The sequence below is a fragment of the Notamacropus eugenii genome, chromosome 1 (genome assembly GCF_028372415.1).
Source record: "Notamacropus eugenii isolate mMacEug1 chromosome 1, mMacEug1.pri_v2, whole genome shotgun sequence".
NCBI classification, from domain to species: Eukaryota; Metazoa; Chordata; class Mammalia; order Diprotodontia; family Macropodidae; genus Notamacropus; species Notamacropus eugenii.
In genome coordinates, this window is record NC_092872.1 from 258,700,616 (window position 1) to 258,818,211 (window position 117,596).

At 44.5% G+C, this 117,596-nt stretch overlaps 1 protein-coding gene, 1 long non-coding RNA gene and 1 pseudogene across 17 annotated transcripts; 2 read left to right on the forward strand and 1 right to left on the reverse strand.

Annotated features, from left to right (window-relative positions):
- Nucleotides 1-13,845: 13,845 nt before the first annotated feature.
- LOC140517448 (uncharacterized) lies at nucleotides 13,846-16,100 on the reverse strand. The gene is made up of 2 exons (XR_011971586.1): nucleotides 15,861-16,100; nucleotides 13,846-15,049 (listed from the first exon to the last, which is right to left on the reverse strand). It is a non-coding gene; the product is annotated as an uncharacterized lncRNA (long non-coding RNA).
- A 19-nt stretch (nucleotides 16,101-16,119) lies between these two features.
- Nucleotides 16,120-111,727, forward strand: LRRC20 (leucine rich repeat containing 20). Of its 16 annotated transcripts, none has more exons than XM_072628711.1 (7): nucleotides 16,397-16,717; nucleotides 23,730-23,827; nucleotides 49,224-49,373; nucleotides 59,321-59,423; nucleotides 60,110-60,235; nucleotides 60,733-60,821; nucleotides 79,127-79,227. In XM_072628711.1, the coding sequence occupies exons 1-4, from the start codon at nucleotides 16,539-16,541 to the stop codon at nucleotides 59,344-59,346; spliced, it is 453 nt and encodes a 150-aa protein (XP_072484812.1). In that variant the 5' UTR covers nucleotides 16,397-16,538; the 3' UTR covers nucleotides 59,347-59,423; nucleotides 60,110-60,235; nucleotides 60,733-60,821; nucleotides 79,127-79,227. The 16 variants fall into 16 exon arrangements, with proteins under 16 accessions (XP_072484808.1, XP_072484811.1, XP_072484804.1 ...); XM_072628702.1 differs by lacking the exons at nucleotides 59,321-59,423; nucleotides 60,110-60,235; nucleotides 60,733-60,821 and adding exons at nucleotides 103,390-103,475; nucleotides 107,911-108,148; nucleotides 109,920-111,727 and having other exon boundaries at nucleotides 16,420-16,717; nucleotides 79,127-79,294; XM_072628707.1 differs by lacking the exons at nucleotides 16,397-16,717; nucleotides 59,321-59,423; nucleotides 60,110-60,235; nucleotides 60,733-60,821 and adding exons at nucleotides 16,120-16,220; nucleotides 107,911-108,148; nucleotides 109,920-111,727 and having other exon boundaries at nucleotides 79,127-79,294.
- Nucleotides 60,836-68,693, forward strand: LOC140517447 (eukaryotic translation initiation factor 3 subunit J-like; annotated as a pseudogene).
- Nucleotides 111,728-117,596: the final 5,869 nt, after the last annotated feature.

Genomic DNA, 117,596 nt, shown 5'->3' on the forward strand with positions numbered 1-117,596 from the left:
TCTCCTTCTACACCCTGAAAGCACGTGAATGCTTGGGGTGGTTGAACCACACTATTGACATAGCTTATAGTCCACAGAAACCCCATGGCCTTTTTCACAGGAACTGTGGTCTAGCCACAGGTCTAGAGTTTGGTCCATCAGTCAAATAGCTTTCAGTTAGCATGTGCTCTGGGCTAGATTCTGTGTTACGCATTGGGGATACAAAGAGGCAAAAACATGGTCCTTGGCAAAAAGAGTTTGAAGTCTTGTGAAGTTGCCTTTTTGAACTCAACTATTCAATTCAATAAAAATTCATCAGACACCCACATAGCTAATGTTAGGAGCAAAGGCCCCCAACACTTTTGGATGGACATGGGAAATTTATTAAGAGTTGTGTGGGATGACAAAGCATGGATAAATTGGGATCTGGACCATTGGTGGGATTGTAGGATGGACATAATGTACGGTGAGGTAGAGATATGTGTCAGTCACTAGGCTAAGCACCAGTCACACACATAAGCAAAAGAAAGACATGCCTGTCCTCAGGGAGCTAACAATTTAACGAGGGATGACAACATACAGAAGGAATGCTGAAAAGGTGTGTGTGTGTGTGTGTGTGTGTGTGTGTGTGTGTGTGTGTGTGTGTGTGTGTGTATGGGGTGTATGTGTATGGGGGGCGTTGTGTTCTGATTATCCCCTCCTTCACGGTGGAAGGGACTGGAAGTGTTTGACCTGGTTTAGAGAAGCCTTAAGTGTTACAAAATAACTTTCTTCAAGTATTTGAAAAGCTGCTACCTAGAAGAAGAAGTAGTTGCATAAATATATTTTGCATGACTTCCAATGTATAATGGGAATCATATTCTTGCATTCTCAGTAGGTGGGGAGGGAGAAAGGGAGAGAACTTGCCACTGAAAATAAAAATTAAATTAAATTAATTTTTTTTTGAAAGAGGAATTAGCTTTTATCTACTTCAAAGGGCAGAACTAGGAATAATGTTACAATTGTTACAAAGAGGAAAATTTAGGCTTTAGATTTTAAACTTTCTAAGGAAGAAAACACTTCCAGAGTGGAATGTAGTGCTTTCGAGAATGTAAGTGCAGGCCTCTCACTGGAGATTCTCCCTTTACTGGAAGTCTTCAATCAATCAATATTTTTAAGTACCTACTATGTGCCTGGCACTATGCTAAGCTCTGGAGATACAAAAAGAGGCCTTCAACTTGCTTACAATCCAATGGGGAAGACAACATGTAAAGAAATATATACAAAGCAAGCTATTTATGGATTAAAAAGATCATGAAAAGAGGGAAAGTCCTGGAATGAAGAGGACTTGGGGAAGGCTTCCTGTTGAAGGTGAGATTCCAGGTGGGACTTAGAGGGAAGCAGGGAGGTCAGTAGTCAAGTAGAGGCCGTGTGTAGAAGGGATGGTAGAGCATACTCTTAATCAGACATAAGCTTGTCTGAATGGCCTTTAAGGTTCCTTCCTGAGAGAGTCCCTCTCAAAGTATCACCTCTGAAATCCTTCAGATCTCTGTCTATCTGCCTTCAACTTTTGGAATCATTCTAACCATATCTGCTTCCATTCTACTTGGGGCAGGGGCAGGAACAACAGGTACACAGGTAAGTAAATATTCAAAATGTTCAAAATCATGCAGAGAGATTTCAGGAAAAACCTGAAGGGGTCAGAAAGGGTCTCATGTACCAAGCAACATCTGCATTGGGTCTTTTTTTCTTTTCTTAAAGAAAATTATTTTAAAAATAATTTTTTTACATATATTCTTTCTGCATTGTGACTTGTCTTGGGTTTCCAACAATACTGAGCCCCTTTTATGTTGGAGCAGCCTGGGACTGTGAATAGAGCCTGGGATTTAGATTTAAAGAATCTCAGTTCTAATCCTGGCTCTACCATCTTGTCCATGGGTGACATACAAGTGACCTGATATCCCTGGGCCTCAACTTTCTCATTTATAAACTGAGAGGGTTGGATTACATTACCTAGAAGGTCCCTTCCAACTCCAACTCTTTGATCCTATAAGACAGTATGCTAAACTCTATGTGGGGTTATAAACTTGGATAGGACTCCTGCCTTCAAGGAGCTTTTAATTCAATTGGAGAGAAAGGCCTTGTACACAAATAACTAGTTTGTGGTGGAGAGCAAATAAAATAATAGAGGTGAAAGTATTTCCAAATCTGTAATTGTACAAATGAAAGGCAATATTATTATTTTTTTAATTGTTAAGGCAGGGGGACTTTGAGTCAGAAGGCCTGAATTGGAGTCTTAGACTAGCTCTAAGCAGCGTCAGTTTCCTCATCTGAAAAATGGAAATAATAACATTTACACCTTGATTGTAGTAAGGAAAGTGCTTCTGATATGCAAATTGGCTGCCAAAATGGGAGTTGTTAGTATTAAATTCTACAAAAGACTTTTTGTGTCAAGGACTCTTGAATCCCTACCTTAGCACTATAGGCTTAGAGGGGAAGAGACCTCACAGGGCCACCTAGTCCAATCCCCTCATTTCCCAAAGGAGGAAACAGAGGGCCAGATAAGAACATCAAGACAAGACCAGGATTTGAACCCAGAGCTTCCAGCTCCAAAGCTGTGCTTTTCCCATGGAGTCTAAATTCCACCTTCCCCAGGAAGGCTTTCCTGATCCTTCCTAATGCTAGAGCCTTCCCTCTCTGGATTATTTCTAATTTATCCTGTCTGTAGCTTGTTTGGATACAGTTGTCAGCATGTGGGCTTGTCCCCTCCAATAAACTGTGAACTCCTCAAGAGTAGGGTCTGTCCTTTGCTTTTCTTAGCCAGTGCCTGGCACATAGTAGGGTTTGATAAATACTTACTGAGCACAAGCTTCAGAGCTGGCGTACAGGCCAGTACATGGCTGGCATGTTTGTCACTGAGGGGCCTGCCTCACCAAGGGGAGAGGCTGACTCATCCACAGAAGCCTGGCCACTAGAGCAGGAGGGCTTTTTGGCCACAGCAGCTCATAAAACTGCCTACTAAGGTGTGGAGGTGTTGAGATAGGCATCGAGAATCCTTGATGTAGCAGCATTTATAGTTATCATGGTTTTTCTCATCTTTATGATTATGATTATGATTTTATTGGTTGTAGTGATGGTGATGATGATAGTACAGTCTGTATCCAGGGAGAAAGGGAGTTGCCCAGGCACACCCAGGGGAGCTTTGAGGATTAACCACTGAATCATTGTAAAGGCCAATCAGATGTTAGGACAATGGAAGTGATCCAGGAGGCCCCAGAACAGCAGCCAGGAAAAAAGGCCTGGGGACTGGGGGGTCAGGGGGAGTGGGAGGGGGTAGAATTGGGGGAAGTTGGAAATGAGGAGGAGGAGGGTTCCTGAGCCCAGGTGACCTGGGAGCTCTCCAGTGTCTGCACAGCTGCAGGTGAAAGGTGGGTCCAGATGGAGCCTCTCACATCCTCCTCCTCCTCCTCCCCCACTCCAAATGCTAACAGAATGAAAACATTGCCAGAGGGTAGGAAGAGAGAGCTTCAGCAGCACTTTTTCCAAGGCTGGAGCAAAACCCTTTGCAAAAAGAAACGTCCTGTCATCATAACAGTGAATGACAGATCATGCCCAATGCCAGCCTGTGCCCAGGGGCAGAGTACACCATGTCTAGTGGTATGGCCCTAGAGCTGGTTGCTGCAAAATGTGAAACAGGGTCCATGGGCCCAGCAACATTGCCCTCTCCTGGAGGGAAACTGATGCTGCCAAAGAAAACTGGGGGGCTGAAGGGGGGGTGGCTTGAGAGCAGCAGAACAGCCTAATTCTTTTGTAGCCAATTCAAGTTCCCATCCTGTTTCAGATACTTACACATGTGACCTTGGAAAAATCACTTTAACTCCTTGGGGAGAATAATAATAATAGCTAATATTTATTTAGAGTTTCAAGCTGGTCCTTACAACAACTTTGTGCATTAGGGGCTATTATCATTCCCATTTTACAGATGAAGAAACTGAGGAAGACAGAGGTTAAGTGACTTGCCTAGAGTTACACAGCTAATAAGTGCCTGAGGCAGGATTCAAAGTCAGGTCTTCCTGGTAGTTCTACTATCCTTTATACCACTTAGCTATCTCAATTTCTGTTATCCAGTCTCAACTGTAAAATAAGTGGGATTTGAACTAAATGACCTCAGATGTCCTATCTAGCTCTAGATCCATGATCTCTTTCTGATGATTCCCTTAACAGTTTGGTGGTGTAGTGGATAGAGCACTAGGCCTGGAATTAGGAAGACCTGAGTTCAAATAGAGTCTCAGACAATTTTACTAGCTGTATGATCCTGACCAAGTCACTTAGTCACTGTCTGTCTCAGTTTCCTCATCTGTAAAATAAGAGCACCTACCTCTCTGAATTGTTGTGAGCATCAAATGAGATAATATTTGCAAAATGCCTTCACAGTACCTGGCACAGAGTGAGCACTATATAAATGCTAACTATTATTATCAAATAAGATATAGATTCAGAAAAAAGCATTTTGACAAAGCATAACATCCATTCCTTTTTAAAAAAAAACAACACTAGAAAGCACAGGAATAAATGGAATTTTTCTTAAAATGATAAGTAGCATCTATCTAAGACTAAAAAATGTTATTATCTCATTAATGGAGATAATGTCGAGGGGTAATGGAGATTAAACCGGAATCTTTCCCAGTAAGATTAGGGGTGAAGCAAGGAAGTCTATTATCAACATTAGGTACTAGAAATGCTAGGCATAGCAATAAGACAAAAAAAAGAAATTGAAGGAATAAACATAGGAAAAGAAGATGCAAAACTATCACTTTTTGCTGGTGATATGATGAACTATCTTAGAGATAACCATCTAAGGGAACCATCTTAAAATCACAACTTGAAGAACCCTAGAAAGTTAACTAAAAAAACTAACTAAAATAATCAACACCTTCAGCAAAAAAGTTGCAAGATATAAAATTAATCCATATAAATAACCCTTATTTTTGCATATTACCAATAAACTCCAAAAGAAAGAGATAGAGGGAGAATTTCCATTTAAAACAACTGCAGATAGTATAAAATACTTGGATGTCTACCTGCCAAGACATATACAGAAACTTTATGAACACAATTGCAAAACACTTTTCATACAAATAAAGACCAATGTAAACAGTTGGACAAATGTTGATTGTTTGTGGTAGACCAAGCCAATATAATAACAATAACAATACTACCAAAATTAATTTACTTATTCAGTGCCATACCACTCAAGCTACCAAGTTACATTACAGAACTAGAAAAAATTGTAACAAAATTTATCTGGAGGAACAAAAGGTGTAGAATATAAAGGGGAATCAATAAAAAAAAAAAAAGGTGAAGGAATAGGGCCTAGCAGTACCATATCTTAGATTATACTACAAAGCGATAATCACTAAAACAATTTGGTAGTGAATAAGAAATAGAATGGTTAATATGAGGAACAGAGTAGGTACATAATACATAGAAGCAAATGAATATAGCAACCTATTATTAGATAAACCCAAAGATCTAAGTAAGGTATTGGGTCTAGCACTTACTGTTTGACAAGAACTACTGGGAAAATCAGAAAGCAGTCTGGCAGAAACCAGGCATATACCAACATTTCATCCTATATACCAAGATAAGTTCAAATGAGTACATTATTTAGATGGAATGGGTACTATCATAAGCAAATTAGTGGAGCATGGAAGAAATTATCTGTCAATTCTCTGAACAGGAGAAGAGTTCATGAAGAAACAATAGATAGGTTTATAGGAGGTAAAAATGGATAATTTTGATTACATAAAATTAAAATATTTTTGCACAAACAAAACCAATGCAGCTAAAATTAAAACGAAAGCAAGAAACTGGGGTATGGGGGAGAAATCTTAGAAGCAAATCTCTCTAATAAAGGTCTCATTTCTAAAATATATAGAGAACTGAGTCAAATTTTCAAGAATAAGAATCATTCCTCAATTGATAAATGGTTAAAGGGTATGATTAGGAAGTTTTCAGTGGAATAAATCAGAGTTATCAGTAGCCATATGAAAAAAAATGCTCTGAATCACAATAATTAGAGAAATACAAATTTAAATAACTCAGAGGTACCACTTCTCATCCATCAGATTGGCTAAGATGACAAAAATGGAAAATGATCAATGCTGGAGGGGATATGGGAAAATATGTACACTAATACATTCTTGGTGGAGCTGTGAACTAGTCTAACCATTGTGGGAAGCAGTTTGGAATTGTGCCCCCAAAATTATTAAATTGCATATACCTTTTGACCCATTTACTAGATCTATACCTCAAAGAGATCAAATAAAGAGGAAAAGGACTCATAAGTACAAAAATATTTATAGCAGTTCTTTTTCCAGTGTCAGAGAATTGGAATCTGAAAGAGTACCCAACAACTGAGGACTGGCTGAATAATTTATGGTACATGAATGTGATGGAATACTATTGTGCTGTAAGAAATTATGAAGGGGATGATTTCAGAGAAACCTTGGAAGACTTGAATGAATTGATGCAGAGTGAAGTGAACAGAACCAGGACAACAATTTATACAGTAATAGAAAAATTATAAAACTAATCAACTTTGAAAGACTTCAGAACTCTGATCAAAACGATGACCCACCACAATTCCAGAAGACTCATAATGAAACATGCTGTCCAGATCTAGATAGAGAACTGCTAGACTCAGAGAACAGAGCGAAGCATTTTTTCCCTCTTTCTTGTTTTTTTGAATTTTTTTTTTTTGGACATGGCTAATGTAGAAATTTGGTTTACATGACTACACATATTTGTAATGGTTTTTGTTTTTCTTGGCTTGCCAATGGTGGGGGAGGAAGAAAGAGAAAACTTGGAACTGAAAAAAAATTTTAATAAACTCTTTTTATTTAAAAAAGAAAAACATCTCAACCCTTCAAAGATTACCCTACAATACTCAGGGAGAGATGTAGTCAGCCATATTCTAGGGTTAGTCTTATCTGTACCAGCAGGAGTTGGGATCCAGAATATGGGCTAAATGTATTTATCCTACATGTCCACCATCTGTAAACATCTTTTTCCATGGTTGAACATAAGGTCCTTGAGGGCAGGGAATGATTTGGGTTTTCATCTTTGCATCTCCCTCATTCAGAACAGTGCTAAGCACAGAGATGATTAATAAATACTTCTTGAACATAATTTGAACATGGAGAGGGGATATGGCTTGCCCTAAGTAACCTCATGTCTTAATTCTACAGCAGATGCTCTTTTCCCAATGCCATGGTTTCCTTGGGAGCCTCCAGAACAGCTTCTGGTGTGTAGGTCCCTCTGCTTTTCTCCCAAGAGTGTCTGAATAATGTATAATTCATGGTGTTTCACATTCTGAATAATTCATGGTGTTTCACTTTCTAAGACTGAGGAAGAGAAAGGGGAGGGATGAGGAGGAAGAACCAAGTTGATGCCTTCTTTGAAGGCATCAATGAAATGTCAAGGGACTCCTAAGGGCAAGTAGATGGTGAGTTGATAGGCCATTGGGGACCTTCTCAGGTATAGAAGAGAAGGAGGCTGATGTTGTCCTACTTTGGCAAGGCCCCTGTTTGCTGGGAGAGGCTATAAAAAAACCCCACTGCAGTGGAGAACTTGCTGTTGGCTCCTGGGACAGCAACTAACAAGAAGGCAAAAAATGCTGTACTTGGATTCCAATGACCTAGATGCCAGCCCAACTCGGGGCCTTATTAGTTGTGTACCTTTGGGAAACAATTTGCACTTTCTAGGTTTCAGTTTTCTTATTTGTAAAATCAGAGGACAAGACAGAAGAAAGTATGGTACAGTGGGTAGGCACTGAGCTTGGAACCAGGAAGAGCTAGGTTAAAATCCTGCCCAAACACTTTTCTAGCTATGACCCTGGGCAGAACTTGAGTTTCCTTATCTTTCAAATGAGGATAATAAAAGCACCTTTCTCACAGAGGTGTGAAGATAAATTGTTAACATGTAGAATGCTTTACAAAACTTTAAAACATTCTATAAATGCAAGTTATTGTTACTGTTATTATCTGTCAAATGAAGGGGCTGGATTCAAAACCTCTGAGATCTATGAGTCTTGTGATCTTATGATTTGATGCCTGCAAGGTCTCCTGGCTCTGATCTATGACAGGGCTTGCCCTCCCTTCCCAAGCAGCATGTTACATTTGAGGTAGCTCTGATTTTAGGGAAATGTTTCCTTAGAGCTTCCCCTTCTGAAACTGCCATCTCTTACTTATAACCCTGCCCTTTAGGCAATCAACTTAATTCTCTAAAGGTTTACACTAGGTTTCCAGTTCCATCTAATGCTGATTTTTCCTTGGGTGAGAGCCAGCAGTCACCAATCCTTCCAACGTTTTCTGTCTCCTCCTTTCCCTTGACCTTAATCATAGTTAGGTTTTCAACAGACAAACCAGTTGTTTCACTCTTCCAGTTCAGATCATTTAGGAGCAATCTGAGAGACAGAGAGAAAGACAGAGACAGACAGAGAGACAGAAAGAGAGAGGAGACAGAGTTGCTGAAAGTTTGCCTTCAATGACTAGCCTTAAAACACACTTTTGTGCAACACACCTAGCCCTGTGCTCTGGGACTTAGACTCAAGTTTTGTTGTATTCTACATTGGATAGTGTCACTGCCCTCAGAGGCTGGGCTGCAGTTACATAAAGTTCAAGCATCCCATTACATATGTCTCTCAATAGAATATAAGTTCCATGAGATCAGGGACTATGTAATATTGTATTGATTTATCTCCCCCAGGACTATAACACTAATATTCTTTTGGCACTGTCATTGATCTAAGAATCATGGACTGGTATAGTCTCTGAAGAGATGAAGCTAGAGATCCCCAAAGGGCAATGGAGAGATATATACAACGGGCAGAAGAGTCAGAGGAGCTGGATTCAAATACTGACTATGTTACTATCTGTGCAACTTGAGGAAGGCACTTACGACTTACTACTCTGGCCTCAGTTTTCTCATCTATAAAATGAAGGGGTTGGATTAGATGCCTTTGAGGTCCTATCCAGCACTAAAACTATGATCCTGAACAATAGATAGGAAGAGTGACATAAAGGATGTTAACAGATGTAAGAAATAATATCAAAAGAGGATGATTTCAGAGAAACCTGGGAAGATCTGTATGAATTGATGCAAAGTCAAATGAGTAGAATCAGGAAACAATTTACACAATAATGTTAGAAACATACTCACTTTAAAAAGGACAACATCCATTGTGAAGTCAGGATTTATTAATTTTTACATTCATTGGGTATTTCCTAATGGACTATTACACTTGCTTCAGAGAAATGCAAGGTTTATATGCCCTGCTTTCAATTTGAATTCCCAGACTGCCTCCCACTGGCCAGAATTCCAGTGTTCACTAAACCTTATCCCACATTGGTCTATATTACCACCACATTCCTCATTTTCTTTATAAAATGACATGATATAAATTTTTTTAAAGTAATTGATTCCCTTAATTGATACACAATCTTTCTAGTGTTGACCTGAAGGTTTAGTAAAAGAGGCAAATGGGCGAGGTGATATCCTAATTGAGTGGGAGGTGAATATGATAAGAGAGTTGACAGTGTCAATTGAAATTATAATTCAGGATATCTGTTTTCTTTACCATTAAAACGCCATAACCTAGTGTATGTCCACAAAATATTAAGATGTGGAAAAAGTCCCATTATTCAAGATAGTGTTTTGGGTTAAGGGTCCTTAATGGTGATAATCATTTAATATAAATTTTGGACTTTAATAAGGGCCAGAACTTGAATTAAGAAGATCCTGAACCTAACAGTCTCTTTGTTCTCTGAAGTAAACTCAAAGAATATCTCTTCCTATGTCAACAAAGCCAGATGGGGCTGACTTAACATTCCTTATGGAGACCCTTAACCCAAGACACTATCTTGAATAAGAACAAGACCCCCATTTCCATATCTTAATATTTTGTGGACATATACTATGGTTTGGCATGTTAATGGTAAAGAAAACACAGATATCTTGGGTAGTAATTTCAATTGAAACTTTGTCAACTCTGTTATCTTATTATATTTATAACATATGCAATTAAGAAATTTCTTTCTCACAGTCTAGTTAATCACTCATGGAGACCATAAATCTGAAGGACACAGACCACCTTGGATTGTCCTAAAACAGATTTAAGCCTGGTCATTCTTGTATTAGGCAATCAGAAGTTTCTTCTGGCTCCTTGATCCTGTACTACTAGCTTTAAGGGAATAAACTGTATGCATTTAGCCTGTTTGCCTTTTCTTAACCAAACTTTCAGGTTGACAATGGTTATCTTAAGTCAGACCCATCTGGTCTTGTTGACATAGGAAGGTATTCTCTGAGTTTACTCTGGGAACAAAGAACAAAGAGCCTGTTAGGTTCAGGCTCTTCTGGGTGATCAGTTCAGGCTCTGGGCCTTACAGAGGGTTAAAAAATGATATTAAATGATTATCACTGGAATTACACATATTAAATATTTTCTATGGAAACATAAGTTCATGTATCTCTTACAATAACATTATTGCAAAGATAATCAACTTTGAAAGAGTTGACCTTTCAAAGATCAACACCATGAACAACCACAGTTCCAAAGGACTCGTGATAAAACATGCTACCCACCTCCAGATCAAGAACCAATGGACTCAAGAGTGGTACTTGAAGCATATTTTCTTCTTTTTGGGTGGGTGGGGTGGGTGGGAAGCATAGCTAATATGGGAATTGGTTTTGCATGACTCTATGTATTTGTAGTAGGTTTTGATTTCCTTGCCTTCTCAATAGTGGGGATGGGGGGGGGGAGTGGGGAGAGAGGGGGATGGAGGAGAATTTGAAATAAAAAATAAAATAAAACCAAACTAAAAAGTGTCAGCAGAAAAATCAAACAACAAGCATTTATTAAGCACCTACTGCATGCTGGACGCTGTGCTAGGTAGGGATATAAAACCAAAAAAGAAACATATTCTGTTGCAAAACATTTAACCTCACAGTGCCCCACTTTCCTCACTTGTAACATGAGGAGGTTGGATTTGGTGGCCCAAGGTCCCTTCCAGTCCTAAATTTATGACCCATGAGCTAATAATAGGTGCTGAGTAAGTGTTTACTGAATGATGGCTTGCTGAGGAGTTATTCAAGAGTTCTTCCTTGGGGGATGGAACCATTTCAGTTTCAGCATTGTATTCCCGGAGCCTCACACAGGGCCTGACATAATGCTCTTAAAAGATATCTGTTGAATGGAATTGACTCTCTCTTCTAGAAGGACTGAGGTCATCTGATTTCTGAGAATGCCCAATTTGGGGAAGGGGGGCATCATCCTCTCTTTTGGTTTGACTTCCTTAATCTCATTTAACAGTGACCAGAAAGAAAGATTCATGGTGGAGATGATAACCAGAGGGGATGGACAACTGCTTTTTGCAGGGCACTTAAGTTAGACTGTAAATCTTGAAGTCCTTCAGTGGTATAGAAACTCCAGCCCTGAGCATCTAACTAGTAAGAGTAATTAATTAGAGCAGGAAACCACCAAGTGGTGGGCTAAGATTCTTTCCTCCCTTTCTTTTCTTCTCCCTCATCAGTTCTAAGTAGAAATATTGGTCTCCCTACCATGGGGTAGTGTCCTGCTCATAGCCCACTAGGGTAGCATCATGGTAGAGGAGAAAGAACCTGGCCATTGGAGGCAGAGGACCTGTATTCAAATATCATCTTGGATACTTCCTATCTGTGTGATCTTAATCAGGTCAACTTCTCCAGTCTTGCTTTTCCTTATTTATAAAATAAAGAGGCTAGATGAAAAGACTTCTGAGATTCCTTCCAGCTGTAGATCTCTGCTCCTCCAAAAGAGCTTCATGCAAATCATCATGGGTACAAAAATTCCTAGTTTCATGTCTTGTCATGTGGAGCCCGTTTCAGCTCCAACGTCATTGTGGTCAGAAGACAGAGTAAAGAATGAAATGGGAATCAGGACTTGGACTCAAATTCATTGAGAACGTATCCTGTTTTGTTTTCATTTGAAAAATAGCTCTGTGGAAAGTGTCTGGGATTTGAAGTCAGAGGGTCTGGGTTCAAATCCTAGTTCTGACACTTACTATTCTCGTGTGATGTTAAGTAGGTCATTTAACCCCAAAGCACCTCAGTTTTCCCATCTGTAAAATGAGGACCATGGATGAAGTGATACCTAAGTCTCTTCCAGCTCTCCATAGATGCTTTTGGGATGAGCAGGACCCAAGAGCTTATTAGGTGTGGGGAAGAAGGGGATTCTTGTTTAGGTATATATTGGATCTTAGGGCCTTGGAGAAGAAGTCAAAGAAAGAATAAAAATGTCTTTATTTGAGCTTTGGGGAATCCTTCAGTGGGAAAGAACCCCATCTCTGGCATTCTAGTTAGTTTGTCTCCAGCACACACATAGGACTCCTTCCAACCCTGGCCCTAATGTTGAGAGACAGTCACATTTACAAAGGCCCTGAGGATGGAAGTGGGTGATAAAAGAGCAGATACACCCAATATGTTCTTTGGTCTTGCTGGTTACAGAAGTATCTATTTAGACAGAAAAGACTTAGACTTCACTTCATCCATGGAGCCTGCTGTGAGACAACAATTGTACAAGATGTCTCCTCTCTGTTGGGCAGTACACAGTAGGAGCTTTCAGGGCTGCTGGAGGCATGGTTACCAGCTTAGACAACTGCACAGAAGTCTCCATTTGCTTGACTAGCCTTGTGGCTTCAGGTTAGGGTGACTGGCCACTTCACTGTTCCCAGGGAGATAGCCTCACAAGGGTCTTGGGTTGAGGGAATGGAGGGAGTCTCCCTCTGGAGGGGAATGATCTCATCTTCACTTCTCTACAGCCCAGCTGCTGTGCTTTGATATACCACCTTTAAGACTTGGGAAGTCAACTTTCTTCTTAGAAGCTGGATGGAAATTCAAGAAAGCGGACAGCTCAGAATCCCAGGATCTCAAAGCTGGAAAGCATCTTAAAGGCCATCAAAAGCAACAATCATAAGAACAAGACCCCCAATCCCCCAACTACAACATACTTGATAAATCCTTTCCCACCCTTTGCTTGAGGACTTCTTATGATGAACTCATTTGATATAACATAGAACCATGAGAAGTCATTTCGCTTCTACAAGACCAACTTTCTGAATTTGGAAAAAGGAGATAATAATGATACTTGTGGTAGCTGCCTCACAACGTGATTATGAAGAGCCAAAGATCCAATGTGTATCACACACCTGGTAATCCTTAAAGCCCCACATAAATGGCAGTTATTATTATTAAAAATCACCTCTATAGAGACAGTCCATTTTTCTTTGGAATAGCTGCTACTGTTAGGAAGTGTTCCCTTACATCTAAAAATCAGTAAATCAGATTTTTGCCTGGACCTATGATATCATCAGTTTGTTGGGAATTCCCTAACAAGGGAGCACATGGGAACTCCCTTTCCCACAGGCATTCCTCACCTGAAGACCCTAAACTCATTAAAAAAAAATTTAGATAACTATTTCAATGTAATAGATTTCCTTTGTAATTTTGTGTATTTTATGCATTAAAAACATGATTCTGAGAAGGGATCTATAGCCTTTCCTAGTCTGCTGAAGGGGACCAAAACACACACGAAGGTGTTTCCTTTCCCAAGAGGCAGATAGATCACTTGTCAATAATTTACAGTTTCAGAGAGCTGTCTAGGGTCTCCAAGTTTAGCTAACCTGGTCCTTAGCAGCAGGCCTATCACAGGACCATCCTGAGCACCTTTCTAGCTTGCCAGGCCCTTCCAAAGCTTTTATTCTCTGGGTATATGTAGCACCAATGCAATACCCACAGCAATTGTTATGGATATGCACGCATATTTCCAGAATAAATTTGCAAAATACAAACTCTCTTCCTCAAATACAAAACCAAGACATTTATTCAAATACCAGAAAGCCAAATCCATCATAGCAACAAAGAAATCTACACACACTATCAATGCAGGGATCATGGCCATCCCCAAACCTTCCCTTGTTAGGCTTCCCCATAAACAAGCTCCCTTAGGCAAAATCACTCCATCTCTTATTCAAGCTAGCTGCTTTGTTCTGCTCTGCCTCCTGTCTCTCCCAGCTCCACCTCACTCTCTCTTCCTGCTGCATCCTTCCAGTTCTACGAATTCAGCAAACAACTCCCACCTCCATATGACTCAGGCTGTGGGCTCAAAATAGGTCACATAGGACTATTAAGGGGAAGGAAAGATCTTCAAATTCCCTTACCACTACAGTAAAGCCCTTGAAGACCCAAGACTACTACTACCTTGCTATACTACAAAAGGCACTGGTGGTATGTTTACTGGAGAATGCATAGTGGATAGGAAATTTCCCTTATTCTTATACAAGAAACATTTATTATGCATCTATTTATGCAAGGCACCATGTGACTAGATAACTCTTGATCTATGGTTCTATGATAGGTGCTGGGGATGCTTTGAATAAAGGAAAAACAATTCTCAATTTTGGGGGGCTTACATTCCTTGGTAGGGGAGAAGACAGGAAGGGAATGTAACTATATATAAGTAACTATATATAAGATCATTTAAAAAGGTAAATTTTTTCAATTAATAAACATTTATTTTCTCTCCCTCCCACCTCTTCCCTCAACATAGATTAAGAAAGGAAAACAAAACTCTTGTAAAAATATGTGTAGTCAATCAAAAGGACTTCCTCCATTGGTCAAATGTGAAAAATGGTCTTACTCTTCACCATGAATCCATCACTTCTTTGTCAGGAGGTGGGTAGCACATTTCATCATCAGTCCTCTGGAATCTTGATTGCTCACTTCATTGTTCAGAGTTTTTAAGTTTTCCAAAGTTGCTTGTGTTTATGATGTTGTGTTACTATAAAAATTCCTTTCCTGGTTCTGCTCACTTCACTCTGCATCAGTTCACACAAGTCTTCCCATGTTTCTCTGAATTTCTTTCTGTACAAGATGCTTTGAGGAGAAAGAACACTGACATTAAAGGCCTCCTGTAGAACATGGCCCCTTGAAGGAGGGTAGAGATCTTAAAGAGGCAGCAGTGAGGAGGAAATGTAGTCCAGGAATGGAGGAAATCCTGTACAAAGGTAAACAGTTCTAAGAAAAGCAAGAATTCAAGGAAGCCCTACTTAGGCTAGGTTCCAGAGTGTGAGATTCCCTACTCCCAGGGCATTTTGTAAAACACCTACTAAACTAACCAGTATAAGGTATGGTAGGGAGGGTGTGGATAGCTCAGAGAATAGAACCAGATCATACCCTTTGCTCTCTATTTTACTGGATCCTCAGTGGCAGAGTAGATAGAAAGCAGTATTTAAAGTCAAGAAGATCTAGGCTTAAACTCTGATATTAACCTCTCCCAGCCTCAGTTTCCTCATCTTTAAATGGTTATAGTCACTGCTCTTATACCACAGGGTTGCTGCGAAGGTCGGATGAGATAAGATGCCTAAAATGCTTTGCAAAGCTTAAAACGCTCTGTGAATGTTGGCGCTATCCATTACCGCAATGCTAAGCCTGGAACATCACTCATACGTGTGGTGTCCCCCGCTGCAATGCAGCTCCTTCAGAGCAGGGACCTTCTTGCTTTTCTTTTGGTATCTGCAGCTTGGTACTTAACACTTTACTTAATATTACGTACTTAGTACTTTGCACAGAGAAGGCACTTAATATCCTTCCTTCCATCCATCCACCCAAGCACCTACCCATCCATCTGTCCTTCCCTTTCTCCCTCCCTCCATCCACCTTTCCATCCATCTCTCCATCCCTCCACTTACTTACCCACTCCTCAATCACCCTTCCATCTACCCACATCCATTTACCCTTCTATCCATTTACCCATCTCTCCGTTCATCCACCCATCCACCCCTCCATCCATATCTCCCTTCCCTCACCCCTCCTTCCCAATGGTTCCTTTCTCCCCCAGCCAGGGAGGTGCCCGAGGTTGCACGGAGGGGGGAGGGGAAGGGGAGGAGGGAGCGAGCGAGCGAGCAAGCTGTTCATTCTCTCGGTCCTTTTCTCTTTCAGCCCAGGTGGGGCTGGGGAGCACTGATTGGCCGCCCGTAGACTAGAGGCGGGCCTCCTGCGGTTCTCGCGGTCGCTGATTGGTCGGGGCTAGTTTGCGCGTGCCCCCGACCGCGCGTTTCCCGCCCCCTTCCCCCCTCCCTCGCGCCGGCCAGAGGAGGGGGCTGGCAGCGGGTATCGAGAGCCGGAGTGCGGCGCAACGGTCGCCGGGGGCAGGCGCCAGTCTCGCTGTAAGTGGAGGAGAAGGCAGACCCTGACGGGCGGTCCCTCTCTGTGCCCTGGCCAAAAAAAAGAAAAAAAAAGAAAGAGGAAGAGAGGGAACCGCCGCGTGACGTAGACAGCGCGAGGAGACCTCGGGGAGGGGGAGGGGTAACTGCGGAGGGCGGGGGAGGGCCGCCCGCCAGGCCCCGCCCCAGGTATTGCCCCGCCCTCAGGCCTGGCCCTGCCTTTTAGGGGAGGAACCGACGCGAGCCGAGTCCCCACCCCATCACCCAGCCTGGCCCCGCCCCCAGCCTAGTTGCTGTCCGGGGAGCCCGGCTCTAGGGGTTATGGGGGGGAGGGCGGACTCCAGGAACTCCCGAACCCCAGCTTGCACCCCTGTAGCCCCTGAGATCACCTTAACATCCTGGCCCGGGAGCGAGAGGCCATGTCCACCTTCCTCATTTGATGGGTGGAGAAACAGGGACTTGTCCAAGGTCACACAGTGTGTCCAGCCGTGGGACCCTGGGTGAGTTGCTTCACTTCTGCCCCCCTCAGTTTGGCCCCAGCCTCCCAGGAATGTTGTGAGGATCACATGAACTATTTGTAAAGGCCTCTGCAAAGCTTAAAGTGCTAGGTAGATGTTAGCTACCGTTCTGCCCCCTGAGGTCCTGTGAATTTGTTTGTTTTAATTGGTGATATTGGTTTCCTTTGTAATCCTGTCTATTTTACTTACTGCATTTACAAATGTGATTCCGAGCATCACCAGACTGGTCATGCTGCCTCTCTGACTTAAGGATCAACCCCCTGACATTTTCCAGGTAAGGAAACTGAGGCCCAGAGAGGGGAAAGGATTTGACTGGTCGTCTCCCACCACAAATAGCAGAGGGGGCATTTGAACCCAGGTTTTTTGCTGTTGGGTTCTGGGACTCTTTGTCCCTTACTATCTATCCTAAAGGCCAGTGCCTTGGCTGGACTATGGAGATGAATAGAGAGCCCTGGAAATGCTTTTGTTGGGTTGAGGGTGAGGATTGTGGGAGGGCAGTGTTGGGGGTCTTCCTGGAGCTGGGTAATTTAGGCAGGAATTCTTGATCAAGTTATGAAGATTCAAATACTGTTGTTCTGCCCACTCTAAGGTCCATTCTCAGGCCTGGGAAACTGAGGCAGCTTAGTTTGGGAGCTCCTTTACTCAGCTTAGACTCCAGGAATGGTCAGCTTCCTGTTTGTTAGCTTTGTTTTTGTTACAGGGTCCTATTAGAAATATTGGCACCCTACAGTGAGTTCTGGGAAGGATGAAAGCATGTGTCATCCTGCTTGGGTCTCCCTGTGGCTGCCCAGGGGCTCAAGTTTCCTGTGCCTGTACCAGTAACTAAACATAAGAGCAACTGGTGACAAGAGGGGGTGTTGGAGACCTCTCTTTTGCATACATCTCTGGGTTTTGGGGACAGAAGAAGGGCTGCCGTAGGGCAGCTGGTCCTCACTTATTTGGATCCTGGACCCCTTTTGCCCAGTTTGGTGAAACCTATGGCAGCCTTCTCATGATCATGTTTGTAAATGCATGAAGTAAAATACAGAATATTACAATGGAAACCAATTAGATTGAATTAGAGTTATCAAAATATTTTTTAAAAACCAATTCACTGGACTCCCAGATTAAGAACTCTTGTCCTTGGGAGCAGAAATACGGCACTGAATTTTCTGTACCCCTCAGCCCATCTCCTACAGTTGTACTCTGTGAAATCACTGAATTTCATTCGCCAAATATTTGACAAACTCCTCCTTCAGGCAGGGCCTTGGGGATGCAAAGATAGATGACACAGGTCCTACTCTCTAGGAATTACAATTGAATAAGAGGAAGACAGCTCTCCCCACACCTGAGTGAGCTCTAGAAGAGAGAAGTGAGTGTGGAAAAGAGGGTAGGCAAAGTGCTGAGAAACTTGAGGAGGGTCAGTTCAGTTTCTGCTGAGGGTGGGTGGATGGCCAAGGGCAAGGAGGCTCCTGGAGGAAGTTCCCCAGGATTGCGCCTCTAGGGGGAGGCCATTTTAGGCATGGAGGACTAGATTGATGGGCAGCTTGGGGGAAGGGTCTTTTGGTCCTTCCTTTGGTGATGTGGTCTGAAAATGTGGGCTCACTGTGTGTAACTATGTGTGTATGTATGTTTGTATATACACACACACATATATATAGTATATGTGTGTATATGTGCATATATGCATCTATATATGTATATATACATGTATGTGTATACATATATACATGTGTATATCTATCTATCTGTCTGTCTGTCTATCTCTCTATCTATCTATATTCCTAAGGTGTTTGAGAATACTAACTAGGGAGTTCCTGGCTCTGCTGTGTGTGACTGCTTCCCGGACTTGGTGCTCTAGTACTGGGCCTGGAGTCAGGGAGACCTCAGTTCAAATCCTGCCTCAGACATTTAATAGCTCTGTGACCTGGGCCAAGTCATTTAACCCTCTGGCCTCTGGTTCTTCTTTCAGTAAACTAGAATTTCCAGTGAGGAAACCCTTCCCACACCAGTGCTGATGGACAACTGTTCTATATCCAAGGAGAGTTAGGTAGCTTTGGGATTTGAACTCAGGTCCTCTGACTCCAAATTCAGCACTCTCATCATTGCACCAGGATTCAGGCAGACAGAAAGACATTTCTCTGGATTGGGAAGTGGGTGGGAAGTGAGAAAGAGGAAAACACCAGGTGTTTCTCTAGTGTTTGACTGGACTGGGTTGGAGATAAAAGGTCAATAGCTTGAAGGATTGTTTTGCCTAATGAAGTTAGTTGGATTTTTTTTTTTAAAGGATGGAGGAGGTCAGAGTATGTTTGAAGGCAGCCAGGAAAAGAACCAGTGTCTAAGGAGAGGTAGAAAATTAAGGAGCTAGAGGGAAATGATCCAAGGGGCAAGCTGCCTGAAGAGATGGGAGGGGACAAGGACCCCAGTAGATGGGTTGATTTTAGTAAGGAAAAGGGCCTCCTCATCCTCTAAGACTGGAGCAAAGAGACTAATTAGGATGAAGAATAATACTGAAATGATTTATTAAACATTATTTTCTTTAATTTACAAAAATTTCTGTCCCTCCCATCTCCCCACACCCCAAGTGAAAAAGAAAAAGAAAACCCAGTAACCAACATACATGGTTGAGGAAAACAAATTCCTGCCTTGACTGTGTCCAAACGGTGTCTCCATCTTGGGCTCCGAGTCAGGAAGTGGGCATCATGTTTGTCATGAATCCTGCTAAGGTGGTTTGATGTGGAAGTGCGGAGATGAGTCAGCTGAGGGGGGAGCAGTAGTAGGGGAGGGGGAGGAATGACTCAGGGTAATAAGCATTTATTAAGTGCTTACTACAAACCAGTCCCAGTGTATGCTAGCAGCAAGAAAGACAGCCCCTGCCCTCAAGGGACTTTCATGCTAAAATGAGAAGAGCACACCTAAAAGGGAGCAGAAAATGGAGGGAGGAGCTATCCACATGGGGCCATATTGGAAAGTTCAGAAAGTCAAGAGAGTGAAGGAGTGAGCATGCATAGCCTGAGTACTTCCCCAAAATGGAGGTTCCATTATGATTTCACCAGTCGGGACCCAGAGCAGAGGGATCATTGTGGGGCAAAGTGAAGGCCCAGCTGAAATTGGATGATTGCCAGCCTGCTGCCAGGGAACAAGGAGGGAGAAGCTGAATGGTGGGAGGACACCATGTCTCCCCTGATTCAGAGGCCAGCTCTCCATCTGCTTTGTCATGGTACTTTCAGCATAGACTGAAGTCCATGATAAATGTATTATAGAGTTATGAAATAAAATGCCAAGTGAGCTGCAGTAGGGAAGAGGGATCAGAATGAGCTTTCTGGAAAAGGTGACATCAAAGCTGGACTTTGAAGGATGTTGAGGAAGCTGTCCTAGAAACAGTAGGAACAAAGGCATGAAGGTGGGGCAGTGAGGAATGTGTTTGGCTGATGGAGAGGTATCTTGTCCAACTGGAATTTAAAGTTCTTGGAAGGGATACTTTGAGATAATACTGGATAGGCAGGTGGAGCCATATTGTATAGAGCCTTGAATGCCAGGCAAAGAATCTTGAACATTATCTTGAACATTGACCCTGACCAAGTCACTTGACTATTGTCTGCCTTAGTTGCCTGAACTGTAAGATGGGGATATAGTAACATCATCTAGCTCCCAGACTTGTTTTGAAGATTAAATGAGATGGTGTCTGTAAAGGTCTTAGCACAGCACCTGGCATTTACTAGGTTCTATACTTGGGCAACCAGGTAGAATAGTGGATAGAGTTCTGGGCCTGGAGTCAGAAAGACTTATCTTCCTGAATTCAACACTAGCCCTAGTGACCCTGGGCAAGTCCTTTAACCCTGTTTGCCTCAGTTTCCTCATCTATGAAATAAAGTATAGAAAGAAATGGCAGAGGGCTCCAGTATCTTTGCCAAATGATCCAGCGTGATCCAAATGGGATCACAAAGAGTTGGACATGACTGAAATGACCGACCAAACCATAACACATACAGGCGTACCTCGTTTTATTGTGCTTTGCTTGATTAAACTTCTCAGATATTGCATTTTTTTTTTTTTTTTACAAATTGAAGGTTTGTGGCAACCCTGCATTGATCAAGTTTAATGGCGCCATATTTCCAATAGCATGCACTCACATTTTGTAATTTTGGTAATTCTTGCAATATTTCAAACTCTTGTATTATTATTATATCTTATGATGATCCATGATCTTCAGTGTTACTATTGTAATTGTTTTGGGGAGCCGTAAACCATACCCATACAAGATGGTGAACTTAATCTGTATGTTGTGTGTGTCTAACTGCTCCAATGATTGGCAGTTCCAGATCTCTTTCCCTCTCCTTAGACCTCCCTACTCCCTGAAACACAACATTATTGAAATTAAGCCAATTAATAAATAACCTTACAGTGGCCCCTAAGTGAAAGGAAGAGTCAGTCAACTTGGCAGACTTCATTGTTATCTTATTGTAAGAAGTTGCCACATAGGCTGTCCTGTGCATTAGAATTCAGATGCTGCTCAAGGGATATTTCCTCTTTGGCCTCTCATTCTCCCAGTGCCTTGATCTGAGGGCTCAGTCTGCTGGGGTTGAGGCCCAAGCCTGGGCTGCTCTTGGGAGGATTCTGAAGCATTTATTTCTCTAGCCTTGTGCTTTTCCTCCCTACTTCCCCTTTGCTCCTTGAGGATTTACCTGAGCTGTAGCCCATTCTCTTAGGGCCTCTGGAAGATAAGTCTAGGTAAACTTATAAACCAGTTACAGTGTTAATAACTGGTTGGTTGATTGGTTGATGTCCTTTGTTCTCGAAGAGGAACAAAATGACATCACCATAATAAAGTGAAGTTTCAGTGTGTACAACTATGGCTGATTAGACCAATATGAGCTTTGGAATGCTCTACCACAGGGTGGGCACTGATAGTCGTTGTGAATATTTAGGATGGTTACTCTGAATTTGCGTATCCTACGTTTCCTTTGTGCTGTTTCAATTCTGGTTTGCTCATAGAGCTCAGCATCCTTTCTGATATGGGCGCCATGCTGAGTGGTCCTGTGCCAATGTCTCCCATGTTGCACAATTAAATCCAAAGTTCTTGAGAGAGACCTTGAGAGTGTCCTTATATTGCTTCTTCTGACTACCATGTGATTGCCTGCCTCATGTGAGTTTTCCATAAAATAGTCTTTTTGACAAGCTTACATTTTGCTTTTGAACAACGTGGCCAGCCCATTGGAGTTGTGCTCTCTGAAGCATAGTTTGAATGCCTGGCAGTTTAGTTCAAGCAAGGACCTCAGTGTCTTGTACCTTATCCTGCCAAGTAATCTTCAGAATCTTCCTAAGATGGTTCAAATGGAAGAGATTCAGTTTCCTGGCATGGCACTGGTAGACTGTCCATGTTTCACAGGCATACAACAATGAGGTCAACACAGTGGCTCTGTAGACCTTCAGTTTGGTAGTCAGTCTAATACCTCTTCTTTCCCAAACTTTTCTTTGGAGCCTCCCAGATACTGAGCTAGCTCTGGCAATGCATGCATCAACCCCATTGTCAATGTGTACATCCCTGGAAAGTATACTATCAAGGTAAGTGAACTTATCCACAGCATTCAGAACTTCTACATTTGTTGTAACCAATGGTTCCACATGTAGATGGTGTGGTGGTGGCTGATGGAGCACCTGTGTTTTCTTACCTTTAATTATTAGGCCAAAATTAGCACAGGCAGCAGAGAATTGATCCATACTTTGTTGCATCTCAGCTTCAGAGGCTGCATTAAATGCACAGTCTTCTGCAAACAGAAAATCATGCACCAACACTCCTTACACTTTGGTCTTGTCTTGTAGCCTTTTCAAATTGAAGAACTTAGCATCAGTACAGTAGTTGACCTTGATGCCATGTTCATCCTCATTAAAAGCATTTGACAACATGGCTGAAAACATCATGCTGAAAAGCATGGGAGCAAGCACACAGCCCTGTTTCATTCCATTGTTGACTGGGAAGGCAAAAGAACGTTGTCCACTATTCAGAACCTGGGCAAATGTGCCATCATGAAATTGATGTACAGTACTGATGAACTTCTCCAGGCAGCCAAATTCCATAAGTCCTCATGACAAACAATGTCAAAGGCCTTGGTCAGATCTATAAACGTTGTGTGCAGACCTCCGTTCTGTTCCTGGCATTTCTCCTGGAGTTGTTGGGCAACTGCCTGACAACAGTGTTAATAACTAATAATGGTCTGAAACTTACACCAAAATATTTACATTTTTAAAGGATGTTTAGGAAGATTGGATATTTTAATCCAAAGGGATTAGTCTCAATTGGGTAGAGAAGGGCTTCTCTGGTTTTGGAGGTACTCAGGATGACTTGATAGAGTGGAATGGGCCTTGCCCAAAGGGCTTCTGTGTATCCTGAAAAGGGGCAAAGAATCCTATTTCAACCGAATGACTTTCCTGTTCCACACCCTAGAAGAGTCACAAAGGTGTGCCCTGCATCCACAATCCACATAATCCAGTCCCCAGTGGCAAAAGCCCACTCCTGGTTCCAGTTCTGGTATTAGCAGCCTGACACTTCAGCCAGGTGATTCTCAGCCTGCACCCAAGGGTGCCAGCAGTCCCTGCTCTCATCTTGCTGTCCCTGGTTTCTCCCCTGGCTCTGAGTGCCTGGTGACATCACTAGTGTTGCTCTTCTCAGAAGACTGGTATGACCTGACTTGCTCCTCATCTCCCAAGGAAGAGCAGTGGGATGATGTGGATGGTCACTTGAGGTTTTGGACTGTCCCGGGGTGGAGAGAAGTGACTCCAGTCCCATCCTGGGCAGACCCTTGTTAGTTTCTGCCTCTGTGTGTGTGTGTGTGTGTGTGTGTGTGTGTGTGTGTGTGTGTGTGCCCATGTGAGGCAGCCCTTGGGGGTTTGGGGCCGGTGTCAGTTCTGGTTACAGCTGAGCAATTGATCCTCACTGCCTTCTCTTTTTTCTTCAGTAGCAGGTACTCTGGGTCCCCCTTCCCTGAGGGACTGATTGGCCTTGCTTCTCTGACAGAAAGGACTGTGTCTGCATGCTGAAGAAAATGGGTGAAGCTGTTGCCAGAGTTGCCAGGAAGGTGAATGAGACCGTGGAAAACGAGTTAGATACTTTGGGTGAGTTTGTCCTTCTGGCTACTCTGAGTCTGCTGGGTCTTGTACACAGTGTGCATGTGAGCGAGAGAGAAAGAGAGAGAAAGAGAGAGAGAGAGAGAGAGAGAGAGAGAGTGTGTGTTTGTGTGTGTGTGTGTGTGTGTGTGTGTGTGTGTGTGTGCGCGTGTGTAGGGAAACATGAATGCACCATTTAGCAGATAAAAAGAACTCAGAAAGCTCTCTGCCCTCTTCAGGGTACTTTCACATTGGTTGTCACATTTAATCTGGACAGTATGCCTGGAATTCCTGCTCCCTGAATTTTCTCTGTAGGCCTATTTAAAATGTATCTTTGACCCATCCCATCATAGGTCATAATAGGCCATCAGTGGCCTATTAGAGGGGCCTCTTCCCAGGACATCTGCCCAGGAAGCAGAGAGGCCCCATTGGTCGAACCTGACAGAATTTCTTGAATTCTAGTCTGGCTGGGGGAGGGTACAGCATCCTGAGACTTCTGACCAAGGTCAGCAGAGAGACTGGACAGGCTCAGATGATTTTAAGGACTCATATGTGGGTGACTTTGTGACTGGAGATCTCACTGTCCTACCCTGAGGTGCCTTTGTGCCTGATTCCTCAGGCATCTCATAGCACTAATCAGGACATGGGGTTTCCTTGGGGGATGCACAGGGAGAATCCCTTAGAACTGGACACACCCCCCTCCCCCAAGTTTATTGGCTTTGCCATGAAAGGGTTCATCTGGATCTTTCACTCCCCCTGCATTCCAAGAAGCTGAGATCTCTAGGCACATGATAAGGATCTGCTTAGAAAATGCTCACTGAGAACTGAGAAGTCTGGAATTTTTTGGTGTAGGTATTCCTGCCTTAGAGCAAGAGAGATCTCTTAAGTGCTACAGTTGTTGTTTACCTTTGTTCTGGAAGAGGATTAAGGACATCAGGAGGGTCTATGTGATGGGGGCAAGGGCAAGGTTCTGATCCAGTTAGATCAATGCAGAATGTGTCTCAAAGAGTTCTTACTGATGGAGAGAGATCTCTAGAGGAGTGCCATGAGGATCTGTCCTGGGCCCTTGGTGCCTTGGATAGTGACAATGAAGAGGTACTCGTGGCTTTTGAGAATGACATCAAGCAGGGAGGCAGAGGCAGCATGTGGAACCAGAGGGCCCAGTTCCAGAGTTACATCTGCAGACCAGAGTCATAGGCCATCTAGGACAATGGGCATTTATCAGATGTAGTTCAGCAGAAATGTATTGGATGTCTGTACTATGCCAGGCAGTGTGTTCTCAGCAGAGCACATGCAGAGTCATTTCTTGGCAGTGAGATGATAGGCAGGAAAGGGTGGATCAGCAGCTGGGAGAAATTAGAAGGAAGGAGGAAGTGGACGCCAGGCACATCCCACTGAGGTGTCCTGGAAAATAAATTCCTCAGTATATACCTGCGTATTCTGGCAAAACAAATGCCCACATTGGCTGTAGATATTTCAGCATTGCAAGTCCATCCCCTCTCTCGGTGGGCTTCATCTCCGTTCTTGTCAACTCATAGTTTATCCTTATGTCGATCAAAGTTCTACAGTTTGAGAGACAGTTGTTTTTCTCTTTAATGTAGTAATTGTTGTAGAAATTGTTTTTTCGGTTCTGCTCATGCCAGTCTGCATCAGTTCATGCTGGTCTTTCCAGTTTCCTTTAAAACTGTCCATTTCCTCTTTTCTTGTGGCACAATAATAAATATGTTAACCAGAGTGATACACAAAAGAATATATTACATTTACAAAATATGACCATGAAAAGAGTTACTGTCTCTGTTTGGGAGCCTTGGGGTCTTACTTTTTCTTTGATCTCTTCCAGTATGTGCCTGGCAGTGGTAGGTTTGTTTAGGTTACACTTGAGTAGTTAGAGGGGCATAGTTCCGGATTCGATTGAGGCAGCCAGATGGGCCTCAGAGACTTGAGGATGAGGGACCCTGGGCAAATCCCTTAACCTCTGCCTGCCACAGCTTCCTCAATTGTAAAATAGTGAGAACGGCAGCACCTGTGTCCCAGGGTAGTTATAAGGATCAAACAAGACCATAAGGCCCGCCCAGGGTACCCTGCAGACCTGGGAAGCGTCTTCTTCCCCTCTGTCTCCTAGAATGGGCAGCTTCTTTGAGACTCAGCTCAGAGGCTGGCTCTTCTGGGAAGCTTTTCACCATTCCCTTCTCATCTTACTCGGCTGCTTCCACGGTGTGGCCACCCAGCGCAATGTAAGCTCCCAGAAGCAGGGAGTGTTGGTCATTTTGTGTTGGTGATCCCAGATCTTCCAGAGTGTCCAGCACCCAGCAAGCCCTTCATAAATGTTGGAGAGATTAAACTGAAGCATAGGAGGGCTGCACACCTACAACTAGGAGGGAGCTCCAAGTTCATCCTGTCCACTTCTCCCTTTTTATAGATGAGAAAACTGAGGTCCATGGAGGTTAAGAGACTGGGTCAAGATCTCAGTGCTCATTGGATGAGTAAATGGATGGATCCATTCCAGAATCCCAGAATCTCTGGGTTGGAAGAAATAAGTTCCTTTAGGACAGTGACTGTTTCTGTCACTGTCTCAGCCTTGGAACTGGTATTTCAGTAGAATTGGTTTTCTTTTGAATCCTGAGGTCCAAGGGCTTCACCAGTCATTGCCCCAGGAGTCCTAGACACACAAAGGTTAAGAACCCCTGGGCTAGTCTTAAATCATGGCCTCTTCCTTGGTTTGTTTGTTTTTTAAACATTTATTTAAATTTAAAAAAAAATTTCTCTCTCCCTCCAGCCCCTCCTCTCCCAGTTGAGAAGGCAAGCAATCTGATACTCATTATATATAGGACGTGATGCAAAACCTCTTTCCATATCAGCCATTAGCACTTGTGAAATTGTGAGAGCTCAGTGAATTATAATAGGGAATCTAGTGCTGATCCAGATGGGAGGCTGCTCTGGGGCTGATGAGATTGCTGGAGCCCAGAGGAGGCCAGGGAAAGCTTCATTTATAAAGCAGGATATCTGCACCATCCTGATGGATGGTTACAGGAGAGGTGACACTTGCCCTCTCCCCCAACGCAGCTCCAGGTGGGGAGGGAGAGAGGAAGGGAGGAAAGAAAAGGAAGGAGGGAGGAAGAAAGGAAGGAAAGGGGTAGAGGAAGAAAGTAAGAGGGAGGGAGAGAAGAAAAGGAGGGAGGGAAGGGAGGGAGGAAAGAAGGAAGGGATGGATGAAGCAGGGAAAGGAGGGAGGGAGAGAGGGAAGGAAGAAAGGAAAGGAAGGAGGGAGAATGCATGGCTTTAAGTGCTTCCTCAGACCTGGTACTATATTCAGTGCTACAATACAAATGCAAGGGAAAAGAAAGGGGCTTCCATTCTAGGGGACAGGTGACACATGAAGGAGCTGAGGAGGGGAAGGGGCGGTGCCCACCTGGGGGCGAGGCATGGTTTGTCAGAGCCAGGACTGGCCATAGAGACCCCCAGGGGCCAATGGTCCAAGGCCAAGGGTCTTCCAGAGGGTTGCTTCACATTGAGGAGGCTGCAGGGACGGTTGGATATTCCCTTGGTGCTGAGGGAAGCTCCCAGATAAGATAGCAGAGGCATGTTGAGTCATGTGATTTGACTTTTCCTGGGAAACAGAGAGGCAGATTCAGGGCAAGCCAACCAGCAGCTGCTCATCTATGGATGATCCCCTGGCCATCTGGCTTTTTCTCTGCAGCCACAGTGTAATGGGGCAGCGTGAAGCCCAGCCCAGACCTACCCTGCCCTGCCCAGGGTTCTCACCCCATGCTGTTATGGGCTGCCTGCAGAAAGCTCCAGAGTGGGAGAGGTTGGTGCCCCCTTCAGACAATGGCAGTGGCTGCTGCCACCTTCCTGCCTTCCAGATGGAGGCCACACTGGCCTCTTCATGCACCATCATAGATGGAGCAGTGTCTTCTGGTCTCCTCAGGCCCTGGATCCTTTTCAGACTGGGCTCTGGAGCTGTTTCTTGGCTCAGAGGTCAATGTGTATGTCGACGTTCTAAGCAGCTGCCTTGAATTCCTATTCAGTCTATCCTAGATCCCGCCCAGGGAAATTTCCCGGACTTAACAACATCTCCTGTGTGATTTTGGGCAATTTTAAAACAAGGGCTTTCTTTTTCTTTCTTTTTTCAGTTTGGGGGTTAGGGAGGAGATAGAAGGGAAAAGGGAACTAGAAATGGGGCAAAGAAGGAAGAAAAGAAGGACTCCGAGGGGAGCAGGCAGGCTGAAAGTGACATATTGGAGCTGTTATAGACTTGACAAAAAAGCAACCTCTCTGTAATAGAGACTCATGGTTTTCTTGGGCCGTTCTCTTCTGGCCTATGACATTTTGGAAACGGGCTTGTTATTTGGAATTTGTTAGGTTCAGGATTTTAAAAGTGAAATGATAAAGTCATCTATGAAGCAGCTGCAAGATGAGCCAGCATGGTAGGTGGAGCAAGCTGCCCTGGCCCCCTGGGAGGCCAGGGTCCAAGCTCTGCCCCCTTTTCTCTCTCCACATCCCAGGAAACTTTCAAAGCTTGGCCTGGGTTCCAGTTCTGCTTCTAATGAGTGCTGCCTGAGGGATCTCAGGACATCCCTTGTCTCCCTGGAGGGTCTCTTTTCTCCTTCTCTCTCAGCTGTGACCTTCGGGTCCTAGAGGGAAGGAGGGCACAGGTCCTGCCTACTCTTCCCACATGGAAGTCCTTGGGGTACAGACATCCCTGAAAGATGAGGCCTGCCCCATGACAGACCAGGAGATGCTCCCCTGCCTTCCCTTTACTTCCAAAGTCACCAAAGGATCTGGCCAAGGTTTTCTACTCTTTGTTTGTAAACGTGAGCAGTGGCAAAGAGGCAAACATCTCTGCTTGATGGGGAAACTCAGAGAAAGACAAGCAGGTCCTGAGTGTGTCCCTCCTACCTTTCTTCTGAGAATGGCTAATTACGGCCCCTAACCCTGCCCCCTACTACCCCCAAGGGAAGTGTGGTGCTTGAAGGTTTACACAGCCTTGTTCTCTTGGGGGTAGAGATTATGACTGGCGTTGTCCCCTTTGGTGTGGGGAGCTCCCGAGGTGGGATCTCCTTCCTCAGATGCAGCTCCACAACTCCTGTAAGAAAATTGCCTTAGAGAGTTGCCCAAGGTGTGTGTAGGTGAAGGGATTTGGCCAGGGGCCACCCAGCCAGTAAGTCGTGGAGGCTGGACTGGAACTGGACTTTCCTGGCTCCAAGTACTACCCTTTCTACTATGTTGTGCCCCCTTTGAGATCTAGTGGGTGCTCAGGCGTACCCTGGGCTGGGTGCAAAGGATGGCCCCTGGTCTCCAGAACTCACATTCTGGACACAAAGAAATCGGAAGACAAGATCATGGTGAGCCCACCAAGGAGGGGGGCCTGGGGCTGCACCTCTGAGTCACTTGTGACCTCTGCGTGGGAGACACTGCGACCTGGCCTCTGAGGTGGAGCTAAGAGTGGGCAGGGGAAGTTGGTGTGGGCCCATGGGAGGGAGGGGAGATGATGAGTTCCCCATCCCTGGAGGTCTCACAGCAAAAGCTATAACCACCTATTGGTTATATTGTGAAGGGGGCCCCTTCTTCCTACCCTCCCCAGGACCTCTTGGCTCTAGCCCAGGTGGCCCTGCAGGTGGTCCTGCAGACTGTGCCTGGACCTCAGTGGGCTCCCCGAGTCTAAGGAGGGTCAGGGATTTAACGGGGCAGTCTCTGGCCCCTCTAGTTTTTGATCATGGTCAGTGCGGCCCAGTGGCCAGCAGGTGGCATCCTTCTCCATGGCTCAGAAGATCAGCTATGAGGCAGTGCTGATGGGTGAATGCAGAGAGTGAGGACAAAGGAGGCGGGAGGGGGGTGCATCTCTCCTGTTCCTTTGACTCCTGCTTTGGCACTGGGTCTTTAGAGCTAGATGAGGAGGTGGAGATGGGAGTGAGGCCTGCAGCAGTCTGAGAGATTTGCCCATGTTAGATAATGCTTTAATGCTTAGTGCTAGCCAGCATTTATAGAGCTCCTACTGTGTGCCAGGAGCTGTGCTGAGTGCTTTACAAAGATTCTCTCATTTCATCCTCACAGCAACCCCGAGAGGAGGGGTTATTGTTATCCCCATCTTACAGATGAGGAAACTGAGGCAGGCCTCAGAAGTCTTTCTGACACCAGGCCCAGCACTCCATCCAGCACCAGCACCACCTTCACCTCACTGCTTTTATTTTTACGCAGCACTTTCATGTCAACCCTGTAGGGTATAGGTAGTATAAAAATTTTCATGCCCATTTTACAGATAAGAAAACTGATCCAAGAGGGGAAAAGTGACATAGCCAAGGCCATACTATAACTTAGTTGCAGAACCCAGATTCTCGGACTACAACCCCTGAGGCTTTATAGGCTTCATTTTCTGGCCCAGCTGTTCATGGTCAAGCTCATGGAATGAGCTCGTCAGCTGGAAATCAGTAGGCAAGGAAGAAGCCTGGGGAATGGAGCAGTGCAGGGAAATAGGTTGGCTCAACTTTTACCAGCATCTCAGATCTTAGAACCTCAGCTGGATTTAGAATCAGGGTTATGAGCTGATTGTTAGATCTTTAGTATGAACACTTGTGCCTCTGACATTAACAAAGGACAAAGAAAGACTTGAAGGATCATTTTGTTATTTGTCTAGACTTAAGTGATGGAAGAAACGTGAATAATGCAGATTGAGCTAAAAAGTGGGGCCTGGGCAGGCTCCTTTTCCTTCTTCAGAGAGCCAATTATGAAACACTGACCAGTACATTGCTGGTTGGAGAAGTCATCAACTTCACTCTCTTTATTTTATAAATTGAGGAAACTGAGGCTTCTGAGTAAATGAGGAGGAAGGACAAGGAGTCTGGAAGCTCTTTCCTTCCCTGCATCCTCTCCCTCACCTTGCCCTTCTGTTCACTCACCTTCCTAACACAGCTGAACTCTTCGCTCAGACCAGAGGCAGCCTGGAGGTAGTGCCCGGATGACCTTGGGAAAATTGGAGAGCCTTCTTGAGACTCTGTTTTCCCTGACTCTGAAGCGAGGGAGGCTAGATCTTTAAGGTTTCTTCTAGGTCTAAATCTGACTCTTAGTACTTATGTCAGGCCTCATCTGTAAAATGGGTGTAATACTGCCTATTATGCCTGTGGTAAAGGATGGTCATTTGGACCAAATTAGATCATGTCTAAATCCTTGACAGATCTTTAAAGCTCTGTAAGAAAGCCATATGCTCTGAACCCCAGTTTACAGATAAGGAGACTGAGGCTCAGAGAATATAAGTGGCTTGCTCCTGGTACACAGAACTTGTCTGGGTTTCTCATCCATCCAGTGAAGAAGCCCTGCTGGGAGGCCCTGGGATGGTTGGACCAGGAAGGCACTACTCAGAGGGAACCTGAGGGACCTTGGCTGGGTTGATGAGGCCTGGACTCAGAAGATGGACTTGGTTGTGGCCAGGTTAGCACTTGGGACATTGTTCAATTTGGAGGATGATCGGAGCAAGAGGAAGCTCGTTCTAGTTTGTCATTTGGGGAACTGCACCATCAAAAAAACGTATCAAGGGACTGAATGCCCAGGAGTGAGGAGCCAGTCCTGGCCAGCCCCTGTGCCATCTGTGCTAGCTGAGTCTGGCAGCTCTTTGCCCCGGGCAGTGAGGATGGACTTCTGCAAACTGGGGCCTCCTTCCTCAGGGGGAGGCAGTGTGGGGCAGGGGAGAGCACTCTGGACTGGAAGTTCAGAACCTGTGTTCACGTCCCTGGGCTGCGGCCTAAATGGACAGGTCCCTTCAGCTTTCTGGGCCTTGGTAATGGAAGGAAATCTCATTTGCACAAGATGTACTCAAACGTCTTTCTCTGAGGCTGCTGTCCTGGAGAGGTAACCTTGGGGAAGTGCAGAATTGATGGTTGCTTGCCTTCTTAGAGGAGTGATGAGAAGGGGTTGGCCCAGTCTGCCTTCCCTGCTTCCCTGGCATGGTACCCCACACCCCACCATCAGAGCTCATCTTTTGCATCCTGAAGGGTTTTTGTCACCAGAGTCTTCTGTTATGAAATGCAGTGACACATTAAGCAAACGTTTCTTTAAGTGTTCTGCGTAATGTGAACTGAGTTCCAGACAGCCCTCAGCCAAGGAGGATCCAGTGCCAGTCTGTATCTGGGACCAGATGACCAGAGAGAGCCAGACAGCATCCCAGAGCCCGATGAACAAACTGAGGCCCAGGGAGTTAAGAGGTTTGCCCAAGGTCATACAGTGGGTCAGCAGCAATGCTAGGATCGTTAGCACCCTTTCCTCTGTACCAATACCTCAGAAGCTTATCTAATCCAGTGCCTTTTTATAGATGAAGAAACTGAAGCCCACAGAGGTTAGATGATGTGGCTTAGATCACACAGCTTAGATTTAAACTAGGTCTCTGCTCCTTACTACTGGTGTGACCTTGGACAGGTCATTTCTCCCCCCTCATCTAGGTGAGAGAGTTTCACTAGACTCTTCATCTCTTCCAGAGTGTAAACCTTGATCCTTGTGACCCAGCTTAATCCCAAAAAATCCTTCTTGAGCTGGGAGTGAAAGGATGTGAGTAGATGAACCTAGCAGATGCTGAGCCCTCTGACCTCCAGGGAGGCAGTGCTGGGGCTCAGGGAGAGATCTTCCCCAGGCTTCTCATCTTGTCCAGTTGGTTCCTGGCCTTGTGCTTCAGCCTCATCCATTTCTCTTTTTCCTGACCCCTGACCTCCTAGTTATCCTAGCATCTGCCTGTTAATTCTGGGGGCTCAGGTGGTGGGTGGGTGGGCTGGTGCTTCCACATTGCGCTCTGAGGCATAGTGCTGAGGACACATGATTTTAAGTTAAATTTGGAATTGGGATTCTCTTAGTGACCTTAGACAAATGACTTTGCATCTCTGACCTTCAGTTTCCTATTCTGTGTAAAGTTAAAGGTTTGGATTAAATATTATTCAGTTCGGTAAGCATTTATTAAATATCTGCTCTGTGCAAGGCATTTTGTAAGCAGATAGGAAGCCACATGAAAAGCCTTGGAAGAAGGGGGATGGAGGTTGGGAAAGAGGGCTTGAGAAATTCCAGGCAGAATCTGTTGTGAAGACATGGCTGCTCTGATCAGTATGGAGATCCACAGTAATTCCAAAGGGCCCAGGGTGTAAATCTCTCGCCCCTCCAGAGAATGTAGTCTGAAGCATGTTTTTTCTCTCATTGTTTTTCTTGCTGCTGCTTCTCTTCCCCCTCCACCCTTTTTTGGCAACATAGCTAATGTGGAAATGTTTTATATGACTTCATATATATAGTGTGTGTGTGTGTGTGCATGCGTGCTCATGCTTTCTCCTCAATTCCCTGTCTACCTCAAAGACTTGATTGCCCCTTCACTCCATTCTGAAGTCTCAGGAGACATCACAGCCAGACCTTTTCAGGCCTGAGAATTCTAGTACTTGCCCGGGGAAAGCAGGGTGGGTGACTGTCAATTACTGACTTCACCTCCAGACTACCTCCAGAGAGGTGGAACCACTGATTATTATTGTCTCTATTTAATGTCTAAGAAAACTGAAGCAAGGAGAAACAAAGCTTTTTAGTGATGGTCAGGAGCAGACTCCAGGGTATGTAGGCTTTGGAGTAAAACTAAAATCCTTTTTGGGTCATGCACTGCTCTGGCACCTCATCTGAATCATGGTATTTAAATGCATAAAATAAAATACATAGACTTACAAAGGAAACGAATCATATGGAAATATAGTTATTCAAAAAAACAACAGCTCAGGCTTGTGGCCATCAGGACAAGAACTCCTGCTCTAGATCAAGATTCTCTGGTTCTATAAAATACAAAAAGACCCCATGTGCCTGAGGTAAAGAACAGCACTGTAGGTCTGTAGCAGTGGCTTTGTGACACCGTCATGAAGAGCGTCCCCTCCACTGACACCAGTTGAAGCCCATCTGGGCTTCCTATCCAGGACCTCTTGTAAGTGTTTCACAAGGAGATCCCTGCTACACATTCTGGTGCCTTCCTCCTCTTTGTTGACGCTGAGAGGGTATCACTGGAATGTATGGTCTGTCCATGGATGATCTCTCACTCTTCATGTGATCAGCCTGATTTTTTCCCCATAAGACCTTTATCGGATGCTGTGCCTTATGCCTCTTTTGCATAGTCCCACATTTGTTATGTGTGCCTGCTCAGGCTCACCATGTACCTCCTTTGTTTTCCTTTTGTGAACAAACCCTCTACTTCTTTGGAGAACTGCAGTAATTACCTGAAGAACATCCATGTTAGAAGATAGGGTAGAACCTATACAGAATTGCATGCCATCTTGGTGAGGGAGTGGGGAGGGAGGGGAAAAAGAAATCTAAGACATATGGAAGTGATTGCAGAACACTAAAACAAAATAATTTAATTTAAAAAAAAAGAAAATAGGCCTTTATTTCAGGGAGAAGCTTGAGGTCACTGAAAGCCCTGGGCGGTTACCCAAGGGGTGTTCACCTACTCATTGCCTCCTCATCTTCAGTGTCCATCCAAGGTCTAGAGACTCATGGACCAGCTCTGTGTGTGGCACATCCAATTGTGTATCTCAGTTTGGCCACAGGACATCGTTCATCCTCTTGCTATTTCATGTGTGGATGATTAGGCTGAGCTTGTGACTGTTGCCAGCTCTCCTTTAGGAGACTCTTCAGGACTCTGGGGCTGCTTGCAGTCTTCCCCATCTCTGAGGATTCCTTCTTTCATTGAGGTCCTGCACTGGTGCCGCTATGGCCACACATCCTGAGGGACTTGAAAGGCTCCTCCACAGTGCAGAGGCAATATTGGAAATCCAAAGACCTCGGCCCAAATTCTGGCTCTGCCACCTACCTCCCTGGCTCTCGTTTTCTTCATCTGCAAAATGAGGGGCTTAGATGAGATGGCCTTTGAGACCCCTTAGGTTCTAGAGTAAGGATTCAGTGAACCACCTTCCTGTGTGATCCTGAGTAAGTCACTTCTCCTCTCTGGGAAGCTTCAGTCTCCTTCTCTGTAAAAGGATGGGGCTCTGGTCCCTTTTCACCTTACACCCTCTAATTCTCTAAAATTCCTATGGAGGCAAGGTAGGATGTGAACCTTGGCCCACTTTGAGTGTCATTTTAAGGAAGGAATTTGCCTCTGACTTCTCTTCCTCCTTGGTTTTCTGGGGTTCTCTTTAGCCATGTCTGTGACTATTAGCTTAGCAGAACTCCCCCAGCTTCAGCCTCTCCCAGTAAGTCATTCTGATTGCCACGATTACTGCCAGCCTACCCCTCTCCCAACTTTCAAGTCAGGTGGATCTCCCCAGACTCTGGAACTTGAAACTTGAGGGGTGAAAAAACTTTATGAAACCCATAGGTGTTCATTATTCACTAAGCTTATGTTGAATGCCACCTACTATGTGCTAAGTATAAGGTGATTTTGGAGCATCCATAAACATGGTGAGAGAAGAATGAAAATATTCAGCCTCTGAGAGATAATTAAATAGATAATTTTCTAACAGCAAAAATCTCATATTGGCCAAAGAATGAAAATATTCTGCCTGAGAGAACCGAGGATGTAATTTTGTGCCATCACAAAAGCCAATGTTGGTGAAGAATGAGAATGTTCTGCCTAGTGGAGGTGATTTCAGAAGTCTTTTGGAAGACTTATTAAAATCAAGTAATGAGGTAGTGAAGGCAGATGGGTGAGACACAAAGTCTGAGGAGCTATGAGAAGCCATGAGGGGCCAACTGGCTTTGCTGTTCTTCAAATAGGAACCCTTACCCCACTCCCAGTCGAGATGCTGATTTTATGGCACAAACTATCGAGGATTCTGATTATTCCTGTGAACTTGTTTTTAAAAATATTTTGATAACTGTATTTAACTCTCATTGGTTTCCTTAGTAATCCTTTTTTTTTTTTTTTTTTTTTACAATTTTGTGCACTTAAAAATGTGATCCTGAGAAGGGGTCCATAGGCTTCTTCAGACTGCCAGAGTGGGGTCCAGGATACGCACAATAAGGCCAGTAATCCCTGCATCTAGGAACTAAATGAAGCATAAAAATTATTGCTGTCATTTATATAGTTCTTAAAGGCTCATGGAGTACTTTACAGTTATTATCTTTGATCCTCACAACAACCTTGTGAGGTAGGTACTATTATTATCCCTGCTTTATAGATGTGAAAACTGAAGCTGAGAAAAGTTTGGTGACTTTGCCCAGGGTCATACAGCTAATGGTACCTAAGGCCAGACCTAACTCCAAATCTAACACACTGCCCACTGTGCTACCAGATTGGTGTGGTATGGTAGAATGAATAGATGGACTTGAGAGTTGAGAACTTGGATTCTACCAGTGCATTGTTGGTGGAGTTGTGAACTGATCCAACCATTCTGGAGAGCACTTTGGAACTATGCCCAAAAGGCTATAAAACTGTATGTACTCTTTGACCCATCAATACCACTTCTAGGTCTATATCCCAAAGAGATCATAAAAACAGGAAAAGGACCCACACATACAAAAATGTTTATAGCAGCTCTTTTTGTGGTGGCAAAGAATTGGAAATTGAAGGGATGCCCATCAGTTGGGAATGAGTGAATAAGTTGTGATATATGATTATGATGTAATATTATTGTGCTATTAAAAATGATGAGAAGACAGATTTGTGAAAAACTTGGAAAAATTTGCATGAACCGATGCTGAGTGAAATGAGCAGAACCAGGAGAACACTGTACTCAGTAACAGCCACACACTGTGCTATGACCAACGTTGATATATTTAGCACTTTTCAGAAATGCAGTGATCTAAGATAATTCCAAAAGACTCAAGAGAAAGAACAATGGAATCTGAATGCAGATGGAAACACACTATTTTCTCTCTTTTTTTCTTTCTCATGAGTTTTCTCTTTTTTTCTGATACTTCTTTCACAATGTGACTAATGTGGAAATGTGTTTAATATGTGTTTAGTATGTGTGTAGCCTATATCAGACTACTTGCTATCTTGGGGAAGGGGAAGGGGACAGAGGGGGAAAAATTTGGAAGTCAAAATCTTATAAAAGTGAATGTTGAAAACTGTCTTTACATGTAATTGGAAAAAATAAAATACTATTAAGTGGGGAAAAAAAAAGAACTTGGGGTCTAGGTCCTGAACCAGCTCTGTCTGCTTAGGCAAGCACTTTTCCTTTTTGGAACCTTATTTTTCTTATCTGTAAAATGGGACTAATCATCTTTGTACTACCTATGTTGCAATGCTGTTGTGAGGAAAGCACTTGGTGAACCTCTAGAAATTCTGCAAAAGTAATAGCTCTCATTTGTCTAGGGTTTGTGAGTGCTGTGCATTCGTTATCTCAGTTGATCTTACAACAATCCTGGGAGGTGGGTGCTCTTATAGACCCCATTTTGAATCTTGGAGAACTTCAGTGAACTGCTCTGGATCACACTGCCAGTCAGTATCTAAAGCAACATTTGAACCCACGTCTTCCTGACTCAGGCCAGTGTTAGGCTGAGCCATCTTTCCACAGAAAAGTAGACTGTGATGGTCAGTGAATCAGTGGTCATTTTTCAGGTGCTTATTGTGTTCCATGCTGGTGCTGGAGATCCACAGATAAACAAGAACAGCTTCAGTTCCATTAGGGGATAAGTATCGACTATAACAGATTTATTACGGTAATAGTAGAATGACCATGTTAATTACTTGGTTTATAGGTTGTTTCTGTTGACATCACTGTCCTAACCATGTCCCTTACCATGTTCATTACCAAACTCTTGCTTTATCACTTGGTGTCACCTTGTGTGTCTTTCCATGCTAATCTCTGGTTGTTTTACTTAGGGTTTTTTACTACACTGAACTGTTGTTTTCATGGGCCACAGTTTCTTCTGCCTTACTCCAGTGATTAGCATTGACTGTTTCCAGAGTTTTCCTACCACCACAGATGCTGCTCTAAATATTTGAGTATATGTGGGGACTTTCTTTTGATCAGTGACCCTCTTGGGGGTATATGATTAGCAATAGAATCTGGAGGGTGCTTTAGCCCTTTTGTATAATTTCAAATTGCTTTCCACAAAGGCTGTACAAATTCACAGCTCCATCAATGGTGCATTAATGTTCTCCTATGTATTCTTTTTTTATGTATTCTCTGTCTCTGCGTGTGTGTGTGTGTGTGTGTGTGTGTGTGTGTGTGTGTGTGTGTGTGTGTGTGTAATCCCACCAACTACCCAGATACTGAAAAAAGTTTCAGGAGTTACAAATATTGTCTTTCCATGTAGGAATGTAAATAGTTCAACTTTAGTAAGTCCCTTATGACTTCTCTTTGCTGTTTACCTTTTCATGCTTCTCTTGATTCTTGTGTTTGAAAGTCAGATTTTCTTTTCAGCTCTGGTCTTTTCATCAAGAATGCTTGAAAGTCCTCTATGTCATTGAAAGACCAATTTTTCCCCTGAAGTATTATACTCAGTTTTGCTGGGTAGGTGATTCTTGGTTTTAGTCCTAGTTCCTTTGACTTCTGGAATATCCTATTCCATGCCCTTCGATCCCTTAATGTAGAAGCTGCTAGATCTTGTGTTATCCTGATTGTATTTCCACAATACTTGAATTGTTTCTTTCTAGCTGCTTGCAATATTTTCTTCTTGACCAGGGGATTCTGGAATTTGGCCACAATGTTCCTAGGAGTTTCTCTTTTTGGATCTCTTTCAGGAGGTGATCAGTGGATTCCTTGAATACTTATTTTGCCCCCTGATTCTAGAATATCAGGGCAGTTTTCCTTGATAATTTCATGAAAGATGATGTCTAGGCTCTTTTTTTTGATCATGGCTTTCAGGTAGTCCCACAATTTTAAATTGTCTCTCTTGGATCTATTTTCCAGGTCAGTTGTTTTTCCAATGAGATATTTCACATTATCTTCTATTTTTTCATTCTTTTGATTTTGTTTTGTGATTTCTTGGTTTCTCATAAAGTCATTAACCTCCATCTGTTCCATTCTAATTTTTAAAGAACTATTTTCTTCAGTGAGCTTTTGAACCTCCTTTTCCATTTGACTAATTCTGCTTTTGAAAGCATTCTTCTCCTCATTGGCTTTTTGAATCTCTTTTGCCAATTGAGTTAGCCTATTTTTCAAGGTGTTATTTTCTTCAGTATTTTTTGGGTCTCCTTTAGCAAGGTGTTGACCTGCTTTTCATGCTTTTCTTGCATCTCTCTCATTTCTCTTCCCAATTTTTCCTCCACCTCTCTAACTTGGTTTTCAAAATCCTTTTTGAGCTCTTCCATAGCCTGAGACCATTGAATATTTATTTTGGATGTTTGGGATACGGAAGCCTTGACTTTTATGTCTTTCCCTGATGGTAAGCATGGTTCTTCCTCATCTGAAAGGATGGGAGAAGATATCTGTTCACCAAGAAAGTAACCTTCTATAGTCTTATTTTTTTTCCCTTTTTTGGGCATTTTCCCAACCAGTCACTTGACTTTTGGGTCCTTTGTCAAGAGTAGGATATACTCTGGGAATCTGTAAGATCTCAGTTCCTCCAAGGTGGCACAATCAAGCATGTACATTGGTCTGGGAGCAGGAGAGATTTTTGTGCCTAGAATCTTAGCAGTTACCTCTCCACAGCCACTTGGCCTCCAGTTCCGCCAAGCCAGTGGGAGGGTGGAGGCGAGGGGCTGAGATTCAGTTAAGCTGTGGGGGCAGGGCCGCCAATCAGTGTGAGATAATGATCTTAGGCCCTCAGAGCCTCTACACAGGGCTGAGGTAAGAATCAGCTCCTCAGTGCCCCCAGGGGTTTTATGATCCAACAATGGATTCGGGCTGCTGTGGGAGCTCCTGCCTGCCCAATGTGGCCTCTGAGGCCAGAGCTATGGAAGGCCCTTCTCCCTTCCTGGCCAGCTGAAAAAACCCTGTCACTGACCTTTGGCGCATGTGGGTTGAGGGATCTTCGAACCCACTGCTTCTGCTGCTGCTGCTGCTACTGCGACTGGCCTCAACTGGAGATTCCACCCCTGAGGTGTCCTCCTCCCAGAGCTGTGGTGCCAGGTGGCCAAGGCTGGGCTGGACTCCACTCTGTGTCCAGTGCAACAGACGTTTCCCATGGGACTTTCAGGTCACCCTGGACTGGAAATCTCCTCCACTCTGTTGTTTTCCACTTCTACTGCTCTAGAATTTGTTGAGAGTCCCTCTCTACAGGTATTTTACGGGCTGTGTGAGGAGAGCCTGCATTTGTGTGTCTTTCTACTCCTCCATCTTGGCTCCACCCCCGCTGCTTGTCATTTCTTATAGAACAATAATATTCCATCACAGTCATATACTATACCTTGTTTAGCCATTCCCCAATTGATGGGCATTCCCTAGATTTCTAATTCTTAGCCACCACAAAAAGAGCTGCTATAAATATTTTTGTACAAATAGATGCTTTTCCCTTTTTCTGTTAATCTCTTTGGGATATAGACCTAGTAGTGGTATTGCTGGATCAAAGGATATACACAGTTTTATAGCCCTTTGGGCATAGTTCCAAATTGATTTCCATAATGGTTAAATCAGTTCACAATTTCACCAATAGTACATTAGTGTTTCTGTTTTCCCATATCCTCTCCAATATGCAACATTTTCCTTGTTTTGTCATATTAAATAATGTAATGGGTATAAGGTGGTACCTCAGAGTTGTTTTAATTTGCACTTCTATAACAATTAGTGATTTAGAGCATTTTTTCATTTGACTAAATATCTTTGATTTCTTTGTATGAAAACTGCCTGTTCATATCCTTTGATCATTTGTTAACTAGGGACCTCCCATATATTCTTAAGGGTCTTTTTTTTTTTTTTAAATGTGTGATGCATCTATTCTCCTTTCTCATATTGTAGGTCCCTAAAAAACAATGGTTGTATTTTTCATTTTCTTCCTTTGCCTGGTAGAGGGCTCAGCCTCCTGTGGCTCCTGAGCTTGCAGATAGCTCCCCTTTCCATCTGAATATGACAAGAGCCAGCCCTTGAAGGGAGGGTTTCTTGGACTAGTGTCTCTGTCCAGCAGGAAATATCACTCCTTCATTCTTAAAGACAGTGGATCATCTGTGATTGAGTATCTAGGCCAGAGATGGCTTAGTGCCAGGGACCCCAGAATAGCAAGAGACTTGGATTGGGAGCCCACAAACTTGAGCTGAAATTCCAGCTCTGCTTCTCAGTACTTCCTTGGTTCTTTTCCCTGGTTTCAGTGTTATCTGGGGAATTCAGACCCAGAGATCTCTCCTTTTTCTCCTCCTTTCCCTTCATTTCTTTCCCTCCCAGAGAGAGGCAAGTGAACAAATATTTATTAAGTAGCTACTATCTCCCAGGCCGTGTGCTAAGTGTGGGGTGGGGAATACAAAGAATGGCAGAAGCCCTTTCTTGTCATCAGGGAGCTAACCTTCTAAAGGAAGAGGAAGAGTGTACATGGAGAAGCAGGGTTGTAGTGCTGCAGTAGCTGGGGAAGGTCAGGGAAAATACCATATAGAAGGTGGCATTGGAGATGAATCTTGAAGGGGATGAGAGGGAGAGGTGAGAAGGGAGCCTCTGGGTCTGGGAGAGAGCCAGTGAAAAGGCCCAGAGGTGGCGAGAGTTAGAACATTGTGGGGGAGAAGTACTGGAGTATGTCCCAGCAGACGGTCACCTTTGAGTAAATGTTTGCCAGCTAAGGTTCACCTCACCCCCACCAGAGGGAGGTCTCCTTCCCTTGAGAAGAGGTGAGCCCATGTAACAGTGTTGGTATAGATGAGGAAGGGACCTGATCTTCCATGGTGGAGGGGATAACCTCCATCTGTGAGATCAGCACTCTGTAACAGGGTCAGAGAATCCTTCGAACATCGTAGCTCAGTTCATTGGCTAACTTTGGGTTGGCCAAAGTTTTTTTTTTTTGTTTGTTTTGTTTTTAAGATGGCATACTGAGACCATGAATTAGAGGGAGGTTTTCCCCCCAGTTATCTTCCTTAGGATATAATAATATCATTATTATCATTGTTGGGTCACAAGGTGTTTTTGTAATTCTTCTTGTATGATTCTGTGCAGCAGGTGTATCCTTAAGGATGGGAAGGAGTATGCTTGGTCAAGTGTATCTGGAAGATTCTGGGCTGGGAGAGGGGCTACATTTTTGGTTGGAGTTGAGTGTGAGCAAAGTGCCTCCTTCGCTCAGCCCTTTGCTTCCTGCATTGCCTCCACAGTGGCATTCTCCAACCCCATCTCCATCCCTTCCTTCTCTACCCATATAAGTGCTGACTCTCCTGATGTCCCCAGCTCTTAGGGCAGTAGATGACTGTGAACACTTTTCTTCCTCCTTCTTCCATACTGGACCTTGCTTAGAACTCACTTATGTATTTGGCTCATTTCCCTTGATCTTAGCTATCCAACTATTTGGCCTTCTTCTTCTCAGTTTGCAAGCTCCTGAGGCTCAGGGTCTGTGTGGTATCTAGCGTTGCATCCCCAACACTCGCCAATAGTTGGTTCTTTATAAATGTGGGTAGTTGAGCTGTCTTGAGAAGGAAAGTTATGTGGTTAGGGAGAACATCAGCCCCAACTGGGATGTGAATGTATAGCTTTGACTCAAGCTCATGTGGTTGGTGGTGGTTATGCATTTTCAGTCATGCCCAACTCTTTGTGGTCCCATTTGGGGTTTTCTTGGCAAAGACACTAGAGTGATTTGCCATTTCTTTCTCCACTTCATTTTACAGATGAGGAAACTGAGGAAGCAGGGTTAAGTGACTTGCCCAGGGTCACACAGCTGTGTTTGAGGCCAGATTTGAAATTGGGAAGATGAGCCCAACATGCTATCCACTACTCCATCTAGCTGCTCATCTCATCTTGGGGGCCTGCTAAATATTTCTAACAGAGTAACACTTCCTTGGCACTCTGGATCCCCAGAGACATGGTGTTTCTAGGTGTCAGGCAGGGAGTAGCCTGCCCTTCTGCTGCCACAGACCACCCCTGCTTCCTGTCTCACTAGGCTTGTGCCATAGAATAGTAGCTCCTGCTCCTTCCTCCCATCCTCAGCAGAAGTTCTTTTTTTTACATTTACATTATATTATATTACATTATATTTTTATATCATAGTCTTTTCCAACTCTGCCCCCACCCTGACTCCTATCTTTCCTTGTAACAAAACAGGTGACCCAGGGTGGTAATGAATGGGACTTTTGTACACCTGTGGTCTCCACCTCTCGCCCTCACTCCCTCCCACCTGTTAGTCATTGTACTACCTTGCTTCATTTTGAGGTCATTTGTTGGCATGGGTTCTATGTGCTTTACCTTATGTATAAGTCTTCCTGTGTTTCTCTGAGTTCTTTGTAGTCATGGTTTCTTAGGTTTCAGGTGTGCTCCAGTATGTTTATATCTCCAAACAACAGACACCAGCTTTGTTTCTAGTTCTCTGCTACAATGAGAATTGCCATGAATATTTGGCATGCCTGGGACCTCTTTTTCCACCTTTACTTTCCCTGAGGGCATGTACCCCCAGTATCCTTAGTGTAAATGTGCTCCATCCTGCCTGCCCTTAATGACCCCACCAGAGGCTAACAGTGGCATCAGACCACCCTCCTATTTTCCCGTACTTCTCCATAAGGATTTAGCCTGAGATTTATTTATTGAAGAAGCAATCTACCAGTTCTCCCCTGAGCTGCTGTGGATTCTCAGCCCAGAAATGGCTTTTAATTAGGTGTTCATTAGGATTACTGAGATAACATTTGTCCACCTCCGTGCCCTTCCAAAATGAAAAATGCCTTTAATGATATGAAGACCTGCCATAATTAGAGGTCTTAGACTGTGCCTCTTGCTTTTCCTATAATAATAATTTTAATTACAAGGATAATTATTCTTTGTGCTCCTAGGGCCAATCTCCAAGGAGCACATCATAGTCCAGTGTAGGCAAGGGGAAAAAAGTGATATGTTATAGAGGGAAGGAGTGGCTAGGTGGCGCCATAGTGGATATAGTACCAGACCTGAAGTCAGAAAGACTCATCTGAGGTCAAATGTGACCTCTTTGAATTCTAGGTTTTCTTCCTATGCAATTGTGGGCAAATCACTTAATTTCCCTCTGCCTTAGTTTCTTTTGTTGAATGAAGGGCATGAAATATATAATTTCTTAAGGTCTCTTCCAACCCTGACATTCTGTATTCTGTGTTCTAAGGCCCTTGCAACTCTGACAGGCTGCATTCTGAAGGTCCTTCTAATGCTTACATTTTGTGTTCTAAAGTCCCCCCCCCCCCCCAACTAAATCACCATGTCTATCTCATTTCAAATATTTTGTGACTCAGTTCCTCTCATGACATTGTTTCTAGGCTCATCACCATCACCATGTGCTCTAGTTTGTCTCTGGCCTCTTTAAATGGGGAACCTTGAATTGAACTCATTATTCCAAATGCAGAGTCCCACACCCTCTAGGATTTCTGACTGTCCTAGCCCACAGTGGTACCTTGGATTTCTGAACTGCCTTTGCAGCTGTTTTCTGTGTTCCTTGTCTACCACTTGCCCTATGCTTTTATTTCTTGTGACTGCAAAGGAGGAGCTAGACCACAGACACACAAATGAGTCCCATAGTCAATCTCTTCTCGAAGATAGGCATATGTGAACTTTTTTTCTTGTTGTTTTTCACATTGGATCACGAAAATTTTAAAAAGTAAATGAGGGTAGTATAGAGTTGGGAGTAGTTGAAATATTTCAGGAATCAGCAACATATTAACAAAACGTGGCTCCAGCAGATTGAGAGCAACTGTTTTCCGTTGTTCCACCTATAGCAAAGTTTTCCATGGGAAGGACAAGGTAGCAATTTCTAATCTGCCCATTGCTCCTTGCAGTAATATTAAGTTCTAGAATAGTAATTCTTAGCCTTTTTTTGTGTCCTGGCTCCCTTTGGTAGTCTGGGAAAGCCTATGGACACCTTCTTAGAAGAATAGTTTGTTCCCTGCATTCATAAATGAAGGGAATGCTTAATTTCAGTTAGAGTTTAATGAAAATAAAGATATAATTTTTTTTCCTATCTAAGTTCACAGACCCCCTGAAATCTGTCCACAGATTCCTTGGAGGTGTATAAACCCCATATTAAGAATCCTTGCTCTGGAAGTACAACAAAAAAGGATAAGCCTGGAATTCTGTTTTCTCAGTGCTAATTTCCCTGAGGGCAGGGACCATGTCCTATACACACACACACACACACACACACACGCACACACACACGTACATATATATGTATAGACGTGTGTATATATACATATTTGTGTGTGTTGCATGTGTATCTTCTATATTTGTCCTATATTGGTAGTCTCAGTGCTTTGCAAAAGACCTTGTTGTATTTGTCCTTCATTGCCGAAGAAGACCATGACAACAATGACAGAAAAGGAAAATGACAGCAGTTGGAGGATCTGTGAGAGGTTAATCAGACTAATTCACTGTTGGTGGAACTGTAAATTGGGCTAGCCATTCTTGAAAGCACTTTGGAACTGTACCTCCAAATTCATAAATCTGCATACCCAGTAACACAAATACTAGGCATATACATCAGACAGATCAAAAAAGAAAAGTGGCCCATAAGAATGAAAAGGTTGATAGCCTTTCTCTTTGTATGGCAAAGAACTTGAAGCTATAGGAGTGTCAATGAAGAGGGAATGGTTGAAGAAATTATGGTGTAAAGAAGTGTTGGGATGTTATTATACTATGTGAAACGATGAAGGGGATAGTTTCAGATAAACTTGGAGAGGCTTGTGTGAATTGATATAGAGTGAGTGAAACACTGGAAAGGCAAACTTAAGAAGTCTGATCTGCAGTGACCAACTTCGATTCCAGAGGACTGATGAGGAACCTTGCTATCCACCTGCTGAGAGATGTGTGTGTGTTCATCTTTCATTGCCAAAGAAGACCACACCATCAGAGAAATGATGACATGACTTGCACTTGACTTTGTTTTGAGTGAGGGAGGGCTGTGCAGGTCACCAGCCTCACTTCTCCTCCAGAGCCATCTGAATCTAGTGACAAGATATTCATCAGGATGACTGGAGATGACCCAGGATGAAGCAATTGGGGTTAGGTAACTTGCCCAAGGTCACACAGCTAGTGAGTGTGAAGTGTCTGAGGTGAGATTTAAACTCAGGTTCTCCTGACTCCTGCACTGGTGTTCTATCTGCTACACCACCTAGCTAACCCTGCTGAGAGATGGGGGTCGGATGAAAGCTGAAGAATAGACACAGCCAGTTTGGGAATTTGTTTTGACTGCGTATCAGCATTATTACAATAGTTTTGTTTTTCCTCTTTCTCAATTTTGGGGGATAGATTGGGGGGAAAGGGAAGGTAAGCGTAGAGTAGCTAAAAAGAAAGAAAAGCAGGCCATTAAAACATGGTTTTGAAATGCACAGGAGAGAACAAAGGGAAATCCAGAAAGAGTCACAGGCTAATAAGAAAGCTTTGAAAATAATATATTGAATTATAGTCAGTCTTGTCAACAGGCATTCACAATTTCATGAAACTTACATGAAAATGAGGTTTATTACAAGAGAAACTAACGTGTGTGTAGAACCCAAAGAGTTTACAATCCACACAGAAGTTTACATTTTTATAACAGCAGGACAAAGGGGCGTGGCACAGGATGAGGAAAGGTGCAGTAAAGGTGGGAAAAGGACAGAACCCCTCCTAAAAGGGAAGAGCAAAAGCTCTTTTCCCTTGGGAACTGCTAGACCAAGAAGATAGGCTGGTCTGCTTATCTGCAGGGGTCCCAGATGTGCAAGCAGTTTCTCAGCCTAGTGCAGACTGACTGGCAACTGTCATGACTCCCAAGGACACAGAGGGAGTCCAGCTTGAGATTCAAACAACACATTTAGATCAGCTCAGAGTGGGTTTCGTCTTGACATATTCAGGGCTTCCCGCATGCTCTGGGTCCAGTGTTTCTGGAAAATATGGCAACTCAAAAAGACAAGTTCAGGGGACCCTTAACAGTCCTTAACAATCCTCAACTTTTGTTGTGCAAAAGACAAAAATTGCAAATGTTGATACGTTGAGCCTATGGGAAATAGGGGTTAGGTTCCTGTGACCACCAAAAACTAATCTTTCACTAGAGATTGCTGTAAATACTTTACTGCATATAATTCTTTATGACTAAACATTAATTCTGATAATATCCACTTTTTCTAATACAATAACCATGAAATAATCCATAAGATACATTTCACAAAATAAAATTGGTAACATGCAAAACATTTTTATTGCTAGTTATTCCCTAAAATTGTGACCTTTTGTGTAAATATCTCAATTTTTAAAGAAAGACATCGATTTTAGACTATATTAGCTTTTTATTACACATATACAGTACTTATAGTACTGTACAGCAAATAAAATTCTGAAACCTAAAACATTTTTTAACCTGAATCTTGCCTTCCCCTGTGTCTGGTGGAAGTGTGAGTGTGTTGCACTACATAACAAATTGTAAATTCATTAACACCAAACTCGTGGGCGTGACAATGGCTGCAGATATTCAGGCCCAAGGTTTCCCTGGCACTTTTTTTCTCACTGTCACATCGCTGACTTTGCGCACTTGGACTTAGAGCTCAAGGGACTTGCAGAGTGCTTTGGAGGCAGAATAGCAACACAAAATTTGAGTTTTAAAGACAGTGAAAATACTCCATGAACACAGGGGAGTTCTTTACGACAGTAGGGGGAACAAGACTAGCGAAGCACCTAGGAGCACACCAGCCACTCCACCAATTTGCACCCATTGCCCCTCAGCAAATCCCTTCACCTCTCTGGGCTTCAGTTTCCTCATCTATAAAATAGAGGCTTCTCAAGGTTCCATTCAGCTCCAAGTCTGTGATCCTACGATCCTAAGGCAAGCCCTGTTTCCAGTTCAGGCATCTGGTTTGTCTGTGTCTGATACTCTGCAGCTTGTGCTCACTCTCTGTGAGAAGGAGGCCTTCCTGCCACCTTAACCCTTCTCTGGAGTCTTCAAGACCTGGGGTCAAATTCGGCCTCAGGCACTGGCCCTGGACAACTCACCTCCCTTCTGTTTGGAGGCCTTCCCTGACCCCCTGGACAACTGCTTCCCCTGCTAAACCCCTCCCCCCTTAAGTCTGTAAAGTCTGTAACACTCTTTTCTCTCTCAAATTTCCCCAAGTGCTTTGTTTTGTAATATTATGTTATGGTTCTCTGTCTTACCTGTCACTGGGCAGTGAGTCTTAGGAAGATGGAGACTAAAGCTTATATAAATTTGTTTCTCCAACCCAGGGCCTACATACAGAAGGTGCTTATTAACTGTTAGGTTTTGAATTTGTTTTGTTTTGGGTTTTTTTGGATGAATCTCTTGACTTACTTTTGTCAATGCTAGAGGCCCTGAAGGTCCTAGCCCAAGACCCCTGCTGGGTCTTTGGATCACTGAGTCTTCTGGCTCATTTTTGGCAGGCACTTGCTCTCATATGCTGCTTTTTTCCTTCCATTCCACCTAAATTGCCTTAGTTGTTACACTACCCCCAGCATCCTCTCTGGCTCCCTTTCCTCTCCTTAGCTCTCCTCCTCCCTAACCTTACTCTTGTTTTTCTTCTTTTTCTAGGAATTCAAAAGCAGTCTGCTAGTATAGTAGAAGGAGAATCAAGACAGGAAGGAATTTGGACAGTTAGTCGGTACTTTGAATTAGAGTGCAGGCATGGAGTTAGGAAGACTCATCTTCTAGTTCAAATCCTGCCCCAGACACTTGATTGTGACCTGTGACTCTGGGCAAGTCACATATGCCTGTTTGCCTCAGTTTCCTCATCTCTAAAATGGGCTGGAAAAGGAAATGGCAAGCCCCTCCTGGATCTTTGCCAAGAAAACCTCAAATGGAGTAACACAGAATTGGAATATGACTGAACAACAACAGGAAGGAAAGAAGGAAAGAAACATACATTTACTGTCTTTTATGTGCTTCTTGGTAAGCATTTACCAATATGATCTCATTTGAGATCAATAATTGGGAAGTAGGTACTATTATGGTTCCCATTTACAATTGAGGAAACTGAGGCAAACAGAAGGGAGGTGAGTTGCCCAAGGTCAGTGCCTGTGTGTTTGTCCTTTCTTGCCAAAGGCCATGCCAATAGAGAAATAATGACATGACTTGCACTTGACTTTGTTTTGAGTGAGGGAGGGCTGTACAGGTCACCAGCCTCACTTCTCCTCCAGAGTCATCTGAATCCAGTGACCAGATATTCTTCAGGATGACTGGAGATGACCCAGGATGAGGCAATTGAGATTAAGTGACTTGCCCAAGGTCACACAGCTAATGAGTGTCAAGTGCCTGAGGCTGAATTTGACCCCAGGTCTTGAAGGCTCCAGGCCTTGCAGTCTGTGCACTGCCCCCGAGCTCTCATCTTGGCCCTGCAGTCCACTGCTTGTGTGACCTGGGTCCCTGGTGGTCACAGGGCAGGGGAGGGGAGGGAGTAGATGGGGGGGGGGTCTCTCTCTGTGCTCTGCCACTGCTTTCTGTGACTCAACTCATCTCTGTCCGCCTACTGCAGACTTGGCTGAATGTAAGCTCGTTTCCTTCCCTGTTGGGATCTACAAAGTGCTCCGGAATGTCACTGGGCGCATTCACCTCATCATCTTGGCTAACAACGAACTCCAGTCCCTCACTAGCAAGTTCATGACCACATTCAGCCAGCTCCAAGGTAAGTGCCCAGACATCAAGGATGGGAAATATCTGGATCTCCATTCAGCTCTCTCTCTTCCTGGGGTAGCGTGTGGGGAGCTCCACGGTCCCAGGGCCAGTGTTCAAATCCTGCCTCCACTTCCTTCCAGCTTGGGGATCTTGAGTGTGTCACTTCAGTCGATCAATCAATCAGCATTTTTAAAAATTATTTTTATTTTGTTAAAAATATTTCCCAAGTACATGTAAAAAAATTTGAGTTCCAAATTCTTCCATCTACCCAGCTCCCCAAGGCAAGCAGCCAAGCAGCTTGATAGTCCTTGAACTTCAGTTTCCTGGTTTATCAAAAAATGGTTTTGGACTCCATGGCCTGTGAGGTCACTTCAGACTTTCAAACTCTGACCCTGTAATTATGGTCTCTAGAACAAGACTGGGCGAGGGGTAGTGCTGGCTAGGTAGCCAGCCCCAGGAGTATGGGATAGGAAGGACTAGGACTTGATCTTATGTTGACTATGGGAGTGCACTATAGCATTTTGCCTCACATGATCCTCACACCAGCTTGGAGGAGGAAGTACTTTTACAGTCCTCATGTTGCAGGTAGGTTCAGTATCCTGCTGAGGGTCACCCAACTGTCCTGACCCCTCACCCCTCAGATTGGCGCTGCCATGGCTTATGTCTGGGCCAGCATCCATGAAGATCATGCTGTAGACCTGTTGTTGGCTTCTGCAGACCAAGGGATTTGGCTCGTGTGGGGCCCCACAGAGCAGCATTGCACCCTCAGAAGGGGGCTTCCTTCCTGCTCTGGAGCTGGCCCCGGATGGAGTGATGTTGAGGCTCCTCCTTGGGTGTCTGGCTGAGCTTGTTCCACTGAAGGTCTCTCTGGAGGGGCCTCAGCCCTTGTAATGATTGAGGCTTTTGGTTATATCCTAGACTAGAATGGACCTCTCATTGTGGAGGCCTGGCGTGGAGGCCCCGCCTTCTCTGCCTCTCAGCCTCATTATTTTGCTTCACTCACTGGAGTTCACCACTGCTCTTTAGGGGCTCAAGGTGAACATAGTCTTCCCCTACAGCTGGCCACCAAGCTAAGGAGTGAGGGAGGCTGGGATTGGAACCCAGGTCTTAACTCCCAAGCCTCTGCTTTACAGCATATCTGCCCTCAATTCCACAACTGCAGCATTTCTGACCTCAGGCAGGCCCACCTGAGCCTCTTGTTCTGAGCTTTGCTTATGGGTTTGTTGGGAGCAGCAGAGATTGGGAGGAGGGATGAGAGGGCCAGGGAACCAGTGGTTCCTGGGATTCAGAGAACAGGCAGGGGTCTTAGAGACATCTACTCCAGCTCTCTCATTTGGCAAATGAAGTCCTAAAGCCAAGACAGGTTAGGTGATGTGTCCAGGCTATGCAACTCACAAATGGCTGAGGCAAGATTTAAACCCAAGTCCTCCTGACCATAAGTCTAGCGCTGTGTCCTCTCCATTCAATTCACTCTCACATTTATGGATTATCTAACAGGTTCTAAGCACTGTGTAGGATGCTGGAGATACAGTGACAAGAGTTAAATGATCCATTCCTTCAAGGAATTTACATTCTTCGGGGGAGAAGTAAATAACTACAAAGTATGTACAAAGAACTCACGAAGGGGCAGCTAGGTGGGGCTGGGCCCGCAGTTAGAAAGACTCAGTTCAGACTTGATCTCAGATGCTTATTATCTGTGTGACCCTGGGCAAGTCACTTAACTTCTGTTTGCCTTAATCTGTTGGGAAAGGAAATGGCAAACCACTCCGGTATCTTTGCTGAGAAAACCCCATGGATAGGATTGGCATGAGATGGTCCACGGGGTCACAAAGAGTCAAACGCAGCTGAACAACAATTTGCTTAAAGGTCATATCCAGGACCTTTGGCTCTAAATCTGGAATATAACTGAAAGAAAGTAAATAATGACTTTGTATCATGAGGAGTGTGCCAAGAATGTCCACTCTCTTCATATACACCCCCTCACTATCTGTCTTATTGTTGCCTGATGTCTAAAATCCCATAATTATAACTTAATTCTTTTGACTTAGGACTTTGTTTTCTTTTTAAATGTCAGTGGCTCAGAGAGAGACAGCATTAAACCTCATTATTTTAGCATTAATGAATTTATCAGATTCTTTCTCCAGAGAGACAGTTTTGACAGTAGTAAGGGGGAAAAGCCAGGAGAGGACTGAGGACTTTACATTCTTGGTCAGCTGGAACTGTTGGGTCATCCACGTGTAGCAGATGTATTGCTAAGAGAGGATGTGGGGAACTGAACTCAGTCACATGTGGAGCTTATTCTGTGGTCCTGGAGAAGGCTCTGTGGGTGGGGACAGAAAGATCGCCCCAAGCGTGTTTGGTATAGAGGCTGCTAACTTGGATTCTACCAGTGCATTTTAAACTGTGATTATGTGACCCTGCAGGGAGACATTATTTTTTCCCACTTAATATTATTTTATTTTTTCCAGTTACATGTAAAGATAGTTTTTAATATTCACTTTTATAAGGTCCTGATTCCAAATTTTTTTCCCTCTCTCTCTTCCTTTCCCCCTACCCAGAACAGCAAGGAATCTGATATAGGTTATATATGTACAATCATATTAGTCATATTTCCACATTAGTCATGTTGTAAAAGAAGAATCAGAACAAAAGGGAAAAAAACACAAGAAAGAAAAACAAACAAAAAGTGAAAATAGTCTGCTTCAATCTTCATTAAGACTCCATAGTTCTTCCTCTGGATGTAGATAACATTTTCCATCATGAGTCTTCTGGAGTTGTCCTGGATCATTGCATTGCTGAGAAGAGCTAAGTCAGTCATAGTAGATCATTGCACAATGTTGCTGTTGCAATGTTCTCCTGGTTCTGCTCACTTCACTCAGCATCAGTTCATGTAAGTCTTCCCAGGTTTTTCTGAAAGTATCTTGTTCATAATTTATTATAGCACAATAGTATTCCATGATATTCATATACTACAACTTACTCAGCCATTCTCCAGTTGATGGGCATCCCCTCATTTTCCAGAATTTTGCCACCACAAAAAAAGCTGCTCTAACAATTTTTGTAGAAATTAGGTCCCTTTCCCTTTTTTTGGATGTCTTTGGGATACAGACCTAATAGTGGTTTTGCTGAATCAAAGGGTATGCACAGTTTTATAGCCCTTTGGGCATAGTTCCAAAGTGCTCTCCAGAATGGTTGGATCAGTTCACAACTCCACCAGCAATGCATTAGTGTTCCAGTATTTCCAAAGGACTCATGATACAAAATGCCATCCACATCTAGAGAAAGGACAATGGAGTCAGAACACAGAATGAAGCAGACTATTTTCTCCTTTGTTTTTCTCATGGTTTCTCCCATTTGTTTTGGTTCTTCCATGCAACATGATTAATGTGAAAACGTGTTTCATAGGAATGTATGTGTAGAACCTATGTAAGATTGAATGCCCTGTTGGGGGAAATGGGAAGGGAAAGAGAAAAAAATCTGGAACTTATGGAAGTGATTGTTGAAAACTAAAAAGAAATAAATTAATAAATTTGGGGGAAAGAAAAGAAAACCTGAGTTCAAATGACCTCAGGTACCTACTGATTGTGTGACTCTGGACAGGTCACTGAACCTTTGTCTGCCTCAGTTTCCCCATCTTATTTGTAAAGCGCTTTGCAGACCTTAAAGTGCCAAGTTGTGCAATTGGATAGAGTGGTAGATCTGGAGTCAGGAAGACCACAAACCCAGCCTTGAATATTTACTAGCTGTGTGACCCTGGACAGGTCATTTAGATTCTCCTGGTCTCAGTTTCCTCAACTATAAAATAGGGATGGTAATAATAGCATCTACTTCCCAGGGCTGTTGTGAAGATCAAATAAGATAATATTTGTAAAGAACTTAGGACAACACCTGGCAAATAGTAGGCACTTCATAAGTGCTTGTTTCCTCTCTGTGAATGCTAACTATTATATCTTTCATGTATTTCCCCTTCTTTCCACTCACACAGCTGCTACCTTAGTGCAAGGCCTCATCTCCTCCTGTGTGGACCTTCTCAGTAACCTGTTATTTGGTCTGCCCACCTCAGTTCTCTCTCCACTCACTCACCAGAGTGATTTCTTGACTTGGAATATAGATTTGACCATGTCACACCCACCTCCAACTCCCTATTCAATGAATTCCATTGGCAGCCTTTTATCTTCAGGACTCAATATAAAAAGTCTTTCTGGCATTCAAAACTTGACCTGGAATCCTCTCCCTCCTTCCTTCTCCCTCACAGAGCCTCTTCCTTCAAGGCAAGAAGTCTTTGGGATGTTCCCCTGCCTACTCTGGGCTCCTTCCCCAAACACTGTGTTATTGGGTGCTCCTTAGAGTCTTTCACACATAGTCAGGAATGTGCTTGTTAGTGCTCCCAAGCAGTGCTTGTTTCTGTTTCTTTCTCTGGAGTGCCTCCCACAGTGCAGACGGATGGCAAAGGCTTGGTTGACTGATGTTAGCAGCTGTGCTTGCTCAGAGACCTCCCCACCAATGGCAGTGTAGAGCAGGAACCACTCCTCCCATTTCAGTTTCAGCTAGTGCATCCCCCCTCACCTGGCCAAGAATGTGGTGCCAGGACAGTTGTCATTTGCATGGTAGGAAGATGTGGGCTGAATAATCACACCCATTGCTACAGATCTTGAAGGTTTACCAAGCACTTAAGGGACCTTGGTTTTCTGGGGTAGGTTTGCAAGAATTGGCATCTCTCCATTTTACAGAGGAGGAAGCCTAGGCTCAGGCAGGTTAGGTGATGGTGCCAGGCTTGGCCCTCTGTGGGTCCATATGGAGTCAAGAACCCCAGTCTAAGAAGCTGTGCTCTGGTATATCATGCTGCCATTGTGGGCAGCATGCTCGTTTGTAAGCATCAGAGTAGATTTGTCTGATTTAGGACTCAGGTTGTGGATGAAATGTGCTCTCCAGAATCTCTTTGTCTGTGAAGTAAAAGGCAGGCAAACATTTTGCTAAATGCAAAATAGGTTTTTTGGACAGGCCATTAACAGCATGGGCCTAGTTACCTCTGGAAAGCCTCCATGAAGTGGTTACGCAGTGCACCTGGCCCTCCTCCCAGAGAAGACTTCCAGACCTTACATTTCTCTTGTGTCTGGCCAAGCAAAGGTAATGTGACTGGCTCCCTCTCCCTGGTTCTAGTGAGTCACACAGCTTACTGGTCAAACTGGGGAGGGGACAGGGGAAGCCCATCTAATTACCAGTGTTGAGTAAAGCTGAGTAACAGAAATCATTAGGAGGTAACAACAGCTTCTTGGCTTTGAGTGTTAATCATTGGCCATCAGTGATATCTAGAGGGTCTTGGTTTCCCTCTTTCCTTGTCTAACTTGCAGCGGTGTGTCTAGTAGTTTGTTGACCCAGACCCACATGTCAGCTTGTTTCAGCCAGGGTATCCAGGCAGCATGTGGACTTGGCTTTCACAATGGGGAACCTTTGGAGCCTACTGAGGGCACCTATATGGCATCAGCCTTCTTGTGGTGTCCCAGTGACCCATGCCGATACCCTAGTCTGTCTTGACTTCTAATTATAACTTGTAACACCTGACTTGTCCAGCTCTTCTTCCAGGTCCTTTGGGAGAAGCCTTTCTTAGCCCCTCTGAATGCTCATGCCTCCCTCTGAGATAGCCTCTGCTTAGTTCTTGATTGTACATAGTTTTTCATGTGCTATTTCCCTATTAAATTATGAACTTATTGAGATGAAGGACTCTTTCCTTTTCCTTGTACCCTCAGTGCTTGACCCAGTGCCTTCCATATTAAGCCCTAAGAAATGCTTGTTGATTTGTTGGCTCGAATCTCTCCTTTCTGCCCAGTTCCTGTGGTTTTCACACGTACGTGGGTCCTCGTCACCAGCTCTGATTACAATCACCCCTGTACGGGTCACGGGATCCTAGTTCTGGAGCAGAAAGAGACTTTAGAGTCCATTTAATCCAACACCTTCGTTTGACAGATGAAGAAACTGAAGCTCACAAGGGAAATGACTTGCCCAAGGTCACACAGGAAGTGATAGAAGCAGGATTTAAACCCAAACCCGATAATCTTAACCACTGAAACACACTGTCTCTTCACGCTGGAAAATTTATGGTTATTTTCCATGTAAAGTTGTGAGGATGAAATATGATTGTGTGTAGAAAGCATCAGAGAACATGTTCTTTCCTCTAATCCAAGTTGCCTGTCTCAGTAGTACTAGAATCGTTTCCCAGGCCCAGGGCAATCTTAGCTATGCCATACAATGAGAAGAATAGCTCTGAAATAACCTTAATGCCTTTTCCTCTGAAGGCCTCTTCTTTTTTAGTTGTTTTGTTTTTCAGTTAACAAGTACTTATTTTTCTCTCCCATCTATCTTCTGTTTACTGGGGAAAAAAAGAAGAAAAAACCCCTAGTAAATATGTGTAGTCAAGCAAAACAGGTTTCCATCAATCAGTCAAGTATTGAGCACCTGCTGGGTGCCATGCAGGGTGCCAGGGTCCTGAGATAGCAGTACAAAGAAGCCAACAATCCCTTCTGCTGAAGAACTTACCTTCTAATTGGGAAGGGGCCAGGGGAAAGTCTGTATGGCAGACAGTTAATAAATACCAGTAGTATTCTGTGGTATATAACAGTGGTATCTGTTTCATCTTTACAGTCTGAGTGAAGGAGGCAGCTCAGAGACCATTGTCTTTGTTGTACAGTGGTGGAAAATAAGTTGAAAGTGTTAAAAGAAAACTCTTTCATTGTCTTCTTCCTAATGACTCAGGCAAGCTCAGGAAAATGAGGCAAAAAGGAATTCTCATAGTGTACCAGACACAGTCAATGAAAGGGCCAGAGCCCTGTGCTCAGGCTGAGCCAGGCCTTTTAAAGACAAATGGTTCTTAATTAGAGAAGTCAGTTCTGACAGATTTACAGTTAGAAAGGGGATGGGCTAGTGTTCATGTCTGTGTGGAGCTTATATTCCAGGTAGGGTACTAATTTCTAAAGGGATCAAAATGAGACTGCTCTTGTTTTGGCACTGTTGTCCTCTGTCCCTGGGCAGCCCCTCCCCTTACAGAAGTCTGTCAATGCATTCTTGTTAGAAAAGGCATGGGAAATCATGAGAGTACATTCGACTTAGCTTGTCACTAAATTCTACACAGTAATTCAGTGGTTGTTGAGTTTTTTCAGTCGAAAGGAAAACCCATTTGAGGTTTCCTTGGCAAAGAAAACCGGAGGGGTTGGCCATTTCCTTCTCTTTTACAGATGAGGAAACTGAGGCAAACAGGCTTAAGTGACTTGCCCAGAGTCAGGCAAGCCAGTAAGTGCTTGAGGCCCAATTCCTGACTCCAGTCCTGGTGCTCAGAGCACTATGGTGCCCCCTGACCTCAGTGGGCAGAACAGGCAGTGAGAGACTTGGCCAAGGTTACTCAGTAAGTGCCAGTATTGAGGTGACAGTGTGGTCTACTATGCCGTCACTGTGGAGGTGGGAGAAGTCTTTCTGTCTCCTCCTCCTAAACTGCAGATAGAATTAGAATTCACTGAAAATGTACTCCACTGTGGGTTCGTGGTAAACATATGCAAATACAGAGCACATGACCACGTACCAATCAGCCCTATTGAGACTGATGGGAGAATATGTAAATCTCCACATTGGAGCCCAATTAGAATGCTGAGAGGCAATTAAAACCAAGCAAGGCTGGGAAGGTCTTTGGAAACTTTGGGAACTGCTAAAGGGATTGCTGGGTGGCTCTCTTTCTGAACCATTCTGCTGCATCCAGCACAAAGTGACTCAGACCCCCTGCCCAATGCACTCCTCTGACCAGGTCACTCTCCTGCTCAGAGAACTAAGGTGGCACCCTATGGCCTCAAGTAAAATCCAAACTCCTGGGATCTTAGGGATGGCAGGATCTGCAGGGATTGGTTTCTTCTGGAGGACAGGGACTGCCTTTTGCCTTTGTATCCCCAACATTTAGCACTGGGCTTGGCACATGGTAGGCACTTAATAGATGCTAGGTAACTGACTAAAAGAAACCTTAGAGGTTATGCAGTCTAAATCTTCCATTTGACTGATGAGGAAACTGAGGCCTAGTAGGTTCAATATATAGATGGTAAACAATAGCTAATATTCCTTAAACTGAGGCCCAGAGGGGTCTTATCCAACATCAAATGGAGCTGTCAGCAGAACTTGGATTTGGGTCCAGTGCTTCTGGTTTCCAGATTCTCGACTCTTGGTACTGCACCATTTGATAGCTCCTGAACAGGAGTCCTTCACGTGAAATCCTTGACAAGTGGTTAGCTCTCCTGGCCTCCTGCTTGTAGGCTATAAATTCCTCACTGCAGCAGCATTGAAGGCCCTCTTTAATCGGCCTCCAATGGAACCTTCCAACTTTAAGCACTGAGTAAGGCATTTATTAAGAACCTGCTATGTATCAGGCACTGTGCTGAGTGCAAAGAAGCTAACAGTCTAGTGGAGGAGACAAGCAAATCAGTACTTACAAATCTGTGCAAACAAGCTATGTGCAGAATAAAAAAGAAATTACTGCTAGAGGGAAGACACTAGAATGAAGAAGGCTTGAGGAAAGCTTCCTGTGGAAGGAGGGGGTTTCAGCTGGGACTTAAAGGAAGCCAGGGAGGCCAGTAATGGGAGTAGAAAAGGGAGGACATTCTTAGCATGGGGGATAGCCAGAGAGGATGCCCTTGGGTGAAACAGCCAGGAAACAAAAGGAGAGACAGGATGAAGTAGGTTTGGAGAGCCAGAGAGAGCATTTTGTATTTGTTCCTGGAGGTCTTAGGGAGCCCATGGAATTTACTGAGTAGGGGGGATGATGTGGTCAGACCTGAAGTTTAGGAAAATCCTTTTAGAGACTGAATGGAGGACAGGAAGATGGGAATGGGGAGAGATTCAAAGCAGGCAGACTCAATAGTGACAACTGCAACAGTCCAGGCCGGAGCTGATGAGGGTATGCACCAGGGGGCTGTGTCAGAAGAGAGAAGAAGGCATGTTTGAGAGATGGCACAAAGGGAAATCGACAGCCCTTGGCCACCACTTGGTTGTGTGAGAGATGGTGAGGAGTCCAGATTGACTCCTAGGTTGTGAGCTTGGAGGACTGAGAGGATAGTGGTGCCCTTGACAGTAATTGTGAAGGTGGTGGGGGTAAGTTAGGGGGAAAGGCAGTGAGTTCTGTTTTTGACATGAATTAACAGGTCTACTGGACATTCAATTTGCGAAGTCTGAAAGGAAGTTGGAGATGTGAGACTGGAGGTCAGCAGAGAATTGGAGGCAGGATATAGATTTAAGAATCATCGATACAGAGATGGTCATTAAATCCATGAGAGTGGATGAAATCACCAAGGGAAGTAGTATAGAAGTTAGAAGAGAAGAGGGGTCTGGACAGAACCCTGAGGGATATGTGCTGCCTGAGGTTATAGGACATAATCTGGATGAGCATCCAGCAAAGGAGACTGAGGAGGAGCCATCAGACAAGTAGGAGAACCAGAGGAGAAAGGTCTTCTCAAAACCTAGAGAAAAGACAGTATCAAGGGTGAGAGAGTGATGAAAAATGTCAAGGGCTGCAGAGAGGGCCAGGAGAATGAGGAATGAGAAAAGGCCATTGGATTTGAGATCTTTAGGAACTTCAGAGAGATGGGGGGGATGATGAGGCTGGATGCTGATTGTAAGGGTTATTAAGAAATCGAGAGGAAAGCAAGTGCAGGCACCTGTTGTAGTCAGCTTTTTCCCAGCTAGATGCCAGGTGGGTGGCACAGTGAATAAGCCCTGGGCCTGGAGTCAAGAGGACTTGAGTTCAGATCCAGCCTCAGACACTTACTAGCTCTGTGACCCTAGGAAGGTAACTGAAGCTTTGTTTGTCTCCATTTCTCAATGGGTAAAATAGAGATTATAAGGGCATTCGTTACAGAATGTTACTGGGAGTATCTAGCACAGTACTTGGCATGTCATAGACACTGAATAAATGCTTGTTTCCTTCCTCAGGAGGGTGTCAGTCAATCTTTTGTTAAGCACCTACTATGGACTAGACACTGTGCCAATCACTGGAGATGCAAAGAATGCCCTGCAGAGAATCTTCATTCCCCTGGTGCGTTGGGAAGACAACCTTCCTGAGCTTCTAAATCATGGCAAACGATAAAAAGTTCTTGAGTGACAAGGAGGGGGAGGGGGTGAATGTATCCAAAAAGCCCACAGATCAAAAGTTGATTGAAATGAAAAACTTTCGTTTCCCAGCATGGCAAAAGCATCCTTGGGCAGTTTCTGGAGAAGAGCATTTCACCTGCTTTTCTGGGAGTTGGGGGGGGACTTGACAAGGCTGGGCTGCCAGGTGGGAGTGTGGGGTCATGCATAGAGTGTCATTTGAATGAGGAGACCTCAGCTTAAGCTTTGAAGCTGACACTTAGAGCCTTGGGACCCTGGCTGAGTCCCAGAATCTCTCAATGCTCTCTAGGACTCAGAGTTACAGACCAGGCAGGAAACAGAAAAGGAAAAGCCAGATAGTCCCTGCCTATCAAGAGCTTTCAGGCTGCTGACAGGCACACAGAAATAGGAGTTTCATTATTCTGATTTCTCACTGACCAACTTTCCTATGGAGCCATTGAAGTCAGGCCATTTAGTCCAGTTTTGGGATAACGCTCTTTTTTCCCACATCATTCTTGGCCCCAAGTTTTCTCAGGTGTCAAGGACAGAGCTGACCCTCATTAGATTGGAAGCTTCTTGAGAGCAGAGACTGACTTCTGCCTCTTTTCCTAATGTCTCCAACATTTTGCACAGTGCCCTATGAATAGATGCTTAATAAATGTTGATGGATTATGCCTACAAGTCTGGGAGCTAAGGACATCATGCTGTGGCTGATCTGCTAAAAAGGTCAAGGTCTGCCTTGATCAACAAGCTAAAAAGGTAAACATCAGAAGCTGCATGAGCCCTTCTGTTGTATGTGGTGATGGCCTGCTGCCTTGAGGTGTTGGGGGGAGTTGAAAGGGATTGTTGCCAGGAAACCTGCTGAGTTTGTGCTGGTGATGGGAGTCTCATAGAATATCAGAGCTGGGCTGGCCTTTAGATCAGACAACAGAGAATGTCAGAGCTAGGAAGGTCCCTAGAACATAGATCATTGGAGGCTGGAGTTGAAAGGGACTTTGGAACACAAAGTATGCCTGGCTTTGAAGGGACCTTTCGGCACAGTGGCTGGGACCTGGGCTCAGGGAGACCTAGGCTCAGATCCTACCACAAACACATCCTCAGTGTATGACCCCAGGCAAGTCACTTCAACTCCCTTAGCTTCAGTTTCTTCATCTGTAAAATGAAGATAATTATAGCCTCTACCTCACTGACAATGTGAAGTGCTTTGTATCCTCAAGGCCCATGTAAACATCAGCTACTGCTGTTATTATCCATAGACCATGAAATATAAAGCTATAGCGGAGAAGTGACTCGGCCCAGGACGTCTTCTGATGATGCCCCCCAGGAGAAAGATGACAATTGGATGGTAACAGCAATTTTTCATCCATTGTGCTTGAATGTAATTGTTGTTAAATCATTATCATTATTACTATTAATCATGTTGGGTCTGAAGGACATCTTAGAGCAAGTGGCCTAGTGCAGAGAGTGCTGAATTTGGGGAAAGGAACCCCACTGGAGTCCTAGATCTGACATTTACTACTTATAGGACCTTAGGGAAGACATTTAACCTTTCTGTCTCAGTTTCCTCACCTGTAAAAATAAGGGAGTTGTATTACCTCTAAGGTTTTTTCATTATGAAAACTATAATTCAGTTAACATAGAAGAGAGGACATCAGAGCTTGGAAGGCTCTTAGAACATGGGGTATCACAGTTGGAAGGATCCTAAGAACATAAGATGACTGAACTGGAGAGGATCTTAGAAATCATTCAGGCCAAACATCTAATTGTGCAGATAAAGAAACTGAGGCTCTGCAACAGTTAATGACTTGTCAGTGGCCGAGCCCCAGCTAGAACCTGGCTTTCCTGATTTCCAGACCCATCTCTGGTGCCCTGCTACAGTGGAGGAGGACAAGGGTTTAGATGCTGATTGTCTGAGGGACTTAGGTCTCTTTTGCCCTGATGGTCCCACCTGCTGCTGGAGTCACTGCCCCATCCAGTTAAGTGCCTGCCCAAACCTACCAGCTGTAGTGTGAGGGGACCAGATTAGTGTTGAAAGGGGGAAAGCTCCCCTTTGGGTTTTGAGGATTGTATTGCAGGGTTTATCTGTGATGTAAGAGGTAAGTGGCTCTTATGGAGCCCTAGAGTATCCAGGCCTTCTTTCTTGTTCTTTGTTCACTGATGACAGATGGGGACATTCTAGTGGAATCAGCCCTAATGGCTATAAGGGAAGGTACTATGTGGACTAATTTCAGGATAATCACCCTTCTTAATGCCTTACCTTTCAGCAACCTTTTTTCAATTAGATAGTCAATAAACATTTAGTAAGTACCTACTGTGTGGCAGGCCCTATGCTAAGTGCTGAGGAGCCAAAGAAAGGCAGAAGACAGGGCCTGCTCTCAAGGAGCTCCCAGTCAAATTTACATTGACCCTATTTCTGTTAATGGTACCACTATCCTCCAGGTTTATGACCTTGGCACCACCTGTGAATCTTCCCTCTCCTTGTAGTCTCCCCATTCAGTTAGTTGACAGGTCACATTAATTCTTTCCCAGCAACGTCTCTCACACACCTGGCTTCTCTTCCCTCACACTTGTCAGCGCCTGATTTCTTTCAGATTAGATTAATGCCCAGCCTCCTAGGTCTTTCTCTGTCCTCTCTATCCTCTTTCTACTCTGTCATCTGCATGACAGCTTGGAAGGTGGATACTTATGCTTTTTTTAACTTTTTGAATCTAAGTACAAGATGGGAGAGATGAGGCTGGACAGAAGCTTCTTTGAAAAAGACCTGGTGTCTTAGTAGATGGCCATCTCAATAGAAGTCAGGAGCACAAGATAGCAGCCTATTAGCTTCTAAAAATAAGGAGTAAGAGGAGGGGAAGTAGAGGCAACAAGTGTAGGGAGATTTTCAAGGCATTTGGCTCAGTGAGGAGACATAAGATGATAGCTTAAGGGCACAGTAGGTGCAGTGAAGGCTTTTTAAAATGGGGAAAACTTGGACTTGTCTGAAGGCAGGAGAGAAGGAACCAAGTGATGAAGAGAGGTGAAAGATTGGGGCGGGGCGGTGATTAAGGACATGATCAGCTGGAGGAAAGGAGAAGGGAGGGGATCAAGTGTACAGCAAGAAGGGTTGGGCTTGGTAAGGAGAGGGGAGGACAGAAGATGATTAAGGGAAAGACAGTAGACAGAGCTCACATGGAATGGTCTCTAGTTTTTCAGTAAAATATGAGATCCTCAGCTGAAAGAAAAAAAGAGAAGAGGAGGACTGGAAAAGCTTTGGTGAGGAATGAGATAGGAGGGGTTGGGAACCTGCAACCTTGAGGCCACAGGTGGCTCTCTAAGTCCTCAAGTGTGACCCACTGACTGAACCCAAATTTCACAGAACAAATCCCCTTAATAAAAGGATTTGTTCTGTAAAACTTGGACTCAGTTAAACGGCTGCACTTGACGAAAGGGAGTCAATTTAAGGGCTAATTAAAGTGCTGCCTTCTTCATGAAGGCACAAATGAGGTCTAATGAAATGAATGTGTTAGCATTGTGGGAGTTTGCTCAGCATCTTCCAACAACTTTTGAATAGGTTTGGAAGAGACAGGAGGTTAGAGTAATCCAGAGCTGAGGTTTGGCAAGAGAAGGGTAGAGATAAGATGACTGGGTCAAGGATTGGCAGCAGAGGACAGTGTAGAGTTGAAATGGCTACTGTTGGGGCAAGGTCGAAGGGAGAGCAGGTGCATTGGCCTGAGAAAATACTTTGGGATGGAAGGAAGGAGGCTGTGAGGAGGGGGCAGACCAGGTGCAGCTGCAGCAATAGAGGACTGGAGATGTAGGGAGGAGATGCTTGCTCAGTGCTCAGAGGGCCTTTCTGATGTTGAGATCTTGTGATTACATGAGTTGTGTTACTCCTCCAATCAAATATTTTCAGGAGCTCCCAGCATAGTGCACTAGAAGCCCCACCTTCTCTGACATAACTTTGTGAGCTGGGGCAGATGCTTTCCAGTTACTTTCCTTGGTTTACTCATCTGTAAAATGACAGGCTTGGCAAGGTGGTTTCTGAAGGCCTTTCTAGCTAGGATCCATCAACTCCACAGCACACAGAAGATAGCTGAAACTCCTGATCTTGGCATTCAAGGTGCTCACCAGTTTGGCTGCAAACCTTTGGACTCTTATTTCACATTCATCCCTTTCATGATTATACAGTAATAGAGCTTGGTACTGATTCCTTGTGAGTGGGCCTGAGCTACCTGTAAAGGGAAGGGAGAGCTCCCTAGCCTGAAAAGGCAACAGAAGTGCTGAGTAACATGATGTGCTGCTGATCTTTGGAAAATTTTACTCTGAACAGGAATATGCTAACCTTGCTTTAGAGGACTGAGGAGCATCTTCATTGATATTCAGGAAAAGGAATCTTCTAGATCCTTGTGTGGTCAATATCAATTCTTAATTGGGAACAGAGAGTAATTTTGCAGACCCAGGATATGCCCAGGGACTACTAGCCTGTGTCCTTTGATGCTTGAGGTGGATGGGAGGAGGGAGTGATGCCTGCTGGAGCCTGTGGGAAATGCTTAGTCTGTGTTTATTTATTTAATCTTATTCATTTGGGTGTTGGGGAAAAAAACTCAACAAAACAACTGTAAAAAAGCTTCACATAAACATGTAGGAGAAACTATAAAGCCTGTCAGGGAAACAGACTTGTTTTGTCATGCAAAAGAAGCTTCTCTGATCAACAAAGCATCGTCTTTGTCATCCCTGCAGCAGGCTTTCTGATCCAGGTTCATCCACTGTCTGATGGAATGCCATAGAAGATGCTCCAGGTGGGGATGGGGGGCAGGACCCTTCCCTGGGCTGGTTATTAGTAAACCTGCCCATGTCTGCCCCTCTCTTCTTCCCAGTTTGGCACAAAGCTAACATTGTGTGCTTTAAAAGAGTCCTAGACTTAGGAGGCCTGGCCTTAAATCTTGGATCTGTCACTTGCCACCTTGGAGATGTTAACAGTCTTGGATTTAGAACTGGGAGGGACCTCTGAGCTTGTCTAAACCTTCATGTTCTAAACTCCTCTGCTTGGCATCTAGTACCCTTCACAACTTATTCCTCCCTTCCCTTTCCAACCTTATTACACAACTCCCCTTTAAGAACTCTTCAGTTTGGCCTTCTGCCAGTATATACTTCTATATAGCTACAGGATGTGTGTGTGTGTGTGTGTGTATACACATACGTAATACTTTATGTATTATACATATATATGTATAGATAGATAGATATATGCATATGCATGCTTGTATTTCCCTGGTATAATATAAGCTCCCAGAGGTCAGGGACTGTTTTACCTTTGACTTTATATCCCCCTTACCTAACAAAGTCCCTGACACATAGGTGCTTAATAAATGCTTGGTGATTTATTGATTGATAGAAAGAAGGACATGGAGCTCCAAAAAGGAGACGGGAATTGCCCAAAGTTACCTGTCTCTGGGCCTTAGTTTTCTCTGTGAAATAAAGCTGAAGTAGTTGATCTGAGGTCCTCTTTGACTCTAGTAGACTCTCATTTAGGGCTCAGCATATAGCAGTAGTAGTGTAATTTCATAGCAGTGTGGATGTGGTTTGGGACACTTCTTTTCTGAAGGGGAGGCTGCTTTGTATTCCCAGGGGCCTTTTCCCTTTCCATAGAAAGATTGTTTGTCATCATTGTCCCATCATCCACAGGTCCAAGCATTGGGAAATCCCCCAGGGATCGAATTGCAGTGGAGAGACAACATGCAAACACCAAGCACATATAGGACATGTTGAGTGGAAATAGGAAATTGTCTCAGACGGAAAGGCACAACAACAGGGTTAAGGCTCTCCCCTTCCCGAGGCCTCACTTTCCTCTTTGTTCAAATACAGGGGTTGGAGTAGCTGATCACTGGGGTCTCTCCCACTTTTAACACTTCAAAGGTCCATCCACAAAGGGTGTGTATAGCAGACTTACTTGCCTGAAGCTTTGGGAGGGGGCTGTAAAATAGGCTGTATTCCCTAATATGAATTTAAAAACAGGATATATTGTAGCCAGTAAGTCATGAGTGGATTGGAACTACAAAAAAAAGTAGTGGTTCACTGCTTTGATTATTCATGAGATTTAGAGGCCTACTAAGCCTCTTCCCTATAATATACATGTTTCCTACAACATCTCTCATAAGTAGACATGCAGTCTTTGGTTCAAGACTTCTAGGGACGGGCAGCTCACTGCCTCACAAGGAAGCCTATTTCATTTCAGGACCTCTCTAATTGTTTTAAAAATAATCTTTCTTATACTGAGCTTCAAAAAGAAACAAAGGAAAAACATATTTTGCTCTCGAATCCCTATGACACTAGGCATCCGATAAATCTTAGATAAAGAATCTCGAGCAAGAAGGTCTTCAGTGACTCACCAGCTACACTCTCGTGCTCTCCTTCCCCCTTCTCTCCCTCTCACACTCTCACATACCTGGCCCGAGATGGCGGCGGCGGCGGGGGACCCAGACTTCTGGGACACGGACATGTTCTCGGTGGAGGAGCTGGTGCAGGAGGTGGGGGGGCATGGCCAGTGGGGACCCCCAGGAGGGCGAGGATGAGGATGACAACATCAAGGAAAACTGGGATGATGAAGAAAAAAAAGAGGAGACACAGGTAAAACTAGAAACGAAAGTTTCAGAAAAGAAGAAAATAGCAGAAAAAATCAAAGAGAAAGAACAGCAACAGAAGAAAAGACAAGATGAAAAGGTTGGAAGAGCCTGAAGAATCTAAAGAGCTTACACCAGAAGAACAATTAGCAGATAAACTATGGCTAAAGAAATTACAGGAAGAGGCAGACCTTGAATTAGCAAAAGAAACCTTTGGTGTTAATAACACAATCTGTGATATAGATGCCATGAACCCCTCTTCAAGAGATGACTTCATAGAGTTTGGCAAGTTACTAGAAGATAAAATTACACAGTATGAAAAATCTCTATATTTTGCCAGTTTCTTGGAAGCATTAGTTTGAGATGTGTGTATTTCATTGGAAATCGATGACTTGAAAAAAATGACCCGTTCATTGACAGTGCTATGCAGTGAAAAGCAGAAACAAGAAAGCACAGCCAAAAAGAAGAAAGGTGTGGTGCCTGGAGGGGATTAAAGGCTACAATGAAAGATGATCTTGCAGACTGTGGTGCCTATGATGGAGGATATGTGCAAGACTGTGAAGACTTTATGTGACGGTTCATCTTCTTCCCATTGTCTTCTTCTGTTGCCCACAGTCCTTTCAACATGTAGCACAACTTCCTTTCCTTTCAGTTCTGCCAAATGCTACAATCAAAAGTGCAGTATATTTGTGCTGGTTGCTTAACCCCTTGACACTTAGGTGCTAATGCAATGGAGAGCTTGGTTCTTGTTGCCAAGGGGTTAAAATCAGGAGTCTTGGTTGCTACTAAATCACAGTAAAAGAAATCCTAATAATGTTGTCATCGTTGCTATCTGGTTCCAGGGCAGCAGTCTCTAAATTGGAAGCAATAGCTACAACTTGACAAAAAAAGTGTAGTATTTACGGCACCATTGAATAACACAGCCTTAACCAGACCTCCTTGAAGTACTACATATCTTTGTCAACAAAAGCAGTTTGCAACCAGGGCATATGGGTGTGCACCTAGTATTAAAATTGCTTTGTCTTAAGGTAAAACGTGAGGATTTTTAAAAAATACATTGCAAAACAGACTGCTTACTTCAGAGTAAGGATACTGTGCCTCAAATGGCTACCAGTTTGACATTTTAAAAAATTAAATGACCCCAAAGCCACCAACCTTGAAGCCACAGAGGTAACGTCTCCATTATTGCATTCGACAAAATCCGACTTGTGGTATTTCAGGTGTATAAACAGTCTAGTTTATATTTACTGGAATATTTCTACTGATGCAGCTCTTAAAGAGGGGGGGAGATTCTTGACCTGTTTTATTTGTCTGATTTAAAATGTCTGAGAAACAAAACTTCCTTTGTTCTTGTGGGCTGAAACAACAGCTTTCACAGGGTTTTGGCATTTTCTTTCCTTTACAAACATGCTTAGCAAACTGCAATAGGTACTACAGTTTGGTAAATTGTTGTGTTAACAACTGTGACATCTGCAATGTTTTATAAAGCCACTAATTTAATAAAATTGCTGTTGTGAGGAAAAAAAAGAATCTCTCCAAGGGGTCCTTTGTAATTGAAAAGGCACCTCCAAAAAATCCCAGGCTAGAAATTCCCTTATAATGTAAAATGTGGGGGAAAAATTCTGATGGGTGAACCTCCACAATGAGTCAGTGAGAAGGGGAAAAAAATCCTCAGTAAACCCCAGTGTAAGAGTTACATGGAGTGGCCACTTGCCCTGGTGGTGCCTCACACCTCTCACCTGGGCTTAGAGACACTCACTAGGCTGGCTTGATTGATCCAACTTACTCTCACATTGGTAGGACTAGATTTCCCCAAGAAGAATCATCACAATGCATTTACTGTCAGATCTCTCAATTCTCAAGTTCTCTTTTGAAAAATATACTGCCCTATTCACTATTTTAGTTCTTGAGCCCCCACCAATATATTTCAACCAGACACTCTAAGTATTACTACTTTTAGATCTTAAACATAACTGTTTATTTAATAAGGCAAAAGAAACAATTATATAGGTACTGATATTATATTAAGATAAATGCATAAATAATAAATACATTACAATCCACAAGTAAGCTTAGGTCCTACTCTCCTACCAATACATTCATTATCTGTGGGGAAAAGTGGGCACATATAGAAACCTGTAAAGGAGACACATGGATAAGAAAAACCCTAACCCCCAACTCTGCAATTTCCTCTTTCTGTCTCAGTAAAAAGATCCTTTTTGAGTATAACTCCTGTGTGGACTCTCTGCTTTCATTGCTAAGCTGAACTGGTGCCTGTTGTGCTTTATTCATGCCTCACTGGCCCCCATACCTCAGCCTGGCTAGTTGATCTGAGAAGTGACTTCTTGAGTCTCTGCTTCCTCTAAGAACTAGTCTTATTCCTCGAGACAATAGTAGTTTTTGCTACAGTGAAGATGTCACTTCCAACTTTCAACTTAATTAATAAAGTTCTGAAATTCTCCTTTTACTTTTTTTCTCTTAAGTTTTCTGTATTGTCTGCAAATGATTTACCTTATGATTAATGATAAAATTCTCTTAGCTTATGATTAATAATCAAATTCTTGTCTGTCTGTAATGAAATAAGTTAGATTTATCTCCAAATCATACAACAATATTGTCTTTTTCCTCAGTTTTCTGCAAATGGTTTGTCATCTCCAAAACTCAGCAGCCACAGCTGTCAGAGCTCTTAGTCGGGAGTAGGCTTAGCACTAGAGCACCCCAGAGTTGGAAGAGATCATTGAATCCAACCTGAAACTGAGCGCCTGTGCCTCTGGTTTGCATCACCAACAAGTGGTCTTCCCCAGCTTTGACTTAACAACCTGCAGGCTTCATGAGGCAGCCCAGGCCCCTTTGAGGTAATTCTTATGGTTACGAGTTACAGCATCCCAGGTCTTGTGCTGGGAAACAAAAGCAAACATAATAGCTTCCCTGCACTGGAGGTGCTCATCCTGCGCACAAGCACAGACAAAATCCATGCCAAGTGAAATATGTAGTATGGGGGGAGAACACTGGCATCTAGAGGGTACAGGAGGGGCTGACCAGGGCACTTAAAGGGAAGGAGGAGAGCTTTTGAGAAGGGACATATGCAATGATTTGCCCAGGGTCATAAGACTCAGAAAGTCAGAGGGGAGAGGCAAACTCAGGCCTCCTCATTCCAAATCCAGCACTTTTTTCCTCTCCACTGCATTGTCTCTTAGGTACCCTAACATGCCTCTTTCTACACTTTTCTGTCCCTAGCTTGCCTAGGCTCCTGGCTTCTTTATGCTTCCTTCTGGTCGCACAAACCATCCTGCTACCCCACCCCTCCAGCTCCTCTACCATACTTAGACCTCACCCCTAATGTCCTATGTTGTTAAAAATGTTCCTTTCCTGAGGTGCTGGGGAGAGCAAGATCCTTAAATTAAATCAGACTCTAAGGTGAGAAGGATTATCACCCTTAGGCCTATCAGGTACTTTGCCATTATAAAAGAGAATGCTTCTTGAACCAGATGAATCTCACAGTGGTGAGTTCTTAGGTAGGGTGATATTTGGGAGTCAGGGGAACCTTTCTTGATGGCTGTTAAATTATATCCTTCCTCATTCAAGACTGGCTCATGCTGTAGTCACCCATCTGATCCTGGCTTTCCCAAGATCCTCTCACAGCCACAGAGAAGTCCTCAATCCCTTTTAATCCTTGACTGAGAAATCCATTAAATACCAAACAGAGGAGCTGATGTTTTATTCAGAGGTATTCTCTTAGGGCAAGTATTGAAGTTTTTTAAACAGAAGAATGGTCTGGCCAGATATGCAATTGTATGGGGTCATCTAGTATTTCTTCCTCTGCAGGCTCAGAGCTCTAGTCCAGGACCTAAGGGCTTCTTGGTGGTTACTGTTAGAAATAATCAACAGATATTGTCATCCATCCTCGAGGAGACCTGCGCCTGGGATGTCACATGTTGATGGGAACAGTGATGAGATAAGCTTTGAAGACCCAGAGGCTGCCTGCTGTGGGACCTAAAGGAAGAAGGCCATGGAGTGGCCAGTCTAATCAGACTCATAGGTCTTATCTTCAGGGGGAGGTTCTAAGATGACTCAGCTGTGGTGTATAAGGAAACATAACCAAAATATCACAACTTAGTATCCAAAATTGCTACAGAACTCCATTTGTTAGGACCATTTTGATTGGGCAGTGATGGTAATTGAGTGTGGAGGTTTGGCTCATGTTGATTTCTGTGCCATCTGATAGAACTTACTAGATCCGGAGTCAGAGTATTGCGGGGTAATCTCTCAATCCCTTCCAACTTTAATTCCTATGATTCTGTACCTAGATTTCAGTCATTGAACAAATAAGTACCTTTCATGTTTTGGGCACTGAAGATATAAAGAGAAAAGCAAGACCATCCATGCTCTAAAAGTGCTCATGTTCTACAGTGCTGGTAGAACATGTTCTCAGAAAAGTCTGTGCACAGTAGATATGCAGTGATTGAAGGGGAGGGGGAGGTGGTACCAGCAACCAGGAAAGCCTCTTGAAGGAGGCAGTACTTGAAGGGAGCCAGGGTTCTGAGAGGGAAAGGTGAGGAGGAAGAGCATTCTCAGCATGAAGTTGGGCCGTGCACATGTGTGGAGGCTGGAGATGGAACAGTATGTGTGAGGAAGGGCAGGTAGGAGAGTTTGGTGGGAGGATAGAGTTGGAGAAGAGGTGAGGAGTACAGTATTGTATAATTCAGCTTAATTGTGCAAGCTATTAAAGTGCCAAAGGGGGAAACTGAGCTTTTACCCTGGAGGCCATGGGAGCTTTGGGAATACAGCTAGACCTGAGGGAAAGATGAGTTCCACTTTGGATATATTGAGTTTGAAATTCTTATGGAACATGCAGGTGGAAATGTCTGAGAGGTGACTGGAGATGGTAAGACTGGAGCTCAGGAGAGAGATGAGAGCTAGGTTTGTAGATTTGAAAGAAAATCGATTCAAAGGAGAGTGATGTTTTTGATTTCATGTTCTTTGGTTTCAAAAGGGATGTGGTACTGGACCTCAGAAAGAGCTGAAGTGTGGACATACAGGGTTAGGATTCGAGAGTTGTCCAGATGGGTTAGGGGTTGAAGCCATGGGAGCCAAAGAGCCCAGAGAGAGTGCAGAGAGAGAAGAGGAAGGAGCCCAAGTTGGAGCCTGCCATGGAACATGGGACAGGACCTGGGTGGTGATCACACATGGGCACTGGCAGCTGAGAAGCAGAAAGATGACCACAGTAGAGGAGTATACAGACACTCCAGGAGAGAGTGAGAAGAGTGTGGGCAGCAGTGCTAGAGCCTGCAGAGGGAGCACCCAGGATGAGAGGGGAAAAGGGCCACTGGCTTTAATCCTGGTGACAATCACATCTCTATGGAGCTTTCTCTATGTTATCTCACAGAGAGATTGATCTGACTTTGGAGAGAGCAGTTTCAGTCAGGTGGACAGCCGAGAAGCCAGATTTACAAGAGATTAAGAAATGAATGGGAGGTGAGAAGGTGAAGGCAAGTATGTGTATAGGTACTTTCCTCTAGTACATTGTGGAAGAAAGGAGGGCAGCTTGAGGGTATGGTAGGGTCAGATGTGGATTTTTTTTTTAAGGATGGGGAGATTTGGGCATGTTTGAAGGCAACAGAAAGAGGAGAGAGGAGAAAAGAGATGAGGAAAGGGGCAAGCTTGCAGACTAGATGAGATGGGAGGGAATGGAATGGGGTCAAGGACACAAACAGAGGGTTTGTTGAGAAGATCCTCCTCCTGTTTTGAGACTAAGAGCAAAGGAAGCGAGAGTGGAGGATGATGCTGTGCTGACTGGATAGGTGGAATTGGAAGAAAGAGGGAGCTCATGATGGATGGTCTAAACTTTTTCAGTGAAGTATGAGATCCTTTGCTGAACACTTAGTGCCATCTGGAGTCCTTCAAGGGGATGAATAAAAGGCTGTTGTTGAGGGTCCATTGTGATTGAATCCATACAGTTGTAGCGGATCCATTTGGCCCTATTTTATGACTTTCTCCTGGACTGCCCAGCAGCCCGGGAGAGGACTGAGAAGGCAGATTGGAATCTTGGTTCTACAAGCTACTAGATCTGTGACCTTGAACAAGTCACTTCTCTCAGGTCCTCAGTTTCCTAATCTGTAAAATGGAGAAGAATCCTTATGCATTCCTCATCTCTAAGATTGTAAAGATCAAATTACTTTTTTGTTACTGGCCTGTGTACCTGTTATTTCCTTGGAGTAGGATGTCAGCTCCCTCAGGGCAGGAGCTGTTTTATTTTTGTGTTCATATCTCCAGTCTCTGACAGTGTCACAAATTGAGCCAAAATGAGATGACTCCACAACGATTTGTATACAAAAAGCTTACGTAAAAATGTGAGCAGTTGTTGTGTGTTCTTAATGTGGTGGACAGTAGGGAATCATTACAGATTTCCGAGCAGGGAAATTGCTGAAAGCGATGTTGGAAGATGGCATTTGACAGTGACATATAGGGTGGATCACATGCATTGGGAGAATGAGAGACGTTAAAAAAGCAAGGACACTAGGGAGGAAGCTGTTACAGTAATTGAGTCATGAAGTTTTTCCTGAAGTGGAAATTAAAAACCTGGATGGTGTTGGAGCCAGTGAAGGTTAGGGACATTATAGAACTCTCCTGTCTGCTGCTTCTTATCTTGGTTAATTCACAGTTCTGGTAAAAAAGAAGGGCTGCCTTTAGGAATGATGGACTCTCATATGTCAGCTGCCTCCAGACAGATTGTGGAGTCGTCAATGCCAGGAACTCTCCAGGGCTCTTCTCTTGTGACTGATGTGTGTAATAGGCAGAGTCCTAGGCTTGAGGTTAGATATTGACTAGCTGTGTGGTCCAAGGAAAATCTTTTACCTTCTTTCAGTCTCTTATTTCCTCACTTGTAAAATGGGTACAATAAGAACATAGGGCTATCTTGGGGATCAGATGAAATAATGTCTGTGTAAACTTTATTGGCGGATGGAACACCATTGTATCTGTGACTTAGGAGTGTATTCGTGACCAGCACCTGTGCAGGGGAATGGGATAGATGAGGCCTAGGGAGTTGCTTGAAGCAAAAGTTAACTCTCAGGATTACATGACTTAGCTAGTGCATGCCATCGATGAGATTTCCTGACTCCAAGTTCATCTGGATTTTATCATCTCCATTTTAGAGATGAAGGTTAAGCATGTGCCCTGAGTTATGCAGCTGTGGGAGGACAGCCAGAATTCCAACCCAAGCCCCTCCTACTTCTAAATCAGACAGTCTTTGCACTCCACCAAGCAGCCTCTTGGCAACACAGCCCCTTACCCAAGCAGAGTCACACTATGGATGAAAGGAAGCAAATAGACACAGCCTGGCCACCACACTTATTAAACATGTGCCTCTGAGCAAGTCCCTTAACCTTCTATTTGCTTCAGTTTCCTCATTTGTAAAATGGGGATGATAATAACCCCTACCTCCCGGATTGTTGTAAGGATCCATTGAGACAAAGTTTGTAAAATGCTTAGGTGGTTAGTGCAGTGCCTAGGCACATAGTAATATGTTAGCTGTCATCATCATTATCATCATCTTCATATCATTTCCCTACTCAGTGAATTCCACTGGCCCTTTCTTACCCTCTGGATCAAATATAAAATCCTCTGTTTGGCTTTTAAAGCCTTATCAGTCTTCTTATGCCTTCTTACTCTGTGTACTCTGCTCTCCATTGATTCCTCAGATACAGTAATCCATCCCCCAATTCCAAGCTTTTTCACTGGCTGTCTTTCGTGCCTGGAGTGTTCTCTGCCACCTAGCTTCCCTGCCTCCTTCAAGTTTGGGCTAAAGTCCCACCTTCTGCACAAAGCCTTTCCCAGTCCTCCTTAATCTTAGAACTTTCCCCAATGAGATTATCGCTCCCCCCGCCAAATTATCCTGCATGCATCTTGTTTGTCCATAGTTGTTTGCACATTGTCTGTGAGCTTCTTGAGGGCAGTGGCACTTTTTGCCTTTCTTAGTATCGCCAGGGCTTAGCACAGATTCAGGCACACCCTAGGTACTCGATAAATGCTAGAAGACTGACTGAGATGAGGGCAGAAGGCAGCAAGATGATCACCTCCTGACTTTTGGACGCTAGGCTTCCCTGAATGCATGTAAATGTCCCTGACAGCCACATCTCAGTGCAATGATATCTGTCACAGTGACCAGGATGATGACAGCTCTGCACAGAGTATCTACAGAAAGACTGAGATTTGCCTTTGGGGAGGGAATGTCCATGCTGACTCACATAGGCCCATCAGTTACTAAGAAGTCACACTGACTTCTATTGCCCTTACAATCTACTAAAACCTTTGTGTTTCATGTGTGTTGATTATACCATGCACTAAGTACGTTGTAGCCATGGGGACTCAGGACAGCAGAATAGAATAAAACCCATTCATCTGATCGCTCTGGCCTTGGACAGTCACTTAAAGTCCCCTGACCTTAGTTTCTTTCTGTGAAGATGAGTGGAGTGACCCCTTCTTGACCTCATCAGAAGGTGTTCTGCTTGTTGAAGAGAACACCTCTTGGATTTGTTAGCTCCCTTCCAGTATTTGAAAGACTGACACTTAAAAGAGCAGTTTGATTTGTCCTGCTCAGCCTTGGAGAGCAGAATTAGGAGGAGGAGGAGGTAAAAGCCACAAAGAAGAAAGTTGAGGCTTGAAGTAAAGAGAAGTCTCATAAACTTTTTGAGTTGTCACTCCCATGGACAGTCATGGGCTGCATCATTGGAAGTTTGGAGCTGAGGCTGGGTATTCTGCTGGAGAGAGCCTTGTGTGGGCACAGGTTGGACTCAGCAGTCTCTTAGGTCTCTTCCACCTCTCTGATTCTGTGTGATGCAAGGAAGGAAGAAGGGAAGGAACCTGGGGGAATAGTCAGAGAGGGCCCAGGCTGGAGTCAGGACCCTGGACAGCTCAGCAGGTCCTCCCCTGGAGCCCCAAGGAAGGCAGTGCTCTGACCTTTGATTGGGGCACTCTTTCTGTGTCTTCCTTTTGTCTTGGAACTCCTTCTTATTTAAGGGCTGGGCATTGCTATTATGGGCCCTGTGCCTCTTGGGGAGCTTTTCCCTTGTGGCTGTGTCAGATAGCAGGGCTCTAGCTTCTCACCTGACCAGAAGATTGTTGGGGGTGCTGCCATGCTCTCTCTATAAGATCAGGCCTAAGGTAGATGATATCCTGGGTTTTCGAGGGTGGTCTTACCTTCTTCCTTAGAGTGCTCCTTCATTAGCTGGGGTTACAGTGGAAGGAGCTGGTGACATGGGTCAGGAGGTCTGGACCTTGTCTCACCTCTGACGCTGGTAGCTACATGACTTTACGTAAGCTACTTCAGTGAGGTTCTCTGAGCCTTGGTATCTTCATCTGTAAAAATAAGGGTAATAACAGCAGCGCTTTAAGGTTTGCAAAGCTCTTTAGCCCACCACAACCCAGCAAGATAGGCACCATTCAGAACCTTGAGCACGTCAGTTCAGTGACCAATCTGAAATGTGATTTAGTCCCACTTCTTCCCAACTCCAAGTCAAGTATTTAATCCATTATGGTGTGCAGCAATATGGCAGGTACCCTGGAAACCTGCAAGTCTACATTTAAGCCTCCATGTGCTTTGTGACCCCTGGAAAGTCATCTGACCTGAGCCTCATTTTCTGATCCCTAGGATGGGGATCATTTTAATCTCACCACTGACTTCACAGCTCTCTTTTGGGGAAATTGCTGTAGGAACCAGGCCTTGGGAAGGACATTCTCTCTAGCTGAACTCTAATCTCTTTAAGAGTAAGGACTAGGTCACATGGATATCTTTTATATTCCCAGATGAGGTTTAGCGCAGACCTAAGCATGGCCTGAGTACCCAGTAACAGCTCATTTGTTGCCTAAAGTTGGCCCTCCTGGTGTGGGGAGCTGAAGTGATGTGGGTCTGCTCTTCACAGGCCTCTAGACATCTCTCCCACGTCCAATCTCAAGGCACTTAAAACACTTATGAATTGATGGGTTTGTCATAGAGAACCTGGGATTAAAACCATAGCACTATTGTTGGAGAAATAAAATGTAAAGGTGGAGATACTGGGAAGTGTTAAAACAAAAGACAGAAATGAAAATCCATTTTTTAAAAAGAGCTAGAAGAGACCTTATAGGCTATCTATTCCAGCCTCATCATTTTAGGTGAGGAAACTAAGGCCCAGGGTCATATAAGAAGTAAATGCTACTGGCAGAGCCTTACCTTCATAAATCCTTACCATGTTAAGTGCCTGTGTTCTCTGATTGAATGATATTTTGGTAGATTCCACTTAAAGGAAAGAACTAGTATATTTTAGAAATAATTCCATTAATTCCTTGGGATGAGAAGGAATGGCTGGCTTTTAAAACTCACTGTGAGAAGGAGTGTTCACCTTGCTGATTCACTGACATTTTTTATTTTTTTTTATTTTTTTTAATTTTTTTAATGTTTAACAATCACTGCCATACAATTGTGATTTTATCCCTCCCCACCCACCCCCCACCACCTCCCTCCCTCCCCACGACTGCATACAATTCTGTATAGATTCTACATATACTTTCCTATTGAGTATATTTTCACTATAGTCATGCTATGTAGTCAGACTAAGATAAATGAAAGAATCCGTATAACAAATCAGAACATGATACACAAACAGATACACATACACAAACATGATCTGCTACATTATGTGAGTGACTTCCATATTTCTCTCTCTGAGTGTGGAAGGCATTTTGCCTTGAGGTCCACCATTGGGATTTTTTTTTTTTTTCAGAAGTTCTTGTGTTATTACAAAAATCTAAGTCTACCAGAAAAAACTCTCACACACTGTGGTTGTTGCTGTGCATAAAGTTCTCCTGGTTCTGCTCCTTTCACTCAGCATCAGGTCATATAAGTCCTTCCAGGCCTCTCTGAAGTCTTCTTGTTCATCATTTCTTATGGCACAATAGTACTCCATTACATTCATATACCATAATTTATTCAGCCATTCCCCAATTGATGGACATCCCCTTGACTTCCAGTTTTTGGCAACTACATAGAGTGCTGCTATAAATATTTTTGTACATGTGGGACCCTTTCCCATTTTTATGATCTCTTGGGGATGTAGTCCTAGTAGCGATATTGCTGGGTCAAAGGGTATGCACATTTTTGTAGCCCTTTGGGCATAGTTCCAGATTGCTCTCCAGAATGGTTGGATGCGCTCACAGCTCCACCAACAATGAATTAGTGTTCCAACTCTCCCACATCCTCTCCAGCATTTATCATTTTCTTGTTCTGTCATGTTTGCCAATCTTATAGGTGTGATGTGGTACCTCAGAGTTGTTTTGATTTGCATCTCTCTAACCAATAGTGATTTAGAGCATTTTTTCATATGATTATAGATAGCTTTAATTTCTTCCTCTGAAAATTGCCTGTTCATATCCTTTGACCATTTATCAATTGGGGAATGACTTGTATGATTATACATTTGGGTCAGTTCTCTATATATTCTAGAAATGAGGCCTTTATCCCCGAGCTTAGCTGTAAAAATTTTTTCCCAATTTACTACATCCCTCCGGATTTTGGTTGCATTGGGTTTGGTTGTGCAAAAACTTCTCAGTTTAATGTACTCAAAGTTATCCATTTTGCATTTCATAATGCATTCTATCTCTCCTTTAGTAAAGAATTCTTCCCTTCTCCATAGATCTGATAAATACATTATTCCTTGCTTCTCCAGTTTATTCATGGTATCAATCTTTATACCTAAATCATGTACCCATTTGGACTTTATTCTTGTGTACGGTGTCAGGTATGGGTCTATGCCTAATTTCCGCCACACTGTTATCCAGTTTTCCCAGCAATTTTTATCAAACAATGAGTTCTTATCCCAGAAGCTGGGGTCCTTGGGTTTATCAAACAGAAGGTTGCTATATTCCTTGCCTACTGCATCTTGAGTGCCAAGTCTATTCCACTTGTCTACCTCTCTGTTTCTTAGCCAATACCAAGTGGTTTTGATAATTGCTGCTTTATAGTACAGTTTAAGGTCTGGTAGCGCTAGGCCACGATTCACTGACATTTTAAGGAAAAATTCACTGAAAGAAAAGTGATCTATGTTCAGCCCTTACTTGGAAGAACCTTGAGATTGTAAGTTCCATGAGGGTAGGGTCAATTTTTGCCTTGCTCTCTTTTTTTGTCTCTAGTCCTTAGCACAATACCTGGCACATAGTAGGTAGGTGCTTAATAAGCACTTACTGATTATTTTTAAGTGTGTATTCATCCTTTGTTGCCGAAGAAGACCATGCCATCAGAGAAATAATGACATGACTTGCACTTGACTTTGTTTTGAGTGAGGTAGGGCTGTGCAGGTCACCAGCCTCACTTCTCCTCCAGAGCCATCGGAATCCAGTGACCAGATATACATCAGGATGACTGGAGATGGCCCAGGGTGAGGCAGTTGGGGTTAACTGACTTGCCCAAGGTCCCATAGCTAGTGAGTGTCAAGTGTCTGAGATGAGATTTGAACTCAGGTCCTCCTAACTCTTGCACTGGTGCTCCATCCACAATACCACCTAGCTGCCCTACAGCATTTTTTAAAAGTAGTGGAAATGAGAAGGCCTGTTGCGGTCCAGGATGAGCTCTGAGAAATGTGAGCTGCTGGAGCAGAACCTCAGTCTCCTGGTTGTTCAGTCACATGGTCCTGGCCTTCATGGGGGGGGGGGGAGGCGGGAGGTCTGGGGAGGATGGGCCAGGATAGCTGGGAGAAGGGACCCTAGAGGTAAATTTAGTCCAGTTCCCTCATTTTTACGGATAAGAAAACTGAGGCCCACTTAAGGAATGAGGTTAGATGAGTTGTCCAAAATCACACAAAAGCGTTGACTTTGCCAAGAATCATGGTAGTGAGCAGACAGAATGTGAAGCCAAGCCAACTGCCTCCTGATTCAGTGTTCTCATCCCACAATCCCCCAAACCTTAGGAATTTTACTTCTTAGTATCCAAGAAAAACTGGAAGAGGGGTGGTGAGCCCCGAAGCCACCCTTTTTCCATTCTCCTCTACCTTATCAGCATTTTCTCTTCATATCGTCGCAGAACTCCGCCTAGAGGGAAACTCCCTGCACAGGCTCCCTGATGAGGTCAGCACCCTCCAGCACCTCAAGGCCATTGATCTGTCCCGGAATCACTTCCAAGACTTCCCTGAGAAGCTCACTGCCCTGCAGGCCCTGGAGACCATCAACCTGGAAGAGAATGCGATTGTGGGTGAGTTTTCTTCAAGACTGATCTGGAAGAGCCCGGATGGGGGAGAGGTGGGGGGAGGGGAAGTCTGGAGAGTGGATGAATCCTGATTATTGGCTGTGTGACCAGATGCAAGTTACTTGGTTTTGTTTTTCTTTCTCAGTTGGAGGGTAGGTGTGGGAGGGGCTGCTGGTGAGAGGAAGAGAAAATAAATGTTTTTTAATTTTTTTAATTGTCAGTTAATATTAATGAACATTTATAAAATTCTTTATAAGTTCTTGGCCCTTTGGAGAGAAAGCCCAAAGCAGAGTACTACCTGACAGTAAGGATTTCCAGGGAAAACAGTGTGTCTGCTTGAAAACCAGTCTAAACGTGTGCAGAGTGAATGCAGTCATTTTGATGGTGCTGGCGGACTGGGGAAAAGCTTCTAGAGGCAGAGGTGGAGAAGGAGTCTTCCAGGCAGCCAGCCCTCCTGGTGGGAAAGGCCTAGGATAACTTGGCAAAAATAGGGGTGTTCCAAAACTTTGGGAGGAAGGGAAGGATTCCCACGAGGGGCATGTTGAGTTGGAGATGCTGCCCAGGGAATGTCAGGTGGGAAATGTCTAGAAGGCTGTTGGTGAAATGAGGCTGGAGCTCAGAGGTGAGTGTGGGACTGGGATAGAGATCTGCGAAGATCTGCCTAGAGATGATCATTGAGCCCTGGGCACTTATAAGATCATGGAGAGAAGAGAAGAGACAGACAGAGCCTCCAGGACCTCCCACTAGTGGTTTGATAAGGGAGCATGAGCCAGCAAAGGCATGTGTGAAAAATCTGGAGAAAAGAGAGTGCTGGTATCCCTGGATCCCAGGGTCTCCAGGACCGACCTCCCCCTACCCCCAAGAGGCCCTGCATGCCAGGTGCTTTGCCGACTTCATGTGCTGTGAACACCTCAGCCTCATCACTTGTCTGCTGGGTCCTTCCTCTGTGCCTGTTTCTTCATTTGCTTGTACTATTGGGCAAGGCAATGTGGTGCAATATGTAGAGCAGCAACAAGGGGTCAGATTCCATCCCTGATACTGCTTCACTGATGACTCTGGGCAAATTGCTTTACCCCTCTGAGTCTCACTTTCCTCCTCTGTAAAATGAGAACAATCAGATGTGTAATATTGGATCTTGAGCTGTTTTTATTTTCCCTGCTATTCTAGTCCCATTTTTACAGAGTGACTTTGGGAAAGACCCTTCGCATTTTCTTGAGTGAGCCCAGGTTCTGGTCTGCCATTAATTTACCTCTAATCTGGGGCAAGTCCCTCTCCTTCAGTGTGCCTCAGTTTCTTCCTCTGTAACAAGAGATTTCTGAACTCCCTCCCAGCTCTGACATTCCGTCAGCCCCATCCAGCCCTAGCTGCCATCTTTACTCTCTGTCCTTTCAGCATAGCTGGTCACCATCCTTAGTCAGGTGCGATTATTTTTAAGCATTTGGGATCTGATTCATATAGATTTCAGAATACCCCTCCACACATCTGTGCCTTCCAAGATTGGTATTTTCTTCTTCCTCAGTCTCACTTGGAGTGCCCCTTTTCCTAGGTCTCCAGGGGTAGGTTTGGGATGGAAGTGAACCAAATACCTAATTTAACACCTGCCAGCTGGATGAGATCACAGGCCCCACAGTCTGCCTGTATTTCAACAGCTCAGTGCAGGGTTCACTTAAAAAAAAGGTTCCAGGTCCTGTTTCTAAGGCTCAGCAAAGACTTACTCAGGCAAAAGAGTCATTTTTCTCCACTTTGTGGATATTAGTCAGGATGCTTAAGACCTCTGATCCAAACCTGGCTGAAGTCAGAGAAGAAAGTCCAGGGAAGGGTCCAGAAAGGGTCGTCTAGGACTCTGCTGTTTTTGACCTTGTGATGCAAGGCCCCCCCAGAATGGTCTATGCCTAAGACCTTGGGCAGCCCACAACCAAGCCTAGGACCAGAAGTGATTGTAGATCCACAAGCAGAATGGCCTAGGGAGAGCCTGGCTGCTCTGCTCTCAAGGGAGCTCCCTGCTCACTCTCTCCCTCCAGTGTCATCAGCTCTTGAGCCCCTGGACAAGAACACATTTGGGTGACACCAGCTCAGAGGCCTAGCAGAAGTCCCAGAGTGATGCCAGGGCTGTTCTTCAGGTCCTTGCTAGGGGTACCACCTTCCCTCATTGTGCATGCTTAGCCTGGAGGCAAAGAGCATGCCAGGATCTGAACTTTGTGGCCTTCCTGCCCTCTGGCAGCACTGTTGTCAGTCTCACCCCACTGGCCCACGGAGTATGTGAAGCAGTGGGGCTTGTTTCATTCCTTGTATTTATGTCCCCACCATCTTGCCCAGGGTCTGGTGCATGGTAGGCACTAAATACATGCTTGGATGGGGACATTGAGGCTCAGGGAGGTGATCTTAGGGGGCCCTTTTAGTTGTCCTCAGGTGTTTTAAGGGCTCCGACTTGGAGGAAGCACTAGTCTTTATCCTGCTTGGCCTTAGAGGGCAGACCCAGGAGGAGTGAGTGACTGGAAGTCCTTAGAGGCAGATTTGGGGCCAATACTAGAAACAACTCTCTGATCACTAAAGTGCCCCAAAATAGCATGAACTTCCTTGGGCAGCGGACCGAGAGGGTAACTTGTGCACCATTGGAGCAGAGGTTTCTCTGGGGCTGGCTGCAGCCTTCAGATTTTGTATTCTGTGGGCCATGCCAAGGTCATGCAGCTGGGAAGGATCAGAGCCAGGATTCAAACCCAGGGCTGCTACTTCCAGGTGAGCATTCTTGCCACGCAGCCTCTTTAGCTGCCTTAGCTCCCTCTTAATCAAGCTAGAAACACCTGTTCTCATGCTTCCCCTCAATCCAACCCCACAAACAAGATCCCAGGGACCCTGCAGATAGGAATGGCTGAGGGAGGAATCCCAGGAACTTGGTCGGCTCCTCATTAAGTGAAGTGCCAGGCTGCAGCTGGCCTTGCGGGAAGCTGTTGAGAGGCGTTGGCATTTGCAAAAGGAAAGGCTGCCTAGCTGTCTGGAAAGAACATAGCAGCCCCTCTCAGCGGGCACTTACTAGCTGGGACAATCCTATCAAACATTTTGATTTTAAATATCTGATTTCTCCTTCCAATTTCCCCAGGGAAAGTGGTGGAGGAATGGAATCATGGTGGCTGACTCTCCTCCAGGCTTTCCATCTGTGACCAAAGGACAAGGAGTTCTGTGAGGGGAGAGAACTCAGAGCTGCTGGAATGGATTGCTGGCTCCACCTTGTTCTCTCTCCTGGAGACTGGTTCAGGGGAGAGGGAGCCATAGCAGCAACCCCTCCCCTGCCCCATCTCCATATCTGTTCTTTCCTCACTGCCACCCTAGGAGACAGGCACCCAAGGAGGAGCATCTCCATATACAGGGGAAGCAGCTGCGATGGTTTACTCAAGATCAAGGCAGGAAGCGGCAGAACTGGGCTGGAGCTCAGGTGTCTCACTCCAAAACTCCACCTCTCAAAGTAAATTCCCCAAAGCTGTCCTCAGAGCTACCTCTATCCTTCTGCTTTTTTAAGTCAGGGAAATTCAGCCTATACTTACTGTGTCTGCCACGTGCAGAGCCAATTTGTAGATTGTATGTTTCTGTCTGTTAATCGTTAAATGCCAAGGTTAGAACTGTGGGAACCAAGAGGCAATAGTGCATGGTGGGGGAAGTGGGGGTGGGAGGGTGGCCTAGTACTGACAGGGAGTGGGCATGAAAGAGTGACCTAGACAGACATGGAGCGAGTGGGAACACTTCCAGTCCCAGCCCAGGGAGGCCTGCAAGACCTTGGGCACGTCCTTACTGGGGGATTTATGGAATGCCAGAGACAAGAGTGACCCATGAAGGGATTGCATCACAGCCCTTGGGTCTGATCAGTGTAGGAGGAGAGGGCCAGGCTTGGAGTCATAAAGACCCAAGTTTGATTTCTTTCTTTTTTTTTTTTTAGTTGCTAGACATGTTTTATTTCTCATTTAATCCATTATTTCATATACACAACTCAAGTCTCCACTGTTAGGATTATCACTTAGGAAAGTACTCTCCCATACTTGGACCCTCATTGTAATAACCATTATAACCAGAGGCAGCCTATTCCATTAAACCTTCATTTAAGGAGAAAACTTGGCTCAGACGTCTCCTCATTTCTCACCTGGCTGCACTACTTTGAGACTTCTCTGATTGACTTCTCCATTATGCCCCCACATTGGGCACTTCCTTTTATATCTTGTCTTCCTTTATTAGATTATAAATTCTTTGAGGGCAGGGACTGTTTTGCTTTTTTTTCCTATTTGTATCCCCAGTGTTTAGCCTAGTACATGGAGCATAGCAGATGCTTAATCAGTGTTTATTAACTACTGACTTATTGAATAGCTCTAATTCCTTTTTTTTACTTTCTTTTTTTAATTATTATTTTATTTGTTTTCAGTGTTCTACAATCACTTCCATATAACTTAGATTTTTTCCCCCTCCCTGTCCTCTCCCTCCCTGAGACAGCATACAATTTTATATAGATTCTACACATACATTCCTATTAAATACATTTTCACCTTAGTCATGTTACATAAAAGAATTAAAATAAATGGAAGAAATCATAAAACAAACCAAAACTTAATACAAAAGAAAATGATGTGCTACATTCTGCAATTGAATTCCATAGTTCTTTCTTTGGGTGTGGACCAGGTTCGATTTCTAACCCTGACCTCTGCCTGAGCCTGAGCTTCCTCATCAATAAAATACAAAGAAGAATTCCTTTGGTGCCGTTCTCACAGGATTGTTCCTGAAATTGCAAAATAATAGATCAAATGAGATAAAGTGTGGGCAAATCTTAAAATACTAGATAGGCATGAACTATTGCTATTACTATTGGTCTAGAATCAAAAGCGCCCTCGTAGGCCCAGCTAGACTGGGGTACTGAGGCCCAGAGCGGAGCCCACTGTATCACACAGCCTCCAGATAACATTTGTAAAGCCCTTGGCCAACTTTGAAGCACGGTGTGTTGTTGTCATTGTTGTTATTGCTTTTCTAGGGATGGGGAATCCAGAGATAAGTAAGGCCTTGTGCCCGCCTTCATGGAGGTAGAGCAAGGACTCACTATATACCAAACAATGTAAGTGTATAAAAGAATCTAGACTTGGTGATCAGAAGGCACCTCCCATTTCTAGAGAGGCAAGAATCAGCCACAGTTTCAGACCATCCTCAAGCAGTTCTGCCATTGTTCTGTCCCTCTTCTCTCCTACCACAGGACACTGAAATTTCCCTATCTCGTCTGGGTGGGTGGTAACAGGAGGGTCTGGGCTGAGTAGAGAAGGTAGGTGCATCCTGCTCACTGATTCACCATATGATTCCAATAGAGAAAGTTTTTTTCTAGTAAAGAGAATCAGAGGAAGGGGACGCAAGCCCCCTGTAGTGCAACCTCCACTCATCTGCCAATGGGATCTTAAAGCTCAGGTCTGACCATGTCACCTGCATGTATCTATCAGTGACTGAATATGCCAGTGTTGTTCTGAATCGCAACGTATAACAGACTTTCCATATAGAGGCAGAAGAAAAACATTTATTCAGACACCAGAAAGCCAAATTCCAACATCAGAAAGCCAAATCCATCATGGTAACCAAGAAGTCAATACACATTAGCCCTGCAGGGGACAAAGCCATTCCCAAGCCTTCCCAGAAGCAAACACTCACAAGACTAGCTGTACCTGTCTGTGTCCTCTCTCCTCTGTTCTAACTGCTCTCACCAGCTTCCTCCCAGTTCTGCTCCACCCTTCTTGTTCTACCTGTTCAACCAGCTTCTCCCACCACATGTGATTTAAGCAGGTCACATGGGCCTGTTAATGAATGGGAAAGATCTTCTCATTTAAAATACCATTATACCCAACCTCCCATAAATTCCAGACTTCCTATCACTTCCAGAACCCAACAAAATTCTCTGGCACTCAAAGCTCTTCATAACTTGGTCATTCACCACCACCACCCCTTCCCAGTCTCCTCACACTTACATCCCACTTCCTTCTGCATTCCAGTGATACTGGTTCCCATCTCCCAGTTCTCCCCATTTTCCATGTCCAGCCCCCATGCCTGGAATGCTCTCCCTCCTCATTGGGCCTCCTGGATTCCTTCCAGTCTCACCTTGTGTAGGTGTCATCCTTTTCTGATCTCCCTTCATCCTAATACCTTCTCTCCATTTGATCCTTCATAGACCTGTTTGTGCAGAGTTGTTTTCAGGTTGTACCCACATCAGTCTCCTTTTTGTATCCCCAGTGTTTAGCACAGTGCCTGGCACATAGAATGTACTTATTTATAAATGTTTATTCACTGAAGAGCTTTAGAATAAAATCCTAGAGTGAGAGACCTGGAAGGGAGCTTAGAGATCATTTAGGTTGGAGTGTCCAGCACAAGGCCCTTGGGCTGCACGTGGTTTCAACACTAGTGAGTGCCACTGAACCAGATTAAAATGTAAGTGACAAACCCTTAACAAAATAAATAAAAATACCATGGAACCATGGTTTTTAAGTCAGCTGCCTTAAGGGGCCCTCCTGAGAGGTTTGGTGCCCCTCCAATTGAACTTGACTCCCTTGCTCCAGGCCAACTCCTTGATAAGCCATTAATGAGAACCAGAGGCTCAGGAAGGGAAATTTGCCCAGAGTGGAACAGTCCTAGAATGAGCTGGAACCAGAGCCCTGGGCTCCTGAATCCTTCATCCAGGGCTCTTGCCATTTCCCAGGTGGCCTCCAACAAAAGCAGAATGTGGTGGGGGAGAGAAGCATAAAAATGCATTTGTTATTATATAATTTGTGCCCACAACAAACCCATTCTCTCTGTTCTCATGAATCTCTTTGCTGATTAATGAGATAAGTCAACCTGGAGGCAGTTAACTCAGTTATTTAAGCTAAAATAATAATAGTCAACATTTGTTAAAACCTTTAAGCTTTACAAAGGATGTTCCCCCTGGCCAGAACCTAATGCTGTAGCTCCATTTTACCGGTGAAGGAGATGAGGCTCAGGGTGAAGGATAGAAAGGCTCCCAGAGCCAGTCAATGTGTCCCAGAGAGATTGGAACACGTGAGGGAGAACATAGGTGGGCTAAGGTCAGAAGAGCAGGGTTTGGATTCAGTGGTGCTAGCTTCCAACTCTGACTCTGCTGCTTATTGTGTCTTAAGCAAGTCACCTTCCTTTTTTTAAAATTTTTTTTAAAATTTATTTTTAAATTTTGACATTCATTTCCACAAAATTTTGAGTTCCAGTTTTTTTCATCATCTCTCCCCTCCCCACTCCCTGTAATACCTTGCATTCTGATTACTCCCTCAATGTACCCTCCCTTCTATCCTACCCCACCCTTCCCTTATCCCCATCTTCTCTCTTTTCTTGTGGGGCAAGATAAATTTCTATACCCCATTACCTGTGTTTCTTTTTCCCCAGTTATATGCAATAATAATTCTCAACATTTGTTTCTAATACTTTGAATTCCAGCTTCTCTCCTTCCCTCCCTCCCTAGCTATTCCCACTGAGAAGGCAAGCAATTCAATACTGGCTATATATGTGTTGTTTTGCAAAAGACTTCCATAATAATCATGTCATGTAATACTAACTCTATTCTACCCTGTCCCCCCTCTTTTTTTGTTCTCTCATTTGACCTTGTCCCTTCCCATAAGTGTTTATTTCTAGTTACTCCCTTCTCCCATTTGCCCTCCCTTCTATCATCCCCCTCACCCCACTTGTCCCCTCCTCCCCTACTTTCCTGTAGTGTAAGATGGATTTTCATACCAAATTTAGTGAGCATGTTATTCCGTCCTTGACCCATATGTGAAGAGAGTAAGCTTTACCTTTCTCCTCTCATCTTCTCCTTTTTTCCTCCATTGAACAGGATTTTTCTTATCTATTTTATGAGTTTTAGCTTGTCCCATTCCATTTCTCCCTTTCTACTCCCAATATTTTCCTCTCTCACCCCTTAATTTTATTTTATCTTTTTTTACAGATATCATTTCATCTGATTCAACTTAACCTGTACTCTCTGTCTATATGTGTGTGTGTGTATGTGTATAATCCCTCCACCTACCCAAATACTGAGAAAAGTCTCAAGAGTTACAAATATTATCTTTCCATGTAGGAATGTAAACAGTTCAGCTTTAGAAAGTCTTTTATGATTTCTCTTTCCTGTTTGCTTTTTCATGCTTCTCTTGATTCTTGTGTTTGAAAGTCAAATTTTCTATTCAGTTCTGGGCTTTTCATCATGCGTTCTTGAAAGTCCTCTATATCACTGAATGACCATTTTTTCCCTTTGAAGTATTATACTCAGTTTTGCTGGGTAGATGATTCTTGGTTTTAATCCCAGTTCCTTTGACTTCTGGAATATCCTATTCCAAGCCCTTTGATGCCTTAATGTAGAAGCTACCAGATCCTGTGTTATCCTGATTGTATTTCCACAGTACTTGAATTGTTTCCTTCCAGCTGCTTGCAGTATTTTCTCCTTGACCTGGGAACTCTGAAATTTGGCCACTGTATTCCTAACAGTTTCTCTTTTTGAGTCTCTTTCAGGAGGTGATCGGTGAATTCTTTCAATGTTTATTTTGCCCCCTGGTTCTAGAATATCAGGGCAGTTTTCCTTGATAATTTCATGGAAGATAATGTCTAGACTCTTTTTTTGGATCATGTCTTTCAGATAGTCCCATAATTTTTAAGTTGTCTTTCCTGGATCTCTTTTCCAGGTCAGTTGTTTTTCCTATAAGATGTTTCACATTATCTTGTATTTTTTCAAACTTTTGGTTTTGTTTTCTAACTGCTTGGTTTATCTCATAGTCATTAGCTTCCCTGAACTCTCTTCTCTCTTTTACAGAACTATTTTATTCAGTGAGCTTTTGAACCTTGTTTTCTATTTGGCTAATTCTGCTTTTTAAAGCCTCCTTCTCCTCATTGGCTTTTTGGACCTCTTTTTCCAAATGAGTTAGCCTCTTTTTAAAGGTGTTATTTTCCTCAGCATTTTTTGGGTTCTCCTTTAGCAGGCTGCTGACACTCTTTTCAAACTCTTCTATGGCCTGAGTCCTTTTCATATTCATTTTAGGGGTACTGGAGGCAGAAGCCTTGACTTCCTCTGACAGTATGCCTTGTTCTTCCTTATCCAAAAAGATGGAAGGAGACACTTGTTCACCTAGAAAGTAACCTTCTATGGTCTTATTTTTTTCCCCTTTTTTGGACATTTTCCCAGCTAGTTACTTGACTTCTGAATCCTTTGTCAAGAGGAGGTTCCTAGTGCTTCTCCTCTCCCCAGTACAAGGTTGAGATTCAAATCAGCTGCTCAGTTCCCCGGGGCTTTGGGTGGGGAGTGGGGCCTCTACTCAGGGCTGAGGTTCAGATCAGCTGCTCAATTCCCCCAGAGGCTTTAAGCTGAGCTGCCAGGACAATGGATCCAGGCTGCTTCCTTGGCCACCATAGCTGCCTGCCTCCTGCTGCTGCCACTGCCTGGGGCTAGTACTGGGGGAACCCCGTTCCCCTCTTGCCCAGCCAGGAAAGCCCTCCCACACTGACCTTTGGAGCTTTCTTTGTTGCTTGTGGGTTGAGGGATCTGAGACCCTCCCTACTGGGAATTCTGCCCTGGAAGTCTGTTCAGGTACTATTCCTGTCAGTGCCACGAGGCCAGGGCTGGGCTCCACTCTGCTTAGCATCCCATGAGATAGACCTTTCCTGTTGGCCTTCCAGGTTACCCTTGGCTGGAAACCTCTTTCACTCTGTTGTTCTGTGGCTTCTGCTGCTCTAGAATTCATTGAGAGTCATTTTTTACAGGTATTTTGTGGGCTGTGGGGGAAGGGCTAGAGTATATGCATCTTTCTATTCTGCCATCTTGGCTGCACCCCCCACCTTACTTTTCTAAGCTCCTGGGTCTGATGAATGAGAGGATTGAGCTAAAGGGTCTCAGCTGTTGTTTCCATTTCTAATCTATGATTACAGATTCATTGAAATGGATACAAGGGTGAACTGCAGATTTAGGGAATCCTCTGATCCAGCCCTCTGTCCCCCTATGCTCTACAACCCCAAACACATTCCACAAATATGCCCTCTCCTAACCTCTCCCTCTAGCTCCTGGCAAGACCCATTTCAAGTGCTACCTTCTCCTGATCCCCTCCCACCCATTTGTCAGCGCCCTCCCCAGCCCCAAATTATTTTGTTTTTCCTCTGTGTATACTTTGTATCTACTTTATGGGAATACATGTTGCTTCCTTCCAATAGAATATAAGCACCTTGAAGGCAATGATTATGAAGGTTTTGTTTCCTGTATTACCGTTGCCTAGTATAGTGCTGTAGATACTTAATACCAGTTTGTTGAATGAATGAAAACACACATATACAAATCAGTACTGACCCTGCTCCTATCATTTTCCTTACCAACTTTACTCTCTCGTTACTTTGTTCAACAAAGGGAAGTGAACAGTCCAAGAGTTCAAGTCCAAGACTCTTGGATTCTAAGAGTCCAAGAGTGAAGGGAGGTGGTGTGGAGAAGTGGACAGAGCCTTATCTTATAAGGTTTAGAACTTCGAGGCTATAGGATCATTGATTTAGTTTCCAGAGACCATAGGGGTCAGCAGGTCCAGGCTCCCACCCCCTACCCCCCCACAGATGAGAAAGCTGTCCCAGAATGGGGAATACCCTTGGGCATTTGGATTAGAAGCAGTTTTGTTCATTTCTTTTTTTCTTTCTTTCTTTCTCTCTTTCTTTCTTTCTTTCTTTCTTTTTCTTTATTTAACTTTTAACATTCATTTTAACAAAATTTTGGGTTCCAAATTTTCTCCCCTTTTGTCCCCTCCCCCCACCCCAAAACACCAAGTATTCTAATTGCCCCTATCACCAATCTTCTCTCTCTTCTATCATCCCTCTCTGCCCTTGTCTCCATCTTATCTTTTGTCCTGTAGGGCCAGATAACTTTCTATACCCCTTTACCTGTATTTCTTATTTCCTAGTGGCAAGAACAGTACTCAACAGTTGTTCCTAAAACTTTGAGTTCCAACTTCTTTACCTCCCTCCCTCCCCACCCCTTCCCTTTGGAAGGCAAGCAATTCAATATAGGCCAAATCTGTGTAGTTTTGCAAATGACTTCCATAATAGTCGTGTTGTATAAGACTAACTATATTTCCCTCCATCCTATCCTGTCCCCCATTATTTCTATTCTCTCTTTTGATCCTGTCCCTCCCCATGAGTGTCGACCTCAAATTGCTCCCTCCTCCCCATGCCCTCCCTTCCATCATCCCCCCCACCCTGCTTATCCCCTTATCCCCCACTTTCCTGTATTGTAAGATAGGTTTTCATACCAAAATGAGTGTGCATTTTATTCCTTCCTTTAGTGGAATGTGATGAGAGTAAACTTCATGTTTTTCTCTCACCTCCCCTCTTTATCCCTCCACTAATAAGTCTTTTGCTTGCCTCTTTTATGAGAGATAATTTGCCCCATTCCATTTCTCCCTTTCTCCTCCCAATATATTTCTCTCTCACTGCTTGATTTCATTTTTTTAAGATATGATCCCATCCTCTTCAGTTCACTCTGTGCACTTTGTCTCTATGTGTGTGTGCGTGTGCATGTGCATATGTGTGTGTGTAATCCCACCCAGTACCCAGATACTGAAAAGTTTCAAGAGTTACAAATATTGTCTTTCAATGTAGGAATGTAAACAGTTCAACTTTAGTTAGTCCCTTATGACTTCTCTTTGCTGTTCACCTTTTCATGCTTCTCTTCATTCTTGTGTTTGAAAGTCAAATTTTCTTTTCAGCTCTGGTCTTTTCATCAAGAATGCTTGAAAGTCCTCTATTTCATTGAAAGACCAGTTTTTCCCCTGAAGTATTATACTCAGTTTTGCTGGGTAGGTGATTCTTGGTTTTAGTCCTAGTTCCTTTGACTTCTGGAATATCCTGTTCCATGCCCTTCGATCCCTTAATGTAGAAGCTGCTAGATCTTGTGTTACCTTGATTGTATTTCCACAGTACTTGAATTGTTTCTTTCTAGCTGCTTGCAATATTTTCTCCTTGACCTGGGAACTCTGGAACTTGGCCACAATGTTCCTAGGAGTTTCTCTTTTTGGATCTCTTTCAGGAGGTGATTGGTGGATTCTTTCAATATTTATTTTGCCCCCTGATTCTAGAATATCAGGGGAGTTTTCCTTGATAATTTCATGAAAGATGATGTCTAGGCTCTTTTTTTGATCATGGCTTTCAGGTAGTCCCATAATTTTTAAATTGTCTCTCCTGGATCTATTTTCCAAGTCAGTTGTTTTTCCAATGAGATATGCCACATTATCTTCCATTTTTTCATTCTTTTGATTTTGTTTTGTGATTTCTTGGTTTCTCATAAAGTCATTAGCCTCCATCTGTTCCATTCTAATTTTGAAAGAACTGTTTTCTTCAGTGAGCTTTTGAACCTCCTTTTCCATTTGACTAATTCTGCTTTTGAAAGCATTCTTCTCCTCATTGGCTTTTTGAACATCTTTTGCCAATTGAGTTAGCCTATTTTTCAAGGTGTTATTTTCTTCAGCATTTTTTTGGGTCTCCTTTAGGGATGCTGACCTGCTGTTCATGCTTTGACTTCATGTCTCTCATTTCTCTTCCCAGCTTTTCCTCCACTTCTCTAACTCGATTTTCAAAATTCTTTTTGAGCTCTTCCATGGCCTGAGCCCATTGAGTGGGCTGGGATACAGAAGCCTTGACTTCTGTGTCTTTCCCTGATGGTAAGCATTGTTCTTCCTCATCAGAAAGGAAGGGAGGAAATGCCTGTTCACCAAGAAAGTAACCTTCTATAGTCTTATTTCTTTTCCCTTTTCTGGGCATTTTCCCAGCCAGTGACTTGACTTCTGAGTATTCTCTTCACACCCACTTTGCCTCCAGATCCACCCAGCCAGTGCTTGGGGTCTGAGATTCAAATGCTGCTTCCCAGCCTCAGGGCTTTGGGTGTGGGCAGGGCTGCTAGTCAACGTGAGATTAAGTTCAGGTGCTCAGGTGGGGGCAGGGCTGCCTCACGGACTCACTTCCCTCAGGGGGTTTATGCAGAGACCTTCAACAATGGATCTGAGCTCCTGCCTGCTTGGGGAGCCCTGGTCTGCTGCTGCCTCAGCTGCTGCCTCCTGAGGGGGCCTGAGTTATGGGGGCACCCCACTCCCCTTTCGACCCGCCAAAGAGACCCTCTCACTGACCCTTGTCACCTGTGGGTGGAGGGACCCGCACGGCCACTGGAGATTCCGTCCCCGAAGCCTGCTGGGATCTGCTCCTCTCGGTGCTGCGCAGCTGAGGGAGGGCTGGGCTGGACTCCGTTTCCGCAGCGCAACAGACCTTTTGTGAGAGGTTTGCAGGGCTCTCTGGAACAGAAATCTCCTCCACTCCACTGTTCTGTGGCCTCTGCTGCTCCAGAATTCGCTGGGAGTTCTTTTTTACAGATGTTCTATGAGCTATGGGTTCGGAGTTAGTGTATGTGCGACTTTCTACTCCGCCATCTTGGCTCCGCCCCCAGAAGCAGTTTTTTGAGAAAGCTCCTGGGACTTCTGCACCAGCGTTTTCTACCACAACACTGGAGTAATTCTTTATTGGATTTGGGTTGGATCTGATGGCATTGGCAGTCTTTTCTAGCTCTACAGTTCTGGGACATGCCTTACCAGCTGTCACTGACTCTGTTGGTCAAGCCCTGCAGGGGCCTGTTTAGCATTTGCTGTTTGAATTTGCATTGAGAGAAATTATGTTCACAGAGGTTAGCACTGGGTAGATCCATTTATTCTAAGAGTCTCATTTTAGAGGGGGGGAAACTGAGGTTTAACAAGAGGAAATGACTTGCCAGGGTTTTTCACCCAGTCAGCAGCAGAGCTGAGTCCTGAACCAGGTCTTGATCTATATCGCCAATCACCTCCCCTTGTTTTGTTAGTCCCTGTGCAGAATCCAAGATCTTGCAACTTGATGTGAAGTTTAGATAGAGCAAAGCCTGGTAGGATCACCTCGCAGCTGGCCATGTGCAAGGATCATTAAGTTACAGCTGCCTGCTCAAGGCTTGGTGTCTCAGAGAAGTTTCAAAGTTAAGGGACATGAGGCCTTTGGGGATGACATCCCCTCACCCTTTTTTTAAACAGCTCCACAAAAACCAAACAAGCTGCTACATACCCGGACTCACAAGCTTTGGGCAGTGAGCGAGCCCCCCCTCACCCCCCTCCACATAACTGGGGTTTCACTCTTCCATAGTCCAGCAGGAGAGGCCTGGATTTAGAACCAGAGGACCAAGTTCCTGTGTGAGCCTGGATAAGCAGACTAACCTCTCTGGACTTTATTTTCCTCATCTGGAAAATGAAATGGGTGCCTGAGATGACTTTCTAAAGTCTCCTCTAGCTCTAAATCTGTGATTCCATGTCTCAGTATTATTGTCAAGAATTTTATTTTAAAAAATGATCAAGGAAATGTGCTTCCCACAGAGTCAGGAATTCATGCAGTCCCTCAGAAGAAGCAAGCTTGGAGTAGAGGAGTGGTGTGGTCATAGCAGCATGTAGGGAGACCCTAAGAAGGCTTCTGGACTTCTGAAGTCCATAAGAACTCACAAGCATGGTGTGACCTCTGCCTTCTCATCTAGAAGATGAGACTTTCTAACATAATTACAGTAGTAACAGCAACGGCAGCTCACACTGTGTGGCTCATTAAGGTTTGCTAAGCCTTTGACATAGATAATCTCATTGGATCCTCAAGATTACTCTGGGAGGGAGATGCCACACAACTGATGAGTGCCTGAAATAGAATTTGGACTAAGACCATCCTGATACCAAATCAGTTCTGTGTACAAGGCCACAAGGCCTCTGCAGATAGTTAAATTATAATGCCAAGCAGGGTGGGATAAAGGCTGAATGAGTGGTATAAATAAGAATTACTATAGAGAACATTGTGGGTAGTTAGGAAAGACTTCCTAGAGGAGGATACTTGACCTGGGCCTTGAATGATGAGTAGAATTTAGATAAACAGAAGAGAATGGAGGGTAAGTATGGGGCATAATGTGACCAAAAGAGGTGAGCTTCTCTTTTTCAGGGAATACTTCTCTGAAAATGCAGGGATCTGGTTCCAAACTGGCAGGAGTGAGGAGAGGCCACCATAGGACAGCTTGGCAAATAGTTGCCTCCTCTCAAACCTTTCTAGGCCAGCAGTGGGGAGTCCCAGTCACATTGACCCAGGGGTTCACAGGATTCCCAGCTGGAAGGAGCCCTAGAAAAGATGTAGTATATTTTATAGGTAAGAAAAGTGAGGCCTAGAGAGATCAAATGATATTTTAATATGTTGAGAAAGATTTAGGCTCTAAGCATTCCAAGCATTCAGTGTGTTACCACCCCTTCCCAGCTTTGTGTCATTGGCAGATCTGATAACTGTGCTGCCTGTACCTTTGTCAAAATCATCGATCAGTCCTTTAACCAAAATAGGAACAAGTGGAGATCCCAGGGATGCCCGGTGGGAGATGTGGCCCTATTAGCAGAAGACAGAAAGTCTTGGATGCCTGCTCCTTGAGTACAATCCTTCCACCAGTCCCAGACGCACCTGCGTGGACTGCCCTCTAAGCTGAGTCACTCTGTCTTCTCAGCAAAAGCACAGAAGGATCGTTATCAAATGCTTTGAGAAAATCTAGGCAAAGCATATTTACAGCATTCTTCTGATCCTTCTGGTGTAGGGTCCGGAATTCCCCTGCTCAGGGGTATTCACAGGTCCCCCATCCTACCCCCCAAATAGTGGGACAAGTTCGATATGGAAGAGAGGCCAGGAACTCCATATTGAATATAGATAGTAGTTTAATCAATTGAGTTACTTACATTGGGGCGGAATGGTAGATCCCTGCCAAGAGTTTAACAATCTCCATTTTGGGGCTGAAGCCAGGCAAATTCAGTGGATCCCCCTAAAGATCCCAGAAACCTAGTGGTAATTGTAGAAATCAAAGAGAGGAGGAGCAATAGAGCACATCGCTATTGATTGGTGAATATTTTGGGTTTTCTGCTTAGTATTTCTGAACTTGGACATTAAGCCAGTGTTGTTGAGTAAATGCCCAAACACAGGATTGTGTACTGGTCACAGTCTGGTCACTGTGTGTGTATTATAGACATGTTATCTGAGTTATGACTCAGTGTGTGAATTATGATTTTAACAGGTCACTATGTCTGAGTTTCCACTTTTCACAGATTTTAAGTTATGACTTTAACTTCTTACTATGTTCTATGGCTTTTCCCCAGTAGGGATCCCATACCTGGTTTAAAAAAAAATAGTAAATGACCATTGTCTAATGTGACCTCTTGACAGAGTAACACTGTGTTTGTGTCCAGACCAAGTAGATATAAAGAGGAAGGAGAGGCAGAGTTTGAGAAATGGATTACTGTGGTATCAAGTGTCTGTGCCAGGTTCATATCTATTTCTCATACTCTTCATGTATTTCATCTTTCTGTTCAGGTGGTCTGTAGACAATTTCGCTTCTGTTTCTAGATAACTTTTACTTCTAGGTAGACAGTTTTACAAAAAACATTGATAAGGTGTAAAAGGGTCCAGAGGAAGTCACTCAGGTTAGTGGAGGACTGGGAGATGGTGCTATATAAGAACCAGCTGGAAGGAACTGGGTATGTTTGACCTGGACAAGACTTAGGGGTGGAACAGGATAACTGAATTCAAGTATTTGAAGGGCTGTTATATAGAAGAGGGATCAGACTTGTTGAGACTGGTCCCAGAAGGCAGAACTAGGAGGGACCAGCTTAGGCTTGATGTCAGAGAGCCATGGGCTCCCCAATCCCAACCTCTTGTCTGGGATGTTATAGAGGGATTCTGGCTCAGGGCTAAGCTGGCATCCTTCCTGACTCTGGGATGGACATGAAGTGGACTTCTTTGTCTTTTACACCTGCATTAGTCATCATGTCAGCCAGTTTACATTTTAGCAACAGTAGCCTGGATGCTTCTCCTGTTCCTTCACATTCCCCAAGGTGGCAGTCACTAGGAGGAAGGACAGAGTTGTGGCTCCAGGAACTGTCTGAAGTGCCGAGGATAGAAAGACCCCAAATGAAACAATCCCTGCTCTCGAGGACCCGACATTCTGAGCCTCCCCCCTTCACCTCTGCCTCCTGGAATCCCTGGTATCCTCCAAAGCTCAGTTCCCACAGGAAAAGCGTTCCTGATCCTTCCCCAGCCCTCCACAGCTGCTAGTGCTTCCATCCAACTGTCCCAAGATTCATTTGGTGTGTTTGTGTGTGTATGCATATATATGTGTGTGTTTATAGAGAAATATATATGTATGTGTGTCATGTGCACATTTATGTTGTCTCTCTAGAGAGAGAGTAGGTATTGTTCCCCTTTTGTATTTCCAGGACCTGGCACATAGTAGGCTCTTCATGCTTCTTGATGGATTGATTGACCAGCTTGTGACTTCCAGACGCATCGCAGTACAATGACTGGGTGTCCAGAGCCCCTAGAACACTTAGCTGTGTGACTCTGAGCCAGTCAGATCCATGTCTATGCCAGCCACAAGGGACTATCTGAATGGCTGTGACTTCTCACCTCCCTGCCTTCTGGAATAGACTGATCAGGTGGCAGACCTCTCCATGGGGAGGATAGGACTAACGCCATGTGGACACAGGCCTGGCAGGTTCTCTGGACCTTTTCCATACAGTTCCATAGATTTTTAGAGCTGGAAGAGACCTCTGAGATCGTTTCATCCAGGGGTTCTCAATCATGGGATTTTAGAGGCTCTGTGAGGTGTTTTTAATATTTTGGTGGTAGTATTTCACTTGGTTTCTTATGAGTTTTCTTTTATGTGTTTCAAAGTATTATTCAGAGAAGGGATCCATAGATTTCATGAGATTGTCAAAGGGGGCCATGACACAAAAAGATTAAGAACTTGGGGACTAGTCCAGCCTCCCCCAAGTCAAGAAACTGAGACCCAGAAAAGAGACATGGCTTGTCCCACATCCCAGCCCCTGCTTCCCAGTCCAGTCCTTTGTCTTTGAAACCAGTTTGCCTCAGTGACATTCAGGGCCTGTCATCCCAGCAGTTAGGAGCCACATTACCCCTGGCCCCAGCCCCAGGCTGCTGAAAGAACACTGACTAGCGGAGCACAGGGAGCATTGTGTATGAGCCTCTGGTTTCAAGACAAGATCTTGCTACACCTTGGCTGGAAGCGAGGAAGAGCCATGATCTCCTGGTGCTTGCAACAGAATGGCCTCCCTGGACTAGGACTCCCGTCTTCTTCACTTATGCACTCTGTAGGTGTTGGGGTGCTGGGCTGGCAGCTGGCCCAAGAGGGCGGACGGATGGTCTGTTGTTGCTACTGTTGTCTGGCTTGCCACAAGCACCCCAGAGGTCTTCTGCTTCCAGGAGCCTGGGCCTGTCAGCAGAAGGGCTGCTTCCAGGAGAGGAGGCAGAACCTGGAGAGAGCAAAGCCCCCATCAGGTGAACAGCTCAGGACCTCTGATCTCCTTTCTGAACCACTGATAGAGGCAGCTCAAAGAGAGAAGGCAAGGATTGTGATTGTGAAGACAGAATCTGTGACATGGTCGATCCTTCCTAAGTGTTCTGTCCTCTTTCCCCTGCTGCCACTCAGTGTCTCCTTAGGATAATAATAGATTGAGAACTGGAAGGGACCAAGGTGAGCTTATGGTTGGAGAAACTGAGGCTAGAAAGTGACTTGTGTAAGGTCATACAGGTTACAGGGCAGAGCTGGGATTTGAACCCAGGTCCTCTGACTCTCCCACTGTACTACAGCTCTCACACTTCTATTAGCACTATCTCATGAGTCTCATGAAAAAATCCCAGAGGTCAGTGACAGATAGCTGTCCTCCTTCTTCCTGTTTTATAGGAGACAGGCTCAAAAAGGCAATGGGCTTTGGCCATCATCACACAGGGGCTGGGCAGGATGTGACCCTTGAGCCCCTTACTCTACCAGACACGTGGCCAACCAAAAGGCCGAGTCAATGGTTCTGGCATCACTGTAGATCTTGTCACCCACCTTGTCACTATCAACCCGCTTGTTGCCTGCTCCCAAGGAGAGGGGAAAAGATTTACCCAGGGTCACACAGCCGGATGTGTCAGAGAGTCTCCTTGACTCCAACCAAGGCTGGTCCTCTGTCTGCTCTGTCATGATGCCCTAAAGGCCTCCAGAGTTATGGCTTTGTTACTTGGGCTCTGTTCTCCACAGGGGATCACAGGCTCAGAGCTCTGGTGCTGGAAGCATCAGGAGGCTCTCAAGGCCACCCCTCCCTCCTCACATTTTATTCTTAAGGAAACTGAAGCCCAGGGAAGTTAAGTGTCTTGCCCAGAGTCACACAGGTGGAAAACTGCCCAGTTAAGATTTGAATTCAGTCCCAGGACTGCAAAGTCAGTGCTCTTTCCACACCCCTCACCTGCCTTACTAGATGGTTTCCTGAGTTGTTATGGCCGAAACCTTTCCTACCTTGATAGTCCACTTTCTGACCCTGGCCGTTTCCTACCTTAGGGAGGCTGGTGCTCTGTTGGGAGGCACACAGTTCATCACTGGCCTACACTTGAAGACTTGGCAGCAACTGGTGCCCCCTCCCTCCTGCCACTGAGAACCCTGAGTCTTCTCCATGCTACAGTCAGCCATAAGAGAATGACATTAAGTAGAATGACAGAGACCTTGCTGCTCATGTGTGCTCAGCATCTTTGTTCTGTCTCTGTAAATGACTTGGTTTCCTGAGACAACTCTGCACTGCAGGTGCCTGGGCATCAAGCACCTAGGGAACCTCAGTTTCCTCATCCATACATGGGGAATAACAATACCTGCAGTACCTCCCACACTGTGTGTTGGAAGACGAAGTCTTCTGGCTCGATCTCAACGGCGGGGTGAGAGGCTTTAATACAAGATGGGCACCTCTGGGTCCTTTATATAGGTGACTCTCAGATCTTTATCTCCTTCCCAGGAAGGAAGGAAATAAGTTTTTATCAACTAGACACCGTGCTGAGTGCTATGACGATGATGATGACGACTAACACTTATGTAGCACATGCTACGTGCTACATACCGTGGTGAGTGCTTTACAGTTATCTCATTTGATCCTCACAATAACCCTAGAAGGTAGGTATTATTATTATCTTCATTTTACAGTTGAAAAAACTGAGGCAGACAGAGGTTAAGTGACTTGCCTAGGGTCACTCAACTAATAAGTGACCAAGGATGATTTTGAATTCGAGTCTTCTTGACTTCAGGCCCAGTGCTCTATCCACTCTGCCACTCCCTGTCGTTGGTACCAAAAAGGCAACTTAGCACAGTAGAAAGAGCTTTGAAGAGAGGTAGCCTGGTTGTAGTGGACAGAGTGCTAGACTTGGAGTCAGGAAGACCTAGGTTCAAAGTCCATCACTGACACTTACTAGCTTTTTGACCCTGGGCAAGTCACATCAATCTCTCTGGACCTGTTTTCTCACATGTAAAATGAGTGGTTTGGAATTGATGACCTCTTCGGTCCTCTCCTGCTCTAAGTCTGTGAGCCTGTGAATTTGGAGCAGGAGAATCGGATTCAGATCCCAACTATCCAACCTTGAGCAAATCTCCGTATCCTCATCTTTAAAATGAAGAGATTGGACTCCGTGGACTCTAATGTCCCTGGCAGAGATGAACTCTACTCTGCTCGTCATGGCAGTTTGTTCACTCAAACTAGTCTCTCTGGTTTGAAAACATTCAGCAGCACCCTCTTGCTTGCAAAGCCACGATAGGCACCAAACCAGGCAGGCTATGGAGATCCCAGAGGCGAGAAGAGATCTTCCAGGAAGCAGCCCCATGGAAAGTAGGAGAGCTCAGTAAGTCTGAAGCCTCCAGTCTGTCCGCAGAGCAGAGGAATCAGTGCACAACAGCACTTAGACCTCATTAGGAGTGATGGCCAGAAAGGAACAGCCTCCAGCAGGAGGGGATGAAGTGTTACAGAGCGTGTCTTGGGGTGCCAGAGCCATCGATGCCAGCACGTGTTCCTCTTTGATCAAAGAGCCTTTAGATTGCCTGGTCTCTTAACAGTTGCTGGAGCTCATCCTTGTTACATACCCAGAGGTGAATTCGCATCAAATCACAATGAGCCCACATATTCATCTGATCTTTGCTTTCAGGACACAAATTACAAGAATGCCAAAGATAATTAAAAACTCTGCGAAGCAGTAAAATTAATATTATGCTTTTTTTTTTTTTTTACAAAAGGGAAAACTGAGGCTCAGAGAAGTTCAGTAGCTTGCTCAGAGGCACACAGCTCATGAGCATCAAGGATGAGTTTTGAACCAGGCTTCCTGCCCACAATCTAGTGCCATTTACTATTCCCTGTTGCAGTGGACCAGTATTGAGGATTTTTGAAAGTCTTCCAGATTGTTTTCATTTATGGTTGGCTCTGACTTAGCATAGTCTCTGTCACCTTCTGCATCTGTAGGATGGCCTGGGGTGGAGCTCAGATGGAAACTGTCCTAGGACAAGTTAGTATGCTGTTATTATTCTACTATGTTTAATATTGTGTGGATTGTTACAAAGTAGAGGAGAGGACTCTTTTTTGTCATGGAATTAAAGTTTTGGTGTGAAGGCTTATTTACTCATATACTCCCTTGTCGCTGAATTAAAGTATAGGAAATGTATGGTCCTTTAGATTCATTGCAAGCATCCGCCCGAGCACTGAGGAGGCTGTGGGATGATGTGTACTTCCTCCTGATCCATGGAGTTTTAATTTGTTCTGCCAGGTCTCCCTGTTTTTAATATGATATCTTTTGTTTTTATATAGTCTACATTTGCCAGGGTACTTTCCCCTGCCCCCTCCCAGAGAGCTGTCCCTTATAACAAAGAATTTTAAAAGGGAAAGAGAAGAAAAAAATTCAGCAAAACTAATCAACACATTGAAAATGGTTGGACTTAACATACAATGTTTTGCATCCACAGCCCCTCACTTCTGCAAGGGAGTCTGGGAGGTGGGGAGTAGGGGAGGGACATCTTCTCTCTTCTCTGGAGCCAAACTTGTTCTTTGTAATTTAGAAATGTTCAGCTTCGATTGTTCATTTTGTTGTGATCAAAACATGTATTTATTTTTTGTGTCTGTATATGTTTATTTTAAATTATATTTCACTTTTCCCTAATTACATGTAAAAACAATTTGTAAGATTCTTTTTTTTTTAGTCAAAAGCATTTATTAAGCCCCTGCTATGTGCTGGTACTGTGCTGAGCACCGGAGATAGAAAGCTGGAAACAGCCCCTGCCCTCAAGGAGCTCATAGTCTAACCAGAAAAACAGCTGAAGGAGGCCATGGGGAAGGGGTGGGGGGGAAGGGGGGATAGTCAAATTAGTTCAAAGGCTTCAGCAGACCGGATACATTTAAAATGCTTTCTTAACATTTCTGGAAGGAAGAGGGGAAGTGTTTTGTCTGCTTCCAGTTTATCCAGTAGATGCTCAAGTTTTGCAGCCTGTGGTGGTTTCTTGCCTGGTTTGCACCATCTCATTGCATGATCTTCCTTGATCAGCAAATCCTGGCTTCTTGAGGATGGGTTTGGAAATTTTAGGTGGCCATGTTGTGATCCTTATTTGCTGTAATAAGCCTCTTTATTCCAATAAATACCTCTGCATGACTCAGCCTTCCTTGGTCAGCAGGTTGTTGGGAGAGTTCATTTGTGTAATTCCACTCTTGGATCTCAGCCATGTCATAGGCTGATTCACCTGGACATCCCCCTCTTTGGGGTCCCTGTGTACCCGTTGTCAGCTTATGCTGTGACTTTGTGGAATGAGATCTGTTTCTTTCACCCACTGTGCACGAGATTTCCTGATATCTTGGAAGAATAAAACTTGTGGGTGACCCAAAGGGCAGTGGAGATGCAGGCATGAGTGGGCTGCAGCATGTTCCCATGGGTGACTTGTGCACAAGAAGAGCCTCGAGAGATGACTTGTCCATGATCAAAGAACTAATCAATGTCAGAAGCAGGATTTGAACCCAGGTCATCTGAATTCTAAGATTCACCTGGAAGCAGAAGAAAAATTAGGAAGCTATTATAATAGGCCACGGGGAAGATAATGAAAGTTTGGAAATAGGGTGGGGGTCTTGTGAGTGGAGAGGAAAAGATAGTTATGGGAGGTGTTTTAAAGGTAGAATCAGTAAGACTTGGCAAGTGATTGAATGTGGAATGAGTGGTGAGGGAGACACAAAATCAAGGACGTCTCCAAGGTTACAAATCTGGGCTGATGCTATTGTCTTTGTCAGAAACAGGGATGTTTGGAGGCAGTCTGGGGAGAAAGACATTGAATTTGATTTTGGACTTGGTGAGTTTGAGATACTTACGCTGGAGATGGCCAGCAGACATCTATCCTACCCCTAAGACATCTGGGGATAGATTTTAGAGGGTCTCTGCACTGAGATGGAAAAAAATCATGTGTTTATTTTCACTAATATCTAACTGAAATTTAGTGTTTCCTTCAAATCTTTTTAAACATATTATTCTAAGAAGGGTTTATAGGCTCTATCATGCTGTCACAGGCATCCGTGGTGCACAAAAGGTGTATGAACCCCTGGTGACATAAAGAAATGGGCAGGAGTTTGATAATAAGAAGCAGAGATCCTGGAGGGCAGAGGGAGACCCAGGCTACACAGAAGTATGCATCCCCCACACCTCACATGGTGCCTCACAGGGAAGAAGGGGAGGGAAACGTAACACGGACATTTTAGAGAAAAACAAACTATGCGCAAGTAACTGGGGTGGGCAGGAAAAGCCTCTGAGGTTCCTTCCAGCTCTGTGACCTCATAACCCTATAATGGCTTGGAGGGGCAGGGATTGGACCTCTGGTTTCTTTAGTGAGGGGAGATCTCCATCAAGAAGATGACCTCTACCAGTGCAGGCGGCATGTCCAAGCCCAGTGAGGTGATGGAACCTCCCAGGGTCACACAGCCAGGGTGTGACTGAGGTAGTAGGACTTGAACCTGGGTCTTCCTGACTGAGGTCAAATCTCTATCCATGATTGCCTTTCTTTTTTTAAATTTTCAATTCCATATTCTCTCTTCCTCCCTCCACCCCTCTTACCCGTTGAGAAGGCCAGAAATATAATACATGTGAAGTCATACAAGTTATATTTCCATGTTAGCTGTGTTTCAAAAGAAAAAAAAACAAGAAAAAGAAATTTTTTAAAGTATGCTTTGTTCTGCATTCAGACTCCAGTTCTTTCTCTGGGGATGGATAGCATTTTTCATCATGAGTCATTTGGGATTGTCTTGGATCATTGTATTGCTGAGAATAGGTAAGCCTTTCACAGTTTTTCAACTTTACAATATTGCTATTACTATGTATAATGTTCTCCTAGTTCCACTCACTTCACATTGCATCAGCTCATGTAAGCCATCCTAGATTTTTCTGAACCCTTCTGCTTGTCATATCTTATAGCACATTCCATCATGATCTTATACCACAACTTGTTCAGCTATTCCCAGTTGACAGGCATTCCCCTCAGTTTCTAATTCTTTGCCACCACAAAAAGAGATTATGTACATATTTTTGTACATATAGGTCCTTTTCCTTTTCCGCTTTGAGGTACAGACCCCAGTAGTAGCACTGCTGAATCAAAAGGTATGCAGTTTTATAGCTCTCTGGGCATAGTTCCAAATTGTTCTCCAGAATGGTCGGACCAATTCACAACTCCACCAGTGATGTACTAGTGAGCCTCTTTTCCTCCCCTCCAGCATGTCATTTTCTTTTTTGTCATCTTCGCCAATCAGATAGTGTGAGGGGGTACTTCAGCGTTGTTTTAATGTGCATTTCTCTAATAGACAGTGATTTTGATACTATTGCCTTTCAGTAAAGACTATAAGATATTCTTGAACAAGGTGGTGGCATTTGAATTAAATCTTAAAAATAGATAGCGATTTCCAGAGGTACAGGTGAGGAGGGTACATTGGGGACAGATTGGACAAAAGATGGGAGACTAGAGATCTAATGCCGTGTCTGGAAAGTAAAGTAAGAATAGATGAATGGAATTTGTGTTTATTTTCTCTTTCATCCCAGGAGCTAAGCAAGTCTTGCCCCTCTTTCATATCAAACTTGTCACTTTATTGAAGACAGATTTCATCTCCCCCTGCCTTCTCCTCTTCATGCTAAACAGTTTCTAATTTTTCCAGTCAATATCCCCAGGGCATAAATTACCCCTTCCCCCAGCCCGCTTATCCTTCTTTCCCAGCTTGTCTAAAGTCCTTCCTAGGATGTAAGTCCCAGAACTGTATCCAGGACTGCGGGAGCTTCTTAGCAAGGCAAAGGAGGGCAGAGGAACTCCCACCTTCCTCTTTCGAGAGCCTGTGGTTCTTTTCATGGAGGCCAAAGTCACATCCACATTGGGGGGCCTCTCTATCACTTTGGTAAATCATATTGAGTTTGGAATCCACTGAAAACCCTGGGTCTCTTTAACAAGGACCATCCCCAGCCCCGTCCTCTGCTGCTGTGCTGACTGGGGATTTGTTCGAGGTTGTTTTTCGAATTGTACATTTTTTTTTGTTCCGAACTTAACAAAATAAAATGGACATTTCCCCACATGAGTGTATATTAGGACACTGCTGAGTAGGACTTCATATTTATCTCTCAGTTTTTATTTTCTTAGATTTGACTCATTTCTTTAACCTGTCAGGATCTTTTCAGATCTTCAGTTTAACTGATCCCTCCAAGACTCATATCATCTGTAGGTCTGATAGGTATGCCATCTGCACCTTCCCCCAGGATACTCCCTGGATTAGAGCTCCCCTTCCCATCCCTTCTCTGCCATCCCTGGTGATCAGTGCCTTTCTTCTTGTCTGGGCAGCTAAGTTGGCAGAGTGGGTAGAGTGTTAGACTTGGAATCTGTGAGACTTGACTCTTCTCAAATGCTTATCTCACTTGATCCTCACAAGAACTTTGGGACGTAGGAGTGCTCATGTAACCCATTTTGCAGATGAAGAGACTGAGGCAGGCTGCGGGTAAGTGACCTTGGAGGGGTCACACAGCTCCTAGGATGTGAGGCCAGATTCCTAGACTACTCTTCCTGACTACAGGCCCCGTGCTCTGTGCCCTATGGCATCCCCTAGTGCTGAGGACAATAGCAGCACCCACCACACAGGCCTGTTTTGGGAGTCAAACGAAGTAATACGTGAGCTGTGATTTATAATCCTCCAGGTGCTTTGTAGATGTTGGCTGTTAGCATGTTCAGGTGACCCTGCAGCCTCTTTTCCTCATCTTTGTACGGCCATGATAACTGGCCAGCATTGTGGTGATGTCTGCACAGGCCTGCAAAAATGTTAGCTCTGCTTAGCGATGAAAGGACAGCCCAGACAAGGCATGGGAAGGACTGGCCGTATGACTCGGGGCGCTCTCCTGATGTCTAGAATGGAGCCTCCTAGCCTGTGGTCCTGGCCCTCGAGCGGTCATCATCAGGAAGTCAGGGCCCCTTCCACTGGTAGCCCCAGCTGACTGCTGGGGAAAAGTTCCAAACAAAATGGGATCAGTTCTCTTACAAAATCTCCCATCTTCTATCAGAATCGTTTTTCCTTTGGTTCATTGGCACCCCTACCCACTCTCAGTCCCTGAAGGGTTGGCTTGTTGGAGGATGGCCCTACAGTCCCCCAGACACATTAATTACTTAATATAGGACCCACAACCCACCCCACGCCCCCAGCACAGATAGCAGTGATAATTGTGGTAATCATAGATTGTTAAAACTGAAAAGGATCCCAGAAATCCTGTGGTCTGGGCCCTGCAGGCAGGCAGCCAGGATAGTGGAAAGAGCCTAGGAGTCTGCCCCAGGACCTCAGGCAGATCATATTCCTTCTCCAGAGCTCAATTTCTCCATCTGTAAAAGGAAAAGGTTTAGGTTAGACACTTTCTAGAGTGGCTTCCACCTCGAACCTTTTGTGTTTGGATGGCCTCATTGTTGTCTTTATATCCACCCTCCCACCCCCACCCCAGCTGAGCTCAGGGTAGCCAGTAATAGAGACTAAATACATGTTTGTGAATGGAACTTGAGGCAGCAGAGGACAGAGAACCCTTTTCAGATGCGTCTCTCAGTATTTCCTTCCTCTGGGGCCTGGAGCAAGAAGATGTTTGACTTTCTAAGGCCTCAGTTTCCTCATCTGTAGAATGGGGGAGTTAGGCTAGATGACAACTTACATTTCTTCTAGCCATAGAGCTGGGGGCCTGTGAGTTAAGCCATCTTTTGTTCAGGACTTTTCGTCCAGGCTCTGCTTGAAGCCCCTGCTCCCCCACCAGCTCAAACATTTTGGTTTCTGTGTCCCCTCCCCTGCTCTCTGACATTCTTGTATTCTCTGCTGAGTTTGGTTTTCAGCTCTTTACATCCTCTCAAGATACGTTGTGTTATTTGTCAGTTACTGGATTGAGGGCACCACTGGGGGCAGAGCTTGGCTGTTGCTTTACCACCAACAAATAGAAACAACAAAACAGGCAAAGGAGGCCGGGCACTTCATCTTCCCTGGACACATCTCTTTTCATGCTCCTCTTTGGCTTTCTGGCTTCCTGACTTCATTATTTCTGTCGGAGTTTCATGACTCACTCCTGCTCCTCTTTGCATCAGAGTCACTGAGAGCTTGTCCTCTCTTTGGGAGGGAGGCAGTCACTGAGTCTGAGCTGTCTGGCTCTGAGAGATTAAGTAGGGAGTCAGCTGGGGGGCGGGTAGTGGAGGAGGTGCCAGTCACCAGCAGGGCCAGTGGGAGAGTCCTAATTGTGTGTCCCAGGCCATGCCCAGGCAAATGACTCTAGATTAGGTTTTTGGGGCTCTGATGGATGTTCCTGCCCCCTGGGCCCAATTCCTGTTCCTGTGTGACTTGGCAGAGAAGGCTAGGAGCTATGGTTTCCAGCTCTGCCCCCTAAGACTTGGGTTTCATATCCTGTGCTGTGCTCTTCAACTACTTGTGACCTTAATTCAGGGGTTCTTAACCTCCTCTTTGTCAGAGATCCCAGGGGCAGTCTGGTGAAACTCATGGACCCCTTCTAAGAATCATGTTTTTAAATGCATGAAATAAAATCCATAACATTGAATAGGAAATCAATGACATTAAAATAGTTACCAATTTAAAAAAAGTTTATAGACCTCAGGTAAAGAGCTCCCACCATAGACAGCTCATTTAGCCTCTCTCAGCCTCAGTTTCCTGATGTGTAAAGTTAAGGGGATGGACTTGAGCTCTAAGAGTCATTTCATTTTTTTCTGTTAGAAAGGCACCGTTGTCTCTTGTTTTCACATCACCTTCATTTCAAAACATATCCCTCCACCCTTTCCTATCCAGTGAGACATCCTTTATAACAGGATAAAAAAGAAAAGAAAAGAAACCAGCTCACAAAACTAATTAGAGTGGAAGAGACCTTAGAAGTCATGTAGTTTCACCTCCTCATTCTACAGATGGGGAAACTGAGGCCCAGAGACGTTTAATGACTTGCCCAAGGACACACAGGGAGTGGCAAAGCTGAGATTTGAGCCCAGGTCCAAATGCAGCTGCCAATCCATTGTAACCAAGTCGAATAGTCTGCCCCAACCCTGGGAGAGTCATTGTCTCATGCTCTAAGATTCCTTTCAGCTCTAACACCGATCATGCCGGCAGTGCTGGACAGTCAGACCCCAGCAGCTACTGGAGAACGGCCCCTGGGCTTTCCAGGGATATCAGGGTTCATAGGATCTCAGGGTAACATGTCTCCTGTCTCCCCAACAGATGTCCCAGTGGAGAAATTGGCCGCTATGCCATCACTGAAGTGTGTGAACCTCCGGCTCAACCCTCTGAATGCAGAGGTGCGAGTGATTGCCAAGCCGCTCATCAAGTTTGACCTCCTAATGTCCCCAGAAGAAGGCCAGAGCAATTGAGCGAAGTAGGGCTCAGGCTCGACTTGGCTGAACCCCCTTCCAGAGGGCCAGGACTGAGGATGCCTGGACCCTAGAGGGAGCTTCAGCAGGTGCCTCTGGGAGGGGCAGGGTGGGCTGCATAGGGGGGTGGGAGGGATTGCAGCATTTACAAGATGGGTGTGTTAGCATCGTAGCCAGATCCCCAGAAGCAGTGGTGGAAGATGGTCTGATGTGGGGCAGTGTGCCTAGGCCACTCTGACTCTAGTGCCATCAGGGAGTGCCAGCCTTGCTCTCTTGAGCCTTGTTGTCAACTTCTTCTGCCCAGTGTGTTCTAGGAAGTAGCTAGTGACTCCCAACCTATGAATGGTCCTCTTCAAAGAGTCCAGGAGGCGGGGGGTGGGGGGGTGGGGGGTTGTAGTGGTAAGTGTCCTGGGGGGCATCCCAGGAATCCTCCCTCCAGTCCATTTGGCTGTTGGCCCGAGGTTGTCCCCTAGGGCTGATGGTCCCCACTGAATGAAGGGAATCAGCCTGCCCTCCCTACCTCACTAGGCCCTTGTGAGGAAAGTGCTTTGGAATCCTTTTTGCACTTCTGAGAGTGGAGCTGTTACCCCATCTTTCTTACTCCCTGTTGTGCTGCTGGGTCTCAGTTGTGTTCATTCCTCCCCGAGCTTTTCTCTAGTCTTCCTTGCTGCTCTGAGCTCATGGTTTACGTCTTCCTGCCAAAGCTCAGACACTCAGGCTGGGGAAAAGACCACAGGACTTAGGACAGAAGAGGCCTTAGGCCTGCTCCAGTTCAATCTCTCATTTTGTAGAGGAGGAAAGTGAGGCCCAGAGAAGGTGGTGAATGTCCCATGGTCACATAGGAGGTGAGTGACTGGGATGGATTCTGGCATCCCAGGCTCTGGAGCTAGAAGGTGACTCAGAACCTCGAGGATGCTGAGGCCCAGCGAGCAAACACAGGTGGTGAATGACAGGATTTGAACCAAGGATCTCCAGCTCCAGAGATGAAAGAAAAAGCCCTGGCCTGGAAGAGCAGCCTCTGAGCCTGCCTTGATTGTTCTCCTGCTTGTTCGGGGGTTAGGCAGGAGCAGGTGAGGCTGCTCCCATGGTCCTTGCATCCTCCAGCCCTTCAGGTCTTAAGGATAGGAAGTGGCAGCACTGGTAGGTCTGTGGCTTCCCTGCCTCAGGATGGGTCACTCAGTGGGACAGTAACTCTCTAGCATATCATAGGGTTGTTGAGGACCTCAGGCGAGATCATTAGTAACACAGTCCCTGCCTCTGAGGAGTGGGCATGAGCTCTGGGGAGGTAGGTACACAGAAAAGTCTATTCAGAATATATTCAAAGTAAATATAAGGTAAAGGGGGCCACAAGCAACTGGAGGAGGGGTCAGGGAAGGCCTCATTTAGGCAGGGCATTTGAGCAGAGGAATTCTGAAAAGCTGAGGTGAGCAGGGAAAGCCCTGTAGGCAAGGGGCACTGCCTGAGCAAAGGCAATGTGATAGGAAAAAGCATAATTAAGTGTTTTGCAAACCTGAAGCACTGTATAAGGTCAGTAATTAGTCACGGCATCCTCTCCACCATGATTAGATGCTCCCACAGCATTTACAGCTGCTCAGATGTGTGTGACACCAGACAGAGGTAATTAAAGAAAACAACCTTCTGCCCATCCAAGGCCGAATGGTGGATACCAAGTCAGGCTGTCCCTGGGAGTCCTGACTAATGACCTCCCTATAACATGCCTCTGTCACTTCTGGGGTTTGGGGGAGGGGAGCCTGGGCTACTTGGTGAATGCTCCTGGTGTGGAGAGTGTGTAGACCCTTGGAGCCTTAAATCTAGCGTAGTGATCAAGGATGAGTCATTGGCTTCTCTGAACTGAAACAGGTTCTCCCGCTGTAAAATGAAGTCATCAAATGTGCCACCTTTGAGCTCTGAAAACCTTCAAGACTTCCAGAGAGGGGAGCTGTTCATTCCTTTGAAGTGCCCCTGAGGCAGGGAAGGGCAGTGCTCCAGGACCTCCAACTCTTACCCTCTTTCCATCTGCCTTTCAAGTGGATTTGGAAGTGAGGCATCCCTAAGATGGAGCCAGCGAGGCCCCCACAGCCAGTGTCAGCCCCTGTGGCCCCAGGCCCCCTGAGGATCCTGGTCATTGGGAACCATTGGCTTGGGGAGTAGCCTGAGGCCCCAGGAGAAGAACATCATGGGGTACTGACACATGCTCTCTCTGACACACTCCTGCCCCAGGCTCTGCATCGACTTGGGTGCTCACTTGCCCAAGCACGCTTTCTTTATAATAAAGACCTACAGAAACTTTCCAGAGAATCTGATTGGGCTATGCTCCTGGTGGTACCAGGTCAGGGGCATCCCTGAACCTAGGACACAGCCCAAACCTCTGCTCTGTGCAGGCCTAATCCCATGGCCCTTGCTCCTTGGGGCCTGCCAACCCCTGACTTACTTCATCAATGCCAAGACTTCTCAGTATCACAAAGTCATTCCAGAGTCTCCCACCCCCATACCACACATGCATGCACACACATACCACATGCATATCCCCACACACCATGCACATGCATACCACACATATACATCCCCCTCCCCTACTGTGTTCTCACTCACACCACTGTCCTCTGCCTTTTTCCCTGAACCACTAGACCCAAAATATAGTTCCTTGTTCCTGGGACTGTTAACTCATATGTTTCCTGAGTGCAGAGACTAGGTATGGTTTTCTTTTATTCTTGATGCTTAGCACTGCGTCTGGCACATAGTAAGCCCTTAATAAGTACATACTGACTGTTGACTGCCTTCCAATTTCTGCCTCCATACCTTTTAATACCCCTGCCAGTCCACCTGCCCCCACTGGGGCCACAGCTCTTCCTGCTCCCTCCATTGCCAGGGTCTAACAGGTGAGGCAGAAAAGGCCATTTCTGTGACCGTGAGAACATACCTTGGGCCTCAGTCTACTTACCCATCTATAAACCTGAGGGTATTGAACCGGATGGCCTCTACAAATGCTGTCTAAATAACTAACCAAGAACACCTGTTTGTAGAGTAGTAAGCCAACGGAACAAGCCAGGAAGAAAGTCTGCTTCCAAGGTGAGGTCCATGAGTGAGGGGAGACAGGTACAGCCAAAAGGACTGTGGGATGGGAGTACAACAAAGCAGGGGCACCAGGGTGAGGGATCAGAGGCGGAGTTCCTGGTTCTAGGGTCAGTCAGTCTGGACTTGGGCCAAATGGCTGTTCATTTCTTGGTTCAATTTCTACCCTACCTAGACTTAGAGCATAAGATTTCAAACAAAAGGAGCAGTCTCTCAGTTTAGAGATAGAGGAACTGAGGGGAAATGACTTATCCAAGACCACATGGGTAATTAGCTACAGGGCAAGGTTAGAACTGGTCACCATATCTATGCCTTTTTCCACTGCACCATCCAGTCCTGGCTTCCAGGTTAAATGTGGTATGCCCAATCAGGTGCACAGGCTCTCTGCATTGCAAACCTGTCTAGGCACAAGGACTTGAACTTTGGTCTCCACACGCGGGAAGTTTTACCTATGGAAAATGAAATTCCTTCCTTGCTCACTTCTGAAAACTTGACCAGAGAAGCCTTTGGTTTAAAAAATAAGAACAAAATAAACCTTGTGATGTGAAATGTGCTTGATTAGTTTGGGCTTTGCAATAAAGGACATATTGATTTCACCTTCTGTGCAGTGACTGGTTTGGGGAATGGTGTTTTGCTTGTCTGTCAGTCTGTATATCTGTCCATTAGACTGAAGTCCTCCAGAGCAGAGACTGTCTTTCACCTTTTAGTATCCCAAGCATTTAGTAGTCAGCACATAGTAGGCATTTAATCGTGTTCATCCTTCATTGCCGAAGAAGACCTTACCATCAGAGAAATGATGGCATGACTTGCACTTGACTTTGTTAAAAGTGAAAGAGGGCTGTGCAGGTCACCAGCACCATCTGAATCCAGTGACCTGATATTCCTCAGGAAGACTGGAGATGGCCCAGGATGCACTGGGAGACCTTGGGCCCTTTAGGCCAAGGTCTTTGCAGGTACTCACTTAGGGTGAGGTAATGCCCATTCATTGAATAGACCTGTTTAAGAAGTAGCCAGGGCATGGCCCCTTAATGAGGTCCAGAAAAACAAAGACATCAGGCTGGGTGGGAAACAGCGACAGTTACTATTGATAATCACTGTAAAGCTAGCGAGGTCCTGGAGCCCTTGGCAGGGGCCTTCAACCTATTACACTCTGAGGTATTTAATAAATGTTTATTGGCTGACTATCCTCACCTGGCCCATACTACCTGCAAGCCCTGGACCCGAATCCACCTGAAGAATAATACGTGCCCTGTGATTTTGTCCTGTGGCCACAAGGACTTGGAATGGTTTAAAGGGTTCAGAAGATACCCCCACCTCAGCCTCCCCCCCTAGCCAAAATAGCACCCTTATCAGTGCCTGAAATTCCACCATTTGGAAATTCATCTCTTTGGGTTAAGCATTGTCCTCTCTCTGCAGTTCTTAAAATGCAAATAACTTAGAAGGAATAAGACATGAAGTCCCTAAAATCATAGTTTGAATTCATTTTCAATGGGAAAGGCAGTGTGCTCTAGGGAAGGAGTCAAGGCCTGGGATCCCAGAATCCTTGGTTCCAATGCTGCCTTTAATTAGCTTTGTGAGTTTGGCCAAGTACTTTTCCCTTCCTGGTTCTCTAAATAAGGGGAATCGACCAATAACTTCTCTCTGGGCTTTGGTACATAAGGAAACCAGATTGAGTGATCTCTCTGGAAGTTCTACAGCATAGTCTTGTTCCATGCCAGGATGGAGAAGGCACCTTGACAGCACGGGGTCTTGGGAGGGGAATAGTTCCTGAGTGCCCAGGGTGTCCACACTCCAGAGCAGACTCTCTCTGCCCTCCCCATTCTCTGTTAAACATGGCTCATAGCTCCTCCGGGTCCCATGTTCAAGGTGCTGACTTCAGGTCTCCAGCTTCCCTCCTTATGCAAAGCTTGGCTCCCTGGGTTAATTCCAAGTGTTTCTGGCTCAGTCTCCACCAGGTTTTTCTTGTCTTGGGTACTTCCAGAAAATCTTTCATGAACAGTTTAAATGCTGAAACCCTGTTTGTGGGACCTCAAGTCACAGATTTAGAGCTGAAAGGAATCACAGAGGCCCCACAACCTCTTACTTATGAGCCTTACTGATGAGGAGAAGCGATGAGAGGCAGGATTCAGACTCAGGTCATCTGAAAACAAATCCAGTGTTCTTTTTTACTATATTGTGCTGCCTTTCCTTATTACCAGTGATCTGTTCCTATTAAGCCAATTAAGCCAATTTCTCCCTATCACAGGGGGAAATGACATACATGAGAGTGTAGCAGCAGGCCCGATAGAAAGTCCTTAGTGAGCAGGAGGGAGGGATTAGTAAGGCATCTTTTGTGACCCTTCCATTGGTAATAAAACCACAACCATTCTGACGCTGGACCATTTGTTGGTGCCAGTGACTTGGGTGGCAAGAGCTTTTTGAGTTGTCAGTAGCTATGGCTGCTAAGGAGGAGAAAGAGGTAGAGGTTGCAACACCTACAGAGGCAGTGACCAAGGGACATTTCCACTGGAGCTGCCCCTGGATGATGCCATCAGAAACTGGGATGAAAGCAGGACTTTTACCCCAAATGCCAGAACTGCTTCTTCCCAGCCAGTTGCAACTACCCTCATGGGACAGAGTCCCCAGGAAGGTAGCAAGGAGGAAGGCCCCTCTGAATGTGCTCCCCTATTACTCAGACAGTGTTTGGAGATCTGTTCTGCTCCTGAGGGAAGGACAGAGAATCTCTCTCCAGGCCACAGTACTCAGCTGAACTGAAGATGTACCTATTGCCTGTGTGACTGGGGTAAAAGGTTTAGTTAGCATCCAGTGGCCCAGGCTCCCAAGTAAGACTATAATTTTCAGAGCTGGTCCTGATCTGCCTTACAGGCCCCTAGCTCTCAAGCTGCAAGGAACTGCAGAGACCATTGACCCCTCACTTTACTGTTGAGGAAAAAACTCCAGAAAGGTAAATGGTGTCCTAGTCCCCCAGGAAATAATCGGCAAAGCCAAGGTTTGAAGCCAGATTCTCTCCTCCCCAACTCAGCACTCTGTCCAGTAGAGTACTTTACATTGAAACTGGGAGATTCCATACCTGTGACATCATCTCCAGACCCCAGTATTTCTGTGCCACACCCATAGCAAGCTATTCACAAGTGGTATATCTCCATCAGAAATGATGAATATAGAGAGTTCAGAAAAACATGGGGAGATTTTTGAACTGATGCTGAGTGATGTTAGTAGAACCAGGAAAACAGCAGATAAAATGATTTTAACAACAAAATTAAAGTGAATACTGTGAAGTAATGACCAAGCTTGGCCCTAAAGATGAGACAGGAAAGATACCTCTCCCCACCCCTGCTCCTTTGCAGAAGTGGAGGACCATGGAAATGCACATTCCATGTAACATCAGACTTTTTTGATGTATTAACTAATTTTATCTTTTTTTCCTTTTAATAAAATTCTGTATTCATCATATTGTTTCTTAGAACACTGTAATATTTCATTGCATTCATATGCCAAAGCTTGTTTAGTCATTTCCCAATCAATCTCTGATTCTTTTCTAAAGAAAAAGGAAAATGAAGCTGATTCCTCACCCTGGTAGCAAATGTGGATTTCATTTGTTTCTGTTTGTTATGTAACAGATTCCATGGGTTTATGGAAATTCAAGGAGAGTTGCATAAATTAGGATTGTCTGTATTTATGGAAGCTCATATCCTGGAGCCCCATGGCCTCTACAAAGCTTTCTGGGCTTATCACCTCCAAAAAGAGCTGATAACTACCCCCCAACCACCTCACTCCATCTGAGAACAACAACTTTCATTTTTCTTAGTGATATATGTTTTCCAAAGCACTTCACTTCCAACAGGTTTGTGATGTAAGTAGTACTCGGATTACCATCTGCATTTTACAGAGGAAATTGAGGGATGCTCAGAGAGTTGCCATGACTTGCCCAAGGTCACACAGCTAGCACACAGGGCTTTCTTTTAGTTTACCCCACTTCCTTTTGCACAAGGGATGGAGACTGCTCAAGGGCCCATGCCATGCGCTTTTTCCACTCTTCCTTTCTTTCTAGGTTAGGGCTGGATCTTTTAGCTTCACAGTGTTACCATAGGCTGATGACTCAAGGTATAAGAGGAATCCCATATTCCTTTAGAAATTCTGCCGTTGGGAAATTAGAGACTAATCGATAAAATGATCACTAGGCAGCAGTTAGTCAAGCTGGAAAGGAAACTTTCCACTGGCCAAATTCTTTGTGGCCAAATGGCCAGTGGCTAGTGTATTCGTAGGTACACGCAGGAAATGCACATTTCTCAGTTGACCATAAATTTATGTGGATGAAGAATATAGCCAACGCAAAGGAAAAGCTTAGAACATAATGAGGAAAACAAATAAGGAATTCTTGATAAGGAATAAGCATGTGGAGGAGGCCAGGATTTAAATAGTTTTGTTGATCTTGTACTGATTATCCAAAATGAATAATTCAGTTCCTCCACCTTTCCTGCAGAGGCATTTCCTCAGGATCAGAAACAGCTTAAGCCATAAAGGGTGGGCTTCTATAATCAGGTCAGTCCCTGTGTCTTTCTGATGACTGGTCATACTGCTGGGGAGGGAAGAAAGCAGCCCCTACCACAACCACCATCACTGCTTCTTAGCACACAATTCCCTTTCTTCCAGACCACGCTGAGATTCCCACCAAGTCCAGTTCAAACTATGAACTATTCCTTCCATCTATCCTTGGGCCAAAAAGAGGGAAAGGGGACTATAGTCCCACAGTTCTCATTCAAAGTTTAAAGTACTTCTCCTACCAATATGAAATTCATTTGAAACTAACCCCAAATGAGATATTTGTAAAAGCACATAACACAGCACCTCGCAGGTAGTAGGGGCTCTATAAAATAAATGCTTATTCCCTTCCCTTCTCCCTTCCTGTCCAAACATGTCACATTTGTGAGTTCCTGCTTCTTCTCACACAACTTAGTCTACTGCGGAGGGGAAAGCAATGGATTTGAAGTCAGCAGGTCTGAATTAGAAACCTAATTTTCTTCTTAACTACCTGTGTGACCTTCCCCTCTCTGACCCTCAGATCTAGGACTGGGAAGGGTCTTAATGATCATGTAGTCATCGGGTCACAGATTTAGAACCAGAAAGAAATTTAGAGATCATCTGGCCCAAACCCCTCATTTCAAGACTTTTTTTTTCTGCGTTTCAAGAGAACTACAGTCCAGAGAGAAAAGAGACTTGTTCCAAGTCATACAGGGAGTAAGCATCAGAGGTAGAGTCTGAACCCAGGACCTCTGACTCTCCAGCTAGGGCGTTTTTGACTAATACTCGCTTTGGAACCTCTTAATTTTGTAGTCATTCTAGAAGGACCCTTAGCACACCCTAAAATGTCTAGACCTTCTCCATTCTGCTTCTATCCTGTCCCTCTCACATCTAATTGCAGAACCTCTACACCAAAGGTACAGGTGCATGCACTGCTTATTTTAGAATGTATGCTCATTGAAAGGGAGAGATTTCTCTGTACATGCAAGGGTTAACGCATAGTAGGCACTTAAGAAATGCTTTTTTGCTGACTGACTGAGGAACTCAGGCCCGAGGAACATTACTTGGCCAAGGCCTTAGCAGCCAGGTTTGGTGCTTCCACTTCAAATCTAGGAGTCTAGCTGCAGCCCCTTGTTAGATGCCGAGACCAGACCATTTGCTATTTCATCCTTGTGTCCCTTAATGCTCAACATAACGTCTTTTCTGCACAGCAGGGAAGCTTCACAAATGATAGCCTGGAGCTAATTTGGCTCAACTTGTCAGCAGAGCCTTCAAACCCTTGTCAGTCCATAAACAGGCCCCTCCTCCCTACATGAGATGTGTAGAGAGCCTTTCCCAGAAGTGAGTCAGCTCTTCAAGTAGAAAAGTGGGGAGGGCAGATCTACCTCCTCTCTTTGCTGGAGATCTCACTAATAAACTACATGCCTGCAAATCAAGTGGCTGCAGCAAGCCAAGGGGGAACAGAGGAGCCTTCCCCTCCCCATCACCATCTCCAGCACTCCCCCTTCCTTCATCATGCCCCAGACAGTGGATATGGATAAGTGCTGAGCCTACACTTTGTCTTTGTCTTCTGCCGTGTGAGTGTGTGTGTGTGTGTGTGTGTGTGTGTGTGTGTGTGTGTGTGTGATCCTTTCATAGCTTTAGGACTGGAACGGACCTTAGAGGCCATCACTTCCAACCCCCTCATTTTACAGATGAGAAAAAAAAAGTCCACAGATGAAATGACTTGCCAAAGTCACCCAAGGAAAAGTAGCAGTCAGGATTTGAATTCAGTCCCTGTGTTTCCACATTCTACACCCCTTAAACCAAACCATGCTGCTTTCTTCAGGTGTCATGTTGTACACTAATCCATAAGCCCCTTGAAAGCAGATTTGGGATACTCTTTCATCCTTACATGGTCAGGGAATCGAGTGCCCTGTGCTTTTTTGGAAGGGGAAACTCTCT

What these genes read in the sequence shown, in the direction of transcription:
- LRRC20 (XM_072628698.1), top strand. Translation starts at nt 16,539, where the DNA reads ATGGGGGGGAGGGCGGACTCCAGGAACTCCCGAACCCCAGCTTGCACC. An exon ending in GTCCAGCCGTGGGACCCTGG is followed by an intron (nt 16,718 to 23,729) that starts GTGAGTTGCTTC and finishes CTTCTCTGACAG; the next exon opens with AAAGGACTGTGTCTGCATGC. An exon ending in AAACGAGTTAGATACTTTGG is followed by an intron (nt 23,828 to 49,223) that starts GTGAGTTTGTCC and finishes CGCCTACTGCAG; the next exon opens with ACTTGGCTGAATGTAAGCTC.